Source organism: Corythoichthys intestinalis, chromosome 19 (assembly GCF_030265065.1).
Source record: "Corythoichthys intestinalis isolate RoL2023-P3 chromosome 19, ASM3026506v1, whole genome shotgun sequence".
Lineage (NCBI taxonomy): Eukaryota > Metazoa > Chordata > Actinopteri > Syngnathiformes > Syngnathidae > Corythoichthys > Corythoichthys intestinalis.
The window spans coordinates 31939886-32065754 of record NC_080413.1 but is presented as its reverse complement, the minus strand read 5'-3'; the positions used below and the strand labels follow the sequence as shown (position 1 = coordinate 32065754).

The 125869-nt window shown below is 38.9% G+C and overlaps 1 protein-coding gene across 4 annotated transcripts; it reads right to left on the bottom strand.

Annotated features, from left to right (window-relative positions):
• Positions 1-7672: 7672 nt before the first annotated feature.
• fam49a (family with sequence similarity 49 member A) lies at positions 7673-85878 on the bottom strand. Of its 4 annotated transcripts, none has more exons than XM_057822791.1 (12): positions 85752-85878; positions 41863-41915; positions 29927-30006; positions 24172-24293; positions 20176-20281; positions 19965-20101; positions 19808-19885; positions 17887-18003; positions 17723-17802; positions 15503-15629; positions 15364-15434; positions 7673-9018 (listed from the first exon to the last, which is right to left on the bottom strand). In XM_057822791.1, the coding sequence occupies exons 3-12, from the start codon at positions 29994-29996 to the stop codon at positions 8955-8957; spliced, it is 972 nt and encodes a 323-aa protein (XP_057678774.1). In that variant the 5' UTR covers positions 29997-30006; positions 41863-41915; positions 85752-85878; the 3' UTR covers positions 7673-8954. The 4 variants fall into 4 exon arrangements, with proteins under 4 accessions (XP_057678774.1, XP_057678772.1, XP_057678775.1 ...); XM_057822789.1 differs by lacking the exon at positions 29927-30006 and adding an exon at positions 29621-29700; XM_057822792.1 differs by lacking the exon at positions 29927-30006.
• Positions 85879-125869: the final 39991 nt, after the last annotated feature.

Sequence of the window (125869 nt, the reverse complement as noted above, 5' to 3'; positions counted from 1 at the left end):
CCATGGTCGAATCAGTGCCCAGAAACCAGCATTAAACAAAAGACAATGAAAAAACCGTGTGGCATTTGCCAAGGCCCACAGCCTGTCAAAAGGATGGACGCTGGAAAAGTGGCAAAAGGTGGATTTTTCAGATGAATCTTCCATTGAATTACACCACAGTCGCCGCAAATATTGCAGGAGACCTACTGGAGCCCGCATGGATCCCAGATTCACTCAGAAAACAGTGAAGTTTGGTGTTGGCAAAATCATGGTCTGGGGTTACATCCAGTATGGGGGTGTGCGAGAGATCTGCAGGTTCGAAGGCAACATAAAGTATGAAATATCAACAAATCTTAGCTGCCTCTTAGATTCCTAACCATAAAAAGGGACAGATTCTGCAGCAGGATGGTGCTCTGTCGCATACTTCAATCTCTACCTCAAAGTTCCTCAAGGCAAAGAAGATCAAGATTAGCCCTGTCGCGATAACAAATTTTAGTGTGCGATAATTTATCTCATAAATTATTGCGATATGCGATATTATTGCGTCCCCCCATTTTTTTTTTTTTTTAAACCAATTTACAATAACACAGTGAGAGTACAGTATATATTAATAGATCAAGTACACCCATTTAAACGTGATAAATATTTACTCTTAAATTCAAAAATCACAACTTAAAACAACAGACCATGCCTCTTAAGTAAAAGACAACAATATTAATACCGCACAGAAACACAGAATAAATAAAATGTGTTTTTCAAGAAAAAAAATAAAATTGCACTTAATAACTTAAGCATTTAGGCAAATGAAAACTTTTCCCCTCATAGCTTCTGCAATGGTGTTCCATAGGGATGCAACTATACAGTTAAGTCATGGTTCGGTATGATTTTCGATACGGGGGACACGATTTTCGATCTGATGCAATACATTTAATGCTCTGAAAAAAAATAACAATTGTATTTTTTGTTTTGTTCAATAAATGGAATTATTGCATATTGCGACAGGCTTAATCAAGCTCCTCCAGGACTGGCCAGCCCAGTCACCAGACATGAACATCATTGAGCATGTCTGGGGTAGGATGAAAGAGGAAGCATGGAAGACGAAACCCAAGAATGTTGATGAACTCTGGGAGGCATGCAAGACTGCTTTCTTTAATGTTCCTGATGACTTCATGAATAAATTGTATGAATACTTGCTGAACCGTATGGAAGCTGTCCTTCATGCCCATGGAAGTCATACAAAATATTAAATTTGGATCTCACAGCACCACTACTTAATTTGCTTATGTTACGCAACATATTTTTGTATTTGAAGTACATTTTTTGTTCAATTTTCACACTACTTTCTGTAGGCGACAAAACTTTTGTCTTGCCAAAATTTGACCTTTATGTCTTCATTAAATGATAAATCTTTTTTTCAGTGAAACAAATATATTTTGTACATTCAACATCATTTGGGAGGGTCTTAGCTTTCATATGAGCCATTTGTGAAACCAATTGAATAATTAAAAGTCAGGTTATTAGCAATTGTTTCTACAAAATGGATAAGCGATATGACTTGTCAGGGACTATATGTTTGAAACTTGTGATTATGCCTATTATAAGCATCAAATAAATAATGTATTTTCTTTTTAATTGTTGATTTGTAAGATGAGTTAATCACGCCGTTGAGTTTATTATAAATTATTGCTGAGTATGTGAAAAAAAAAAAGCGTATTTTTCAAGGCTTTTAAAGCCAAAATGTCCACCAACCTACTAATGGCCCACGTGGAAATAATTCATTAAAGGTTTTGTTCACGGGTTCTACGACAGAACGATTAATGGTAGCTACTTATATGTTAAAATTCAACAGGCTGGTGTCACCCAGCTAAATGAAAGGGCAACAATGTGTTAAAAGTAGAGTACTTATGTGCATATAAACACCATGAGAAATTCACTCCCTGCCAACTTGACTTTTATTTTTTTCAGGTGTACCACTATTTGAGTTTCAGCCCTGGACTCTCCCATTCTCTGTCAGAAAATACGTGGACTGACACACATCGCCACCTGGAGGAGAACTAAGGAAGCGACAACGGCGAGATCAAGTTAATTTATTTAGACCAGTGGTTGGCAACACAAAATGTTGAAAGAGCCATATTGGACCAAAAAACAAATGTGTCTGGAACCGCAAAAAATGAAAAGAATTATAATGAAGGCAACACATGCTGTATGTACAGTGGGGAGAACAAGTATTTGATACACTGCCAATGGGTTTTTCCCATTGTCAGTGTATCAAATACTTGTTCTCCCTACTGTATCTATATTACCTATAATAGCCTACTACCAAAATGACTAAGTTGGCTACAAATACATAATGAGCCTTCATGATTAAATGTTTCCTGCAGTGCATCCTATAGAGAATGACGCACCACGTGATTACGCTGTTGCACGTCGCCGCCTCAAGTTCATTATAATATAAATGAACTATAAGAATGTTTGTGTCATGTTTGTCCTCCTACAGATACAATATGAAAACAAAATACAGTGCCCTCCATAATTATTGGCACCCCTGAAAAAGGTGTGTTTTTTAGCTTCTAATATTTTTTTAAAAAATTCAAATAATATGTGACCTTAATGGGAAAAAAAAGAGAAAAATCCAACCTTCGATACAAGTGCATTAATTCAGTGGGGAAAAAAATCCCACATAAAGAAAAAAATATTTGACATCGTATAATGTGTGTCACAATTATTAGCACCCCTGGTGTTAATACTTTGTACAACCCCCTTTTGCCAACAAAACAAGGTCTAGGGACTGAGCTGGCCATGGGAGGAGCTTGATTTTGTGTCTGGTGAACCATTTCTGTGTAGATTTGGCCATATGTTTAGGGTCATTGTCTTGCTGAAAGACCCAGTGACGACCCATCTTCAGCTTTCGGGCAGAGTGCAACAGATTTTGATTTAAAATGTCCTGGTATTTCAAAGCATTCATGATGCCATGCACCCTAACAAGGTTCCCAGGGCCTTTGGAAGCGAAACAGCCCCACAGCATCACTGAGCATGCGCATCTTTCGTGGCACGCCAGACCCACTTAGAGTGTTTTTTGCCAAAAAGCTCAATCTTGGTTTCATCTGACCAAAGCACACGGTCCCAGTTGAAGCCTGGGACCGTATGTATTTTTGTGTGGGACCAAGATTGAGCTTTTTGGCAACAAACACTCTAAGTGGGTCTGGCGTGCCACGAAAGATGCGCATGCTGATAAGCACCTCATACCCACTGTGAAGTATGGGGGTGGGTCAGTGATGCTGTGGGGCTGTTTCGCTTCCAAAGGCCCTGGGAACCTTGTTAAGCCTGAGTTATACTCCCGCGTTGCGGTGACGGCGCAGCCACTACGGCGTCATTCGACATTCGATAGTTCTGCGGTGAGGGAACGCGTTGCTCTGTAATTCACCGCCAAGCCACTAGAGGGGTGTGGCGATATGTTTGTACGGTTTTGGGGCATGCTTTTTGACTTCCGCTAGTCGGTGAAAAAATAAACAATGCAAGATGGAACTCTTGAAAGTAAATATTCTGCTCATCAACACTGAATAAATATTGAACATACAAATGTTGAGGGGCAGGCGACGCAGAACACTGTTTCGAGGCGGTCTGGCCGACTTTTGATGCCGCACAGAGAGTTTTAGACTCGGGTGGAGAGAGCTAGCTGTGGCGGCTAGCTTCAAACTGGTGTCGGGCACTGCGTTCAAGGTCTGCAAAGCCCTCCAGCCCGATTTGTTTTCCGTGTCCTACAACCAGCCAATGGGAAGCCATAGCAGATTTCTGGCGTCTATGGAAATTTCCAAACTGCGTTGGGAGCCTTGATTTTAACGTTACCATAAAAAGCACCGAGGCACTCTCAATCAGTGATGATGCATCGTGTGTGAACTGTTATTAAAAATTAAAGATCAAAACAACTCTTTTGACACCAAATCTGTGCTTTATTCTTCATATACTTGAAGAGTGACACGTAAATAAGTCACAGACTCACAGCAAACATATGTACACAATAAATGATGAAGTGCACCAACCAAAAATACGACAAAGTGATAAAAAGTTGGCAGTTTTTGGCCGACTGGGTCACCGCTTCGTGTGGCCACTCGATTCCGAACACACACGTCTCGGTGGTTCTTTCAATTAAAAAAAATTTTTTTTCAATCGCCGACCTTGCCATTTGGCAATCACAATAATGTCTTTACGAGACTTGCTTCTTCAATGATACTCCGGAAACAACAGTCTGAGCGAACCAATCACAGTCCGTTTTCGCCACGTCATACACGTCTACGCGACGCGAAGGTTAGAAAATTCGAGAGGCGCGCGTCAGGCTACGGCGCAGGGTCTTCCTTGACGGCGCAGGTATGACGCGGAAGTATAACTCAGCCTTTAGGGTGCATGGCATCATGAATGCTTTGAAATACCAGGACATTTTAAATCAAAATCTGTTGCCCTCTGCCCGAAAGCTGAAGATAGGTCGTCACTGGGTCTTTCAGCAAGACAATCACCCTAAACATATGGCCAAATAAAATCAAGCTCCTCCCACGGCCATCTCAGTCCCCAGACCTTGTTTTGTTGGCAAAAGGGGGTTGTACAAAGTATTAACACCAGGGGTGCTAATAATTATGACACACACTATTTGATGTCGAATATTTTTTTCTTTATGTGGGATTTTTTCCCCACTGAATGAATGCACTTGTATTGAAGGTTGGATTTTTCTCTTTTTTTCCATTAAGGTCCCATATTATTTGAATTAAAAAAAAATATTAGAAGCTAAAAAACACCTCTTTTTCAGGGGTGCCAATAATTATGGAGGGCACTGTATATAGGTATTTCCCTCCGCCATATTTTTATATTTTCAAACATTTTTGAAAACATTCCAGGAAGCCACTAGAGGAGCACTAAAGAGCCACATGCAGCTCTAGAGCCGCGGGTTGTTGACCATGTCTTTTGCAGTGCAGTCAATCATGACAAATTATGCTGAATAAGAAATGTACCATCTTTATTATCCAATTCACACAACCCTCTCAGCAATACAATAAAAAAGCTGAATGAATTTATATAAAAGCAAGTCCACAAATGATTTTACAACAACAACAAAATGTTCTGACCAAGTCCTGCATTTAAATACAGTAGCACATCAATGGCCTGCAAGAGCTTTGTACAGGGGTGAAAGTGGGCCGGAACGGCCTGGAACGCTGTTTCGGTAAAAGAACGGTGCTTTGATCCTGAAAATATGACAGCAACTGCCATGTTAAAAGAAAAAAAAAACTGTCAGGCTGCCACACACGCATCTCATCTCTAAGAAGAAAACAATCTACCAACTTCGGATTTAGCGTAATCCATTTCCAGCGATATTTATTTATTCCACGGAGCTCTCCAACCTGCAAAAGTTTATCTGAGTCTGACGACGCAATGACGAGTCGATGTTCGCATGGGTGCAGCAAACCACCCTGGACTCAGTTGTCCGTTCAATTGGCTGACAGACTGACATGTTATCTGCATGGATAGTTAGCTCCGATTGGTTAAAATGCAAAAGCTTTCTTGAACAGCAAAAAAGCTTGTCAAATTAATGTGATAAAAACGGGCAAAGCCACAAAAAATGAGATCTTTAAGCGAAAGGAAAGAGTTGAAGAGGCTTATTTTATTTGCTCTGATGGCGAGGTTCAAAACATCTTCCATGTTAATGTGCACTTTTGACTTTTTATTCATTTATGCTAGGCTTTCCTTATAATCTAAAAATGTCAATGTTTGCTTGATCTTCAAACTAATACAAACTGGATAATGGTAAGTCATTTGTACTTATTTTTGTTAACAGTGGTGCGGGATTGGGGTGCTGAGGGTACAGTATCATTATAACAACAGGTCATATAGATAAGTTTGTGCTGAGAGAAAAAAAAATTATCAGTACTTAAAAACAAAAAAATCTAACAAAAATAAGCAGTTACTCAAAATGTTACTCATTACTTGTGTATTCTTTTCACTGGATACTTTTTTACTTGTACTTGAGTACATTTTTTGGATGACTACTTTTACTCTTACTTGACTCATATTAATTTGAAGTAATGCTACTCTTATTTGAGTAACATTTTGGCTACTCTACCCACTTCTACTTATTGGCCTTTTTAGTTTTCAAATGTGTCTGTGTGTCATTGCGCCATCTAGCTGCAGGGATTTGCATTATAATACGCTGGCGTTTTTATTTCCAATTCAAAAACTCCAACACACATTGTAGGTTAAATAGAACGCTGTCTTTGTAGTGACCTAGTAGTAGTATTACGTAAACTATCCAGCATGCGTTTGTACAGCCATTGTGCAACCCTTGTATGGAGAAAATGCGCGAGGATGACAAATTTGGACCGAAATGGCTGTTTTTGGATGGGAAAAACTAAGAAAGATGCTCAGCACTCCCTGCTGTGAGTGACTACCAGCGCCTCTGTTTGTTACTCTATGGTACTTATGTCTTTATTATTAAAAAAAAAAAAAAAGGTATACATTATCTTCAATTTTATTGTACATCCTATGTGCTTAAGTAGTGGCGTGGCTGGCGTTTTTGTTAACTGTAATTTTGCAACTCAATGAAAAAAAAATACAATTTTGAATAAAAATCAGTTTCTCATGTATGCCTTGTGACAATATGCATAATGCAGTAGCCTAATGCATATGTAAAACCATTTTTTTGAGTGTGTGTGTATGGTATAACTATGCCAAAAACAGTTTTATTTGCATTTTAGTAGTTTTAGGTTTGAAGAAAAAATTTTTAAAAATTGTGGCTCCGTGGTGACCTTCATGTCAGGGAGTTCCGGCAAAAAATTCTAACCACTTTCACCCCTGGTCAAGTGATCATGACAGAAAATATACATCCTGTTCTTACATAGATGAACTTACATCAAATCCAAAGTATCGCTCATGTGAACATACACATTAAATGACTGTGACCAAAATAATGATGACACAAGAGAAATGGCTGCTCATTGAATGTAGTCGAATCGTAAACTTCAGTCAAAAGTAATTCATATTTATGGTTGTTTTATAATACAGGGTGGGGCAGAGCAACTTGCTTATTTAAATTTGGTGCCCTGAAGCAATGGTTGCTTTGAGGATGGTAGGGATGGACTTATTTGAGAGGGCGGGGCTTGAAGTTTGGTTCGCAATGTGCGTTATTTATTTTGTGTTTATTTTTCAATAACCCTAGTGAGCATCATGGTGTGGACGAAGTTGGAACGCGCTTTCACTGTTGAGGCATTTTTTTCAAGCGGTCCCTCAATCGCAACGCGCATTACGTCCCCCGGGGTCGTGTTCCTGGCCAGCAGTCGATTGTTTAATGGATAAACTACTTTAGGGAAACGGGTGATGTAAAGAAAAAGAAACCTGGCCTCCCTCGAACAGCAAGGTCACCACAAAACATTAACGCGGTGGAGACAATCTGTTTTGAGATCTCCCTAATGGTCTGCCTGCAAACACGCATCTGCTCTTGGTCTGTCTGCTCATTCTGTGAGACGAATCCTCCATGAAGAATTGAAATTTCATCCCTACAAATTAGCTATGGTGTAGGAACTTAATCCACGGGATTTTATTGCTCGCTTGAAAAACATGCCTCAACACGAAAGCGCGTTCCAACTTCGTCCACTCTATGATGCTTATTGGGGTTCCTGAAAAATAAACACATAATAAATAACACACACAAGAATCAAACTTTAAACCCCCCGTTCTCAAATCAGTCCATCCCTACCATCCGCAGAGCAACCATCGCTTCAGGGGGCCAAATTTAAATAAGCAAGTTGCTCTGCCCCACCTTGTTCTTGCTCTTTGATAGCCATTGTTGAAAGGCTTCATGATGGCAATCAAGTCATATCAAATACTTGGTAATTACAGAAACCAGAGGAGAGACATTAAATGGGAAGTGATTTATAGTCATCTAATGCACCTATGTAATTTAATAAGTCACTAAACAGTCACTATTGATGTGATTGTGCAATCTATTTTGAGGAGTTAAGAGTTTCACGGTGCAATGTTAGCAGAATAAGATGGCTGAGCAATAGCTATTATTGATAACCAAGGCAATTCAAAGTCACTACATCAGCAAAATATGCGTGTGTAATGACACCATGATCAATGAGAGCGGCCATTAACATGACATTTAACACAGCAGATCCATTTAAAGACGATTAGAACAGGTACAGTAGCTCAAAATGCTGTTTAAGGCAATACAATGACAGTCAAGGGATGGGAGTAGAATCAAAATTCATGTAAAAACAAATCTAGTTAATAATTTACATTTTGTCTCCCTCACACAAAAACAAGGCAAAGACAGAATTCATTAAAAAACGTTGACATAAGACAAACACCAATGATGAAAATAGATATTTTTAAGGATTCAGTTAAAATATATCACAAAGAATTTGGAGATTTTTGGCCTCACTTTTGAAACAGACAAAATAAACCATTTTAACTCAGAGGGTTGACACAACAGAAATGCATAATTGATTGTTTGGTTTTTGTTCAATCTTATCCACTCAAGCACATGCAATGTGCAGTTTTATATCACAGCAGATTCACATCAACATGTAGACGGGGAACAAAAGTTAAAATACATCTAAGCAGTCAGTCCCTCACTTGCCTCCACTTTTTAGCCCTTCACAGCTAATCGAGTCGTTGATTGATCTCATTCTGTGCATGTATGAACTGTCGATATTTTTCTATTTTGTGTCCATAGAAGGAAGCATTTGGAGATTTTATGACGTCTCGATTATATAAGGCTGACAAGGAATGAGAAACGCTCTCCTAGCTGTTAATAGTAGAAGCCTGAAGTCTTGCTTTCGTAGAGTAGCGTTCACCTTTAACTTCTTTGAGAACGACTATGCCAAAGTGTTAACAGGTCTTTTAAACAATGTAAACATATACATCTTATTTGAGGTCAGACCATTAATCCTCAGAACGTTTTATGTAATAAAACAAACAAACAAAAAACTTTACTGGAGCATCGTCCGGATGTTTTTGGGAGTGGACTCATCGTTCAGGTGTTTAGTTGTGAATCTGAAGAAGGAAAAAATATGTATCACATACATGTTATTGACTGTAATACTAATATTAACAACATTGTGACATAGTGGATTGATTTATTATTTCCAAAATACAGTGGTAGCTCGACATACGATCCTTTCAGCATCCGACGTAAAATTTGACTCGTCATTTGTCTCGACATGACGACACGCTCGAAACACGAGGATTTATGACAGCGTCACAATTTCGTTGTTGTTTTCGTTGACAGAGGCGTAAGAGAAATCAACATGGGTCACAAGAAGTTTAGTGCAGGCGGTGAAATAAAAAAGGTAACGCTCACCATTGAAATTATGAAGGGAATGATAGAAAAATCTGAGCGTGGTGTGCGTGTGAGTTAACTGGCTCAACAGTATGGCCGGTCTCCACCGACCTCTGTTCGCCAGTCTCTATAAGTTAGGGTGACAATAAAAAAAGCTTTTTTATTTCCGATTTATTTTTATTACTGTAACATCGGCAAGGAAGTCGCCAGCTTCGTCAGGTTTTTCATCATTTATTTCAGGAATTGTGCAACACAAAACGGCTACTGTTCGCCAACAACATGAAAAAAAAGTAAAAACCTCCTGCACCCCTCTCTCTCTCGTCAGTCACAGCACAGGAACAGCATGCAAAACACAACCGCCACATTGGAACCCGATTCATTAACATTATTATGATTCATATTTATAATTTAATTTTTTTACTATGTGTAATTGCTACTTCGAAGTGTACCAGCACTATTTATTGAGGTTTTAGCATTGGTTTTTGGGCTGTGGAACAAATTAATCAAATATGTATTGTTACGGGAAAACTCCGCTCGACCTACGACCATTTCGACTCACAAACCAGGTCCTGGAACGAATTAAATATGTATGTAGAGGTACCACTGTAGATATAAGAAGAAGGCGGATTTTGATATTGGTCTGTAAATATATATGTATAATCGGTGTTGTTTTCGTCAATGATGACGAAAATATTTCGTTGACCAGTGTTGTTTTTGGCAGCCCTTTTAATTTTTGTTTTAGTCTTTTGGAGGGAAATACTTATTAGTCTTAAGCCTGAGTTATGCTCCTGCGTTGCGGTGACGGCAAAGTGACTGCGGCTTCAATGACCATTTGATAGTTTTATGGTGAGGGAATGTGTTGCTCTGTAATTCACCGCCAAGCCACTAGAGGGGTGTGGCTTTATGTTTGTAAGGTTTTGGGGCATGCTTGCTGACTTCCTCTAGTCTAGTTTAACGGAGACAAAAATAAACAATGCAAGATGGAACGCTTGAATGTGGATCTTCAACTCATCAACATTGAATAAATGTTGAGGCGCAGACGACGCAGAAAACTGTTTCGAAGCGGTCCGTCCGACTTTTGATGCCACACAAAGAGTTCTAGCCTCGGGTGGAAACCAGCAAGCTGTGGCGGCTAGCTTCAAACTGGCGTCGAGCACTGCGTTCAGCGTTTTGTCCGAGGTCTGCAAAGCCCTCCAGTCCGATTTGTTTGCCGTGTCCTACAACCAGCCAGTAGGAAGCCATAGCAGATTTCTGGCGGCTATGGAACTTCCCAAACTGCGTTGGAAGCCTTGATGTTAACGTTATCATAAAAGTACAGAGGCACTCTCAATCAGTGATGATGCATCGAGTGGGAACTGTCTGTTGTTGAAAATTAAACATGAAAACAACTATTTTTACACCAAACCTGTGCTTTATTCTTCATTTACTTGAAGTTTGACACGTAAATAAGTCACAGACTCACAGCAGACATATGTACACAACAAATGATGAAGTGCACCAACTAGAGATGTCCTGATCGATCGGGATCGATCGGGTCCGATCACGTCATTTTCAAAGTATCGGAATCGGCAAAAAAATATCAGCCATGCCTTTTTTTAATATATATATATATTTTTTTAAATTAAATCGTTTTCTAATTGTATTTAACATTACAAACATAATATGTTACACTCATCCAGAGTCTTTAGTTTAGGCTTAAGGTAGGGTTATCAAATTTATCCCCATAACGGCGGTAATTAATTTTTTTTTGCACAACTCACTCACGTATTGTCGCGCTCAATCTGTAATGGCGCCGTTTTACCTGTATAGAGAGATAAAAGGCAGTGTAATATGAGTAGTGTGAATTTTGGCAGCCTTTGGAGCCTTTTTTTAATTGGCTAAAGCCTTACAATCCCTCTCCCTATGATTAGAGACGTCATGGGAAGCAATATGGGGAAGCAAGGTAGCAATTGATCTTTTTCTTAACACCTTAGGTTAATTCCCAACGCAGAGAAGATATATCAATTGGTAGCACTACGCACAGTCATGGTTCCACTTCCCATCATGCATTTGGGCAGGCTACAGTATCATTTACTGAAAGCTCAACAAATACACTAGATGGCAATATTTAGTCACAATATACAAAGTCACAAGTCTTTCTATCCATGGATCTCTCTCACAGAAAGAATGTTAATAATGTAAATGCCATCTTGAGGATTTATTGTCATAATAAACAAATACAGTACCTATGTACTGTATGTTGAATGTATATATTCGTCCGAGTTTTATTCATTTTTTTCTTAATGCATTGCCAAAATATATATGATCGGGAAAAATTATCGGGAATGATTGGAATTGAATCGGGAGCAAAAAAACATGATCGGAACAACCCTAGCACCAACCATTCATTTGGCCATTCGATTCCGAACACACACATACTGTACTTGTCTCGGTGGTTCTTCCGTTTTTTTTTTTTTTTTTTTTAATTCAATCGCTGGCTGACCTCCAGCCCTGTATTTTCAGCAATCTCCCCCCACGAATTTCTTGCCATTTGGCAATCTTCATAATGTCTTGACGAGACATTGTAGAAGTTGTCGTACTTGCTCTTTGTTGATACTCTCATCTGCTCCATTTTTGCGCGTAGAAAAATAACGTTTGATAATGGGGGTGATTTCGCGCTGAACCGGAAAAAACAGTCTGAGCGGGCCAATCATAGTCCATTTCCGCCACGATGTTGACGCGACGCGAAGCCAGAAATAAAAAGGAGCCCGAGAGGCTACGGCGGAGGGTCGTAAATCGGGTCTTCCTTGACGGCGCAGGTCTGACGCGGAAGCATAACTCAGCCTTTAGTCATATTTTACACATTTCAAAATGCGTTCATCTTTTTTTCGTGACGAAATATCATACAAATTTCGTCTAGTTTTAGATGAGTTACTCAAAATGTTTTCGTCTGTAAAATTCAAAAGTTTAGTGTAAAAAAAAAAAAAAAAAAAAAAAAAAAAAGGTTTCAGGGTTAGACAATTAGGGAAATTAGACACTTTTTGATGTTCACTGGCCCCACTATCAAAACCACAGGCCCGTGTCAACTTGGGCCGCTGGCTCTCCTGGGTCAACTTGTTACTGATCCCAATAAAAGAACAATTCACTTGAAACGCATGTATTTTTTACGGTAGATTTAATAAAAAGTGTAGCAAAACAGTGCAAAAAAAAGAATCTAGTGCAAATAATCCTATTCACCCGGGAATCTCGCCAAATGATTTGGTGACTCAAACTCAGCAAGAAGTAACCTGTAAATGCCTCGAAAATCAGGGCTACGAAAGCTCTGGTTCGCTGGGCTGGGCGTAACTGGGCGTCTAGAGCTGTGAATAGTAGCCATTGAGTTAACAGAGACACTATTCTCGTGCAAGATTTTGTTTGCAACTTGTTGGTTCCTAAGGAAAAAAAAACAAACTGTGACACCTTTTTAAAACAATATATCAATTAGGGCTGTCAAACGATTTAAATTTTTAATCGAGTTAATTACATCTTAAAAATTAATTAATCGTAATTAATTATAATTAATCGCAATTCAAACAATCTATAAAATATGCCATATTTTTCTGTAAATTATTGTTGGAATGGAAAGATAAGACACAAGATGGATATATACATTGAACATACGGTACATAAGTACTGTATTCGTTTATTATAACAATAAATCAACAAGATGGCATTAACATTATTAACATTCTGTTAAAGCGATCCTTGGATAGAAAGACTTGTAGTTCTTAAAAGATAAATGTTAGTACAAGCTATAGAAATTTTATATTAAAACCCCTGTTAATTAATGTTTTCGTTTTAACAAAATTAGTAAAATTTTCTATAAAAAAATAAACTAGTAGCCCGCCATTGTTGATGTCAATAATTACACAATGCTCATAGGTGCTTAAGCCCATAAAAGCAGTCGCACCCAAGCGCCAGCAGAGGGCGACAAAACTCCAAAAACATTGCACATGGACACTTGGACATTGCACTGTGCTGTCATTTTAATCTGTTTGAGCGGGGCATGTGCGTTAATTGCGTCAAATATTTTAATGTGATTAATTAAAAAAATTAATTACCACCCGTTAACGCGATAATTTTGACAGCCCTAATATCAATACTTGGCCAAGGCATAACCTTCTGGGATACAAAGTAACACGCTATGTCATCATTTTGATATTTTGTCACACACCTAATTAAGATATCATTGACATACAATTTATTTCAGCAAATAGTCCCTTATCATTTGAATATGTATTGTCCACATTTTTTGTGTCAATCGATCGCCTTTTTAGGGCAAATATTTTAGTTTGTTTGCTTTGCTAACTTTACTGTTGCATGTTATGTTATGAGAAGAACATTTGGGCATAATTTATTAGGCAGCATGTGCTTTAACCCGTATTTGGACTTTCTAAAATGTGTGTAGTCTGCTCTCGAAGTTCATTCGAAATGGTGAGAATTTTTTTTTTAGACTAAAACCTTTGAATTTTTACAAAAACTTTTGGAGTATTCGTTTACTAAAACTAGATGAAGACTAACACATTTTGAAATGACTAAAATATGACTATTAAGTATTTTTGTCAAAGACTAAAGCCATGTCTACACGTAGCAGGATATTAGGCCAAACAGTAGACAAAATTCTTCTTTTTGCCAATCATCCACATGCACATTTAAACAAGGGTTCTTAAAAACGCAAACCAAAGATAGGATAGGCGAATTCTGCGTTTGTGGCGCCATCATGTGGACAATGATAACCGAAGATTTAACTGCGAAAAACTTTGTCCCAACGTCACACATGAGACCAATGTTTACATTTGGAGTAAATTAGTAAATTAGGTTCTTTTTTTGTTTAATTTATTTATAAACTCTAGCAGTGCTTCAGATTGAAGAACGTATGAGAAGAATGGGGGTATTATGGACAATTATTTTTCACGCATTGTTATGAATGTACTTAACTCATTCACTCCCAGCCATTTTTAACAGAGCAACCCCCTTCGCTCCCAGCGGTTTTACTGGATTTTGACTGATTTTGCAAGGCCCACAGAAAATTCTGTTCTATTGCTATATAAACATGGAACCCACAAAAAGATTAGACTCTCTTCTTTAAGTAGGAAAAACAAGTAAGTTCATATCTTTTTCCATTCTTTAGATATCAGCGTTAGAAAATAGCTTAGTTTGTGCAGTTTTCCAATTTCTGATGAAAAAACAGATATTGAGCTTTGTGTAAAAGCATCCATTTCAAACATAACTGACTTTAACACAGCTATTTTTTGCTTTTGTGACATCCCAAACATCTGAATAATGTTTTCCTTCTACAAAATAACATAAACAACAACACAAATAGAGCTTTTGATAGCAAAGTAACCATTTATTTACACATAACTAAACTACTGAACTGAGAGATGATGCTGTTCTGGCCGCGGCTGTATCGGCAGACGGGGTAAATTTTTCCCTCAGCACCGCCTGTCTGTCTCATCAAGATAGCTTTTTCTGAATCATTCTTTTGTAGTGACCACTACCTCATAACAGAATTCACCTAGGGAACTTGTGTGGGGCATGTGCCCTGTGTTTACATCGTTCTCCACATTTTTCTTCACGCTCTTCATTCATTTCCTTTCATGGTCTGATATGAGTCCTTACCAAATGCGCTACTGCCCTCCAGTGGCCAGTTTTATTGCTTTAAAATGGATTTTGAGCGTTGTGCTTTGGAGCGAATTTGCATCAGAACCTACAGATGTCTCTTGTGAAAAAAAAAACGTAAAAGATGTATAAATATGTTTTTAGGACATTGAAACAATTAAAAATAGAACGCATTTATACGTTTTTGGGAGCAAATGAGTTAAAAATGAATGAAGGCGGTTGGGTGTGGAAGCTTTTTTTTTTTTTTTTTTTTTTTTAAAAAAAAAAAAAAAACAAACGTGCTGGTGTGGATGTAATTATTTTCACCAGACCCTGCTGGGTGTAGACATGGCCTAAGACGAAATTTAAAGGGCTGCCAAAAACAACACTAGTGGAAGTACAATTCTAAAATAACTGTACAAAATGCAGGGAGGACGTACTTGAGCGCATTCAGCAGGCCTTCTACGTTGTCTGCAGGCTGATCCTTGAGCACTTTAATGCAGCCCTTCATCTGGCAAGCAGATAATCGCACCATCACATAATGATGTGTGTTGTTCGAGGTTCACGTGTTAAACTTACATCTATCTTGGAGGACTTGTTAAAGGCACCGTTGGGGTGAACGTGGTCATAGAGAATTATGACGCCGACCATGACCCTCATGCAAAATAGGAGCGTGTCCTCACTGCTGAAACGACTTGAATATTCCCTGAACACACAAGATGACTTCTTAATACCCACATGTTAGCCAAAACATTTGACACACCTGCACAACTTTAATTACACCCTCAAAGGAGTGATATTGTACCTCAATATAAGTAAGTTTTAGCTGTGTAGGTCTGTTAGCGAAGTGAATAATGGAACAGGAAATGGTTATATAGTGGTCGTACAGTAAAAGGCAACTAACGGATTTGTGCCTATGCTAGCATACAGTGGTATGAAAAAGTATCTGAACCTTTTAAATTTATCAAATTTTTGCATAAAATCACCATCAAATGTGATCTTTGTCAAAATCACACAGATGAAAAAAAAACAGTCTGCTTTAAATAAAACCATCCACAAATTTATAGGTTTTCACATTTTAATGAGGATAGAATGAAAACAATGACAGGAGGGGGAAAAAATAAGTAAGTGAACCATCGCATTTAATATTTTGTGCCCCCCCCCCCCCCCCCCCCCCCTGGTAGCAATAACATCAACCAGACGCTTCCTGTAGCTGCAGATCAGTCTAGCACATCGATCAGGACTAATCTAGCCCCATTATTCTGTACAAAACTGCTGTAGTTCAGTCAGATTCCTGGGATGTCTGGCACGAATCGCTGTCTTTAGGTCATGCCACAGCATCTCAATGCAGTTCAAGTCTGGACTTTGAGTTAGGCACTCCAGAATGAGTATTTTGCTCTTATGAAACCATTCTGAAGTTGACTGACTTTTGTGTTTTGGATCATTGTCTTGTTGCAGCATCCATCCTCCTTTTAGCCTCAACTGTCTGACAAACTGTCTCTGGTTTCCCTGCAAAACATCCTGATAAACTTTTGAATTCATTCTTTCATTAATGACTGCAAGTTGTCCAGGCCCTGAGGCAGCAAAACAGCCCCAAACCATGATGCGCCCTCCACCATGCTTCACGGTGGGGATGAGGTGTTGATGTTGGTGAGCTGTTCCATTTTTCCTCCACACATGACGTTTTGTGTTATTCCCAAACAATTCAACTTTGGTTTCATCAGTCCACAAAATATTTTACCAAAACGTATGTGGAGTGTCCAGGTGCCTTTTTGTGAACATTAAACGAGCAATGACATTATTTTTTTAGACAGCAGTGGCTTCCTTCATGGAGTCTCTCCCATGAACACCATTTTTGGCCAAAGTTTTACATGTAGTTGATGTGTGCACAGAGATATTGGACTGTGCCAGTAATTTCTTTAAGTCTTTAGCAGACACTCTAGGGTTCTTTTTTACCACTCTGAGTATTCTGCGCTGAACTCTTGGTGTCATCTTTGGTGGACGGCAACTCCTTGGGAGAGAAGCAACAGTGCCAAACTCTCTCCATTTGTAGACAACTTCTCTGACTGTCGATTGATGAACATCCAGGCTTTTAGAGATGGTAAATGGTGTTACACTTGTATAGATGGTTTTTGTATCCTTTACCAGCTTCATAAAAATCAACAATCCTTGATCGTAGTTCTTCTGACAGCTCGTTTGACCGAGCCATGATGCACATCAGACAATGCTTCTCATCAAGACAATTCTTACCAGGTGTGTGTTTTATAGTGGGCAGGGCAGTTTGGAATGATTAGATGATTGAGTGATTACGAACACACCTGTCTTAAAATTGTTTGGTGAAAATTGATTTCAATTGCTCTTTAAGTCTCCTTAAGCAGAGGGTTCACTTACTTATTCTTCCCCTTCTGTCATTATGTCCCCCCTTCTGTCACTGTTTGCATGGTATCCTCATTAAAATATGAAAATCTATAAATGTTTGGGTGGTTTTAGTTCAGGCAGACACTGTTTTTTCATCTGTGTGATGTTGACAAAGATCAGATCACATTTGATGGTGATTCAATGCAGAAATGTGAGAAATTCCAAGAGGTTCGGGTACTTTTTCATATCACTGTGTTAAATGTTTAAAGAATGTGTTTCATTAAAGTTTCAATGTGTTTCGAGCATGTGGCAGCATGAAACTACAGTAAACTACCGTATACATTAGGAGTGGGAACTGAACGCACTAACAGGGTTTGAGGAAAAAAAAATGCATTCCATTGCATTCCAAACAATACAGAAGTTTTGTTAGTGTGAACTCACGGTGTCTCCAACATTACTTTACAGACACTGGCCATGGTACTTAGGCAGTCCGTCGTGTTCTCCAGTGGAAGAGTATTGTTCTACAAAGACAGTTAAAATAGCTGTAAATATCAAATAAATGATTAGTTAAAATGACATAAATTTTGCAAATAAAGCCATTTTACCTCAGTCACAAAGTTTGTTGTTGCGTTGCTGAGTGTTTTTAGCATCGGTGTGGCTTCAGCATAAAAGAGAGACATCCTATTCGCCATCTCGTTATTTACTTCACTTTCAATATCCAGCTGTAAAAGCACAGTAAAATAAAAATGTCAAAAATAGGATACTTTATTGATTTGTAGTTTTTTTTTTTTTTAATGTGGACTCAACTTTTGATTTCTAGACAAAAACAGTAATAATGATGAGAACCAGAATTTGCCACTACAAGCTGTATGTTGCTTGTCTGTTAGGAGAAAATTTAAAGATAGCCCGAGTTAACTTTTTCTTTTTAAAGGTTTTTCTCATGAATGAACAGAATGCGAAGACACACATTCAGGAGCAAAAAAAAATAAAAAAAATAAAACAATCATATGACTGTTAAGTAAAACATGAAATAAAGTATCTAATTAAATGAGAACAAAAAGACTGGAAAGAATCATTTTAGACAGTCCAATTGTAAACCAGCCAACTGGCTTCGCCCCCCCATCAGAGGTGGATTCAGAGAAAAAGGCATCTTCTCAGGGTTTATATTGTTCCTATGCAAATTAGCAAATTGTAGCTTCCAGGGCTGAACCATGGAATCATACACAGTAGTATAATACTGTGTTTTTCAACCAGTGTGCCAGTGAGATCTTCAGGTGTGCCGCGAGAAATTACCCAATATCGCATTTTTATTTTTTTACGTCGTCGGGCGGAGTTGCAGTAGGAAGGAAGGAGGAGGTAGAAAGTTGCGGTCGTGTGCAGATGAGCGAGGTATTGCTCTTGTCGCGTTCAATAACTGCTCGGATTTTTAGCCATCAGCTACCTTGCTGTCCGCGACAATGTGGACCTTACTTAGCACGTCTACTGTACATGATTTGATTAGACTCGTAAAGAGTCAATATTCACAAAAGTGTCCTTTCCATTTTATCCATATGTGACGACAGTCAATCCTCCCACTGTGTTTTATTCCAGCACATTGTCAAGGGCAGCAAGGTGGTTGATGGCTAGAAATCTGAGCAGTTCTTGAATGTGACACAAGCAGCTATCCTAAACGTCATCCCCAAACGAAACACCCGTCGTTTCAAAACAAAGTCGATGGAATATTTTGTTCGCCTTTGTGAAAACAGAGAAACAGGCAACTTTTTGGAGAAAAGCTACGCAAGTAAATGAGAAAGCCCCCAAAGCCAGTTACCTTGTTGCCAAATCCAAAGTCCCACACTGTGGCAGAGACCTTAATACTACCTGCCTGCAAAGCTATTGTCAGCAAACTGCTCGGCCCTAATGCAATTAAAGACATTACTAAAGTCCCCCTGTCTGATAATTCTGAGCTTTTCAAGCCTAACTGCTATAAGAAATAAAAACAGTGACTGAGAGCTGTTGATGATGATTCCTGCCAGGATATCAGCTTTGGGTTCATCTAAACAGGCTCAAGTTTCACACTGAGTATTATAAATATTGAGAAGCTATTTTATAAATAAATATACTGTACAGAAAGTCATTGTGGAACATTTTTGGTTTGTGGTGTGCCACGAGATTTTTTCCAATGTAAAAACGTGCAGTGACTCAGAAAAGGTTAAAAAACACTGGTATAATACAAAGTGTAAACAATAAATTCATATGTCCCCTTATCCTAGCTTTAGGGAGGATGAGAGTCATCTATTTAAAAAAAAAAAAAAAAAAAAAAAAAAAAAAAAAAGAACCGGCACTTTGTGAACGAGCCTGAAGATGGTAACAGAACAGCAATGAATGAATGCGCATAATTATACATAATTATATGAAAACATATTCCTCTAGGACACTCAACTGTCAAAGGAGATTATTTTTAAGATTTTAAGGACTTGTATGCATGTGCCAGACTTTGAATACACCTTAATGAATCAATCATTGAATATGTTAAGAACACCTTACATTCATGTTGTTTATCCGGTTTCGACTGATGGTTCTTCTGTAGTAGCTGAAGTCGTTCTGGATAGCGGGAATCCTCATCTGAGGTCAAAGCAGCAATAAGTCAAAATGTTAAGGACAAAATCATACATCGCAACGTGGGGGGTGAAACGTTTGTCACCTTGAGCTCATCGAAGCGCAGAGTGAAGTGGAGAATTTCTGCAAACTGTTTGGCCAACGCCTGCTCCTTTTCCAGATGCTGAGTGGGTGTATAGGGTGGACAGGTCAGAGATTCCAACAAACTCTGTAGGGCTTCCTCTGCACACAAATACAAAATTACAGTATTTGGTTTTTGCACATTGAATCAAAAATATTGTGACACTGCCACACACCGAGTCTCAGAGAGAAACTGTAAAACTTCTTGAGTTTGATGACCAACGGGCACACAGAATTCCAGGCTCGCTCCTGAAGCATGAAATCACTTGGATTTTGAATTGCCTAAAGAGAACACGTGATAGGATCAATTATTAAATCAGTCAATAGACCAACAATGGGAGTCATAATATTTTATTATTCTGTACTGTAAACCTATCTATATTTCTCTTTTTAAAAAATACTGTATTTCTGTCCAGAGTCCATGTATTTTTCTTAAATTATTTCAATGACATGAAATTTGGTACGCATGTCTATCATGAGTGGAAGCAACAAAAACATTTAAAGAGTGGCCACTTAAGGGCAATTCGGTTTCAAGAATGAGCAATTCAAACCATGTTACACTAATCTAGAGAGATGAAACTGTTAACATACACAACAGTATCTACAGTATAGTATGAAGTAGAGTTGTCTGGTAATGACTTTTTAACAGATACCCCGATTTTGTCCAACTTCAGAAATCCGATACCGATATCAAACAGATACCAAGTGTTGAACTTAACATAAAATGGCTAACTGTATTTTGATTAGGGCTGCAACAAACGATTAATAATCGGATAAATGTCACTTTTTTCAATTACTTTCACAATTTAACTTGAAGTTGTTTTAGGCATGTTGTAAGTGACTATTTCCTTCAAAAATAATATTTTATTACTGTTACCTGACTCAACTGTAATCTACAACTGAATTGTTTTAAGGTGGAGGTAAAGAAACGCAGAGCCCTATTTTCTAGGCAAAGTACCGGTAGCTTTTTAGAGCAGGTTTTGTACTGGTTGGCGCCCAATTTACAGGCTTAATCCATTTCTTTTATCTGCTAGTCCTCAGATCTGATGGGAGGAGGTACTGGTTTGCTCAGTGGAAGGTTGACTCTCACTTGGTATGAGGGAATACAGACGAATGGGCAGCCTGGTGTCAACTTTTGACCTGTTTGTAAAACATGCTGTCAAAATGAGAAGAATTTTCTACGGGAATTTGCTAAACTATTAGCTTGCTAGCTTAGATATATTGGTTTTTGGCTTTATTATCTAATCCACATGTGAAACTTGCAAAAGTCCACTAGCTTAAATGCTATAAAATGCAAGATTTTTTTTTTTTTTTTTTTTAATTTTTGTAAACTCTTAACAAATCGTTCAAACACATATTCCCACAAAAAACTGTGAAATCTACTTTTAAACTAAATAACGAAGCATAAACATTTTAGCTCAAACAAAAACATACCTTGTGTAAGTCTCAACAGAAAGCAGCTGGATTCAGCCATGTTAGATGAAATATGGCATATTCACTATTACCACTAAAGGGCAGTGTATCAATCCAATTCAATAAAACTAAATGCAACACTTTCGGAGCAAAACATTACAACATCACGATAATCAAACAAATCCCCGAAGCAGCAAAATTTGATTCGAAGCTTTTTTCTAACCGTATTACTCGAGTTAATTGATGAATCGTTGCGGCACTACACGTGACCAAAGTCCCAACCATAACAACGTGACGGTCCATTCATTGAGGCTTACAGTTTCAATGTACACTGTACTATCAAAAATTAATGGATGTCTTAAAGTGATCCTCTACCTTAAATACATGTAGGCTCTAATAAGCCACAATTGTTCTCTTGTACTAAAATATGTTGTTAGAAAAACAGAAAATGTTGAATCAATGGAAATATTTGATCATATTTAGTACATATTTTGACCGATAGTTGGCGCCATGTTTTGCGGGCTCGCAGTGATGACGTAAATGGGATGTTTCCAAATGTGTAGCGTGTACAACAATTGCGTATTGCTGCCTAAACTCGCTTAGTAAAATGCCACGATGTGTTGCTTTTGGATGCAATTTTCAGTCAAATGGTGACAAGTGGAGTGACGTGAGTGGTCAAGGTGGAATTATTATTTTTTGTGAATAAATGTGCATAAGTGGAAGCTTCTCCCCTTTTGGTCCCTGTATGCTCGTATCCTACCTACCACGCGTTACAACTGGCGCCCGAACATTTTTCCTGGATCCTCAGTCAAGTAAGGGATCCGTCTAATTTCTGGATCCGACGGTCCCACCGCGGCTGCAATATTGGTTTTGGATCTGTCTTGTTTCTGGATTTGTCGGTCCCACAGCGGCTTTTGGGATCAGTCTATTTTGTGGATTCGACGGCCTGATTGCGGTTGCAACATTGCCATGAGATCAGTCTAATTCCTGGATCTTCGAGTGAGTGAAAAAAACGCGGATTTGGAGTACTATTGCTATCTTTTTTGTTGACTATTCTTCGTGGGAGTTTTCCCCAAATCATACCAAATAATTAAAGCACTATGGCACGCTACAGTGACGACAGTGACTCTGACATGGACCTTACTTTTATGTTGGAGTCTGGGAACGCGTGTGTGCGTACCGCTGAGCTCCCGAGTGACGAGTGGTCAAGGTGAAAATATTTTTTGTGTGAATAACTGTGCATAAGTGGAAGCTTCTCCCCTTTTTGGTACTTTAATGCACGTATCCTACCTATCACGCGTTACAATGTACAAGACATGGATTACACTCGATTCCAGGATTTGTTCCCGTCAAACTGTTGGCTTGTACTGTATGTAAAGCATACGAAAGCTCTAAACACTAACAATCTACATAATTATACTGGGAAAAGTTTGAAAACGCAATATCTTACCTTGAAGATCTGCCAACAAAAACCGGAGTTCTCAACAGCATACTCTCTGCTCCGTTATCATTGAGACCAGAGGTTGCGCTAGACTTTTTCGTTGTCTGTCATTTTGACTGACAGTGTCATAAAAACCCGGTCATAATCTATTTTTACCCGTCACTTACATTTTTAAAATGATAATAATGACATATTCAATAGTATTTAGTTTTCATTCATTTTTAATTAATATTCTGTCCGAACAAGCTTAACAAGAGACAAAAAGACAGCGGAGTGCACCAATCAGCGACGGGCAGACGTGCCGTTAGCAAAGCGACGAGGGCAGGACGAGGGACTTGCGCGCGGAAGTAAACATACGAGGAGAACGGAGTTTATTCAACATGGCTAGCGCGAGACAGACTGTTGTCAATGTCTCGTGTCGTTGTGTTTTAGCTCATTTAAAACGGAATTTACCGCAGATTGGAACATATTCTCGGTTTTCCCGCCATCCGTGTTGTTGTAGAGACGACTTTCGGCGCGCAAGAGTGACGTTGCTCGTGAAGAACACGTCACGCAAATAAACAAATCTGATTTGTCGATTGATTTTGTACCCACTCTGTGTCCCAGACTTTTCTCTCAGTGTTTGAAAAATACAGGGAGAACAGTCTGGCCGTGCCAGCCAAACACTCAGTTGCCTTGACATTTTTCTGAGTAAGGCCAACGACGTCATGCATCAAGACAGACAATAGCTAATTAATATGCTCACTTGCCACCCTGTGGTCTGGGGTGTGAATTGCAACCTGTCAAAATGACGGATGGACTTCAGTTTTTTCCGTCACAGTTTTAAAAAACCGGTCAACGACGGAAAATATTCGGTTAACACGACCCCTGATTGAGACGCACTTGCAGCGAGTACATCACCAGTTTTGCCCAATTCTTCTTTTATAAGGTACTGTATTTCCTGTTCTCATTTTGCCTTTGCTGCTCGTCTTGTGAATGACCGACAGTGCTGTCCTGCTCTTCACTTTTCCGATCTGGTTCAAATTGGAAGGGCAGAACCGACGACATGTTGGGGTAGCTATGAGTGACACGCTGGAAGTTCGGCCCGGTGACGTCACGCACTGCGACGTAACAAGAATTGCGACCTATCACTTAAAATAATTTTACACATTTCATTAAAACGAAAACATTAAGAGGGGTTTTAATATCAAATTATTATAACTCATACTAATATTTATCTTTTAAGAATTACTTGTCTTAAAGATCGAGGATCACTTTAAGGGTATAAAATGAGATGATTGTGATCCCATGTGGGATTCGTGTTAACAGTTCTCCTCACATCTCTGATCTCCTGACCAGCTCCTTTGTATGCCTGTAGACCCAACAGAATGCTTTCAGAGTCTTGGAGGACGGCGTTCACCTGGTTCCACACTTCACACTCTCCATCTGTGGGCTGTGCATCTACATAGAAACATTCACAAAGCAAACATGTACAGTACATATGGGCAGTATGCACCAACACTGACATTCCATTACAATTGTTTTTTTCACATTGAAATAAATTCATGCCAGAATTGCCAAAGTACAAATACGAAGAGTCGCAAACTAAATTATAACATTTTAAAATGTGTCTTTTAATTGATTTAATCTTGTTTGATAATCACTATGCTAGACCATTGTAAATGAGGACTCACATGTACTGTCTGCATGGTGTCTCGTGAGGAAATAAATTTCTCATTTAACATGGGGAAACCCTGTTTTTGACTTATAAAGCTGTAACCAATGTTGTGGCAGGGGAGTTTACAGTACATCCTGTAAACATGACTTGCCTCAGACTTAAGGGAATATTGTAAGCAACGATTATGTAATTTATAGCCGTAATAGTTTATGTCATTTTAAATCTTGGACAGTCATAACCACAGACAGCCAAACTAGCTGCTGTAAATACAGCACATCACTGACATTTAAACTATGTCTGGCGTTTTGTTTTACGTTTCAAAACCCATCCCATTATGCCATCATTTCCTCTTTAATGGGTAAACAAAGACTGAGTTTGGATGAAAATGCAGACAGTAAAGCCTGTCCTTTCATTTACATGGACACATTACTGGCCAACTATATCAGTCTTTGAAAAGCTAGGAGATGATTACGTACCTTCCAGTTCCCAAAGCTACGGGATTTAAAAAGTAATTTGGTTGCTCATTGCAAGTCGGTACAAGTTAAGCAGTTAAAGCAAAGATTTTACAGCTCTGTGCATGTCATACATGTGGTAACACTTGTTTTTGTACAAAGATATATTCTTGTGGTCATGGTAACAATACAAAACACATTGTTCAGATTTTACTACTGCATTTCTCCAGTCATTTGTATTTTGTATGAAGGGCTGTCAAACGATTAAAACATTTAATCGAGTTAATCACAGCTTAAGAATTAATTAATCGTAATTAATTGCAATTAAACCATTTCTAAAATATGCCATATTCATTCATTCATTCATTTTCCATGCCGCTTTTTTTCTGTAAATTATTGTTGGAATTGAAAGATAAGACACAAGACTGATATATACATTCAACATACTGCACATACAATGGGGAGAACAAGTATTTGATACACTCCCAATGGGTTTTCCCATTGACTGTGTATCAAATACTTGTTCTCCCCACTGTAAGTACTGTATTTGTTTATCATAACAATAAATCCACAAGATGGCATTAACATTACTAACATTCTTTCTGTTAAAGGGATCCACGGATAGAAAGACTTGTACTTCTTAAAAGATAAATGTTAGTACAAGTTATAGTATTTTTATATTAAAACCCCTCTTAATGTTTTCGTTTTAATAACATTTTTAAAATTTTCAATCAAAAAATAAACTAGTATCTCGCCATTGTTGACGTCGCCGAGCGGTGACGTCACAGCCATTCTTCCACAGTGTCTTTAATTACGTAAGATAGTGATTGAAATACACCACAAGGTGTCAATGGTGAGTTTTAAATTACTTAGAAATCAAGCCAATAAGTGTGTTTTGTCCCTTGAATGACGCTGTAGCTCCCCGTTTTTTTTTTATTTTTTAGACTGGCTCTATTGTGATTCACGTTCATTTGAGTGCTGGCTTCACAACGTACGAGACCACTGAGAGTTTGTATATTGTGACTAAATATTGCCATCCAATCTATTTCTTGAGCTAAACGAAATGTTTAAACAGAGTTTGACCAAAGTCTGAGTAAGTTTTACGTGTATTTTGCATAGCTATTTTGATTGGGAATGCCAGTTGAAGCGCTTTTCTTTTTGTGAACATTATTTTTTTTGAGAGATAGGAATAGGGTTAGTTGTGCTTTCACTAAATCATACTTATGTTTGTTGTGAAGGAGTTGCCAAAGTTTATGCCAATAAACGCCGCGGTCCAATGAACACCTGTGTCCACTCGCCTTTCTCTGCCTCTTAGCTCTCGTGCAAAAAAACGCGTCATTGTAATCTGTTCGAGGCAATGTATGAGCGGGTCATTCCGCGCATGCGTTAAATGAATCAAATATTTTAACGTGCTTAATTTAAAAAATTAATTACTGCCCGTTAACGCTATAAATTTGACAGCACTAATATACTAGTATATATATATATATATATATATATATATATATATATTTCACCCATTTAGAAATTAGGTTGAGGTATGAAATTTAAATCATTGATGCATTTCCACTCAAAAAGACAATCTAAAAAGAATCCAGAAATCACATTGTATGATCTTATAAATAATTATGACACTCAAAGAGTTGTCGATCTACCTTAAAAAATGTCCTCCATTACCCCATGAGTAACCACCTATCCACCACCCGTCTGAGCTCATTATTGTCACCTATGCACCCCACAGTCGGGCATAATCCAACTGCTACCATGGGCAAGACCAGAGAGCCTTCAAAAGATACCAGAGAAAAAAATCTTGAGCTCCACAAAGCTGGAAAAGGCTATGGGACATTTGGAAAGCAGCTTGGTGAGAATAAATCAACAGTTGCAGCAATTAGAAATGAAAAATGCTAAGCATGACTTATAATTACTTTCGGACTGGGGCTCCATTTAAAATCTCTCCTCGTGGGGCATCACTCATGATGAAAAAAGTGAGGGCTAAGCCTAGCACTACACGCCAGGAGCTGGTCAATGACCTAAAGAGAGCTGGATGCACAGTTTCAAAGGCTACTCTCTGTAGAACACTACAGTGCAAAGGTTCAAAATCATGCATTACTCAGACGGTTCCCTTGTTGACGCCAGTTCATGTGAAGGCCCATCTGAAGTTTGCCAGGGACCATCTGAATGATGCAGAGGGGTCATGGGAGAAAGTCATGACCAAAGTAGAACTTTTTGGTGCAAACTTTACTGGTCGTGTGTGGAGAAAAAGAAAGATGAGTACAATCCCAAGAACACCATCCCCACTGTAAAGTATGGGGGTGGAAAGCTCATGCTTTGGGGCTGCTTTTCAGCAAAGGAGACAGGACGACTGTACTTTATAAAGCAGAGGATGTATCGTCAGATTTTGAGCCACAACCTGTTTCCCTCAGTCAGAGCCTTGAAGATGAGGCGTGGCTGGATCTTCCAACATGACAATGATCTGAAGCACACAGCCAAGCTGAGTGGCTGCGTAAGAAGAATACCAAGGTTCTAGCCAGTCTCCGGACCTCAATCCAATAGAAAATCTTTGGATGGAGCTGAAACTTCGTATTTCTCAATGACAGCTCCGAAACCTGACAGATCTAGAGAAGATTTGAGTGGAGGAATGGGCCAAAATCCCTGTTTCCATGTGTGAAAACCTGATGAGAACAACAGCAAGCATCTAACCTCTATATTCACCTATACTTCTGCACTAATACTAGCACTGATTTTCTCAGGGGTACAAATACTATGTACCCAAGTAAATTACAAATAAATTATTGAAAAATCATACAATGTGATTTCCTGATTTTTTAAATTTTTTATACATTATGTCTCTATAAGTGGAAATGCAACTATGATTGAAATTTCAGACCTCTACCTACAGTGTATTTTCTAAGTGGGTGAACTTGCAAAATCACAAGGGGTGCAAATACTTCTGCTCCTCGCTGTACATATACTAGTAGGGTTGCTCCGATCATGTTTTTTTGCTCCCGATCCGATCCCGATCGTTTTAGTTTGAGTATCTGCCGATCCCGATATTTCCCGATCCGATTGCTTTTTTTTTGCTCTCGATTCAATTCCAATCATTCCCGATAATTTTTCCCGATCATATACATTTTGGCAATGCATTAAGAAAAAAATGAATAAAACTCGGACAAATATATACATTCAATATACAGTACATAAGTACTGTATTTGTTTATTAAGACAATAAATCCTCAAGATGGCATTTACATTATTAACATTCTTTCTGTGAGAGAGAGATCCACGGATAGAAAGACTTGTAATTCTTAAAGGATGAATGTGACTTTGTATATTGTGACTAAATATTGCCATCTAGTGTATTTGTTGAGCATTCAGTAAATGATACTGTAGCCATTTAACTTCTGCCCAAATGCAGGATGGGAAGTGCAACCATGACTGTGCGTCGTGGTACCAATTGATATATCTTCTCTGCGTTGGGAAATAACATTGGGTGTTAAGAAAAAGATCAACTACTACCTTTCTTCCCCACATTGCTTCCCACGATTATTCTAATCGTTGGGAGAGGGATTGTAAGGCTTTAGCCATTAGAAAAAAAAAGGCTCCAAAGGCTGCCAAAATTCTCTCTACTCATTTTACGCTGCCTCTTAGCTCTATATACTGTATGGGTAAAACGGCGCCATTATAGATTGAACGCGACAATGCGTGAGTGGGTCGTGCAGCGCATGCGTTAATTGCGTTAAATACTGTAAAGTGATGAATGTAAAAAATATTAATTCTCGCCGTTAACGCGATAAATTTGATAACCCTATCTTAAGCTTAAACTAAAGACTGTGGAAGAGTGTAACACATTATGTCTGTAACGTTACATACAATTAGAAAACGATTTAATTAAAAAAAAAAAAAAAAAAAATTAAAAAAGGCATGTCCTATATTTTTTTTGCCGATTCCGATAATTTGAAAATGACGTGATCGGACCCGATCGATCGCCATCATCTCTCTATACTAGTATATATAAAATAAAATCTATATGATTAGAATGATTTAAAATTGAATGGATTCTCATAGCTTGCTAAGACCTAAATATTTGTCCACAAATGTCAATCAGGTATGATTGTGCAAAGAACCAATGACTAAAAGTTTTGTTCTTGTAGTGGCATTCACACTGACTTAAAAATAATTTCTAGTAAAATAAATTGTCAAATCATATGGTTTTATAATAGTTTTAATTTGGATCCCCCATTAGTACATTTAATTAAATAGATAACCAAAGGACAAATGTGTATTGGCATTAAGATCTGATAAGCAACAATTAAACCAGAATCATATTCAACAAGCAATTGTCTTATCGGCTAAACGATATCCCATATACAGATACAGACGTACACATTTGGCTTGCTAAAACAGCAGAGAAGGCATGCACAAAAGAGTTAAAGTGACTGCTTAGGTCAAGGGTCAACTCCATTCTTAGTCAATTTGGCATTACTGAATAGATTCTGGAAAGTACACCGATATCAATCACGGCAACAAAAGGACAAAAGAGAATGGTGGCTCAATCCAAAACAGAATACACTGACCCTTGACCTCTTCAGAAAACAAAAACAAAAACAGCGAATTTGAAAAAATGACTAAGGCTTAGTAGAAAGACAAGCAATGCTCACTTTCAAAGTCAAGGAAAAAGTTGGGCCCCTGTTCAAGCTCGGTACAAGTGAGTACTTTTAACAGATTCCCCATTTGGATTCTGCAAGAGATGGGGGAAAAGGAAGACCGGGAGAGGAAGAAAAAGGAAGTTTAAGTGATGTTAAAAAGTTTCTTGAATAGCGAGACACAAAGGATCGAAGCTGAGAGAGCAGAGTTTCACGCTGATGCGAAAAGAAAGCACAAAGGAAACCTGCAAACAGAAAGGAAATCATATCCTCCCTCTTTCCAACTTATCGCTGTTTTTCCCACTCGTCTGCCAGACTTACTTTCAAAGTCCAGGAAAAAGTGTGGATAGTTCTCTATTTCCCTTGTAAGGACTTTTAGCAGGTTACCCATTCCAGCAAACCTAATGAGCAAAATAGTAGTAAAACACACAAAACAAATGAATGCAGACAGTACTGGTATATGAAAACGCTTCATGGTGTTAGCTGTATGATTCACCAACAGATTCAATACCTTGAAATAAAAGCGGTTAGTGCAACAGAACAACATAAACTGTAACGGTGAGAGAACTCAAAAACTGATCATATTAGGTGAAAAATGATTGTCAAAATCATCATACATCAAAATTCACAAAACAAGATAAAAAATGAGGATTTCAACAACAAAACGAAATGTTTTCACTTATGACCTGGTAAGCTTACAATGCAATTTTACACTATCGTAAGAGAATACTGGTTGGTGTTGCTGCTAGAATACAGGTGTTAAACTCAAGGCTTAGGGGCCAGATCTGGACCACCACATAATACAGTGATCCCTCGCTATGTCACGCTTCAAACATCACGCCCTCAGTCGATCGCGTATTTTTTTTTCCCCAATTAAAAAAAAAAAAAAAAAGAAATACAGATGAGACGTCAAGAGTCGATAACGTAGTCTCAGTGCACTGGAGGTGCTTATTAAACGGCAACGGTTAACGATGATTGATATGATTAATGTAGATGATTGGAAGGCAAAGCTTCAAAGCGCCACATGGATCAATCATCGTTTAACTTGCTAAAAAGTTGCTTTGGCAACTCATTGTGTGTACGTAAGCAGCTTGAGCGGATTTGAGTGGACTCACTCAATGAAGCATTTAATAAAGACAAGCATTTTTCTACTTTATTCTTGTTTAAAAATAATTTGGTGGGACAGTAACATGTTTAAAACTTATTATTACATTTGAAGTGCTTAAAATTTTTTATTAAAATATATATACATAAATTTTTATTATTTTATGAATTAATTTTTATAAATTAAACATGTCTTATTTGCATCTCTTTCCAAAACTAATTTTTTTTGGGGGGGGGGGACTACGCAGTTTTTTTATGTATCGTGGTGGGTTCTGGTCCCCATTAACCGCAAAAAACGAGGGATCACTGTATTGAGTGTAAAGTAAAGAGAAAGTAAATCATGTGCATTGTGACACGTTTTTTTTGCTAAAACACAACATTTCTGTAGTCCTTGAACAGTCATCGAATCAGAATATTTACTTTTCTTTTTAATTGAAATTAGTTGAATAAGCATTTTTTCATGAAGAGATTTAAAAGAAAAAAAAAAACAAAACTAAACAGAATAGTTACTGTTTCCCCTCTTTTAAAATTGTAAATAAATAAACAAATTTAAAAAAAAATTCATATATACTAGGTATTAAGGAGCAAGGATATCCCGGACCCAATCACGTGATCGGAAACCAAGCGCTTGTGCCATTTTTCAGGGGATCAGAACCAGGTTAAAAGCATCAGGTTAAACAAAAAAAAAAATATATAAATTTGATACAATAGGTATCAGGTCACGATTCGATCCCGATTAATCCCGACACTACAATTGAAGACGACTATTATGATATTTGTATATCACCTGTATACAGTGGTATGAAGAAGTATCTGAACCATTTGGGAATTTCTCATATTTTTGCATAAAATCACCATCAAATGTGATATGATCTTTGTCAAAATCACACAGCTGAAAAAGCAGTGTCTACTTTAACTAAAACCTCCCAAACATTTATAGGTGTTCATATTCTAGTGAGGAAAGCATGCAAACAATGACAGAAAGGGGAAAAATAAGTAATTGAACCCTCAGCCTAAGGAGACTTAAAGAGCAATTGAAACCCATTTTTACCAAACAATTTAAGTCAGGTGTGCGCCCAATCACTGATGAGTGGTTTAAAGATGCCTTGCCCACTACAAAGAGAGAGGTAAAAAAAGAACCCTAGAGTGTCTGCTAAAGACTTACAGAAATCACTGGTTCCGTCCAATATCTCTTTGCACACATCAGTTTTATGTAAAACAATGGCCAAGAATGGTGTTCATGGGAGGACTTCACGGAGGATGCCACTGCTGTCTAAACAAACATTGCTGCTCATTTAATGTTCACACAAAGGCATTTGGACACTCCACAGAAGTTTTGGCAAAATATATTGTGGACTGATGAAACCAAAGTTGAATTGTTTGGGAGTAACACACAATGTCATGTGTGGGAGAAAAATTGAACAGCTCATCAACATCAACACCTCATCCCAACCGTGAAGCATGGTGAAGGGAACATCATGATTTGGGGCTGTTTTTCTGCCTCAGAGCCTGGACAACTTGCAATCATTAATGGAAGAAAGAATTCAAAAGTTTATCAGGATGTTTTGCAGGGAAACCTGAGACCGTCTGCCAGACATTTGAAGCTAAAAAGAGGATAGATGCTTCAACAAGACAATGATCCAAAACACCTAAGTAAATCAACTGCAGAATGGTTTCAGAAGAGCAATACAGGGAATGCCTATACGCAGACTATGCAGCTGCTTAGGGCCCCTGACCACCAGGGGGCCCCCAATCTGGCAATTGTTTAATTTGTGTTCTATTTTGTTTACTACAGTTTGCTTTATTTGACTTTTGTGAGTTTTGAGACTTGATCACAGGCTTAAAAAAATAAAAGTTCTTCCTTAACTTCTTTCTTTCCTCTTTTAGAAAAAGGTTTGGCGCTATCTACTGTCAGTACTGACAATCATTTGGGGTGAGAAGTTTGAAGTATGCAGTGGAACAAAATCTGATTAATATACAAAATTTGGACGTATGGGTTGGATTGCATGTATGGGTTTCACAGTACACGGTGACGAAATGGTGGGCCAAAAATATGGGGCCCTTTGCATTATTTTGCTTAGGGCCCCCAAATGGCCTGCCCCACAGTACACGTTTTTGTTGACGAATATTTTCCTGGGCTGAATTTTGTTCCACGTAATCATATGTTGTACTTTGGATGATTCAAAGGAGCTCTTGAGAAGTATCCCAGTATGGAATTTGAGGTGGAGTGCCGTCATCTTCACAAGATGATGATTTCCCCAAATGTACAATTCAAGGTAATGCTTGGCAATGTCGTGTACATAGATAAGAGATCAAGAATCAAGAAAGATGCAGAACAATTTTAATACATTTTTACAAAAATATGGGCCCCTTGGTATTATTTTGCTTAGGGCCCCCAAATGGCCTGGGCCGGCCCTGGAACAATATACACGTTCTGGAGTGGCCAAGTCAAAGTCCAGACTTGAATCCCATTGAGATGCTGTGGCATGACCTAAAGAGAGCGATTGATGCCAGCCATCCCAGGAACTGAATGAACTACAGAAGTTTTGCAGAGAAGAATGGACCAAGATTAGTCACCAGACTGATCTGCAGCTACGGGAAGCGTCTGGCTCTTCTTCTGGTTTTTGCTCCCAAAGCGGTGGGGTGGGGGGATATTAAATGTGATGGTTAACTTACTTATTTTTGCCCCTTCTGTCATTGTTTGGATACTATGCTCATTAAAATATGTAAACATATAAATGTTTGGGTGGTTTTAGTTAAAACAGACAGTGTTTTTTCATCTGTGTGATTTTGCCAAAAATCAGTGGTCACATTTGATGTTGATTTTATTCAGATATGTGAGAGTTTCCAAAAGGTTCAGATACTTTTTCATACCACTGAATCACAGAAAATTCAAATCAAATGGACATAAGTACATTTATATCAGTTTATTCCTGAAACCTCATCCAAGACTCAAGTAAAAATGTTTTTGTTTTCTGTTTGAATAACATGTGGCTTTCATTATAACATTCTCTTTTTTTGTACGAATCATCTTTAGTCCTAACTTGCTTAAATGCAGGATTCTAAATACTCCATGCCTCCGTTTTTGCAGGCAAAGCCAAAATGAGCCCAAATTTGAAACCTATAAAAGGATTAATCTGAGCAACCACTAGAGGGCGACATACACAACTCTCTACTCGGACTAGTATAATGTTTTTTCTTTAGCAACCTTTAAGGCAATGCTGCTGGGTGCTGCCAACTACTGGACAGGAAAAGAAGTGCAGCCCCTGAATTGCTTATTTCCAACGAAAACACGTGTAAGGATCGATACAGATGGATTTTGAATCGATACAAGAATTGCGTGACATAGTATCACGATTAGGGCTGTCAAATTTATCGCGTTAACGGGCGGTAATTAATTTTTTGAATTAATCACGTTTAACTTTTTATCGCAATTAACGCATGCGTGGCGCAACCCTCTCACGCATTGCTGCAAATACACTACAAAGGCGCTGTTTTGCGTATATACAGATCTACAAGGCAGCGTCAAGTGAGTAGAGTAGATACAAGCATTCATTGGGGCTGTGCTTTTAATTAGTAAAAGCTTTGACAACACTTCCACAACAACTACAACTATTGTAGGAAGTGAGGTGGGGAAGACTGACAGGAGTTTATTTTTCTTAACACCCTGTATTGCTCCCAACGCAGAGAAGATATACTATTTGCAGCCACCACACACAGTCATGGTTCCACCACTTCCCATCATGCATTTTGGCAGAACAGTTAAGTTGCTACAGTATCATTTACTGAAAGCTCAACAAATACACTAGATGGCAATATTAAGTCACAATATACAAACTCACATTTATTTCAGTTACAAGTCTTTCTGTCCGTGGATCCCTTTCCCACAGGAAGAATGTTAATAATGTTAAAACCATCTTGTGGAATTATTGTTGTAATAAACAAACACAGTACTTATGTACAGTATGCTGAATGTATACATCCGTCTTGTCTTATCTTTCCATTTCAACAATAATTTACAGAAAAATATGGCATATTTTAGAGATGGTTTGAATTGTGATTAATTACGATTAATTAATTTTTAAGCTGTGATTAACTCGATTAAAAATTTTAATCGTTTGACAGCCCTAATCACGATACATCTCAGAATCGATTTTTTGTAACACCCTTAATATTTTTATTTTTTTAAGGCTAAAAAGCAACAAAATAATCCAGAAATATGATGGCATTGCCAAAAGAAACAAAAACAAACATTTTACATTCCGGAAACCCAAGGAAAACCTAACTACACTGTGAACCGCGAAAGATGAGTTTTACATCCCAGGTCTAGATTAAACTACATCGATCCAGAACCAATCTCTCTGGATTAGTGCATTTTTAAACAAAGCCCAGCAAAGGAGAAACAGACGTCAATGGCAGTTTCTCTATAAATATTTTATTGCAACTAAAAGTACAGTAAATTGGCAGCAATTCCTTGGGACTATCCCCAGAATTACATGAGGTCACATTTACAGGAAAAGAGGACACGTCATATTCAGTAGGACGTCACATGGATAAATGTGGGAACAGCATCAGAATTTTAAAAGCATTCCACACAGGACATTCATGATGAGTGGGTTGAGTCATAAAATGTCAATTGAGTAACTGTCAATTGAGTAACTAGAATAGAAAAAAATGGGTATACAGTCTATCAAACTGAGATGAAACTGCACATTTAGCAGCTTCTAGAGAGAGTGAGCCTTTCTTCATGACCACAAAGATGCAACTTGCCAGAATCAAATGATAGTGTGAAGTAACAACAAAAGACACACTGTCCTTACAGTGTGCACATGATGATCACACTACATATCTCTGTGAAGCCTCCAGCAGGCCACAGCTATAGAGTCAATTCTGCTATTCATTGCTCAAGCTGAGCTCTTCATACATCCATACACAAGAGGCATAAATTAAAAAAGAGAGACTCGATTCTGCAGACTCTTTCTGCAGTACAGCGTTGATTAAGTCCTAGTTTACTATATAAATAAACTAATATTAAACAAGGTTGTACCAGAAGGGGGCAGTGCCGATTCAATTTTGAGTTTCCTAAAAGGGTGAAATGGCGTCAAGGTGGAACCTTTCCAACTGCTGTCTACAGCCTGCAGCTACAACATGCATCTCCACAGCTTCCCTTCCCTTCAATATGAGTCAGGCGCTATTTTAACTCCCCTTAGGTGCAACTTGGTCTTTCCCCACTCTAACTTTAGCTGGCTGCCAAACCAGCCACATAATTATGTAAGCAGTTGATAATAAATGAATAAAGGTATTATAATCCACTTTTGGTTGACAACACTTTTGAATTGTGCTTAAACCCCCCCCAAAATATGTTTTTTTTTACTCTGTTGGAATGTGATTATGTCACTTCCTAAACATTATAATTAAACATAACAACCCCTCAGGAAGTATAAGAATGGCACTGTTATGTTTGTGCATTAACTGAGGAATTTCTGTGGTTGAAGTGAAAACAGTTTTAATGTGGCTGTGTCGTGAAATTGGGAGGGGCTATAAAGGCCAATGATAATGATTTAAAAGAACGTTAAATGTTTCAAAATACACCATTTGACAAAGACAGCTGTGACAATAGTATTGGAGAAACCAAAGCTTTCTGAACTACTGAAGTAATTTCGTTGAAATCGTTCATTGTTTCAATCCATTTCGCACTTAAGGACATTTCGATCAAAAACGATTAGCTTACAAGGCTAAAAATAGTAAAACAAATGAATAAATAATATACACGGAATATGAGCATTTGGTCACCGGCATATGCCGCAAATGTAGATGTTCTGCGACTTTGGGTTTGTTGCTAAGACAAGCAGTTATTAGCCTTCGGTGTAGTGCTGCAAAAATTAATCGATTAACTCAAGTAATTCGGTTAAAAAAAAGCTCCGGATCAAATTTTGCCGCCTCGAGTATTCGGATAGAATAGCGTTGTAATGGTTTGTTTTGAAAGTGTTTGCATTTAGTTTTATTGATTTGGGTGGATACTCTGCCCTCTAGTGGCAACAGTGACTATGATATAACTCATTTATCATGGCTGAATCCATCTGCTTCCAGTTAAGACCAAAATAAGGTACATTTTTTGTTTCAGCTAATTTTTTATGTATTCCTAATTTACTGTAGTTTACAAATATATCAGTTTTTTAGTGGGAATATGTGTTTGAAAGATTTTTTTTTTTTTTAAGTATTGTAAAAAAGTTAGCATTTTATAGCATTTAAGCTACCGAACTTTTGCTATGCAAGCTAGCCAATTGTTCTCTTGTTGTACTTAGATCCTCATTTATTTATTTTTTGAAACCATTTGAGGCTAAATTAAGGTATTTTAACAAGGGCTGTCAAAATTACGAACAGTAATTAATTTTTTAAATTAATCCCGTTAAAATATTTGACGCAATTAATGCACAAATGCCCTGCTCAAACAGATTAAAATGACAGCAGAGCGAAAGCTGTACTTGTTGTGTTTTTCGGAGTTTTGCCGCCCTCTGCTGGCGCTTGGGTGCAACTGATTTTATAGGCTTCAGCACCCATGAGCATTGTGTAAGTAATTATTGACATCAACAATGGCAGGCTACTAGTTTATTTTTTGATTGAACAATTTACAAATTTTATTAAAACGAAAACATGAAGAGGGGTTTTAATATAACATTTCTATAACTTGTACTAAAATTTATCTTTTAAGAACTACAAATATTTCTATCCATGGATCGCTTTAACAGAATGTTAATAATGTTAATGCCATCTTGTTGATTTATTGTTATAATAAACTAATACAGTACTTATGTACAGCATGTTGAATGTACTGGACTGTCTCAGAAAATTAGAATACACAATATTCTAATTTTTTGAGACAGTCCTGTGTATATATACAGGACTGTCTCAGGAAATTAGAATACACAATATTCTAATTTCCTGACTGTCTCAGGAATTAGAATATTGAATATCCTGACTGTCTCAGGAAATTAGAATATTGTGTATTCTAATTTCCTGAGACAGTCCTGTATATATACACAGGACTGTCTCAAAAAATTAGAATATTGTGTATTATAATTTCCTGAGACAGTCCAGTATATGTCCATCTTGTGTCTTATCTTTCCATTCCAACAATAATTTACAGAAAAATACGGCATATTTTATAGATGGTTTGAATTGCGATTAATTGCGATTAATTACGATTAATTGATTTTTAAGCTGTAATTAACTCGATTAAAAATTTTAATCATTTGACACCCCTATTTTTAATTTATTTTTCCACTTTGACAGTGGGCAGTCGTAGTCGGGAATCTAACCACTGACCCTTTGGTCCAAGGACAACTCTAGCTACCAACTGCGCCACGGCCGCCCCCAACATGGTGGAAAATAAGTATTTGGTCAATACCAAAAGTTCATCTCAATACTTTGTTACGTACCCTTTGTTGGCAATAACGGAAGCCTAACGTTTTCTGTAACTCTTCACAAGCTTTTCACATACTGTTGCTGGTATTTTGGCCCATTCCTCCATGCAGATCTCCTCTAGAGCAGTGATGTTTTGGGGCTGTCGTCGGGCAACACGGACTTTCAACTCCCTCCACAGATTTTCTATGGGCTTGAGACCTGGAGACTGGCTAGGCCACTCCAGGACCTTGAAATGCTTCTTAAGAAGCCACTCCTTTGTTGCCCTGGCTGTGTGTTTGGGATCATTGCCATGCTGAAATTGCCTGGCACAGCCAGACTATTCTCCCTGTATTTTTCAAACACTGTGAGAAATAGTCTGGGACCCAGCCCATTGACGGCCTCTCGAGCAAGGTACAAAATCAATCATCCAATCAGATTCCTTTATTTGCGTGACCGAAAGTAGTCTCTACAACAACACAAATGGCGAACGGGAGAGCTGAGAATATGTTCCAATCCGTGGTAAAACCAGTTTTAAATCACCAAAAACGCATCGAAACAAGTCATTGACAACAGTCAACATGACTCGCGCTAGTCATGTTGAATAAACGTATCCATTCTCTGCTCACGCTAATTACTTGACGCTTTAACAACGTCACGTCTGCTCGTTGCTGATTGGTCCACTCTGCTGTCTGTTTGCTGTGGCTTGCTCCGCCCTCGGAATATGATCCGCCGGACGGTCGCCAAACTCAATCGCTGGAAAAGCGGTGGGTCTGGTATACCAGGCAAATGCTGAAAGACCCAGCCACGTCTCATCTTCAATGCCCTTGCTGATGGAAGGAGATTTTCACTCAAAATCTCTCGGTACATGGCCCCATTCATTCTTTCCTTTACACAGATCAGTCGTCCTGGTCCGTTTGCAGAAAAACAGCCCCAAAGCATGATGTTACCACCCCCATGCTTCACAGTGGGTATGGTGAAATTCAGTATTCTTTTTCCTCCAAACAAGAGAACCTGTGTTTAAACCCAGAAAGTTCTATTTTGGTTTCATCTGACCATAACACATTCTCCCAGTCCTCTTCTGGATCATCCGATGGCTCTCTAGCGAACCGCAGACGGGCCCAGACATTTACTTTCTTCAGCAGGGGGACACGGCTGGCAGTGCAGGATTTGAGTCCCTGGCGGAGCATTGTGCTACTTATAGTAGCCTTTGTTACTGTGGTTCCAGCTCTCTGTAGGTCATTCACTACGTCCCGCCGTGTGGTGCTGGGATTTTTGCTCCCCGTTCTTGTTATTATATTGACGCCACGGGGTGAGGAGGAAGTTGTTGGAGTCCGTGTTGCCCAACGACAGCCCCATAACATCACTGCTCTAGAGGAGATCTGCATGGAGGAATGGGCCAAAATACCAGCAACAGTGTGTGAAAAGCTTGTGAAGAGTTACAGAAAACGTTTGGCCTCCGTTATTACCAACAAAGGGTACATAACTAAGTATTGAGATGAACTTTTGGTATAGACCAAATACTTATTTTCCACCATGATTTGCAAATAAATTCTTTAAAAATCAAACAAGGTGATTTTCTGTTTTTTTCCCCCACATTCTGTTTCTCATGGTTGAGGTTTACCCATGTTGACAATTACAGGCCTCTCTAATATTTTCAAGTGGGAGAACTTGCACAATTAGTGGTTGACTAAATACTTATTTGCCCCTATATATATATATATATATATATATATATATATATATATATATAGTCGCCAGTGCCAAAAAAAAACCAACATATATATATCAGGGGTCGCGTTAACCGAATATTTTCCGTCGTTGACCGATTTTTTAAAACGGTGACGGAAAAAACTGAAGTCCATCTGTCATTTTGACAGGTTGCAATTCACACCCCAGACCACAGGGTGGCGAGTGAGCATATTAATTAGCTATTTTCTCTCTTGATGCATGATGTCGTTGGCCTTACTCTGAAAAATGTCAAGGCAACTGAGTGTCCGAAGTTTCTTCAAAAAGACCCAAAACGATGATGGTGTTGATAAAAGAGGTGAAAAAAGAGGCACGTAATTCAAGTCCATGCGCACCAGGAGGAAAGTGTGAGAATGTGTTCAGGCCACAACAGGTGAACTGTTAATTTCATTGTTCCATATGTAGCCTAGCTACTAGGGCCACAGTCAGCTGTTTTTGTCAGTGCGGAGAAAAAGTTACATATTCATCTGCTTGATGTGTGATGGCACGGTGTGGATTCTCTGTTAAGCTTGTTCGGACAGAATATTAATTTAAAATGAATGAAAACTAAATCCTACTGAATATGTTGAAGCGGTATGCAATGTTAAGAGTCTTGTTAGCTCGAATTGCTGTGTCCAGCCGCTGTAGCTCTGCTGCTCTCTGTGAACTCTCTATTCAAGCCGGAACGCGTGCGGCTCTTAAGTGTCTCTGTCACGTGACTGTGTCATAGCCGGTAACGCGCTCGGCCAAATGGACACACAAGTACGGAAGGTGAATTATGCCAAACAAATGGTCACCACAATGTCATTATCATCATTTTAAAAATTTAAGTGACGGGTAAAAATAGATTATGACCGTATTTTTATGACCCTGTCAGTCAAAATGACAGACAACGAAAAAGTCTAGCGCAACCTCTGATATATATATATATATTATATATATATAGGGGCAAATAAGTATTTAGTCAACCACTAATTGTGCAAGTACCCTTTATATATATATATATATGTTGGGGTTTTTTTTGCAAACAGAGTGGTATCTGAATGGTATCGGTATCGGCAGATACTGCACAGCCAGGTATCGGTATCGGGCCCAAAAAATGCTATCGGTGCAACACTAGTTCTAATATAGACTCTGTCAATAATAGTTTGCAGCAGTTATTGGTGAGAAGGAAGATTACACAAGTTAACAAAAACAAAAAACAAAAAAACTACAAAGGTTTATTTTTTTGGAACCATGAACCTTTGAATTCTTAATTGAGCAGTTCATTTTAAATTTTGTGAACCGCAATTTGAATTTGCTCATGTAGAAGAACTTTCCCAACACTGATAGCCTTAGAGCGTTTAACAGGCAAACCCTTACAGAATAGTGGATTCATTAGCAGCAGGAGTCGACAAATGTGCAAATTAACGTGTAAGGTGAGGCGGAAGCACTTCTGTCGAGGTGGATGAGTACTTATTGATTGCGTTTATTTAAAGATATTAAGCATGGCTGATCAGCAGAATTTAAAAAAAATGTTTTATTTATGTATTGATTATTTGTATTCTTATCAAATTACATGAAAAGATCAATACATAGTAATTGTCAGCTTAACTATATCACGGCAAAATGAAAGATGCCCTCTAGCATCACCTACAGTAAGCAGATCAACTGCTGCAACCATGACTAAAGTTCCATCATGCAACAAGAAATAGAACCTGACAGGTCAGTCACTTTCAGTCAGTCACAGGTTAGTGTGGGGGTTGTTTACAGCCAAGATTCACAAATGGGGCGCGAAAAGCTTTTTGCACTTAAAGGGTTAACCAACAGCCATCCAAAGTAAACAGGAAAACGTATACCTGTCGTCATGTACCTTACTAATGCTTAAACAAATATCAACAACAAAAATCATTAGTTGTAACTAGAACTCCAGAACAGATGACACTCGCACGTTGCATTATTTTAAAAAGAATTTCTGTAAAAGTGCTTACTGAATCTTATTGCAACTGTACAGTGATTGAGCTATATTGCTTGTGTGTTTTTACCTCGTCTGGTGCAGGACCTCAGGTTGCTGTCAATATCATTCGCGTTGCCTTCTCTGAAACAAAAGAGAAATCAATTCAGTCTGAGAGCAAATGATACTGGAAAGAAAAACAAATCCCACAGGGTGTTTAACAGTACAGTATGTGTATCTGCCGCCCACAGTCAATTGTGAGTGTGGGTACGCTATCAACTTTCCACATTAACACACTTCCCTTATTTTCTCCTGACTCATACAAGCATTTGGGCAGAGGACAACACATACGCACACATCACTGAATTATTCAAAACTGAAATTGATACCATTGCACCCAAAATAGAGCTTATTAAACCTCTATCTGGTTTATGTTCACTGCAGGATCACATATCAATGCTAATGGTCACTGGAATGAAATAGGACTCCTCCGGGCTGAGAACAGAAACAAGATGAATTGTGACCTAATCTGCAAGGTTAATTGATGGTGCTGACCCATTGTGTCATGATAAGGCATACAATCTTTTGCTTCAAAATCAAATGCAAAGGGAAACTACTGAAACAGCCTTGCCATGTTACAGGAAATAGTTCTCGATTGACTGTTCTGACCCTCCTGGACCTTTGGTAAACATGACGCACATAAAACAAGTGGATAAGTGGTAGGATGCTGCAGTCAGATGGAAGAATGGATGGTCCATAGGGACAGTGGATGCTCTCCTTGCATGGGCACAATGGCGTGTAGTAGCTCCCTGTCATCTCACACATGAATGGACGTCACCTGCATGTTACGCTTGGCACTCAGACATTCACACATAATTTCACAGACTTTCAACCTTGCCAAAATGTGGACAGAAGGGCTTGAGCACTCACGCAAGAGGAAGCTCCTTCACCGCAATTTGGACTTCCTTAAATCGTGTCCCATTTTCTACTTTCACTGCAGCTCATCCCTGTCTACAGACAGACTCTCCTTCCTATTTCCACCCTAATGATGAGACTTTCTTTTCCTCTTTTACATTCACTCTGCTGCTACTTTATTCACACAAACATGCGTTTCCAGCAAACAGACAGATGATTATTCAAACTCAACATCTATAAAATAACTGTCATTCCAGAAGAAAGTAAGAACAGCTGCTAGCTTGTCTGCCAGTTTTCACAGCAGGTGTTGAAGCTAGGCGTAGCGGGAAATGCACATAAAAATGTTGGCAGCATACAGTCGGGAAACAAGATTCAATTTTGAAATGAAGTTAGCGAACCTCAGGTTACAATATATTCAGCAAGACTACAAGGTGAGCAATCTGACAATATTAGTAGAGGAGTTCCAAAAAAATCGATTATTACATGCATCGCGATTCGAGACGTGACAATTCAATCACGATTCATAAAGGCTCAAATACGATGATTTTCCCTCATAACTTTATGACAGCCGCTGGTAGCGGAAACAAATTCAAGACATATCTGCCGCCCGGACACCTTTAACGGACGCACGCACAACGTTATAATGGATGCTGCCTGTCACTGAGTGAGAGATTTACTCTTCTTCAAAAGACTGGAAAATACATTTTTTGTATGAGACAGGCAGGTACAGAAGCGCGACCCGGCGCGCACGTTATCTTTTAGAGCGAGAGGGGAAGATAGTTCGTTGCTCCTCGTCTTTCAGATGTCCAGCTGTAGTTTCAAGTCATGTCAATTGAAAAATGTCATGAGTGTGTTGCTAAGACCCGTGTGCGTCTATAAGAGGTGAGTACACGAACCCTCTTGTACTGTTTAGCCTTTATTGTTGTTGTTTAACGTGTATTTCATATGCAGAACGTGTAAAACCATGATTAAGTACAGCAGTAACACTAAGAACATGCGAAATAGAACAGAAATCTTTGAAAACAAAGTATATTGGTTAAAAGAAGGCTTATTTCTAAAGACACTTTGTTTCCAGAAAATATGGAATTCATTCCACCTGTGTAAATATTATTGTATTGTTGAGTGAAATAAGTACTCCCTTTAAAATGGTTAAGGTTTTTGCACTTTCTTGTAAAAATAAATAAATAAAAAAGCAGCTTAAGGGCAGCTTTTTATTTTATGGGTATGTTTCCATAATTCCTGTTAAATCTTTAGGATATTTTAAATAAATAGTGAACAAAAATTTGTTTGTCTACTTTATTAATTAGTAATGTACGATGGATCGATAATCGTGATAACCATGATCATCGTCAATACCGTGATCATCGTTCAAAAATCGAATCGTAGCACCCTGAATCGTAATCGAATCGAATCGTGGGGTGCCTAAGATGGCACACCCGTAAAGTTTAACTCAAATAGATATTCTAGCAGAATTAGCACATCAGTGACAGAGCTAGCATGGAATACAACTGAAAATTTTAGTTTCTTGTATAGCTATTTTTCAGTGTTGTTTTCGTCGACGATGATAGCAGGGTTCCTCCAGGTTTGCTCAAGTTTAATTTAAGACTTTTAAAGACCTAATTAAGACCATTTTTAATACTTATTTCACAGCCATATCGACAAAGAAAAACAAAATCCGTGAATTTGTGTTAATTTATTTCTTGAATGTGGAAATGTGGAATGTGTGTAGGATGTAAGAATGCAGCGTATTGAATAGGCTACTCAGGCGACACCACCACAGCGCAGACACAAACCACAGGCCAAGTAGAGGCGTTCTCATTAGCATTAGCATTTAGCGTGGCGAGCGTCATCTTAAACTCTCGGGCAACCACAACACCTCTTCTTTCATGTTTGCTTTGAACCCAAACAATGTGCGTAGATCCAGTCTCGCAAATCCACTAGCAATCGTAGCTGGGCTGGGAAACAGGGGGGCTAGTGTTAGCTGCTGTCACTTCACTTACATTAGCAGTTTAATAGCCGTCTTTAGCCTCAGTCTCTTAAGGCTCGTGAGCAGCTGGGTGTCTTGTACAGGCAGATTGAAAAACGCCGGCGGCAAAGGAGGGAGTTTGTTTCTTTCCTCTCATGGAGGTTAAGTGCTTGGACGATTTACCATGGGACTCTAGTGCCTTCATGCCCATTGAACCCAGATGAATCTTTTTTTTTTTGCATATGATGCAAAAAGCCGCGAACATACTGCTATCCACTGGTTTGAGCCATTGGAGAAAGGATTGTTTACTCAACCACGCTTTGTTGAATTTACATTTCCTAATCTCTCTAACAAGAAATGCATGACTAGGTGCAAAAAAAAAAAAAAACTGTAGTGTAGAGCATGACATTTTGTCGGGACTCCCGTCGTGACGCGGGATTCACGCAAGAATCCCGCAGGACGGGATTTTGACCCGGGTATGCGTTGTTTTCTCAATGATTGGCTCCTCCGCCCTGTTTATTTATTTAGGCTATGCTAATTAATCAAAATGACAAATTAAACTTCTTAGACATAAGACACGGAGAAGTTACATACATCATGAATTTCAAGACCCAGGTACGAAAATTCAATACTTTTTCATGACTTTTTCAGGCATTATTTTCATATTCATAAATTCAATGCTTTTAAGACTTTTTAAAACGCCGCGGGAACCCTGGATTATATAGAAAATATTTCCTCGACGAACAATTTTTTTCATGACGAGACGATAACGGGCCAAAAACGTGTCATGGGAAACTAAAACAACGACGCGAATGCCAGTTTTCGTCTGATGAGATGAGAACGAGATGAAAATGCACCATAATTTCTGTCACATGTTCACAGTGTGTGAAATTTTATGTGTAGTTAGCCTGCATTGTAGCAGTGTCTAGTTGTGTCATTCATGTGACGTGCTGCGCTCCCCAAACTCACACACTAGTGTCCTCTCCAGTCTCCTCATTGCTTGTTTTGAGACTCACACGGTATGATTTATCTTCTTGTCAAGAGAGAATATGCAATGTTGCTTTAGCCTTTAAAGGTCTGTGCTGATGATCATCACACACTAAATGTAACTCGTAGCGTTAGCATAGCATTCACGTGCACGTTAGCATTAGGTTATTGCTAACGGCCAGCGTCCTCTTTAACTCTCTGACAATTTTTTTTTTTTTTTTAACACATACAGTTCGTGGTGTCCAGGTGGGTATAATTAATTGAAAATAATGTACTGTTTTCCTGCTGAGGGTCTATTATCACGTGATAGATTTGTGGATGCTACAATATGTGCTCGCCTGTCAATGTTCATTCGAAATAGTCGAAAACATTTATTTATTAATTCATTTTTGGAGTGGACAGAATTTTACAGACGAAAGTATTGTGTAAACGTCGACTAAAACTAGACGAAATTAGTTTTGTTTTCGTCAACAAAAACCAGGCAAGAAGAAAAACACATTTTGAAATGACTAAAATAGGACTAAGACTAATGCATTATACCGTCCAAAAGACTAAAACGAAAATTAAAGGGGCTGCCAAAAACAACACTGGTAGTCTATGTAAACTAATGTTTAAAAGAAACAGTGAAGCCACTGTTAACATAACAGTAAAAAGACTGTTAAGAGCTCCACCTTGTTCAATGGTCCATCAGAGAATATTCCCAGTCTCTGCGAGTGTATTTTTTCAATCAGTACGTTGTATTTGACCCATTTGTGGCATACACAGAACTCCAGACGCCAGGATACAAAACCTTCAGTGACACAACCCCACACCTCCAGAGCTCTCTCCCGACTAAAATGAATGATTCTGCTTCCCTGGACATGAACAAAAAATACTCAAGTGCCATCTGTTCACCAAAGGATACATTCAGTAACATAAATACCGACACACACACAGATAAGTAGGTATTTTATTTTATTTATATTTTATTAATCTCTAGTCCACGAGATATGGTAAAAGGTGACTTTTTATTATTCTTTTCATAACCTTGGATGTTATTTTATCAAGTGTGCAAGCCAATTTGCGCTGACAATGGCCACTATATCGCTTTTCAAGCTATTCTATTTGGTAATTTTTGCTTGCCTCTGCAAACGGCCTGATTTTCATTAATTACCGGATCGAATTTGAATATTTAATATCTGAATTTAACTCTTTGCTCTAATTGGCCATTGTTGAATGAGTATGTCACTGGGCAAGTGATTATATTAAGACCTCGCATGGCCATTGGCTAGTTTATTTACAAAAAGAGTGTGATTAAATCACATTAGAGGACACCAATACCAACAATTTAAAAGAGCATTAAGCTCTCAAAGGTATCAATCATAATAAAAGTGCCTTAATCAGAAACCGACAACCTTTAAACATGAGCAAATGGTACAGAAGGTTTCTGCCTATAGGCAAGATGCTTCTGCTCGTTTCCCCCTTGGGGCTAGCAGGATTTTCCCCCCCGTTCTGCAATGGTGGTAAAAGAGTTCGACAGAGTTCAGAAGTTGTGGTGAGCCAAGCTAACAGATGGGATGATTCTTAAGGATCTAAAATGTGTTTTCATTTGAAACCTTGGTAGGAATGAATATTGGCAGAACACAGAAATCTCAATCATGCCTTCAGTTGGCTGATAAAAAGATGCGATTACTACTACTTCTGCCAAGTGAAATGGAGGTGTTTAAAACCCACACTACTTCCATTAATTGACTGAATAAAACAAAACCTTGTTGAAGGGTGTGGTATGAACCAAAGTCTTCAACAATGGGGGTGTTCAGTAATGTAAAAACTATAATAGCAAACAATTATGGGAAGGTAATTTTGTAATTGCAATTGTAGCTAGAACGTGGAATGAAGTTCAAAATGAAGAACATTAAAGAAAATAACATACTACTGAGCAAAGCATGTACCCTATTTCCTGTGCTCTGTGATGCAGGCCACAAAATCACGATATTAGCTTTGCTCTCTGGAAGACAACAGCAGATTACAGTGTAATGATTTGTTCTTCCTAGGTGTGATTTGGAGACTCCAGCAAATGTAGGAGAACGTAGTGGATAAGGACCGAGCCAGACCGAGATGAGTGAATTCCCGCAAATAATCTCAATATATCTCATTAATATGACAATAGTAGGATGTACAGAAGGGCACTTTTGTTTGACTGAAGAAGGCAAGGTAAAGCTGTGCGATATGGCCTTAAGTACTTATTACGGTAAATTAAGCGGATTTACCTCCATAATGATAAATGACGATATATTTGCCCAAGCACAGGGTTATATATTATATTATTATATATTTTGATAATCTGAATCAATGCATCATGAAATACATATTTTTCTCATTGATTTATTTACCTGCTTTCAATTTAACATATTTAAAAACTGTACATACAATGCAAACATTAAGTATATAAAAATAGCTAGTAAACAATAAGCATTCGAGTATGAACATTTCTAACGGCTTGGATGACTTGAACAATGTACAACATTGTAAATATTGCTATGGCCACTGTGCAAAAATGTCATTGTTACACAAATGATTTACAGCAAGAGGGGCTTGAACAGTGCACTTCAAACAAAGGACCGAGTACAGACAACTTATTGTTAATGGCTGCTGTGACATGATTACTCATCACAAGATTTTTTTTGCCAGAGCACTTACTGAAATACACACACGCACACATCCCGAACCCTCCACTCCCACCCCACATACACATTAAGCTATACTATACTGCTCTAATGCCAATGAAACATTTAAGATTTTATAATGGCAGTAATGACACAGAATAAAGCAAGCACATACAGAAAAATAGCTGTGGCCATTAAACGGTCATATTGTAGGCTACACTGTTGGATTATACTTTATGATGAACAGAAATACAAAATAACATGACATACTGATTGCTAGATCCAGTCCCTGCCCAATCCAGTCATTAAGTTAAAATTCAGCCGCTTTGACAAGGTTAGCGCCGCTGCCGCTGGTGGCGACTTCACGTCGCATTTGTTTCAGGGCCTGAGCAGTCATTTCACCCATGTGGTTGTCTGAGAAATAGGCTGTATCCAGAAGCCGGGGTGCGGAGCTCCCACTTGTTGTCTATTAAATGGACCGTCAAACTTATGTAGGGCTCCATGGTTTGTCGTCTTTCTCGATTCCAAAATACAACCGACTTCGAGCTCGTTCTTGGCACCAACATGACACTATGAGCGTCGACTAATGCTATACTCGAAATGCCTGTGGCCTGGCTACCGGTAGCCGTTTCACTATTATCAGACTCCATTACATTCACTTGTAGCATTAGCGTAGCGGCTGATAGGCTCGTTTGTTTGATTTCCTGAAAGTCACGTGACGTCACACGTAAAGAACACTGGCTGTACTTAAATTGGAAAGAGCATAGCCGAACAACACATAGTCAAACCAGGGTGTAAAGACATTAAAACACTAAATTTCCCGACACGGTCAAAATTATGTCAGTAACGATAAATTTTCGGTAAACCGCCTGGCTCTAAAAGGCAATAGTGGACAACCACCACTAACTAGCAGTAGTGAGCAACATTGGGCAAAGAACTATCCATGACACACTACAGTATTTACCCACAGTATGTGAAAAAAAAACTATAGTTAATCATTGATGAAATAAAGGAAGTGGATGAAACACACCCTATTCCCTACTAAAGGTACACAACAAACATCTGAACATTATGGAACTTTGGATAAAGGGAAGCATGTAAAACCTGAGGTGTGAGGCATGCTAGGTTACAGTCAACTTCACTATCATAACAGCACATAAACTACTTACAGCAAAGTAAGCATTTCTGGTCATGGTGACCTCAGTGTTCAAGTTACCTCGCACTCACTTCACTTCTGTAATGCTGCTGGCATATTTAAAAAATATGAGAGTATCCGGGAACTCGCTTCATCCTCAGACACTGCACCCTGTTAGCCGCTAACTAGGCTGCTTCCAGTACTGATACAGTACCTTAAAACATATTCAAATTAGGGTGACCATAAGGTAAAATTGGAGGACATATTTATAAAAAAAAAACAACAACAACAACAAAAAAAACCATCAGATTTGCGGTGTATTTTCATCAACAATAACATTTTGCATGGTTTATAGATCATATTTGTTTAACTAAATAGTAAAGAAATTCCAATTAAAGGTCAAACCTTTTTTTACAATTTATTTTAATTATTTTATAGTACCGTGTTTTCAAATTGCAACAAGCCGGAAAACATAACTTATTTTGAAACGGTATTAACAAAGAACCATATGCCAGGCAGGAGGTCTATAGGACGACCAAAGAGGGGGTTTATGCATGTAGATAAAGAGGACATGACGGTAGTTGGTGTGAGAGCAGAGGAGGCAGAGGACAGCGTTAGATGGATACAACTGATTCACTGTGGCAACCCCTAAAAGGAAAAGCCAAAAGGAAAAGATTTGTAACAAACAAAATTCTTAAAAACAAGATTTTAGTTGAGGGGCAACTTTAGCTGCAGTTATTTTATTACCCAGAGGCGATCAGGGTCCTCGAAAAAATGTTTTCAATGTCAACGAATCTGCTGCTCGCCCATTGTTTTATGTTTCGCGCTCTCCGCATGACATTCTACGGTTGCTTTGCTCCTGCCGCTCATGTCTAAGTCATACAGGCAAGCGTGCAGAAACCTCAGAATGGCTCTCGACTGCTTTTGGCGAGGAAATCCTGCTGTTGTGTCCATTCAATGTTAAAAGATGTCCACCGTTTTAGCATGTTTGCTAGCACTGTTGTAAAACATAGGCGAGGAAGTGATGTCGTCCGATAGCCACACGTGAAGCTTTGTTTACATTTATTGAACCAAATATATAGGACATTTTTAACTGAAGCCACTCTTGGCCAATCACAGACCAGTTGTGACAAACGTGGGGCTGAGTTGCATCACATATACTGAACCGCAGCCAATTTTCTTTAAAAACTGGACAAATAGCGTTCGGCCAAAGGGTTGTGTCAGACGCTGGACACTTCACTGAAAAGGCTGAGTGTCCGTCCTAAAACTGGGCAAGTGGTCACCCTAATTCAAATGAGTACATAAATACTGCTTGATGGACTTTGAATTGCTGAAGGTGAGATGCCGGCATTTATATTTAGTAAATTAGTTCAGTGCCGCCTTAAATAACTGGCTTTATATACCAACTAGGACTGAAAATACTGCACTACTAGCCCTTGCGACATGACCTGAACATTTAAAGGGTCACTTGTCACTCCAGGACTGCTCTCTGAATTATTTATTAAAGATTATTTGCTACGCGGAATTAAAAAAAAAAAAAAAATCATCATGACATAGAAAAATTACAAGTACGAGGGGTTTTCTGAAAAAAAAAAAAAAAAAAAAAAATGAGTATTGGGTATCAACCAGGCCCGGAGTGACTAATCGGGAACTTCTGGACGATTCCCGATGGGCCGGCCGGCCAGATGGGCGGGTCCGGGTTTTATAAAAAAAAAAAAAAAAATACTCTGTTATAATTTTTTGTTTGGTATTTATTTATGACAGTGTCAGTGAGTATAATTTACATTCTGTTACCGCTGTCCCTGTGGGCCATCTAAAAAAAAAAAAAAAAAAAAAAAAAAAAAATTTTTTTTTTTTTTTTTTTCCAGATGCATCCTCACGTGTGCAGACGAAAAATACAGCATGCAGCTCCGCCCCCTAATTGTAGTCTGTATTGAGCCAAATTAGCTGCTATCTCGGTGCTCGGATGGATAAAAAGAGCAAGGGTTGCGCTGAAAAAAATAAGAATTATAAAAGAGAAAACCACTCGTGAAAGAATCGGCAAAATGCGCAAAAATACCTAATTTTTTTCATGCAACGACTTCGCTGCCTCAAACTACAGAGGATTACAACGAAAGTGGTAAGGCCAGATGGCGGATAAAATGCAACTTGCACCGTGTGATACAACAAAATGTAATTGTGGAAACTTTGGCTTCTTGTAGTACCTCACAAGGGATATGTAGCAACAAGCATTAGCCATAATGAACACGCCACAGGTGCAGAGCTGGAAGAAGGATTGCCATGTTGTTCAGTGAGTGAAAATTAGAATTAATATACTGTAATCAATTACGTGGCATTTTAAAGTGCCATAAAGCTGACTTGAATTGATCAGAATGCATTGTTGTTATGTTCAAAATGGACTATTTCTTTAATATGTGATTTAATGTCAGTGGCAGACACAGGGGAGGGTGGTGAGGATGGGATTGCTGCCATTGATGCTGTCAGTGTTGAAAAAACAGGTGTTGTAACAGTGTGAACAAGCAAGCTTCAATTCTAATATGGTCACATTTTAAGCCCAAATGATAATAGTGGCTCATTTATTTGTCAAAAGTTAGATGCAATAAAACTACACATTTGAAAGTGATAGATAAATGTTTGATGCAATTGACCTGCATATTTTACATATGCATACACATTTTTTATTACATATTATACACATTTTACATACACAGAATTACAGTACACGGCTTTAGAGAACACTGAACTTAACAAGTGTATGCATAATGACATTATTTTAAATGAGTGGGCCGGTCTGAGGCATGAAATTCCAGGGCCGAAAATGAGTCCCACTCCGGCCCTGGTATCAACTGTATCAAAAAAAAGCTTAGTGGTTAGGAAAGTCTGCCATTCCCATTTGTAGTGATAAATTCCATACATTTTCTAAAAATGCACACATTAAAGTAAAAAGAAGCAAGGAAAACAGATATGGAAAGATGAAAATATATCACGGTTTAACAGTATTGCAATTAAAGCTCTAAAATGTGTTACTTTGAGATATCTGGGTTTACAAAAAAAAAAAAAATTCCATTGAACGGGATTTTTATTTTTTTAAAACATATTGGTAAATTGGAACATAAGTATAATGTTATGCTAATATAAATTCTCTCTCTCTCTCTCTCTCTCTCTCTATACATATATATATATATATATATATATATATATATATATATATTCTAAATAAAACTAAACACGACGCATGCGAAAAGAACGGCAGTTTATTATTTGACGTGAGACGCGACCCTCCTGCGTCAATACTACTACCAGTAGCTAGGCTCGGGCAGATCGGAAGTCACTCGTGTAAAAATACAGTGGATCCGGTCGATTTTCAAACTAATATGCAATCGTAACCCACTTTTTGAGTCCATCAGGTCTCTTGAGTGGTAGATCGGGGCACAGTTGACTTGTCTTTGTTGATTTACTGCTGTCTTCTCTGCTATAATAATAACCAACACGGCCCCATGTTCAATACAAAACTCTCCTACCACAACAAAACAAGTAGGAACTAATATTCACATAGGAACTAAAGTTATACAACATAAAATATACAATATAAATGAATACTACATCACATTTGTAAAATATAAACACATAATAAAATAAATAATAGCCCATTTAAATAAAATAAATTCAAATGAGCTAAAACACCTGTAATTAAATATTAAGAATAATACACGGATCCTGCTTACACAATGAAATTTATTAATTTCTGTGTGGCGCTTTAACTTGAGACAATCCACCAATAATATTAATTTCTGTGTGGCGCTTTAACTTGAGACAATCCACCAATAAAGCTTTTGAAAACCGTTCATAAGAAAAAAAATGATTCATTGAGGCATTTTATTTGTAAAATACATGCAGTGTTTCCCACAGGATTTTAGGAGACTGTGGTGGGAGGCTCTCTGACCATAGGATTTTTCGAAACTGTGGTGGTGGGCTGCATCGGAGTCGGACAGCCACACCATGTCGTGCCACGGCGAATTTTTTTTTTTTTTTTCCATTATTTTTTTCCCCCCAAGAAGAACCATAACAAAGATATATTTGAAATATTTCATTAGCTAGGCTAATGTTATAGCTCTCAGCTACGGTACATGTATGTAAAATGCGTTGCTGATTACAGCTACGTTACCCTATGTAATAATGCGACTTCTTTTTCTCGTAGCAATAGTACGACTTACATCTCGTAGTGACTCAGGGTTGGCAACCCAAACTGTTGAAAGAGCCATATTTGACCCCCCCCCCAAAAAAAAATTGATACAGTATGTCTGGAGCAGCAAAAAATTAAAAGCCTTGTACAAGCCTTATAATTATCAATACTAGCTATATTAGCCTACTATAAAAATGAATAAGTTGGCTAGAAATACATAATTAGCCTTCATGATTAAATATTTATTTTCCCTGCAGTGGATCCTATAGCGCAGGGGTTTTCAACCCAGTCCTCAAGGCACACTGTGGGTCCTGGTTTTTGTTCCAGCCGATCCAGCAGAGACAGTTGAACCAATGAGGCTTCTGCTAAAACAAGCCACACCTGACTGCAATCAACTGATTGCACTTGTAAAACACCAGATTGGGGAAAAAGTGTTGTCATCTTGTTTGGTAAGAATGAAATCCTGCACCCACAGTGTGCCTTAGTGGAATAGGTTGGGGACCCCTGCATAGCGCACCACGTGACTACTCTGTTGTACGATGACACCACAAGTTTAACTTCATTACAATATTAATGAATTGAAAGAATGTTTGTATCATGTTTGTCCTCCTAGAAATCCTATTAAAACAAAAAATATATTTCCCTCCCCCATCTTTTTCCATTAAAAAAAAAAAAAAAAAAAAAGCTCCGAAGCAGCACTAAAGAGCCGCATGCGGCCCAAGAGCCGCGGGTTTCAGACCGCCGTCGTAGCCCTCCTTTTTCCTTTTTATTTGACCCTCATAAGTACTACATTACCACAACAATAACAGTCCTTCTGTCAACTGACCCATTTACAGGACTGGGGGAATTCTAATGGCCGTGTAAAGTTTTTCTTGATTCGGTGAGAAGGTGGATAGTTTTTTCCCCGTTGTTCGTGAACTAAATTTCCACACAAACGCACATCGAGGTACCATTAACTTAGCAAGGAGAGGTATGAGAGTCATTTTTCGAGTGTCCCAGAGCTCGCGAAATTGGGGGGGCGGGGGGGCGCATTTATCCAACTTTCGTCAGCCGTAATTGTCTGAAGTTGGCGCGTCGGTGTTGTGCCCAAAAATAGCCACTCCACGCGAAATGTCCCCCCGACGGGAGCGCCCACACGTCACTCGTACAAACAGCCTTTTCTTACCAATCGATGGACACGGAAACGACGTTCTTGTACCGTGAATATGTATCATTTTACTCTGCTTGAACTAATAAATACTTTACTGTGACCAACGCTCTGAAAATAGAGCAAGGCTTTATTTTGGGCCCCGCCTCTCTGCGCAAGTTCAATCAAAGTTTGCTTTCCGTCCAAGACGGCCGTCCACCGCTCACTTTCGCCGAAAAGTCCGATCCAAACTATTGTAATGCCCCGGATATGGGGAAGAAGGAGAGAAGTCTGTATTTGCTTACCCACTTGATTGTGGTAACAATAATAAAGAAAAACAATAACAAAATAACAGCGGGCTGCTACGACATGCGACCGCTATCTCTCGCTATCTCGCTCGTTCTCCCATTCTTCCTACTCGTTCCCCTTGCGTCTCTTAAATGAATAAATAAATAAATAAAATACTACTCTAAAATGCTGCTCTCACTCGCGTGGGTAGTAGAGTGGAGTGGGCTACAGCTGTGTAATCGGCTGACTGACGCATCTGATTAGTATCTTTTTTTTTTTTTTCCCGGCGGGGGGGGGGGGGGGGGGCGCAAACGAGACTTTGGCGGGCCCAAACGAGACTGTGGCGGGCCGCCACAGTCTCTTTCATTGGTGGGAAACACTGACGTGTTAAAATCTTTGTCATTGGGATTGCTTTTCTCTTTAGCACTTCTTCTTTCTTTTAGAAAGAAAGCTGACCAATACGCGGGGTCGGAAAGGTAAATTGTTTTTGGATTATCTTTAAATACCCGCTACTTTTTTAGCACAATTCTAGCTTTGTATAGGCTAATGTTCCTATTGTTGAAAGCACAAAGGTGTGTAATAAACCAACCCCTTTATATTTAGCATTTTGTTTTCTTACCGTACCGAAAATGAACCGAACCGTGACCTCAAAACCGAGGTACGTACTGAACCGAGATTTTTGTATACCGTTTCACCCCTAGTGTTTACGAGCCTTTAATTTTGCATAAATGCGAAATCATATTGGAGGTATTGCCTCCTCGGTGGCCACCCTCCGGAAACATGTTTTACATGTCGGTTGGCCTTCCTCCTCTAAACTGCGGCCGTCTAACTTTTCTGTAGCCAAAGTAATCCCTTACCAGCTATTTTGTTTTCTTCAATAGGGAAAAAGTTCAGGATTTTCACCTCCTCCAGCCTTCGTGTAGCACAGCTGACTCAGTGACACTAAGCAACAACCGGTGGGGGAGGGTTGAGCCTGACAGCTGCAAGCGAGGGATTTCGCCATGCATTTTTTCGACATAAAGAGTAGCTAATACCTTAGGGAAAGTATGACTGAAAATTTTTTTGGTTTTGAAACTTTGACGTTTACATACCACGGTATATCTTGAAAATGGTAATCGGCACATGCCTATTTATTTCAAAGCCTTCTATAATGTCTAGTTTATCATTATTTTGTGAGATGAGGATTGGAATCATTTTGGGTATCTACAATCTATTTTAATATAGGGTTTCTATTAGTGCTGCAACAATCGATTAACATGAGTAATTTGATTAAAAAAAGCTTCGAATCAAATTTTGCTGCTTCGAGGATTCGTTTAATTAGAGTGGGCGTTGTAATGGTTTGTTTTGAAAGTGTTTGCATTTAGTTTGATTCATTTGGCTGGATACACTACCCTCTAGTGGCAACAGTGAATATGACGTAACTCATAACATGGCTGGATCCAACTGCTTCATGTTAAGACCAACATTAGGTCAGTTTTTGTTTGAGCTAATTTGATTGTTTATGCATTCGTAGATTAGTTTAGAGGTATATTTAGCAGTTTTTTGTGGGAATATGTGTTTGAATGATTGGTGAAGAGCACTGAAAAAAAAAAAAACATTAGCATTTTGTAGAATTTAAGCGAGCCGACTTTTGCTGTGCAAGTGAGCCAAATTTTTTTGGTTTTATTTCGATCTTTATTTATTTTTTTTTTTTATACTGTTTGAGGATAAGCTCAGGTATTTTAATTTATTTTTAAATGCATTTATTAGTCTTGTTAGAGTGCAATTCTGCAGGCTGAAAAAAAAAAAAAAAACACTCAGGAATTTTATTTCGCATTTGCATTTAATGCTCTTTTGAAAGTGCAATCTTAGTAAGACTTTGTTTTACAGCTCCTAAAATATATTTTGCAAAGCATTAAATGTTCCTACTCAAATTACTTGATTATTTGAACAAAGTAATTGATAGATTAATCGATTACTTAAATAAGCGATAGCTGCAGCCCAAGTTCGTATGAAATGATCCTACAGAATATTGAAAATAAACTTAGCTCATAGGCTCCGTTTTAATTCTCAGGATTTGGGAACAAAAGTCACATAGCGTGACAGCTTGTTCTGTCAGCAGATGTTCAGGTTATAACATGGAAATCAATTATTTACATGATTGAGCATCAAACCCACCAAGGACCATCCATATTTTGCACGGCCCAGGGTCACACGAGGGAATCTTTGTACACAAATAATGCAGTCAGAGGAAGTCCAATATGAGCAAGCAAGAGAACTAAATGTTAGTGTGAGCAAGACAAATGTGTGAGCTGATGTTTGGGTGGAAGGGGACCCATGTGGCTCATTATGAGTTGTATTCTTCATTCACAGGGGTTCAGGAAAGGGTCAATTAAGTCAAGATTCAATAGGCTGGAAGACTGTTGCGCTCCCATGAGTAAATGAGAATGCATGGGCACGTGCCTTTATGTGACAACTGTAACGAGTCGGGTCTCTGTTCTGCACGACAACAGCTTTTGATTGGCTGATGGATTGGTTACAGCTCGGGGGCTTTTAAATGGGTTGAAGGAAACAAGCGAGGGATGTCATAAACCATTAATGTTCATATGTGTTGTTTTTGTTGCTTGAAAAGGTGTTGACCTGCCAAAATTACAACTGGAGTACAACACTGCCCCAAAAATTATGCATGAAACGAAACAGAACACACTCAAGCAATAGAAGGGGAAAGAGGGTTACTCGGCAATGCTTAAACTCTGTACTAAAAACATCAACTCCGAACAAGCGTTGGAAAATGAAATTTTATTCATCCAGATTTTTCCCTTCAAATCGCGATGACTGACTACTGATTTTAGCCTTTCATTTTTTTTCCAGTAGTTTTTTTCTTTTTTTTTTTTTTTTTTTTTTTTTTTTTTTTTTTTTTTTTACTAGACAGGGAAATGGCCCTTCAAATTGGGTTAGAGAAGCAGTGTCTCTCTTGGGTTCCCCACACTGGAGCAAATGCAGCGTAGTGTGTTGGGGGTTGAGCTCGGCTTGCCAGGAGGTTGTTTGCATTTTGCCCTAATATGGGCACGGGTTGGAGGGTGTGCTGTAGTGAGAGAGTGAGAAGGGGAAACCTGCCTTGCAACATCACAAAGCGGTGTTACTTCTCTTTGCTGTACCACTGACTATCATTTCCTCTTGCTGTCTAATTCACACACCAAAACAGGATTAAAGTGTTTTGCTCTAATGGTCACACTCTTTAATCGGAGTGGGGACCTCCGGGTACCTCACGATACGATACTATTTCCGATACAAGGCTCAAGATTACGTTATGACATGGAGATAAAACAATTATCGATACATTGGCCAGGAAATCATTTTAGAATATTTTACTGTACAAAATGACCAATAAACAGAAAAACAAGCTATTTTCATCCCTCTGCTGTGAATAACAATGGGTTTATCACTAGAAGACGTCAAATACAGTTGAAGTGGGAGGGTGGCAGCGTTAACTGGCTGCTGTCCTTGAGTTATGAACGAGTTCTGTTCAAACACGGGCGACGTAACCTGAATTTCCCATACACTGCTGGCCAAAAGTATTGGCACCATTGCAAACTGTGTCAGCTAATGCTCAATTTCTCCCAGAAAATGATTGCAATTACAAATGCGAAAAAAAATTAAATCATTGTAATTTTACACAAAACTCCAAAAATGGGCCAGGCAAAAGTATTGGCACCCTTTGGAAAAATCATGTGACACTTCTCTAATTTGTGTAATTAACAGCTCCTGTTACTTACCTGTAGACATAACAGGTGGTGGCAATAACTAAATCAAACTTGAAGCCAGTTAAAATGGATTAAAATCGACTCAACCACTGTCCTGTGTCCTTGTGTGTACCACATTGAGCATGGAGAAAAGGAAGAAGACCAAAGAACTGTCTGAAGACTTGAGAACCTAAATTGTGAGGAAGCATGGGCAATCTCAAGGCTCCAAGTCCATCTCCAAAGACCTGAATGTTCCTGTGTCTACCGTGCGCAGTGTCATCAATAAGTGTAAATCCCATGGCACTGTGGCTAACCTCCTTAGATGTGGACGGAAAAGAAAATTGATGAGAGATTTCAAGAAAAGATTGTGCAGATGGTGGATAAAGAACCTCGACTAACATCGAAACAAGTTCAAGCTGTCTTGCAGTCCGAGGATACAACAGTGTGAACCCGTACTATCCGTTGGCGTCTGAATGAAAAAGGGACTCTACGGTAGGATACCCAGGAAGAATCCACTTCTGACCCAGAGACATAAAAAAGCTAGGCTGGAGTTAGCCAAAACCTGAGAAAGCCAAAAACATTTTGCAAGAATGTTCTCTGGTCAGATGAGACAAAAGTAGAGCTTTTTGGGAAAAGGCATCAACATAGATTTCACAGGAAAGAAAACGAGGCCTTCAAAGAAAATAACACTATTATACCCATTTTTGGAGTTTTGTGTAAAATGATAATGATTTAATGTATATTTTTTTTTCATTTTGTTTTGAGGTTTTTTTTCATTGCAAGCAAAATAAATGAAGATATTTCTACCAAAGCATTTGTATTTGCAATCAATTTCTGGGAAAAATTAAGCATTATCTGACAGAATTGTAGGGGTGCCAAAACTTTTGGCCAGCAGTGTAATTCTGAGTTCACCATTAAAGTCGAAATTTACATTAAAATACCTCGGAAAAAAACTATTAATTTTCGGACTATAAGGCGCACCTGACTGTAAGCCGCAGCTGTCCTCACCGTATTATGGGATATTTACACCAATAGATATTAACCGGTAACTATTTGACAGCGGCATCATTTGACTGTCATTAGACCATATGAACCCCCATGATTCATTGCTTTAAGAAGCTTCATTTGGCCACCATCGCTCCATTGGGGGAGACAGTCAACCTCTGCTGCCACCTGCTGTCAACACTGTTGTTGTCCGACATGCCTGCTAGCATGCATTGGAGCACTACAGATGTAAATAACAATCAAAAGTCATGTTCTGTTGTAATTATTTCTTCAGTTACTGTTCCAGTTGTTTCATTAATTGCTAGTTATGGTATTTGGTAGCAATTTTTTGACAGTGGTGCCACAAGGCTGTCATTAGACAATCATAATTATGACATAACACTGTCATGAGCATGAATGCTTATAACATGTCGTTTAGTGTTATCCAGCAAATTATATCACTTTTGAATGGATGTAAAAGATCTGAGCTGGACATAAATGACAATTTGCAGGTTGACACTTAATGACATCTTTCATACACATTCAGTAATGTCCATGATAGTGTCATGTCATATTTATGACGATCTTATGACAGTCTTATGATGCCGCTGTCAAATAGAGTGTTACCTATTAACCCAAATAAATCAACAAATAAGCCACATTGGGCTATAAGCCGCAGAATCCAAAAATTACGGTAAATTAAAATAAAAAAAAGAAGGTGCTTTATCTACTAGGGGTGTAATGGTTTGGTTTTTGAAGTGCTCGGTCTGGACTGTTGACGAAGCAAGGCCTATGTCAACACAAAACTGCTTTTGGCAATGAGCAAGGTGTTTTTGCACAGCGTTTCAACTTTGGTTTGAAATCTTTCCCGATGTACGTCAGTGTCCCTTCATTCTCCGTTCTTTTTATGATGTTAAATACTGTTTCTATGGTAATTGCTTTTCTTTTGGACCCAGCTAGTAGACCTAGCTTTCTTCTTTGGGGACATAATGTGAAAAAGGGAGGGTGAAATTAAGGCAAAGATTTCTCCCGGCGCACAAATACAGTCGAGCACTATTCATTAGCTAAGCAAAAACTATGGCGCTGAGGACTGAATGGCAACGAGACACTGGCGTCGTAAAATCGAAACGTCATAGGTCAAGGACATCATAACCTGAGGACTCCCAGTGCTCAAGACAAATTTTCAAAATGGAAAAAATTGTTGACTCATTATTATCTATATTCATATTAGCAATGGACTGAATATTGTTAACATCTTAGCTAGGCTTTTATGAAAACTAACGTTACATGGAGAAAGTGAGTGTGGAGACCCTGGCAAGACACATTCAGGGAACAATAGTAAGGGAAAACAACCCAGGGCAAGAGGCAAGTGGGAAAGTAAAGGAGGTGTTTGGAATTTGAAGAGGAGGAGGCAGAGTAGCTCTCTGACCACTAGCAACCATTGCAGCGTAAAAATTCCACCAACTACTCTGCTCAATACAACTCCTGTTCTACCAAGTCATGCATGACAACAAGACTGCAGCAGATACAAAGGGTGATGATGTACAGTATGTGTGTGACTGGAGCATGTGTGAAGCCAATGTATGCCAGTTTGTAATTGAGAACTACAGGATCTGTGAATTGAATGTTTGCGTGTCTTTAAAAGGCAGACTTCAGTGAATTGAGTCTACGAATGATAATGTAAAATTTGAGTTATTATTCGGTGTGTGACATTATATAAAACTTGGGAAATTAGAGTGTCTGCAATAAGAGTCAGTGTGTGTGCGGGGGGGGGGGGGTTGCAAAATAATAATAATTGAAAAAAAAGACAAAAAAAAGTAATCTGCAACACGTATGAGTTAAAAAATATATGTGTTATCAGGGTTTCTACAGTTATCAGCAAATATCATTTAAGGATTTTTAATGTCACATTAAACAAATTTAATTCCCATACGCAATTGCAGTTTCACACACACAAATTATAAGTAGAGTTGTTCAATAACTACTTTGTAACAGATATTCAGATGTTGTCCAAATCTAGAAATCCGATACAGATTTCAAACCAAAACCGATATATGCAGTCATGGATTTAACATATTATGGCTAATTGTATTGTTATGCCCCACTGGATACTTTAATAATGATAAATATAACAACCTGAAGGTTTTCCAATAAACATTCTGTGAAAAATTAGAGCACAATTTCAACTTAAGTTATGGAAAAAGTGCCTAGATTACACCACAATTAGGGGTGCACAATATCCATTTTTTGAAACCGATACCGATAACTTGCTGCTCCTTAAGGTCGATACTGATACGATAACCAATAACATATATATAATTTTTCAATGTATATTCACCTGAGTTTTTGAACACCTGTAGGTCAAAAATACTAGTGGTGGATTCAGTATAGATTTGTCTTTGACCTAACCAGAATTTTCATGATGACATGAACCTTATTATAATGAACAAAACAAAGACAAGAACGATTTTGACTTCAAATAAAGTGCCCATATTAATTTTTCAAATAAATATAATTTGAGTCAATCACAATCAATCAGTCAATATCATTGACGATGTGTTCCTCTGAACAATAAGCACAGAACTAAAACAAATATAAACCCGACAAGTATTGTGCTTTGTCAGCAGATAAAACATTTGGTGCAACAGGAGAGGAGACGTTTGTCATTTTGGTCCATGAAATAACTTTCCTAACCTGGCAATTATAGGACAGCAAGCCTATCAATAACTAAAAGGCCTCTCAATAACTTGTAAACACTATAAAATGCAAACATTTGCTAATTACAATAGTAAGGTTCATTACTCAGTGATGGAAAAGTAAGGCTTCTAGAACAGTAACAAAACTTTGCATACTGGCAAAACAGGAGTGGAAACAAACGCACACATCCCAATACACCGACACCGTGCCAAAATTATTATTAATAGGCCCAATAATATATAATGTTATTGGATTTACTGGTATGATGTCATAATTCCTATTATCGGACTGTTAATTATCAGACCGATAATTATCGTACATTTCTAACCACAATATTTATTATTGAAATCAAAATAGTGCAAACATCAGCTTTTTGGATGAAGTGCAAACTGCCAATAAGGCACTGCCATATCAGATACGGCTCACACAGTGCTTCTGGCTCAAAATAACAACAACGGCACACAGCTTCAGTACAGTGAATGAGGTATGTCATGAGTTTATATCTCATTATTTTTCAATCATTTCAATTAATTTTGCCCCATGAATGCAAATGGTATGCTTACATAACAAATCCCGAGCATCTTCGTTTGGAGACATCTAATGGTCATAGCTGCTGTGCTAAGCTGTGACCAGCCCTTGAACAAAGGCAAAAGGTGTCTACATTCATTTTGAAAGCAAGATGCATACTGCCCCAAAACCGATAATGAAAAACCGATGTCGATATTATCCAATATCATTTTAGAATGGGTTTATCGGCTACCCGATAATATCGGAAAACTCTAATAAACTCTAATAAATGATGTAAAAAATAAATTATATAAAAAAAAAGTTTCTTTAACGTGAAGTTTACATAATTTTTCATGCCTTGAATATGTAGTTTAATGTTTTTTAAGGACTGAATTTTGACAAAATCAATTTAATGACTTTTAATCCTTTTAAATTAACTGCATAAACCCATACATACATACAGTATGTATACAGTATACAAGTATACAGTATATATATTAATATAAATCACGCAATCAACACAGTTCCTAAAATCCTGGGTCAATTCATGTGTTATGCACAAATGTAAAATAAACGTCTTTAGTATTAAATTACTGTAATTTCCCACTGACACACTTTGGTAAACAGTTTTTAGTGTGGATAAAACATTCCAACGTTGCAGATCTCAGAGTCCTATCCCTCATCAATAAAACAGTAATAGATGCACCTGCTGTGGTCAGTGGGAAAGTGGCTAAATACCAAAAATCTAGTCAGACAGAGTCTAAAATGCTTTGCCAGCTGTGTAAATGTTGAAAAACAGGTGGGACAACTGGGACCGACCTCGCATCAGCCAACAATTGACGATGCACCAGAAAATGTTACATTGTTGATACAGCGTTATTTGTTGCAAGATGTCCTTTTTGCCAACAAACACGTTTTATTTTTTGATTTTTTTGTGTGTGTGTTTCATAGAAAGTTGGCATCATTCAAATGTTTAAGGTGTCATTGAAATTCACAAAAAGCCTGCTAGCTTCATTTTTTGGTCCTCCAAATGGCAAAAGAAATGAAACTCACGTATGTTCTCCTATTAGTATGAAACCAAAGTAAGGTAGAAAAAACAGACTTATCTTACATATGATAGTCTCTTAGGGCTTAACAATTTTAGAAAAAACAACCAATTGCTATTTTTCTTTCGATACTGTGATTTTAATTCCATTCATGATTTCCTTCAAATCAAGCGTCAGTGTAAAATTCACAAAGTCATATTGGAATTACATCATACAAGTTATGACTTGACCGCAGGTATGAGTGTGTACGTGAATGGTTGTATGTCTCCTTGTGCCCTGCGATTGGCTGGCAAACAGTTCAGGGTGTACCCTGCCTACTGCCCGCAGTTAACTGGGATAGGCTCCAGCCCCTCCGCGACCCTTGTGAGGAAAAGCAGCATGGAAAATGAATGAATGATTGAAAGTTATGATTAATGATGCAAAGACACTCAAGTGATATAGAGCCGTTTTAAGTTTTTAGAATTAGGTTAAAAAACCAGTGTTGTTTCCTGCCATACGTATTTGAAAATTAAATTAATTACACTGTACATAATAGGCCTGCACAATATATCGTCTAAACATCGCCATCGCGATACATGCAGTCTCCGGGATCCCTTTTACAAACATCAATCTTCATAATTCACAGATAAAGACCCTTAGCCTGGAATAAACTGTATTATATGAACACAATGTTATCATGGTGAATCAACCAAAGTCTTCCCAAACAAAGTTATTCAAGTCATCTGGTGAAAATTCTTCTAATAGGGAATGGGACGTACTACGTCACTGTTTGGCTAGGCCGCCATGCTGGCAATATGCTTCCGGCAGGCTCAACGGGGATTGTAACGTGTGGTAGTGCTAACCTAATTCCTTCGGTGTATTAGAAAGAAAATATGGGTGTGCATTGTTGTGTTACCGGGTGCAACAGTGTCTCCTGCGACAAAAAAAAAAAGGGCGAGGAAAACTGGACTCGCTTCTCACCGTTTTTCTGCATGGAGGACCAAATATCAGATCACGAAGGCACGACGGATGGCTGGGTTGCAGCGGTTCGTCGGAAAAGCATTTCTTTTGATCATATTTCTGCTGGAATGAGAGCGTGTTCCCGTCATCTCTACTCTTGTAAGTAGAACGATTTATCCGTTTTGGTTTCAATACGTTTTTTTATTTTTTTTACCGTTGTGTAAATCTGCCTCGGTAGCGATGCTAACCTACTCCTCCTCCTCACCTACCTGTTGTGTTACTAGGAAAACCTGCATATGAAATGCTGACAACACATCCCGATTGGTCACCATATCTCTTCTTGGGTTATTCTGAGGTCAAGCGCACCACATCGGAGCGTTATGAGAGGTTGGAAAGGCGAAGAGTGCACGCTGAAACTTCAGTTTGCTCTGCTCTTACAAACACGATCCCAAGTGTTGTTGTGAAAAGTCAATAAAATATGAATACCAAAACATGACTTGAACAACTTCTTGACAAACTGTAACTGCTTGTTGTTTACTTCAGGTCTTCATAATAAACAGGTGTAATAATTACAAAGTCAGGTGACTTAATTTTGTTATTCTATTTGGAATATGCATTGACAATGTGTGGACAGTGTTGTAGACAAGAACTGGGACTGATAAGTTGCAATAGATTTATTTCAAGTAATGCAACTTCTCCAATACAATATTTGAGCTGACAGTTTAAAATCTTTAAATTAGTGCAAACAAGGCCCACCCTCTGACGGGGTCAGCAAATATTATATAAGTAATATATACAAGTTTAACATAAATGTGTCTTTGTCAAAGCAGTTTAAAAACTATTTACTGGCCTTGGGTAAATTGCCAGACAGAATAAATATGTGGTTTAAAGTTCTTGCATTTCCATTTTAGGTATTGCAAGTTCTCCAACACAATATTTGAACTGACAGTTTAAAATCCTTTTAGTGCAAAATGGCCCACACTCTGACAGGGGTAGCAAATATTATAATACATAATACATTATAAAAAGCTATATACTATATAAATACAAGATCACAACAAAACCTGTATTTTTCAAAGCAGTTAAAAAACATTCAGTGGCCTCAGGTAGATAAAGGTGTATAAATATGTACATTACAGTTCTTGCATTTCTATTTTAGGTATTGCAACTTTTCCAACACTATTTGAATTGACAGTCTAAAGTCTACATTAGTGCAAACAAGAATAATTATAAATAATAATAGAATTTATCAATTCAACATTACAATGAAACGTGTCTTTGTCAAAGTGGTTGAAAAAAAACAACAACACTTCACTGGCCTTAGTTAAATAGCCAGGCAGAATAAATATGTGCATTAAAGTTCTTGCATTTTCACAAGTTAAAAGCCCACAGTTTATCAGCAAGAAAGGCAGACCCAGACGGCGTCTGCTGCAGGGGCTTGTTTGATTCCGACACAAGACAAATGGAACCACTCAATTGAACAAATTTTCTTTGTCAAATAATCCAAGAAGAGAGATGGTGACCAATCGGGATGTCTTGTCAGCAGGTTTACCTAGTAACACAACAGGTAGGTGAGAAGGAGGAGTAGGTTAGCATTGCTACCGAGGCAGATTTACACAACGGTAAAAAAAATAAAAAAACGTATTGAAACCAAAATGGATAAATCGTTCAACTTACAAGAGTAGAGATGACGGGAACACGCTCTCATTCCAGCAGAAATATGATCAAAAGAAATGCTTTTCCGACGAACCGCTGCAACCCAGCCATCCGTCGTGCCTTCTGATATTTGGTCCTCCATGCAGAAAAACGGTGAGAAGTGAGTCCAGTTTTCCTCGCCCTTTTTTTTTTTGTCGCAGGAGACACTGTTGCACCCGGTAACACAACAATGCACACCCATATTTTCTTTCTAATACACCGAAGGAATTAGATTAGCACTACCACACGTTACAATCCCCGTTGAGCCTGCCGGAAGCATATTGCCAGCATGGCGGCCTAGCCAAACAGTGACGTAGTACGTCCCATTCCCTATCTTAATATTGCAATATATAGTATATCGCAATATATGGCGGAAAACACAGACAAGACTGAAAAAGCAGTTTCTGCTCTTGCACTCCTCTTTAAAAGAAACTGCTGTATTTTAAGCCAAAACAACTGTTGGGTTTGACAGAACAATATGTCTATATGCTGCCATAGCAGATTCATGGTGCATTAAGCCCCCGAACTATTTTTAATTTGTCCGTTTTACCCTGGAAACCCCCGTTTGCAGACGTCGCACAACCGCTTTTGTTTCAACCCAGCCATAAAACGAAGGTAATTAATTATATTTATTATTCAAAATGTCTGTCACTTTTGGCTTAGAATCATTAATTGATGTCTAATATTTCGTTTAAAAAAAAAAAGTATAAAAGTCACGGGGAAAAAAAAACGTTTTTAAGGGTAAATGTATGAAAAAGAAAATCTCGAACACTCCTTGACGTCCGCGATTTCTGCATCGTGACAACAAACAGCGATATTAATTAACAGTTATATTAATTTGATATTAAAACCCCTCTTAATGTTTTCGTTTTAATAAAATTTGTAAAATTTAAATTAAAAAACTTAACTAGTAGCTGGCCATTGTTGCTGATGTCGCACGACAGTGACGTCACATGGCAACGTTGCCATACTTCACAGTGTCACTCTTTAACTATATAAGGTAGTGATTTAAATACACAAGGTGTCATTGGCATGTTTTAAATTAATAAGAGTTCAAGACATTGAGTGCATTTTGTCCCTCGACTGACACCGTAGTAGTCAGTCACAACAAGCGAGACTTCTGATAATGGCTCCCAGCATCATAGTTTGTATATTGTGACTAAATATTGCCATCCAGTGTATTTGTTAAGCTTAATGAGTTGCTAAAATGTTTAAATACAATTTGACCGAACTCTGGGTAAGTTTTATGTGTATTGTTCATGTATATTTTGAGTGTGAATTTGTGAATGCCAGTTCTTTTTTCATTGTTTTTTTTTTTAACTGTGTGAGAACAGGGCCTCATTAATAAATACTGAAGCACTTTTTGTGAACATTACTTTTTGAGAGATATATAATTTTTGTTGTATTTTCACTATGTGATACTTATGTTTGTTGTGAAGGAGTTGATGACACTTATGCGAATAAATGGGGCGGTCCAAGTGACGAATCTGAACGTCTGTGTCCACCTTCCTTTCTCTCTGCCTTATACCCCATTGTCAGTCAAGGGGCAAAACGCACTCATTGGCTTGATCCCTAATTAATTTAAAACTCGCCGTTGACACCTTGTGGCGTATTTAAATCACTACCATACATAATTAAAGACACTTTTTTTTTTTTTTTTGAGTGACACTGTGAAGTACGGCAGCGTGGCCCTGTGACGTCACCGCCCAGCGACGTGAACAACAATGGCGACCTACTAGTTAAAATAATTTTACAAATATTATTGAAACGGAAACATTAAGAGGGGTTTCAATATCAAATTATTATAACTTATACTAACATTTATCTTTTAAGAAATACATGTCTTTCTATCCGTGGATCCCTTTAAAGTAAAACGCAAATACTTCCTGTTATAATAAATTATGCAGATTTATTAGTTATCATAACAGATCCTGGGTCAATTAAGCACAGTCAGGCACATTGAATAAATCGCAGCATTGGCGATTTTAATATTTCGATGCCTAAATTCACAATTTCAATCTAAAACCAATTAATCTTTCAGCCCTCGTATCCATGTTTGAATGCTCATAAAACACATTCTTTGCCCTTGCACTTTAAAGAGCAGTCAAAATTCCCAAAACTGGCACTAAAAGGGTTGTCTTTTGGGAAAATGGCTGGCAATGACAGAGTTAATGAGAAGACATTGCTTACTACCCCTTGGCCATAACCAAAGCATGACTAACCAACAAATGGATGTAACAGTCACAATCAGGCATTAAAATGGGTCAGAGGTTAAAAAGGTGAGAAGGGTGTGGAGGAAATATGTTCCAGTACACTGTACAACCCAACAAAATATTGAGCTCTGTCGACCCACACTGTGTTTCAGCAGGGCCGTGCAGAGACCGGTGGAGGGGCGGGTGCTCGTAGATCAAAAGGGGCACATGAACAAGTACTTAATAAAAAAAATAAAATAAAAATCTGACTTCCCGGTGGCTTTTATTTTTAAAGCTTTCTTAATTTCTTTCTCTCTCAATAACTATGGAGGTGGATTTGTGTCTTTATTACTCAATCCAAAAAAAAAAAGTTGCTTCTATCAAAAACAAAGTTGCTTCAATCAAAATATATATTTTTAATCCCAAAAAAGTCACTTCAATTAAAAAATGTGTTTTTGATTGCAAAAATAAATTTAAGACAAAAAAGCATTTGAAAACAATTTTTCTTGATTGAAACAACCTTTTCCATTGAAGTAATGTTGTTTTGCGTTTGGGCCACATTTTGGCTAAAACATTTGTGTCTTTATTATTATTCAATCAAAAAATAAGTTGCTTAAAAAAATAAAAAAAAACACTTAAAAAAAATCAATCATAGAAAAAGTTTGCACATGTGTCAATCGTTTAACAAAGTGAGCAGCCTCAGAGGGTTTGAGTAGACTCAATATGAAGCATTTAATAAGGCCAAGCATTTTCTTACTACTTTGTTCTTGTTTAAAAAATTTGGTGGGGCAGTAACATGTTTGAAACTTATCATAATTCTTACATTTTGAAGTGCTTAAAAAACATTTATAAATGATACTTTGGGGGGAAAAAGTGAAAAAACATGTCCTATATATATATCTTTTTTCCCCAATGTAAAATCTAAATAAATACATTGAACACGCACAAAAAAAGTGAGGGGGGGCGCTACTTCGCGGTTTTCACTTATTGCGGCGGGTTCTGGTCCCCATTAACCGCGAAAAACGAGGGATCACTGTATTTCTGATAAGCCTTAAAATAATCAATCCCAGCACTCGTCGGGCCGGTGTTGTGCCGATACCGGCCGTCAGCTCAAGTCCCAGCCGGAAATAACGCGTCTCAGGCGGACGACGGGAGCGATGCGAGGCGCCCCCCTCCATCCGAGAGCATGCCGCTTAATTTGACTCAACAGTGCATTTCTTCGTTTATATTAGCGCTAAATACACAAGTTTGACGCCAAATAAAACGGGAGCTATTTTTTCACGGGAGATTTGGCTAGCTCTGGCAATGTTCAACGCAAGCTGCAACGAATGGCAGTAACTTTATTGTATCGCAAAATATGAAAACGGATGAAACCATTACTCACCAAATTCAATCTGCTGGCAAATACAGGCAAGTGTTATGCTGGGCTCTGGTCTGCCCCGGTGTGAATAAGGCCTGCTTTTTGTTTTCGCAGCTTTGCAATGAAACCAAAGGCTCTCCAAGCACTCCATGTACATGTAAAGAGTGCGCGCGATTGGAATAATGGAACGCAGTTTGGGCCGATGATTGGTTCTCGTCAGCGGAGCATCTAGAAGGATTTGCTGACTGTCCAAGTGTCACTTTTTTAAAGGACCGATTTCTGAATTGCTCAGTTTACGTACTAAAATTAATCACATGATGATAATGATAATAATAATAATAATTAATTTAATAAAATCCCCCCCCCCCCCCGTCAAAAAAAAAAAAAAAAAAAAAAAAAAAAGAATTTCTCCTCGGATCTACGCAATTCACGTAGGTCACCCTTTTTGACTTCAAAACGTTGAATTTCGCCGAAAGGTGAGAGATTTTCATGCCTGCACAATGGATTTAACAGTGAAACAGCTATAATAGCAATGATTTAATCCATAATCTTAATTCTTCTTGAGAAAAATTAACATCAAAACAAAAGATGAGAGTTGTTCACATCACATATTTTTACGCCCAAGTTCGAGTCACCCAGTTTTAAGGGATCTGTCGTTACTGAGTACTGATCTGACACCTCAGTAATTTATTATTTATTTAATAATTTATTCTTCTGACAATATCTTTGTCCATCTTGATTATTTTAATGCTTTGTAGCCCTTAAATTAAAACCTTAAAAACACGATCTTTTCCACCAGATTCCGATCTTCTAAAAATAACGTGCTCGGACCACAGTTCCAGTCATGTGATCGAATTAGGGACATCCCTAATTGTAATAGTTCTGGATTATTTTGTCACTTGTAACCCTGAACTCATTCAGTGCCATTGACAGTGATAGACATTAAATTTACAGTATATTAACTGGGAAGGCTGGCATTGAGTGATCGTGTTTCACTGCCACTGACTGCGGTAAGACGTCCAATCCATTTTGACTGGGAGGGCTGTTCCTAGTCAAAATGGACTGGACACCCATCGTTGTCTATGACAGCCAACGACCAAATACTTCAAAATGAGGAAATGCCTTTTAAAAATCCCATCTTTTCGATACTGATCTTATAAAAATGATGTGATCTGGCCTGATTTCTGATCACCCTACAAAAGATAAACAGTTTTGTGCCAACAAATAAAAACTTTCTAAATTTTCCTTCATCAAATATAACTCTATTACAGTCATTAAAACAATTAAAAACCATACTTTTCATTCGTCTACAGTCCATTTAGGCAGAAAACTAGTAAAATAGCATGCTTATTATTCAGTTAACCAAGTGCACTTTAAAAACTGCCAGAGAAAAAACGTACATCCTGTGCACAAAATGCACTTCACCTGCACACGAGTGGGCACGAGAGCAGAAAGTTGAAAACACTCACAGAGAGCTGTTGTCTCGCTTGACAAGAAGGTGCATGAAAGTGAAACATGAGCAGGAAGTTTGCGAGGTCATGAGGCAGCATGGTAGCGCACGAAATGGTTAAGACATGCAGACAGACAGTTTGATGTAAAAGAGGAACTTTCTACAGTCAGTTTGATTCTCATGGTCACATTGCGACACATTCAGTTTACTATACAAGAGTCATTTCCTTAGGGGAATGGAAACAGGAGGTGACAGACTGCCAACAATGAAAAATAATAAACATGGGGAAAATAGCTGCAGTAGAAAAACAATAACATTAGTCCTAATGAACAGTGAAGGTGTGTTTTTAAAAGTTCAACTGCTAAACTTTATGAGATAAGCTACACCCGCAGCTCAGATTCATTAATCCTGTTTGACAAATTGTGAGACTGAGCAGCAAAGACTGTTTTTTTTTTTAATAGCAACAAATCCAATGTCTTTCACTAATGATTAGTTTTTGTGTGCAGTAAAAACTCAACAAAAAAAACCCCAATAAAACGCAACAAAGAAGATGGACACAAAAGTAAATATTCTGTATGTGACAATGAAAACGTCAAAAACTGCGTTTAAGAATAATCAATGGAAAACTGTTGTGACATTCCCAGTTTGAGTTGCTAGTTGGAAGTAAAAATAAAGGGGGGGGGGGGGGGGGTGTGCATAAAGTATAACACCCACATACACACAAAAAAAATTCCCAAAACATAATGCTTAAATAACAGGAAAAAATTTGAGTAAAAGAGACAATTTACATTTGTCTTCCACTGTCTAAAGCACTTTATCAGGCGACTACCATGACTTAGTAAAAGTGTTTCTAGTAATAGACTTCTGTTTGTGTAAATACACAGATGACAAAGAATTACATCACCCTAGTTGAAATTACTCTGTCCTGTTTCATGAAAATAAGCCATTTCTCACACTGACTGCAGGGTTAAGAGCACAGCAGGGCATTACCATTATGGCTAAAATGATGATCAGGATTATTATAATCAGTATAGCAATGAGATTAATTAATTTAAAATTCTCAGTATTCTGGGGAAATATGTTAGATTTGTGGCACAATTACACAAATGTAATAAGAGCATATTATGTACGTAATTGGAAATAGAGCATCAAAGCGCGTTTTAAGTGTATAACTTGCTCTCTTTGTACATTTATTTTGTTTTTTGCCAGAACTCACAAATATATTTTGGTTATTACTTTATTTTCAGCGCTTGCGTATCCCCTTTTGTTTACTTACAATCACACATTCCCATGTGTGTGCAATTCACTCCCTCCTGCTTGCGATTCATGACAGTGTTACAAATGTGCATGACAGTGTTACAAATGTGCCACAATTATTAACCAATCATGAGTCAGAATGCAAGGAAAGTTCTGATTGGCTATAGAATAGCATTTTACACCAATTTATTACAACACCTCAGAAACCTAGTCTCGGGAGCCGTTTCTGGATTGGTAATGGTGACTTTGCCATTCTTATGCAGTGGTACCTCTACATACGAATTTAGCTACCACTGTATTAATATTTTAAATCTGAAATGCCATACAAAAACATGTTTGGTTTTTTTTTTTTGCTTAAGACGATAAGTCGCACCAGCCCAAAAATGCAAAACAAAGGGGGAAAAAACCCACAAGTCCCACTGTAGTCTGTGGCATAACAAATCTGATCAGGGTCCAGGTGCCATGAGTACGACTGGGTTATCGCTTCATTGAGGCACCAACTTAACTGTACTGTATTAGTGGGAGTGGGGTGGTGCTAGCGCAGAGTTTGATGTTAGCTGTGATATGTATGCCTGCTTTAACACAATATTATAGCTGTGTGCATCATCATACATGAGTTTTTGCCCCTTCCCTCGCTCACCCTGGCCCCCTTTACATCTACAAAACGGGCGCAACCCCCCAATCTCCGCCCCTGACTTGAGTATAAATTGTATTTTGAGGGGGGAATTCTATTTAGGCCAAGAACAAACATGACACATTATAGTAATAATAAAATTGAGAACAACAGGCTTCTATTCACAAAACATATCAGTTATTCAGATATAAATAGTCTAAAATTCACAACAAACAAACTTCTTTACCAAACTCTCGATCTCACTCCAAATCTACTTCAGTATTGATTAAACATGTGCTGATTACCGGTTTCAAGGTATACCGCGGTATGAAAATTTCACAGTTTCAAAACTGCAAAATTTTCCGTCATAGCGCCCCTAAGGTATAAACTATTTTTTATGTCCTAAAAATGCAGGGAGAAATCCTTCGCTTGCAGCAGCAAGACTCAATCCTCCCCCAGCGGTTGTTGCAGGGATGGGAATACTTCGGCTACAGAAAAGTTACAGACGGCTGCGGCTTAGAGTAAGAGGGCCAACCGACATGTAAAACATGTTTGCGGAGGGTGGCTGCCGAGGAGGCAATACTTCCAATATGATTTCGCATTTATACAAAATTAAAGTCAACGTCATGAACATTTCCCACCAGCTAGGAGAGTTAACTCCAGCGTGTTCAGTGTGTCTAGCTGTGGTAAAACATGTTTTCCCCCTCTCGCAACTGTCAGTGTTGTGCTTTTTATGGAAAAAAATTCAATTTTTTTTGTTCCGATGGTAATAATGTTGAGCTGTGGCTATGGGTTTAGGTTCACCTAAAGAACTGCATTTATTTTAATTTTATTTAGAATATTTTCAGTAATTATTATTATTTTTTAAAATTTATTTCAACATTATACTTATGTTTGAATTCGCTAATATTAGAGTTCCCAAAAATCGATTATTACATGCATCGCGATTCGACACAGAACGATTCGATTACGATTCATAAAGGTTCAAAAACGATGATTTTCCCTCATAACTTTATGGGAGCCGCTCGTAGCAGAACGAAATTCAAGACACGTCTGCCGCCCGGGCACCGTTAACGGGCGCACGCACGTTATGATGGATGCTAACGGTTACTGTGAGAGAGATTTACTCTTTAAAAGACTGGAAAATACAGTGCCTTGCAAAAGTATTCGGCCCCCTTGAATCTTGCAACCTTTCGCCACATTTCAGGCTTCAAACATAAAGATATGAAATTTAATTTTTTTGTCAAGAATCAACAACAAGTGGGACACAATCATGAAGTGGAACAACATTTATTGGATAATTTAAACTTTTTTAACAAATAAAAAACTGAAAAGTGGTGCGTGCAATATTATTCGGCCCCTTTACTTACAGTGCAGCAAACTCACTCCAGAAGTTCAGTGAGGATCTCTGAATGATCCAATGTTGTCCTAAATGACCGATGATGATAAATAGAATCCACCTGTGTGTAATCAAATCTCCGTATAAATGCACCTGCTCTGTGATAGTCTCAGGGTTCTGTTTAAAGTGCAGAGAGCATTATGAAAACCAAGGAACACACCAGGCAGGTCCGAGATACCGTTGTGTAGAAGTTTAAAGCCGGATTTGGATACAAAAAGATTTCCCAAGCTTTAAACATCTCAAGGAGCACTGTGCAAGCCATCATATTAATATGGAAGGAGCATCAGACCACTGCAAATCTACCAAGACCCGGCCGTCCTTCCAAACTTTCTTCTCAAACAAGGAGAAAACTGATCAGAGATGCAGCCAAGAGGCCCATGATCACTCTGGATGAACTGCAGAGATCTACAGCTGAGGTGGGAGAGTCTGTCCATAGGACAACAATCAGTCGTACACTGCACAAATCTGGCCTTTATGGAAGAGTGGCAAGAAGAAAGCCATTTCTCAAAGATATCCATAAAAGGTCTGGTTTAAAGTTTGCCACAAGCCACCTGGGAGACACACCAAACATGTGGAAGAAGGTGCTCTGGTCAGATGAAACCAAAATTGAACTTTTTGGCCACAATGCAAAACGATATGTTTGGCGTAAAAGCAACACAGCTCATCACCCTGAACACACCATCCCCACTGTCAAACATGGTGGTGGCAGCATCATGGTTTGGGCCTGCTTTTCTTCAGCAGGGACAGGGAAGATGGTTAAAATTGACGGAAGATGGATGCAGCCAAATACAGGAACATTCTGGAAGAAAACCTGTTGGTATCTGCACAAGACCTGAGACTGGGACGGAGATTTATCTTCCAACAGGACAATGATCCAAAACATAAAGCCAAATCTACAATGGAATGGTTCAAAAATAAACATATCCAGGTGTTAGAATGGCCAAGTCAAAGTCCAGACCTGAATCCAATCAAGAATCTGTGGAAAGAGCTGAAGACTGCTGTTCACAAACACTCTCCATCCAACCTCACTGAGCTCGAGCTGTTTTGCAAGGAAGAATGGGCAAGAATGTCAGTCTCTCGATGTGCAAAACTGATAGAAACATACCCCAAGCGACTTGCAGCTGTAATTGGAACAAAAGGTGGCGCTACAAAGTATTAACGCAAGGGGGCCGAATAATATTGCACGCCTCACTTTTCAGTTTTTTATTTGTTAAAAAAGTTTAAATTATCCAATAAATTTTGTTGCACTTCACGATTGTGTCCCACTTGTTGTTGATTCTTGACAAAAATTAAAATTTTATATCTTTATGTTTGAAGCCTGAAATGTGGCGAAAGGTTGCAAGGTTCAAGGGGGCCGAATACTTTTGCAAGGCACTGTAAATTTGTGTATGCGACAGGCAAGGACAGAAGTGCAACCCGGCGGTCGCGCTTTTGTCCACAAGTCATTTTTTAGAGCAAGAGTGAAAGAGAGATAGTTCGTTGCTCCTTGTCTTTCAGATGTCCAGCAGTAGTTTTAAGTCATTTCAATTAAAAAATGTCCTGAGTGTGTTGCTAAGACCCGTGTGCAACTATAAGAGGTGAGTACATGAACCCTCTTGTACTGTTTAGCCTTTATTGTTATCGTTTTTGAGATGTTAATAGTTAGCGCCAAGCGCTAAGCTAATTAGCTAATTCGCTAACGTGTATGTTATATGCAGAACGTGTAAAACCATGATTAAGTACAGCGGTAACACTACAAACATGCGAAATAGTACAAAAATCTGTAAAAACAAAGTATATTGGTTAAAAGAAGTCTTATTTCTAAAGACACTTTGTTTCCAGAAAATGTGGAATTCATTCCACCTGTGTAAATTTTATTGTATTGTTGACAAAAATAAGTACTCCCTTTAAAATGGTTACAGTTTTTGCTCTTTCTTTTAAAAAAAATATTTATTTTTTTTTTAAAAATTACAACAACAAAAAAAAAAAAACAGCTTAAGGGCAGCTTTTTGTCGTATGGGCATGTTTCCATCGTTCTTGTTGAATCATTGGGATATTTTAAATAAATAACGGACATAAATTTGTTTGGCTATTGTGTGAATTGGTAATGCACGATGTATCGATAATCGCGATAACCACGATCATCTTCGTTATCGTGACCATCAGTCAATAATCGAATCGGAGCACCCTGAATCCTAATCGAATTGAATCGTGGGGTGTCTAAGATGGCACACCCCAAGCTAATATGTTTAGAAAAATAAAAATTCTGTTCAATGGAAAAAGTTTTCTTCCCAAATATCTCAAATTAACACATTTTAGAGCTATAATTGCAATTATAGCAGGGCGGTAAACCGAAAATTTACCGGCACCGAAATTCTTCACGATGAGCGACGTAATTTTGACCATGACGGTAAATTGGGTAATTTAATAAAACAAGAAAATATAGTCTTTTCATCCCGCTTTGACTCTGTGTTGTTCGGAAATGTTCATTCCCCTTTAAGAAAGCAGAAAGTGTGCTTACGTATGGAGCCACGTGGTTATCAGGAAGCCAAACAAACAAGAGCCCTGTGGCTAACGCTAGCGGCTAACGCTACAAGCAAACGTGATGGAGTGTGGCTTAAGGGAGGTTCGCCAAACTTTCACCCGACATTAAATAGACTCTTGGCGGCATCCAGACAGGCTTTCACCCGCTGTCCTCCCTTATTCTCACGATTTCCAAAGAGGATGCTTTCAATGCTTTCTACTAGTAGCCAAGCCACAGGCTAACGCTAGTGGCTGACGCTAGCGGCTAACGCTACAAAAAAAACGTGATGGAGTCGGATAGCGGCTCAAACCTTGGCGAAAAAGCTGAACTTAATGAGTGGATTGGGCACGGACTGCATCTAGCAATTAGTATGTCACGTTATTGTGTATCTCTGTCTATGTGTGATTTCTGATGGATGTTGTGATACTAAAGCATTCAGCATAAAGTACAATCCAACAGTGAAAATTTTAATATGGCTGTTTAATGGCCCCAGCTATTTTTCTGTATGTGCTTAATTCTGTGTCATTAGATCAATCAATGCAGCTTTAATGTGTGTGTGTCTGTGTGGGGGTTCATCTGTGCTTGCATGTATTAAAAAATGCACTGGGGAAAAAAAAACTGAAACCTTGAAGTAAACACTTGTGTTAAGTAAATATGTCACAGCAGCCATTGACAATAAGTTGTCTTTTTGAAGTGTACTGTTCAAGCTGTAAGTCATTTGTATTACAATGACATGTTTGCACTGGCATATTGATTTTGACAATGTACATTGTTCAAGCCATACAAGCTGTTATAAATGTTCATACTTGAATTCTTATTGTTTACAATACATTTTTGTATACTTAATGTTTAGACTGCATGTACGATTGTTAAACATATTAAATTGAAAGCTGGTAAATAAATTAACAAGAAACGGTTAATCTGTATTTCATGCATTGATTCAGATTTTCAAATTACAGTGGGGAGAACAAGTATTTAATACACTGCCAATGGGAAAACCCATTGGCAGTGTATCAAATACCTGTATATAACAGTCCGCTTGGGCGAATTTATCGTCATTTATCGTTATCGAGGTAAATCTGCCCAATTTACCGCGATACGTGCTTAAGGCCATATCGCCCAGCCCTAATTGCAATACCATGATATTTGGGCTTAAGCCTATTATAACGTGAGAATCTCATACTGGCACATGCCTATTATTGATATATAATGAATCAGGAAAATGGGCCCTTCCTGAGACACTATTAACGACTTAGAAACAAGCAAGCAATTTGGTGTGCATACATATTCCGTTTCCATATAAAGTGTTATTGCCAAGTTGCATGTATTTTAAAGTTTAACAGCATGGCCATGATACTTAAAAAGAAATAATAATAATTTTCACATAGGTCAGATAGTTGTTGGTGAGAATGTAAAAAACATTTCCCAGTTGCTCTTGTCTTAGTTTCCACTACATAGACATTTTTCAAACTGTAGCTTAGTTAAAAGCAAGGAACACAAGGTTCATCCACAGTCGCTATTGTCCAGTTGCATTTGAGCGGCATTCCGCAAATGCTGCAATTAGAGACGAATAGAAAACGGAGAAAGAAAACAAACTTGTGCACACAGATGCACACATTGGCTGTGAATAGCAGCTGTTGCTGTGTGCTCTCTCACCAACAAAAAGGACACCATTCTAGTAAAAGAAGAACCATGAAAAGCATGATTTATAGAGCAGTGCATCCCAACCTAAAATGAACACAAAGAGCTAGCCATAAATTTGTTTGGTTATCGCAGCATCTTGCGGAGGTTGAACAATAAAAGAAGAGAATTTTCATTCTATTGTAGTTTGAACTGAAAATATACAAACATATTATTCATAGTTCCGTATTACTTTTTAAACCGATCCGGTATATTTTATAATTGATTGTTGTATGACTATGTCAACATTTAATCGTTGGCTGTATTAAATGGAAGCTGCTCCACTAAACCCAAACAGTACCATAGTGTCAAATTGCCTTTGGGAGAAAATGTTTTGTGTTCAGATTTTCTAAATGATTATAAATAAACGCTCACATTAGAAACTTTCATTTCAAAGTCTGCATCACAGTAGTTCAAACAATATTACAGATCACAGCTAACACTTAACAGATCAGAGTACAACAAAAGACCAATTGGTTAACTTTCATAGCAAAAGTACGCAAGGTTAAATGATATAAAATGCTAAGGTTTTTAAACAAAGCCCTTAACATAGCATTCAAACATGTATTCTGCTAAATATACTTCTAAACTAAATAACGAGAGCATAAACAAACATATTAGCTCAAACAAATACATTATTTATGTTGGTCTAAACAAGGAGCAGGTGGATTCAGCCATGTTAGACGAGTTATGGTATATTCACTGTTGCCACTGGAGGGCAGTGTAACCACCCAAATCAATAAAACTAAATGCAACATTTTCAAAACAAACCATTACAACGTCACTAATTAAACGAATCATCAAAGCAGACAAATTTGATTCACAGCTTTTTTTCTGATCGAGTTAATCAATTAATCGCTGCATTTTGGCAATGCCATTGCATTTCTGGATTATTTTATTACTTCTTAGCCCTTAAAAAATAGACAAATTTTTCAAAACTAAAAATCCAATCCACTTCACCTGATTCCGACAGTCTGAAAAATGGCCCGACCGGCCTGATTTTCAATCGGATCGAAACATGGTGGATGGTGGTAAATGGAATTTTAACATACTAATCGACATAGTCAACATCATCGATGACATAAATGCGTCGACAAGTATAACATCCTGTCGACGGTTAATGAAGGGTTAAAGAAAATGCGTGGAAAGTTGAGAATGTCGGACGCCCGGTATGCAAGTGCAAGCTGCACAAAGCCAAAAAAGCGCACCAGAGTGGCCAAAACATTGACTTATTTCAATGAAACAAAGGAGGGTACACTGTTGTGTTCTGTTTCTTCAATGCCATGCTTGCATGGGCGGTAAATGTCACGGCTGCGTTTTATCGCCACGTGCTTGCGTATGTGCATAGATTTGTGCGTGCAGGTTGATGACATATGACTCCAGTTTCTTTCACAGATGTTTATTGGTCATCAACATGCAGTAGAATTAAAATTTCAGACATATAAAATAAGGAAACACATCAATATTAAACGCTGTAAACGTTAGCATTGCTACATTGAGGCTAATGGGGAAAAAAGACAACCTACTTTAGCCTGCTATAAAACATTGGCAGTCTTTTCCAAAACGCAAACTTGCGGTTAAAAGATGACACCTCAAACCTGAAAAATCGCTGGTTAATAGCATTTGCAAATGAAAAAAATGAAAAGAAAAAAAAAATCTATTACTGACACCACATGCAATGACAAAAAGTGCTTTTTTTGCGAAGTGTAAAGCTTATAGTTAGCGGTTTAGGGAACAAACTTCCGATGAACATTTCAAAATAAAAGCATGTCATGTTCGTCACATAAATAACGGTTTCTGGAGTTAATCCCATCTACTTCAGAAGTCAGATTCTACACTAAGAATAGCTTTAAAATGTCACCCTTATGAAAAATCTGATTGGCAATGAATATTTTTTTATAATACTATTATAAAAAAATATTAGCTATACTATGATATATAATTTTTTCTGAAGAATTGTTTTGAATCATGTTGGAAAAGCGAAGTCAGTGTTCTGAATCTGTTTACATTCAATTCTTTTGCACTAGTTAATGCTATCTGCATTTGTTTATTTGTGATTTATTATTGTTATTTATGTGTTTATTTGTATTTTAATAAAGAATTGAAGTGTTTCAAAATGTTTTGTGAGTTAATAAGCGTCAACAAAAATGTCATTGCTAAATTAGTTTAATTTTTTTTTTTTTTAATTAGATTAGTCGACTAATAGTAAAAATAGTCGGCTAACTGGGAGAAAATTCGTCGCTTGGAACAGCCCTAATGTTCTTTTAACCTTCAATGCACTTAAAGCACTTTGACATTGTCATCTCATTTGCCTACTGATGACGCAGCATCCAGCAATGTAGGGTTCAGTATCTCGCTCAAGGATACTTTGATATGGTCACCAGGGCAGTGGATCGAACCTACAGCCTTTTAGGTTAGGTTTTAACTATTCTACCACTGAACCATGATGCAAACTTTCCATAAATGATCAAAATGATGACACTCTTTCCTCCTGGCTTGCTGCCATTGCACCAACTTATTTCTGCACAGGGTGGTGCATGATTCAGCAGCAGTAAAATAGGTCTGGAGTGATGACAATAAATATGATTTTTTTTTTTCTACTTTGTCTTTTATTTAAATATTGAGCTATTAAAAATGTTTCAATTAATCGTTCCAGCCCTAGTTTGGGGGTGTTTAGTGCTTATTCCATGTAATTTGAGGGGAGGATATGTCCGCCCTTTTCAGTGTGCAAGTCAATGGCATGGCACATAGACAATGCTTTTAAGTCCAGATGGGAAGGCAGAAGAGGGGGGAAAATCCATGCTGTCTTGTTCAGTTGCTCTTCTAGATTCAGCTCACCCTTTTAGTCATGATAGTAAAGGAATCTGTACTCACCATTATCCTTGCAATATGTGAGGCGAGGTGTGTTCTTACTTTCAAAAGGCCAACATGCTGATTACAGTAACAGGAAATAGTTCATGTACCATACTGACATCTGACTTGTGGGATAGTTCATATCATATGCACTTTATTGATATACCTGTAGGTTTACATTGTTCTTTAAAAAGAAACAGACAGTTAAGCCTGTTGCGACATGCAATAAGACAAATTATCGCACGGTAAATAAAAATGAGGGTGGTAATTTTCCTGGCTGCGATTTATCGCCGCGTGTGTGCGTGCATACATATCTGCGTGCGTGTGCTGCGTGCACTCGGCACACGTGCGTGTTGATTACATATGAGACTCCAGTAGCTTTCACAGATGTTTATTGGCTGTCAACACACCTTTGAATTAAATGTCAGACATACAAAATAAGGAAGCACTTCTATACTAACCATTGTAAAACGTTAGCATTGCTACATTGAGGCTAATGGAAAAAGGACAATGTACTAATCCCTTTGTCTGCTATAAAACATTGACAGTCTTCTCCACAACGCAAAATTGAGGTTAATAGGTGACACATCAAACATGAAAATCGCTGGATTAAAGAATTTGCAAGCAATGCGAACTAAAGGGAAAAAAATCGATTACTGACACCACATGCATGACGAAAGAAATGCATTTTGTTTTTGTTTCTTTTTACCGAGTGTAAAGCTTACGATTAGTGGCTTAGCAAACGTGAACATTTCAAAATAAAAGCATGTCATGTTCAGATTTCTGGAGGCAATCGCATATTCTTTAGATTCTACACTATGAATACATTTTAAATGACCCATTATGAAAAATCTGATTGGCAATGTTAATATGATGTAATAAATGATCATAATTTGGCTTCAAATTTGTTGCATGTAATCTTTGCAGGATAAAATGACTTATTTTGGATCAAATTAACACTTTTAATGGGCTCTAATTGGCAGACAACAAAAATGACAGTGGGTTTCTCACCTATTTCATATTCTGCACCTAACTAGCTTTAATATGACTCATTATGCATTTTTTTATAAATATTTATAAATTTTAATATAGTTTGCGTTTTATTTAAGAATAACAATTTATTGCAATTCAATAGGTGATTTATGAGGACGTATTTTCACTATATTCGTGGCTGAATAGGTTAAAAAAAAAAAAAAAAAAAAACAGGCAATAATATCGCATATCGCAATAATTTATCAGACAATATATCGCCTACTAAAATATGTTATCGTGGCAGGCCAAGAGACAGTTTTAATGAATAATGCATTACCGTCGCATAGGGCTGCAGCTATCCATTAATTTAGTAGTCGATTAATCGATGAACTAGTTAGTTCGAATAATCGAGTAATCGGATAAGCAACATAAAAAATTAAAATACCTGAGCTAAGCTTCAAACCGTATATAAAATAAACAAATAAGGATCATTGTACAACAAAATTGGCTAACTTACACAGCAAAAGTCCACTAACTTAAATGCTACAAAATACAAACTTTTCTTTACAATTCTCTTAACAAATGGTTTAGACACATAGCCTATTCCCACAAAAATTGGCTAAATATACCTTTAAACTAAATTACGAATGCATTAAAAAAAACATTAGCTCAAGGGGTGCAACGGTAAACAAAAATCTCGGTTCGGTATGTACCTCAGTTTTGAGGTCACGGTTCGATTCATTTTCAGTACAGTAAGAAAACAAAATGCAAAATATAAATGTGCTAGTTGTTTATTACACATGTTTGTGCTTTCAACAATAGGAACAGTAGCCTATACAAAGCTAGAATTCTGCTCAAAAAGTAGCGGGTATTTAAAGATAATAATCCAATAACAATTTGCCTTTCAGACCCCGCGCATTGGCCAGCTTTCTTTTTGAAAAAAGAAAAAAGAAGTTCTGTGCTAAAGAAAAAAGCAATCCCAATGACAAAGATTTTAACAAGTATTTTACAAATGAATTGCCTCAATGATTTTTTTTTCTTATGAACGGTTTTCAAAAGCTTTATTGGTGGATTTTCTCAAGTTAAAGCGCCACACAGAAATTAATAAATTTATTTGTGTAAGCAGAATCTGTGTATTATTCTTATTATTTAATTACAGGTGTTTTAGCTCATTTCAATTTATTTTATTTAAATGGGCTATTATTTATTTTATGATGTGTTTGTATTTTACAAATGTGATGTAGTATTTATTTATATTGTATATTTTATGTTGTGTAACTTTAGTTCCTATGTGAATATTAGTTCCTACTTGTTTTGATGTGGTAGGAGGGTTTTGTATTGAACACGGGGCCGTATTGGTTATTATTATAGCAGAGAAGACAATTGTAAATCAACAAAGACAAGTCAACTGTGCCCCAATCTACCACTCAAGAGATCTGATGGACTCAAAAAGTGGGTTACGAATGCATATTAGTTTGAAAATCGACCGGATCCACCGTATTTTTACACGAGTGACTTCCGGTCTGCTAGCTAGTAGTATTGACGCAGGAGGGCCGCGTCTCGTGTCAAATAAAAAAATCTGCCGTTTTTTTCGTGTGCATCGCGTTGAGCCGCTTCTGGGACGCGTCTAACATGCAGCCGCACTGCGACTGGTGTGCATTGGCTGATTGACTTTAACGTCCGCGTTTCACTGCGTTCTCGCGGCGGCCACTTTGTCACGCCATTGACGTTTCTTACTGTCCTACCGTGTTGGTCCTCAATATAGTAGGAAAGGCGGAGTAAATATAATCTACACAAAGAAACTGTAACCCGATCGACTCACAGCCTCGAAAAGTAAGGGTTACATTACGTCAAAAACCCGTTTGGGACGCCTCCGTCCCGAACCGAGCACAAAGTACCAAAACTGTTCAATACGAATACATGTACCGTTACACCTTTAATTAGCTCAAACAAAAACCTAGCTTATGTTAGTCTTAACTGGAAACAGATGTATTAGGCCATGTGAACGAGGCAGACTAGATGGCAGGCAGTGTATCCACCCAAATCAATAAAACTAAATGTAAACACTTTCAAAACAAGCAGTGTATCCACCCAAATCAATAAAACTAAATGTAAACACTTTCAAAACAAACCATTACAACGCCACTTCAAATAAACGAAACCTCGAAGCAGCAAAATTTAATTCGAATCTTTATTTCTAATCGAATACTCGAGTTCATTGATTAATCATTGCAGCACTACTGTCGCAAAACATGTACTGTACTTTACTAATATCAGCAGATTTGAGAGCTGATCAGGTCAGGAGAGACAGCTGCTACAGTCATCTTCACCAAAAAGCACACTCAAGCTTTACCACTGGCGGTTTGAGAGAAGAGCAACACGTCTGCACGTTCAAACAAACACTGGTATCCCCTCCAGATGCCCTCAACACTGGGTTATTTGGCATAGTATGTGGCTCCTAAATCGAATATGTGAGTACGTATTCGTTTTAATAGCATTAAAAGGCAATTAGTCAATAAATAAAAAATCTGTGCACTTCAGTAGCTACTTGCCAGCTAAGTTTCCAGGCTTAGACGGTTAATCAAAAAGTGTCCGGCCATAAAAAAAAGATAATAAAACGCTGGTCAAAGGGCTCAGGAGGTGCTGGCGAAATGCTTTTATGATCTGTACTACGGTACAACAGAACGTTTCATTGCACAGGTTGAGGAGGTTAACGTGGGCTAGCGGGTTAGCCTCCCCGGCATCTCTTCCCATGTGAGCTTATTTGACAGTGAAGGAGCTTCACAACGTTCAGCAAATATTCCGGGGGCTACAGCAGCGCCATCCCAACAGGAGTAAAAGTAGCTTAAAAAAGAAAGAAACTCACCGGGTTTAGTCTTCGGAGTTTAGTTCTGGCAGGAAACAAATGAAGAAACGATGTGAGTAGCCTTTTTCGGCGACCTTGGCAACTCAGTATGTCCAGCAGCATTGAGTGAGTGAGTCAGAGCGGAGACCCCGCCCTCTCGCCCCCAGAAAAACACAGGAAAAAACGGTCCCGTATCAAAACCCCGCCCATTCCTGTTTTGATTGGTCTAAAGTAGGGCCCGTGAAAAATTAGCCAATTAAAATTCATTTCACTCATTCTGCCTCAGTGCAAGTGCAAAGAGGAAATAAAGTACTGTACTGTACTGTACTGTAATAAATTCTCATTACATAAATGTATACTCAGTGAGGGTGTGTGTTTTTTCTTACTACAGCGATCCCTCGCTACTTTGCGCTTCAAACTTCACGCTCTCAGTCCACCGCGGATTTTTTCAATTAAAAAAAATAAGTGAATAAATACAGTATTTTATTTAAAAGATGTTAAGGTATATGGCGGAAAACACCCAGGTGATTGGACTTTTGCTGTGAGACCTCCAATTTGGCCAAATTTCAGAACTGTCCTATATTCACGTGTGATACATCATTGGAAAGCCTAAAATCTCAATTTTCTGTGGGAATTTTTTTTTTTAACAGGAGGGCATTTAATAAAAATAATAATAATAAAATAAAATAAACAGTGAAACCCCAATGGGAGGTGAGAGCATGAGAGAGAATAATTAAAGACACCATGATTTTAACGAGATATTATTGTGTACTTACCTTGTTTCGATCAGCGAGTGTCAAGACACAACTGAGATTGGCCACAGCCGGACTTTTTGGGGATTTTATGGGTAAAACATGGTAATATAAAGGCCGTGATGCAGAAATCGCAGACATCAAGGAGTGGTCGAGAGTTTCTTTTTCATATATTTACCCTTCTAAACGTTTTTTTCTTTTCAATTTTTCTTTGTTTGGATCGATTAGTTATCATGTAAAATATCGGGGAAAATGCGACAGTAACAAAATTATTATTATTATTATTCAATCAAAAAAAGTTGCTTCAATCAAAGACAAAGTTGCGTCAATCAAAATAAAAAATACAATTAAGCGATAGTTATGAGGTAGATATCCGTGACTTTTTTACAGACACTATTTTTTCGTTGTGATGTAATTTGTTTAAAAGTTTAAAATATGCGAGTGAATATTTTTTTGTCGTTTTTTTCAAACTAAATATCAGACATCAATTTTTGACTCTAAACTTAAAGTGACAGACATTTTGAATAATAAATATAATTAATTACCTTCGTTTTATGGCTGGGTTGAAACAAAAGCGGTTGCTTGACAACTGTAAACGGGGGTTTCCAGGGTAAAACGGACCAATTAAAAATAGTTCGGGGGCTTAATGCACCATAAATCTGCTATGGCAGCATATAGACATATTATTCTGTCAAACACAACAGTTCTTTTGGCTTAAAATACAACACTTTATTTTAAAGAGGAGTGCAAGAGCAGAAACTGCTAATCCAGCCTTGTCTGTGTTTTCCGCCATATGCATGTATACTAGTGCTGCAATAATTAATCGATTAATTCGAGTAATGGATTAGAAAAAAGTTTCAGATCAAATTTTGCCGCCTGTAATGGAGTGTTTTGAAAATGTTTGCATTTATTTTTATTGATTTGGGTGTATACACTGCCCTCTAGTGGCAACAGTGAATATGAAATAACTCATTTAACATTGCTGACTCCAGCTGCTCCCTGTTAAGACCAACATAAGGAAAATTTTTGTTTGAGCTTATGTTTTTTATGTATCCATAATTTAGTTTATAGATATACTTAGCAGTTTTTTTTGTGGGAATATATGTTTGAACCCTTTTTCAAAAGCATTGTAGAAAAGTTTGCATTTTTATAGCATTTAAACCAGCGGACTTTTGCTATGCCAGCTAGCAAATTGTTCTTTTGTTGTACATAGATCCTCATTTATTTATTTTTTTAATACCGTTTGACGGTAAACTAAGGTATTTTAATTTATTCTTTAATGAATGTGTAAGTCTGCATAGTTTGAAGAAATATCCGACAATTTTATTTTGTATTCGCATTTAATGCTTTTTCGAAAGTGCAATCTTAGCAAGCCTTTGTTTTATAACTCCTAAAATGTATTCTGAAACGCATTAAATGTTTCTAATCCGATTACTCGATTATTCGAACTAACTAGTTGATAGATTGAGCAACTACTAAAATAATCGATAGCTGCAGCCCTAATGTATACATGTACAAATTATTGTTTTCTTTTATATAAATATAATTTATATCGCAATTATTACATTTGCAGTGCTTAAAAATCATTCATAAAAATGTACATATACTGTACGTATAAGGGTTTTTTGTTTGTTTGTTTTTTTGTTTATTTGTTTTTTAATTATACTTTGGGAATAAAAGCTAAAAACACATCTTGTATGTATCTCTTTCCAATGCTGTTAAATCTGAATGAATACATTCAACACACCACCACCCCCTCCCCCCAAAAATTATTTATTAATATAAATAAGCTCCACCTCTACTTTGCGGATTTTCGATTTTCGCAGGGGAAGGGGCAATCCCCATTAACAATGAAAAACGAGGGACCACTGTAAACAGAATTTTTTGTTAATTTCAAACTTTTCTACTGATGCATGCTCCACTAATGCCCTGATGAGTACACGGAGCCCTGACATTTGAACTGAGACATTTTAACTGAGGTTGCTCCATAACGCCCTTTTTCCCTTAAATAGAGAGTGTTCGGGTCGAACACTCTGAGCGAACACACGCTTTTGTGCACGTCCACGCTCGTCATGCGGCAGCAGCGCTGTTTTACCAAGCCTCCGTCTAGTCTCGCCTCGGCAAAAACGCTTTTTAAACCCACTTAAAACTTGCTACTATAAGTACACAATCACGTTTGCTGTTTTCACGTTTCTGGTGCTTATTTGGTTTGCAAAACGCTGATTGTTTTGTTTGTGCTCGTACAAGCATGAGCGCCTTCACACAGGTTGCGGTTACACAGATGTTTTTTTAATCTAGGGGTTTGTTGGAACAAATTGACTCAATCAGATTTTAAAATGCTTCCATTACAAAGTAAAAAAATATATAATAGAGTATAATAGAGGGAAGGAAATATATATAATTTAATTTGACTTTAACAGTTAATCCAGGGGTGTTAACCTTGGGGCCCGTGGGCCAGAAGCGGGCCACCAGGGGACCAACTCAGCCCTCAAGGTTGTTATGTTATGTTATGTTACGTTGTTGCTCATTCATACTTTACATACAGAATAACATCTTTTTAATTTGACATTTGACCGGAGATTTGTGCACTCATTTTTGTGTCCGCAGTCACATTCATTCATTCGCCACCTCCCCATCAAAATTAAATTGACATTTAATGGCAGCCACTGAATTGACAAAGAAGTGACCTAAAAATGCGCCGGAACCAACTGGAAGTGGCCCAAAAGCAACAGGAAGTAACCTGATTATGCCCTAAAATCCACAGGGCATAGTCTGGAACTGCCCTAAAATCAACAAGAAATATATAGGAAGAGACACTGAGATACCCCAAAATGTACAAGACGTGACCTGTAAGTTCTCTATAATTACAAGGAAGAGACCCAAAACAGCTCGTTGGCTTTCACTGACACGGACAGACACCCAATTGACTTAAACTGGGAGGATTGGCTGTGAATGCTCATATTTCAGTGCTTGGAGGTCCACCGCCGTCAATAGCAGTCGGTGAGTTAACTTATTTGACCACAAAGAAACTGGTCAGGGCCACATGAGATATAACTGTCATGAAAGTGGCCTTCGAATCAAAATAAGTTTGACACCCCTTCTCTAATCGGATATGTTTTGATAACTGCAGCGCCAGAAAACAACACATAGTAATTAAGTAATTAATTAAGAGTGTCCAGGATTTCATACGTGTACTGTGCATTTCGCTATTCAGTTCAGAACTGACAGATTTCTGTTCATGCAACAGTTTGAATTCCAACAGGAATGCAGATGACCCCCCTTTCCCCCCTCCCGCACCCACCAACTGCATTTTACAGCATTGAACATGTTTGAACATTGTGTACAAAATTTGGCCTCTGGGATGCAATGGAGGCAAACAAAAAAAGGGACAGATATTTCATGGAGACATAATGTGTTATGGAAAGAACGACCTTTTAATGTCTTGCCTACAATGGTTTGCGGCAAGGCTGCCCACCCATCAAGTGAGAAAAAAACCCCGGCATAAATCTTTTGTGACTTGCCTATTTGCGAAACTGGGTCTGTGATCAAGCTATTCTGCATTTCTTCTCAAAAAAGTGTGGCTAATTTACATAATTGCCCCCCCCCCCTTGAAGATCGAGGCTAATTATGTCTTGGATATATGTCTATGCACCACATACCCTCAGTGTACTGTATGAACCTCTGCGAATGAGTTTAAACAAAATTATAGTCTTACTGATTTTACAATTTAGCACAATGTCACTTACAGCTACAAATCAAGTCAGAAACCTTGGCGTAATTATTGACTCAGACCTCAAATTTGATTGCCATCTAAAGTCCGTCACTAAATCCGCTTATTACCACCTAAAAAAATATAACCACAATTAAGGGGCTTCAGACTCAACAAGACATGGAAAAACTTATGCATGCATTCATTTTCAGCAGATTGGACTATTGCAACGGTATATTTGCGGGTCTTGATAAAAAATCAGTCAGGAAGCTGCAGCTAATACAGAATGCTGCAGCCAGAGTCCTCACAAATACAAGGAAGCTGGACCACATTACACCTGTTTTGAAATCGCTACACTGGCTTCCAGTGAGTCAAAGGATAGACTATAAAATACTACTGCTCGTCTACAAAACACTTAATGGCCTTGGACCAAAATACATGCTTGACTTGTTAGATTCCTATGAGACATCTAGACCCCTAAGGTCGTCTGGAACGGGTCTTCTGCATATTCCAAGAACAAGAACCAAGCAGGGTGAGGCAGCATTTAGTTATTATGCTCCTCACCTCTGGAACAAGTTACCTGAACGTCTGAAGTATGCTCAAACTGTTAGCTCTTTTAAATCAGGGCTAAAAACGCTTTTGTTTAGCACTGCACATCCATAACTGGCTATATATTTCAATCTACCTGCTTTCTATTCCTCTTGTGCTTATCTCCATTGCTGATTTCAATTATTATTAGTAGTAGTAGTTTTTGTTATATTTTTGTTTTATTTTTATTCATTTATTTTTATTCTATTTGTGATTAAATGCGATCTTTTGTCTTGGTTTTTACGTTGTATTGATTTAAATGTGATTTTTATGATCTTCATGTGATGTAAAGCACTTTGAATTGCCTTGTGTTGAATTGTGCTATATAAATAAATTTGCCTTGCCTTGCCTTGCCTTACAAAAAGCAAACGGCCAGGAACAGAGCATTATCCCAATTCAGTCCACTGTTATTCACGCACTTGTTGCCAAGAATTAACCTGCAATTAAGTATACACTTGCACGCAGGTGAGCCCACCAAGTCTCTCTGGGCACAATGTCTCCAATTTTGAATGCTCTACAAACTGGACTGGCTAAACTATGTGGCGGCATCATCCATTGAATGCCATAAGTACCCTTTAATTATCATGCATATTTCACTATGACAAGAAATGGCGTGTGTAAAGTGTAACACAGGATGATCACCTAAAAGAACAATGATAAAAGATGTCTGCAATAGATACTAGTTTGCCAAAAATGATAATTCAATGTTAAAATGTAGGTGTATGTTTGCATAGGGACGGTAGGGACATAACACTACGAAATTTTCAGGATGCTCAAATTGTCCCCACCAACTTTTAAGCAACCTTATTTGCATTATTTAATGAATTCAGTTAAGGTTAAGGTGATTTAGATTGTCTTCACATACTGTATGTTGTAAGGATTGAATTGACCCTACCATTATTACCATTATTTTCCTTATGTTCAGACTTACATTTCCCCCTTTTCACTTGATGAATGTGCCGGTCCATTTCCCCCCCCTCAAATGCACATTTGATTTGCTGATGACTTGATTTACCCCCACTCCTCCGTCCCGCCACACAGACACTGCACCCACTCACAAACCCCCCGACAGAAATCCAATGCCCCCTTCAAACAGGAGGGATATTAGAAGTTTTGTTTCGGCCAGCACCAGCCACTGTAAGTAATGTAAAAAGACGTCAATGTTCTGGAAGTGGGTGAAACACCACTAAGTTAGCTACTGACAGTCGGACCTACATCAGCATTATCCTAGCATTAAACTGTGTGAACTTGCCAACCTGCAAAACTACAGCGGTCAGGCCAGCCTCCAAAAGCAACAACGGAGTCAAGCTAGCCGTCACTCATTTGCATAATTGTTTGCATGATGTGCATTATGGCAACGCGGTGGCTTCAGAGTGCAGTTATGAAAAAAACGGGGAGCTATCCAAGAATGCCTCCACTTCGGACTGACATGAAAAGAAAATGTGAAATGAAATCACATATCAGAATTTAATGAGAGTACTTTGGTTCAAGTCTTGGGGTAGTCTTGGATGCCTCAGATGTAGATCGGTCCTTGGATATAGCAGATTTTTTTCCCATTATTTGTTATACCAAATCACTTTTGTATTACAATTCTTTAGTTTGAGTCTAGGGGTGCTCCAGTGTCCCCCAGAAGTGGACCCATTCTTGGAAAGCTCCCCATGTTTTTTTTTTTTTTTTAATATAGGGACTTGCACTTCAAAATGTTTCTTCAGTAGTTGTTGAAAACAAAGGTTTGAATCGAACGTTGTATTGCCTGAACTAATACACATGAAAGTCAGTAAAGTCAATATAGATTTATTTTTGCATTGATCATCCCCCCTTTGAAGTGGACGGATATTAGATTGTTTTTTGTTTTTATTTGGCCAGCAGCAGCAGCAGAAGCAGAAGCAGCAGCAGTAAGTATTGTAAAAAGACGTCAATATTGTGGAGGTGGGGAACACACCACTGATTTTGCTCCTGATTCCGACTTGCATCAGAGTTAGCATAACTCGAGTAGGAAGCTGCTTAGAGAGAAGTGTCCTTTTTGACTGTTAACGTTAATTAAACTGTGAGTTATGTAGTGAAGTGAAATCTGCTGGAAACTATGGAACCAGAGAAATGTGAGCAAGAAGTTACTTAGAGAGAGAGGTCCCAAGTCTGTGTGTGTCAGTCAATTTTCAATTATATTTTATTCATGTGGTCTGAAAGCAACCTAAAGGAGTGTTCATTTTTTGTTGATCTTGGCTGTGGCTGTGGACAAAAACGGGAGTGTTTTACCAGAACGAAGGCTCCATTTTTCAGTTTTTGCTGCTCCCCGACAAATACGTTTTTTTTTTTTTTAGTTATTTTAATTTATTTATATAGACAGACAATATTGAGTAGTCCTAAGAAGAAAAAAATATTGTGCAAGCCCGGATAGTTAGGTCTGATCGGTCATGCACTGCGCCTCACCTTCAAGTAGGGGGCCACCCACATCCAGAAGAGCTATTCACAAACACACGCACGCAGCAATCTAACGCAGGATTTCTGTTGAAAAAGTACGAAAGCTATACCGCATACAAACAGGAAGGATTGTCTCAGGAGTGATTTGTTCGAGGATTGAAGGAAATTCTTATATTTTTCGTACCATGCATGCATTTTGAAACGTTGTGAAAAAAAATCAATGGGAAGAGTTAGCCACTACTGCATTTGCATTGTACTGTATTGGCCCAAAAATAAGACAGTGTTTTTTGCATTGAAATAAGACTGAAGAAGTGGGAGTCGTCTTATATTTGGGGTCTAGACATTATAACCATTCACGACGCTAGATCACGGCGCCTGATATCATTAAAGCGAATGCTGAACTAGAGGAGTAATGTTCTGTCATGACAGATCTCAGCTACTCTCCGGGTTTGCCCAGTTTGCATCATTTTATTGCAATGTTTTTCCTTATTCAGATTTGTTTCAAGACTACAGTTACAGTTAGACCTCACTTTGATGGTTAATGCAGTTATTGCAATTTTGTTGTTTTATCAAAATAGATTGGTTTATTTTCATTTCAAAAACCAGAAGCCATTCATTTACGAATATGCTTGCACTTTAGTTATACGTTTTATAATCAGGGCCGTCTTATATTCGTGCCAATACAGTACTTTGACATATTTTCGTAAAATAAATGCTAAATGCACTTTTTTTTGCTTTTAACCAGGAATCAAGACCGGTTTACGTCCATCTATCAATAATTTGAGGATTAAAGCATTTATTCACAAGAACTTTTACCGGAAAAACTCTGTTTATATAAGGCGGCCGCTAGCTACATTCACTAACAGACTAGCATTGTACTTCGACATATTTACGTGAAATAAATGCCAACTGCAGTTTTTTTTTTTGCTTTAAACCAAGAATTGAGACCGTTTTACATCCATATCTATAAAAAATTCGGTGATTTAAGCATTTATTCACAATAACTTTCACCGGAAAAGCTCTGTTTACATAAGGTGGCCGCTAGCTACATTTACGAACAGACCAGCATTGTACTTCGACATATTTACGTAAACTAAATGCTAACTGCACGTTTTTTTTGTGTGTGTGTGCTTTTAACCAAGAATCGAGACTGTTTACGTCCATATCTATAAAGATGTCAGGGATTTAAGCATTTACTCTCAAGAATTTTAGACGGAAAAGCTCTTTGTAATTCCACTCGGTCAGCTTTGACAGCCTCTCTGACAATGCAGCCCCCCTATTTATCGGCCCCGCGCCCCGTGTCCTGCTAATACATTATAAAGTCTATGGTTAAGAGATTATTAACAAGTTTGTATTCATTGTGTATGTTAATATAATTGAAGGTATGTTCAAATATTGCAATTTAAAGTTGCTAATAAAATCATATATTCTGGAAGTTTTCAAAATGTTTCTTTAGTTATTTTTGAAAAGAAGGTTTGAATCGAATGGTATATCTCCTGAAGCAATACACATGAAAGTTAGTACAAGTCAATACAGATTTAGTTTGCATTGATCATTTAGCCTATAAAATAATAAGGTTCATATTCTTGAGAAATGCAGCCCTGACCCCCATTCCCCCAATCTGTTTAGTCTTATTAATGTCCCGTCCCCAGCAAAAAGTGTTCATGCAGGTTATGCTGTTATATCATCCCTACCAATGTTGAGACCAAACCTAGGCCTTAATGTATAGGTTTGGTCTCAACATTGGTGGGGACAATATAATATATATATAATAATGCAAATAATGATCCAAATAAGGGACGAGTAGCTTGACTTCGTTGTTCCTTGTGGAAGCTGGCCTGACCACAGTAGCTTTGACGGTTAGCAAGTTTAATTTTATGCTAACTGTTGCAGGTCGGACTTTCAGTAGCAAAATTAATAATAATACATTTATAGAGCGCTTTTACTAATGCTCAAAGATGCTTTACAGTTGAAAAAAATGATAAGGCTCACACTACGTGAGCCGTACAAAACAATGGAGAAAAGAATTATAAATTAAAAGCCTATTTTAAAAGGTGAGGTTTGTTTTACAATTTTTTTGAATGTAGGAAGATCTGAACAGGTCCAGATGGGTTTAAGGAGTGAGCTCCAAAGGGAAGGGGCAGCAATGGAGAAGGCTCTGTCCCCCCCAAAATTAGTGGTGTTTCCCCCACCTCCATAACATTATCGTCTTTTTAATGACTTACAGTTAGAGATGCACGATAATATCGGTCACCGATAATTATCGGCCGATAATGGCAATTATAACGTCACACAGATAATCCAGATAAAACGAAATTCAACCGATAATACAATCCAATAATTATATACTTGATTTTGCCTCCAAATGTGCGCAATCAACAGTTTTGTCCAATTCTGCTAGTTTTAAGGAGGTGTTTTTGCAGTGTATTAATGTGATATATGTTAGGAATGGCTTACTTTTAAAGGCATTTTTGTGCAACTTGGGTGTTTACTCTCTAAGTAATTGTTGCCAAAAGCTTACCATTGCACAACGTCATTGCCATTGTTTAGTTGTTGGAATTTATTACTTGTTCACATTTGATGTGGAAAAAATAGACTAAATTACATTTTTCCACAGTAACATTTGATCTTTGTATACTTTAAAATTTTACATACATATTTGAATAGAATTATTGGCGTGACATTATCGGTTATCGGGTGGAAGGGGCAGGAAATTATCGGTTATCGATATCGGTTGAAAAATGTATTATCGTGCATTACTGCTTACAGTGGTTGTTACGGCTGCTGGGCGAAAAAAAAAACTTCTAATATCCCTCCTCTCCGAAAGGGGTGGCATGTTGTCCACATGAATCCATCGGGGTTGTGTGAGTATGTCTGTGTGTGTGTCTTTGTGGCGGTAAGGGGCGGCTTCAAGTCATCAGCCAACTAAACGTTTGTTAGAGGGGGAAAAAATGGACCGGCTCAATCAGCAAGTGAAAAGGGATAAATGTAAGTCTGAACATATTGAAAATACTTCACTGAATAATGGTAGGGTCTATTCTATCCTTACAACATATGGTAAAACAATCTAAATTACCTATATATTTGAACTCTTTATATAATGAAATAAGGTTGCTTAAAAGTTGGTGGGGACAATTTGAGCATCCTGAAAATTTGCTAGTGTTATGTCCCTACCGTCCCTATGCAAACCTACGCCCTTAATGAATGAATGAAATTTTAAAACTGGTGTTTCAATATAGTGGGAAAAATGTAAAGTATTTAGTATCATTATTGTTATCCAATTGTGACATCTAGCGGTGTTTTTTGATTGTTGCAGTAATGCCTGTACATCTTCTGTTGCATGTTACATGTGTTCAAAGTTTATCAACCCCCACTGCAGTGTAGTTGCAGTATGAAATTCATATTTTATCATCAGGTCAAAGTAAGACTTGTTAAATAGCGTTTTCCATTATTTTATTTTATTTTATTTTTTTAAATATTATGCTTAAGTCCTTATTTGAACTGTTAATGAATGACAACAAAAATATATATCAGACTTGCAACAACACTATACGGCAGTGGGAGTTGAATAATTTGGAACATAACTGTACACTAAAGAAATTGTATTATTGTACAGTACTCTGTTTCACTGATGACCAACTAAAATTATTTGACCCATTCAATGATAAATGACATTTCCTCCTAATTTACGATATAAAAATACATTCATCCATTCATTAATCTTCTGAACCGCTTATGCTCACGAGAGTAGTGGGGGTGCTGGAGCCTATCCCAGCTAACATTTGTTGAAATGAAGAATTTTATTGTAACGTTAGGGAACTGCTTCATCAAAAAGGATTGCAATTGATGTTTTAAAAAAAAAAATCAAGAATTAAAAAAATTAATTTTCCATTGCTATCCTATAGGCCTGTAGCAGTGGTTCTTAACCTTGCTAAAGGTACCGAACCCCACAAGTTCCACATGTGGATTGACCGAACGCTTTAGAATGAGATAATAAAGCACTATTTTTCGAAATCAAAACCAATATATCGAAGCAAGCAAGCTAATAATTGAGCAAATTCCATTTTTAAAATTCATCTCATTTTGCCAGGATCTTTTATAAGCACTAGGCAGGTCAAAACTTGAGACCACGCTGCCTGTCGGTCTGTTGTATTACCTCATACCAAGTGCAAGTCAACCTTCCACTGAGCAAACCAGTTCCTCCTCCCATCAGATTGAGGACTAGCAGTTAAAAGAATGAGTTAAGCCTGTAAATTGGGAGCAAACCAGCCCAAAACCAGGTTTGACAAGCCAATTTGCCTAGATTTAATCAGCGTCTGATCGAACCCAGGTTAAGAACCACTGGCCTATAGTGGTAATATTAATATGAAAATTTGATTGCTTCATATAGTAACAATTTAATTTTAAAAATCCTTATATAACTTTCGAATTATCCACATGTCTGAATATCCTTTTTTATTTCATTTATTAATTTATTATGGTTGTTTATCGATATTGTACCCTGCTATATTAACATGGTAGGACGGTTGTAGGTGCCTCACAAAATCAGCTTCCCTTGATAGTGTTTACATAATCCATGCATTTGAGCCTCTAGGTGGCAGTATCTTACCGCACTCTTTTCTAACTGCCTGGTTAGCTATGGTTGATCATTAAATCAGAGTATAGTTACTTGACTTCCATTTTTGAGCATCACTTTTAATGTTTTTAGTTGTTGTACTCTTGTGTAATCTGAAAAGTTTAGCAGGTGGTTAATATACAGTGTGGCAAATAAGTATTTAGTCAACCACTAATTGTGTAAGTTCTCCCACTTGAAAATATTAGAGGCCTGTAATTGTCAACATGGGTAAACCTCAACCATGAGAGACAGAATGTGGGGGGCGGGGGGGGGGGGGGCGGGCGGGGGACTGAAAATCACATTGTTTGATTTTTAAAGAATTTATTTGCAAATCATGGTGGAAAATAAGTATTTGGTCAATACCAAAAGTTCATCTCAATACTTTGTTATGTACCCTTTGTTGGCAATAACGGAGGCCTAACATTTTCTGTAACTCTTCACAAGCTTTTCACACACTGTTGCTGGTATTTTGGCCCATTCTTCCATGCAGATCTCCTCTAGAGCAGTGATGTGATCTGGAGACTGGCTGGGCCACTCCAGGACCTTGAAATGCTTCATACGAAATGGTGTTATACTTATATAGCGCTTTTCCACCTTTCAAGGCGCTCAAAGCGCTTTACACTATCTCGCCATCCACCTACTGGTGACGCAGCACCAGGAGCAACGTGGGGTTCAGTATCTTGCTCAAGGACACTTAGACGAGTTCATCAGGGCAAAGAATCAAACCCACAACCTTTGGGTTGGGGGACAACTACTCTTCCACGCCACCCCGAAGCCACTCCTTTGTTGCCCTGGCTGTGTGTTTGGGATCATTGTCATGCTGAAAGACCCAGCCACGTCTCATCTTCAATGCCCTTGCTGATGGAAGGAGATTTTCACTCAAAATCTCTCGATACATGGCCCCATTCATTCTGTCCTTTACACAGATCAGTCGTCCTGGTCCCTTTGCAGAAAAACAGCCCCAAAGCATGATGTTTCCACCCCCATGCTTCACAAACACGAGAACCTGTGTTTCTAACCAAAAAGTTCTGTTTTGGTTTCATCTGGCCATAACGCATTCTCCCAGTTGTCTTCTGGATCATCCAAATGCGAACCGCAGACGGGCCTGGACGTGTACTTTCTTCAGCAGGGGACACGTCTGGCAGTGCAGATTTGAGTCGGCGCATTGTGTCACTGATAGTAGCCTTTGTTACTGTGGTCCCAGCTCTCTGTAGGTCCCCCTGTGTGGTTCTGGGATTTTTGCTCACCGTTCTTGTTATTATTTTGACACCACGGGGTGAGATCTTGCATGGAGCCCCAGATCGAGGGAGCTTATCAGTGGTCTTGTATGTCTTCCATTTTCTAATGATTGCTCCCACCGTTCATTTCTTTACACCAAGCGTTTTACCTATTGCAGTTTCAGTCTTCCCAGCCTGGTGCAGTTCTAAAATGTTGTCTCTGGTGTCCTTTGAGAGCTCTTTGGTCTTGGCCATTGTAGAGTTTGGAGTGTGACTGACAGAGTTTGTGGACAGGTGTCTTTTATACCGATAATGAGTTAAAACAGGTGCCACTGATACAGGTAACAAGTGGAGCCTCGTTGGACCTCGTTAGAAGAAGTTAGACCTCTTTGACAGCCAGAAAGCTTGCTTGTTTGTAGGTGACCAAATACTTATTTTTCACTCTAATTTGTAAATAATTTCTTTAAAAATCAAACAATGTGATTTTCTTCTATTTTCCACATTCTGTCTCTCATGGTTGAGGTTTACCCATGTTGACAATTACAGGCCTCTCTAATCTTTTCAAGTAGGAGAACTTGCACAATTGGTGGTAGACTAAATACTTATTTGCCCCACTGTATTACATTAACATAATCCTGTACTGCCTGTACATGTTTTCCCGGATAAAAACATGATGTACAGCAACACAATCAAGATCCCGTAATCTCAGTCAAGATATTTTCTATTGAGGATCATGTTTTACAACAAGCCATCTGCTTGTTCAACACACGATGCACCAAAACAGAAAATGCATTCAACAGTATCCTGAACTGGTTGCTGTGGCAGGTCAAATAAATGCACATTAATTAACATAGTTATAGTCAGCATAGTGAAATAATGCAGCGATTCCAAACTAAGGATGCTTAAAAATCAGTTGCACACGACTAAAATGTGGTAAACTATCGTGAATTATCATTGAAAATTATGGATGAATTAAGAATAGTTTCATTAATTTCAATCATCAAATTAATGAAGTGTATGTAGATCACATGTTAAAATTAAGTAAATTTAAATAACTCCCCCCCACCAGTTCACCCTATTATCCTGCTTGATACCATCACTTGAGATATTTCTGAATGCAATACTGATGACATCCACTTTTTATGAGGCATGGAAGGTCAACATGTGCTTTGCATGATTAAGTAGTGCAAGCTGACCTTATGGAAAGATGGTGTCAGAGTTGGCTAGGAAGATCTGTACTTTAAAATGCCCACTTCGAGACCACCTTCCACCCCAATCACTTGTGTCAGTGCGTGCCCCCTCCCTCCTCTGCCACCCAAACCCCAGAATGATTCAGTGGGTTCAATGCACACTGTTCCCGTATTAATGAATGCAACACATCGACATCCACTTTATTTCAGTGAAATTGCTAATATGTTTTCCTGTATCCCAACTGCAGGATAACCAAAATCGCCTTAGACCAGCAGTCCATCTAGACCAGTGGTCTCCAACCTGATCCTCAAAGGCCCGCTGTGGTGCAGGATTTCATTCCAACCAGACACTTTTTCACCAATCTGGTTTTTTACAAGTGTAATCAGTTGATCGCAGTCAGGTGCTGCTTGTTTTAGCAGAAACCTCATTGGTTCGACTATCTGTGCTGGATCGGCAGGAACAAAAACCACGACCCACAGCGAGCCTTTGAGGACGGGTTGGAGACCACTGATCTAGACCACATCTTTGGTAGTGTAGTACCTCGTTACATTTACTCTGTTACATATACTTGAGTAACTTTTGGAGAAAAAAATTACTCCTAAGAGTAGTTTTACTAACCGCGATAGCAGGTGACTGTGCGCCAGATCCTGCGTCAGCTCACCAGATCCACATAGCAATCACTCCCGCTGACGTTAGTGTGCCAGATGCGGTGGGGATCATCAATCTGCTAGTCCAAACCCGATAGCAGCTGACTGTGCGCCGATCAGGCATCAACTCGCCAGATTCACATACCTCGATAGCAGCTGACTGTGCGCCGGATCAGGCATCAACTCGCCAGATTCACATACCTCGATAGCAGGTGACTGTGCACCAGATCCTGCGTCAGCTCGCCAGATCCGCATAGCAATCACGCCCGCTGAATGTCAGTGAGCCAGATGCGGTGGGGATCATCAGTCTGATAGTCCAAACCCGATAGAAGGTGACTGTGCGCCGGATCCGGCATCAGCTCGCCAGGTCCACATACCCCGATAGCGGGTGACTGTGCACCAGATCCTGCGTCAGCTTGCCAGTTCCGCATAGCAATCATGCCCGTTGAACATCAGTGTGCCAGACGTGGCGGGTATCATCAATTTGATGGTCCAAACCTGATAGCAGCTGACTGTGCGCCGGATCAGGCATCAGCTCGCTAGGTTCACATACCCTGATAGCAGGTGACTGTGCACCAAATCCTGCGTCAGCTCGCCAGATCCGTATAGCAATCACGCCCGCTGAATGTCAGTGAGCCAGATGCGGCGAGGATCATCAGTCTGATAGTCCGAACCCGATAGAAGGTGACTATGTGCCGGATCCGGCTTCAGCTTGCCAGATTCATATACCGCGATAGTAGGTGACTGTGCGCCAGATCCAGCGTAAGCTCACCAGATCCGCATAGCAATCACGCCCGCTGAACGTCAGAGCGCTAGTTCCGCATAGTAATCACGCCCGCTGAAAATCAGTGTACCACATGCGGCGGGGATCATCAATCTGACAGTCCAAACCCGATAGCAGGTGATTGTGCATTGGATCCGGCGTCAGCGCGCCAGGTTCACATAGCAATCACGTGCGCCAGATGCAGCCGGGATCATCAATCTGACAGTTCAAATGATAGGTTACGCACTGGTCCTGGGCGGACTCTGCTGACCGGACGTTCCAAAAACCTGAAGCTTAACTTTAGGTGTGTGACGTCACAACAGCACGCACCCTGGAGGCATCTGCGGAGCGACGGCGTCATTGAGCACTTGAAGTTCTGCGTCAAGGGAACGCGTTGCTCTGTAATTCACCGCAATGCCACTAGAGCGGTGTGGCTTTGTCTTTGTACGATTTTGGGGGACTCTTGTCGAATTCCTTTAGTTTTCTCCGGTCAGTGACAGCAATGGTAACAAAGATGGAACGTTTGTATTTGCAGCTGCAGCTAATCAATATTGAACTACTAAAGGTTGTAAATAGAGATGTCCTAATCGATCGGGTCCGATCTCGTCATTTTCAAAGTATCGGAATCGGCAAAAATACATCGGACATGCCTTTTTTAAATATATATATATTTTTTAATTAAATCGTTTTCTTACAGACATAATATGTTACACTCTTCCAGAGTCTTTAGTTTAGGCTTAAAGTAGGGTTATCAAATTTATCCCGTTAACGGCGGTAATTAATTTGAAAAAAAATGTATCACATTAAAATATTTAACGCAATTAACGCATGCGCTGCACGACCCACTTACGCATTGTCGCGTTCAATCTGTAATGGCGCCGTTTTACCTATATATAGAGCTAAAAGGCAGCGTAAAATGAGTAGAGTGAATTTTTGGCAGCCCTTGGAGCCTTTTTTTAATTGGCTAAAGCCTTACATTCCCTCTCCCTACGATTAGAAATATCGTGGGAACCAATGTGGGGAAGAAAGGTAGTAACTGATCTTTTTCTTAACACCCTATGTTATTTCCCAACGCAGAGAAGATATATCAATTGGTACCACTACGCACAGTCATGGTTGCACTTCCCATCATGCATTTGGGCAGAACAGTTAAATGGCGACAGTATCATTTACTGAAAGCTCAACAAATACACTAGATGGCAATATTTAGTCACAATATACAAGGTCACATTTATCCTTTAAGAATTACAAGTCTTTCTATCCATGGATCCCTCTCACAGAAAGAATGTTAATAATGTAAATGCCATCTTGAGGATTTATTGTTATAATAAACAAATGCAGTACTTATGTACTGTATGTTGAATGTATATATTCGTCCGAGTTTTATTCATTTTTTTCTTAATGCATTGCCAAAATGTATATGATTGGGAAAAATAATCGGGAATGATTGGAATTGAATCGGGAGCAAAAAAAAAAAGCAATCGGATCGGGAAATATCGGGATCGGCAGATGCTAAAACTAAAATGATCGGGAGCATAAAAACGTGATCGGAACAACCCTAGTTGTAAATATAAATGTTGAAGCGTGTTAAGAATTCTTCAAATAGTTTAGTAATTTCGCCGTTTAATTCAGCTATTTTATGTGTAGAGTCGCGCTTTTATTTTGGTAACGATGCGCGCACGCTTACTTCCGGTTTCGCGCTTCCGGTTTCTTTAGTCGGCTCTTACACGAAGTGCAGAAGTCCATGACGATAAACTGCTTGTGTACGTTTATACACATCTGCACGTGAGCCATTAAAGAAGTTCAGTTCATCCGACGACTCCTGTGCTCTCTAATCGGAGCCACCTCTGATGGTCAACAACTTCAGATCAACCAGTCACGAGTAGAGTCTTCTACAAAGGTCCTTCGAGCCGGATTGTTGACTATTGGAGGTCATGTGGTCAGAAGAGGACTCATTTCCCTCCCCTCAAGTGGACGCTCAACGACCCAGGAGGCAACACTGCACACCCAAGCACTTCGATGACTACATCCTTTCACATCATCCACAGAGGACTGCCCTTTCCTCCCACCCTGACGAGAGGGGTCATGAGGAGCAGAGAGGAGCAACGGCCACATCGGATGGAGGAATAGTAGACCTAAGTGTTCGTCTTGGCAGCAGCAGAACCTCACCCAGCCTTCACAAAGGTGACTCACTAGGCACCTCAGCATTAAGGCAACTCGTTGAGTCCATGTCATTAAGTGAAAGGGAAAGTCGGACAGAAATAGCCCAACTCACAAACAGACTTGCTCAATATGAAGCTAAACAACGTCGTCGACAAGAGCTGCTGGAGCACATTACGTCATTTCTCCAACAAGAGGAAGAAGATGATGATGATGACTATAGTTCTTCAAGTCGCACACCACTTCCTACACTGAAGCACCTCACCTCTCATGTCTATGCTTCAAACCACGCCTCAACACCTGCAAAGCAGGTTCATGACATAGTACCTCAGGGAGAGGGACATGTTAACACAAACTCGAATTTGGATGGGGAAGAAAGACACGGTGACGTCACCTCGACACCAGGAGACAAGTTAGTCCATTCTTCATTTAAAACCATCCAACATCCTTCAACAGAGACTCGTCACTCACCCTATTCGACGGTTTCATCTGGTATGGCGACGCCAGCGCTGATTCAGCAGAACCACCAAGAACAGAACTCGCTACAGTGGACAACGCAGCGTCGCAGTAATGATGACTTTGTTCCCAGACAGCAACCTATTGCTTACCCGCAAAATTATCCAGCAAGAGTAAGCAATCCTCCAATTCAAACCTTCCAGTTTTACAGTCCACAACACTATCAACCTGGCCATCGACCACCGGTACCACCACCGCCTGTGGTGAGTAGTAACTATTCAGCTGCTCCGCCGCAGTTACCAACACACCAAGTTACAACTGCTTCAGTTTATGATGGGCAGCCACGCTCAATCTACGGTGTGCCAAAACCCAAAATTCCCAATTTCACTACAGACAGTGAGAAGGAGTTCGCCAACCTCAAGCTGGCTCTAGATAATTTGCTTGAACCTCATACTGAGCTAACTGAAAAATACAAATATCACGTGTTATTAGAGCATCTCCAACTCCCCGAAGCGCAAATGATTGGCCAGTCATGTCGCCATGATCCACTTCCTTACTCGGCCACTATGCACGCTCTACAGCTTCAGTACGGCCAGCCTCACCAGCTAGCAAAAAGCGAAATAGCTGCTATCCTAACAATGCCAGATGTAAAATCAGGTGATGCACGCACATTTCAGAACTTTGCTCTCAGAGTCCATCTTTTAGTTAGCATGTTGCTATCTTTGGAGGGGTCACGGGGAATGGAATTGAACTGCTGCTCTCACGTTGATCGTTTGCTAAGTAAACTGCCTAGGTACCTCCGAGACGGGTTCATTGAGCATCTTCAGCTGCACGGGAAGCTCAACACCATGAGTCTGAACCCCTACAACCTACAAGATCTAAACGGGTGGCTGCAAGGTAAAGCTCAACAACAGCGCCTCTCCAGCCGATTAGTGCAGCGCTATCAGATGGAGCGACCGAACAGTGATGGTAAAGACAAGATCTCCATCAAAGGTAAGGGTCGACCTGTAGCTGTTTACCATGGCGCAGAAACCCAAATGAACACCTCCGCTAGATCCGCTGGTGACAAGAAACAGTACAAAGTGCACTGCCTATTCTGTGATAGCAAAGAGCATTACATCAGTCGTTGTCCCGAAGCAAGGGAGAAATCTGCAGTGGATTTAAATAAATGGATAGTAGAAGGAAAACGTTGTTGGAAATGTGCGCGTTCTCACTCTCCTGAAGCATGCACCCTGAAAAAACCCTGTGTAGACTGCGGTGATGTGCACCTTCAAGTACTTCATAATGTAGCTCAATTGCGCTCCACCGACACACAGTTCAGAACCAATGAGAGCCGTGTGTACTTGACACCGAGTATCAAGTCAGCTCAAGTACTATTAAAAGTAGTTCCTGTAGTGCTACACAACAAAACAAACTCAATGAATACTTACGCCATATTAGACGATGGCGCACAGCGAACCATGATTTTGACTGCAGCGGTACAACAGCTGCAGTTGAGTGGTGAGCCAGAGACCCTCGCACTGCGCACTGTGCGTCCAGACGTCACACACCTCCAAGGGGTCAGGGTTAGCTTTGAAATATCCCCCCAAGACAGCCCTAGGAAGAGGTATAAGGTAGCAGGTGCATTCACAGCAGCAGGTTTGGATTTGGTAGAGCAAACATACCCAATCCAAATGCTTCAGAAACGCTATTCCCATTTGAAGGGGATACCACTCAAGTCATTCAACAATGTACGACCACTGTTACTGCTTGGCTCAGACCAGGTACACCTCATTACAGCCACAGAGCCCATCCGCAAAGCGACAAAGGGAGGCCCGATAGCCATCAGAACTGTCTTGGGATGGGCGCTGCAAGGTGCACAACACGATCAGAAAGAACAGGTCCCCATTCAGCAGTGCCTGTTTACTTCCGTCACAAGTTCCGATGATCTTCTGTACCGAAATGTGGAAAAGTTATGGCAACTCGATGTCCTACCTTTCCGTAATCAAAAGATCGTCACTCGCTCGCGTGAGGATCAAGAAGCCATGAACCTGCTAGAGACAAAAACGCAGCGTCTTGAAGTTGAGGGAGTTAAACGATATGCCACCCCTCTTTTGAGGAAAATAGGCGGTCCTACACTCCACAGCTCTATTCAGTCAGTCATGCCTCATCTTAGAGCTACAGAGAAGCGTCTAAAGAGAGACCCAGAAAAGGCCACGATCTACGCTGCTGAAATTCACAAGCTTACTGAAGCTGGATACGTGAAAATACTTCAACCAGAAGAAGTACAAAGGTCAGCAGAAGCGTGGTATCTCCCACATCACCTTGTCTGCCACAACAATAAGCCACGATTAGTCTTTAACTGCTCCTTTCGTCATCAAGGGTTGTCTATGAATGACCAGCTCCTCCCTGGACCAGCACTGGGTCCATCCCTGGTAGGCGTCCTGATTCGATTTAGACAACTCCAAGTTGCAGTGAGTGGAGACATCCGTGCCATGTTCCATCAAGTCAGACTGCTGCCTGAGGACACACCACTCTTGAGGTTCATCTGGCGAGATATGAACTGTGAGAATCCACCAGATGTCTACGAATGGCAAGTTTTGCCTTTTGGCACGACAAGTAGCCCTTGCTGTGCTATCTTCGCACTTCAACAGCATGCCCGTAATTATGAAGAAAGTCATCCAGAAATACTCCGCTCAGTCCAGCAGAGTTTTTATGTCGACAATTGTCTTGAGAGCTTTCCAACCATTGCTGCAGCCAAGCTGAGAGTGGACCAATTACGGACCCTACTAGCCGATGGAGGGTTCGATCTCCGACAGTGGGCAAGTAATGAACAGGCAGTTCTAGCTCACCTTCCAACTGAAGCAAGATCTTCATCGACCGAACAGTGGCTTAGTCAGAGTTGCACTGATCCGCTGGAACCCACTCTAGGCCTGAGATGGAACTGTGCCGCAGATAGCCTTGGTTATAAGTATCGGCTCATAGAACACACAACATTAACTATGAGAACAGCTTACCAAGTGCTAGCAAGTCAGTATGACCCGTTAGGGTTTATGGTCCCATACACCACACGGGCTAAAGTACTAATTCAACAGCTTTGGTCCAAACAACGAGGATGGGATGATCCAGACTTACCTTCAGTCATCAGGCAAGCCTGGGAAACATGGGAGACTGAGCTGAAACATCTCAACAGTGTAACCATTCCCCGATGTTACTCGACATCCTTCTCAGAGGATATGAAGTATGACCTCCATGTCTTCTACGATGCTTCAGAATGGGCCTACGGAGCAGTAGCTTACCTGGCGATCCATGCAAACGACGCTATCCAGACTTCCTTTGTTATGGCCAGGTCTAGAGTTGCACCAAAAAGACAACAGTCAATTCCTCGTCTTGAACTATGCGCTGCCTTGGCCGGAGCCCAACTAGCTAAACTCCTGGAGATCGAAATGACGCTCCCCATCCGGCAAACCATCTTGTGGTCTGATTCAACCACCGTGCTTGAATGGCTACAATCAGACTCTTGCAGATTTAAAGTGTTTGTTGGAACTCGTGTCTCGGAGATACAGGAGCTCACAGATCGGCAGGCTTGGCGGTATGTGGACAGTCTGAATAATCCAGCTGACGACATAACTCGGGGAAAGACATTGATGGAGTTAACAGAGTCTGCTCGATGGAAGCAAGGACCTCAATTCCTCACGCAGAATGTAGAACATTGGCCAAAGAAGCCCAAGTATGTCACAAAGGAAGCTTCACCTGAGCTGAAATCCAGTACCTTCTGCGGCATCGTCGCACTGAAGCTGAACCAACACGTTCCTGATGCCACGACGTACAGCTCTTGGAAGGAACTTGTCGAAGCAACTCAACACTTACACGGGGCGGCAGCAGGATCAGCTCAGTCTACCAGTCGTAGAGAGGCAGAAGTTTTGGTGTTGAGAAGTTGCCAAGCACAAAGTTTCTCAGAAGAGATAGCTGCACTTCAAGCACAAAAACCTGTACACAATCACAGCCGACTAGCAAGCCTCGCTCCAGAATGGGACGCTGAAACATTGCTAATCCGTGTTGGAGGAAGACTGCGGAGATTGCGGGACCCAAGTGTTGAGGAAGTTCACCCCGTTGTGTTGGACTCCAAACACCCAGCAGTTAAGCTCCTTATTAAGGAAATTGATGAACGGCTGTTGCATCCTGGCTCAGAACGAGTGTATGCAGAAATACGAAGACAGTTTTGGATTCTGCGTGGACGACAAGCCATCCGACACCATCAACTCAACTGTCCATCCTGTCAGCGGTGGCGAGCACAACCAAAGGTGCCACAGATGGCAGACTTGCCTCCCCAACGTCTAAGACTCCTCTCTCCACCCTACTACTCAACAGGAGTTGATTGCTTCGGACCATATTTGGTAAAAATCGGCAGGAGAACAGAGAAAAGATGGGGTCTTCTCTTCAAGTGCCTCACAACCCGAGCCGTTCACATCGAACTTCTGAACTCCTTGGATGTAGATGCCTTTCTTCTCGCTCTTCGTCGGTTCATCGCCAGACGAGGAAGACCCAAAGAAGTGCTGTCCGATTGTGGCACTAACTTCCGGGGCGCTGAACGAGAGCTGAGAGAGGCCTTCGCTGCCCTTGAACCGGAACTCAAGAAGCAGCTAATGGATTATCAGATAGACTTCAAGCTCAACCCACCTAATGCTCCTCACTTTGGAGGAATTTGGGAACGGGAAGTGCGCTCAATCAAAGCTGGTCTACGAGTAGCGGTAGGGAGCCAATCCACCACAGAAGACGTCCTTCACACAATCTTGGTGGAAGTAGAGGGGATATTGAATTCCAAACCCTTGGGCTATGTATCTGCTGACGTGGCTGACCTCGATCCCATCACACCAAACATTCTCCTTATGGGGCGGCGGGACGCCACACTCCCACAAGCTGTTTATGCTCCAGTGAGTATAGGCCGTCGTAGGTGGAGACATTGCCAGACTCTAGTGGATCAGTTCTGGCTCCAGTTCACCAAGAACTACTTGCCGAATCTTCAGACTCGGCAGAAGTGGAGGAAATCAACTGGAAACTTACAGGAGAACGCCGTTGTATTGATTGTGGACCCAACGCTTCCAAGAGCTCAGTGGCCTGTTGGGAAAGTGGTGAAGACGGTCGCCAGCCAGGATGGATGTGTTCGGACGGCAGACGTTCTAGTCAAAGGGAGGATCTACACACGACCAGTTGCCCGCCTCATTGAACTTCCTGAGCTTCATGATGACTCGGAAGATACTAAAGACTCTTGAAGACTTCTTGGGTCTCACATTTGCCGAGCAAATGTGGGGGCGGCTGTTAAGAATTCTTCAAATAGTTTAGTAATTTCGCCGTTTAATTCAGCTATTTTATGTGTAGAGTCGCGCTTTTATTTTGGTAACGATGCGCGCACGCTTACTTCCGGTTTCGCGCTTCCGGTTTCTTTAGTCGGCTCTTACACGCAGTGCAGAAGTCCATGACGATAAACTGCTTGTGTACGTTTATACACATCTGCACGTGAGCCATTAAAGAAGTTCAGTTCATCCGACGACTCCTGTGCTCTCTAATCGGAGCCACCTCTGATGGTCAACAACTTCAGATCAACCAGTCACGAGTAGAGTCTTCTACAAAGCGTATGCGACACAGAAGACGTTTGTATTTGTTTGAAAATGGCGGTGTTTTTGTGCTGAACTGGAAACGTTCTGAGCGGGCAACATGTATAATAAAAACAGTTCACATCCGTAGATAACCTTGTTCTGAGAAAAAAAATAACATTGTTAAAAAAATATCATAAGCAGTTACACTCATTACTTGAGTATTCTTTTTTGTCAAATGCTTTTTTTTTTTTTACTTGTACTTGCGTCCTTTTTTTGGATGACTACTTTTACTTTTACATGAGCAATATTATTTTGAACTAATGCTACTCTTACTTGACTAAAATTTTTGGCCACTCTACCCACCTCTGCATGCACTGGACATGCCCGTGAGCCTAGTTAAGCACAGAATTAAAGATTTTAAACAGTCCTTAGATGTGAATGAGCGTTTCAGTAGTCCTTATTACCGTATCTGACAAATAATCATTAACCAATGCTAAAATCCTCCTTTTTGATCCAAGCTCTTTTCAAATTCTGGCTTGCTAGCTAGGTTCACTGATTTAGAGACGGACACATAACACACATGCACACACACACACACCTTGACAGTAAACAGCCTTTCTCAGATCTAACAGGCTCGTCAGACTTTGCAGCAGTTGTTGGATCTTGGGGGACAGTTTCATCTAATTATCTTGGTCATAACCTCTGTGCCTTCCTTCCTTTCTGTCTCTTTTGTCTGTCTCTTCTCTTTGTGGCCCACTCAACCCTTTTCAGAGAGCTGCTGCTTCCCAAAGCAGGGTTTCATGGCAAAAGCATCACATGTGTACTGCAAATTTATAACGTCTTAATACGATTATCATAATAATAATTATTTTTAATCTAGTCAAATAATTTTCTCCATCGGTTTTTGAGTGTTAAAAGCTAGTTAATACAGTGGGGCAAATAAGTATTTAGTCAACCACTAATTGTGCAAGTTCTCCCACTTGAAAATATTAGAGAAGCCTGTAATTGTCAACATGGGTAAACCTCAACCTTGAGAGACGGAATGTAGAAAAAAAAACAGAAAATCACATTGTTTGATTTTTAGGAATTTATTTGCAAATCATGGTGAAAAATAAGTATTTGGTCAATACCAAAAGTTCATCTCAATACTTTGTTATGTCCCTTTGTTGGCAATAACAGAGGAGTAACGTTTTCTGTAACTCCTCACAAGCTTTTCACACACTGTTGCTGGTATTTTGGCCCATTCCTCCATGCAGATCTCCTCTAGAGCAGTGATGTTTTGGGGCTGTCGTTGGGCAACACGGACTTTCAACTCCTTCCACTGATTTTCTATGGGGTTGAGATCTGGAGACTGGCTAGGCCACTCCAGGACCTTGAAATGCTTCTTTCGAAGCCACTCCTTTGTTGCCCTGGCTGTGTATTTGGGATCATTGTCATGCTGAAAGACCCAGCCACGTCTCATCTTAAATTCCCCTTGCTGATCGAAGGAGATTTTCACTCAAAATCTCTCGATACATGGCGCCATTCATTATTTCTTTTACACAGATCAGTCGTACTGGCCCCTCTGCAGAAAAACAGCCCCAAGGCATGATGTTTCCACACCCATGCTTTACAGTGGGTATGGTGTTCTTCGGATGCAATTCAGTATTCTTTCTCCTCCAAACACGAGAACCTGTGTTTCTACCAAAAAGTTCTATTTTGGTTTCATCTGACCATAACACATTCTCCCAGTCCTCCTCTGGATCATCCAAATGCTCTTTAGCGAACTGCAGACGGGCCTGGACGTGTACTTTCTTCAGCAGGGGGACACATCTGGCAGTGCAGGATTTGAGTCCCTGGCCGCGCATTGTGTTACTGATAGTAGCCTTTGTTACTGTGGTCCCAGCTCTCTGTAGGTCATTCACTAGGTCCCCCCGTGTGGTTCTGGGATTTTTGCTCACCGTTCTTGTTATCATTTTGATGCCACGGGGTGAGATTTGCATGGAGCCCCATATCGAGGGAGATTATCAGTGGTCGTTTGTCTTCCATTTTCTAATAATTGCTCCCACAGTTGATTTCTTTACACCAAGCGTTTTACCTATTGCAGATTCAGTCTTCCCAGCCTGGTGCAGGTCTACAATTTTGTCTCTGGTGTCCTTCGACAGCTCTTTGGTCATGACCATAGTGGAGTTTGGAGTGTGACTGACTGAGATTGTGGACAGGTGTCTTTTATACCGATAATGAGTTAAAACAGGTGCCATTAATACAGGTAACGAGTGGAGCCTCGTTAGACCTCGATAGAAGAAGTTAGACCTCTTTGACAGTTAGAAATCTTCCTTGTTTGTAGGTGACCAAATACTTATTTTTCACTCTAATTTGGAAATAAATTCTTTAAAAATCAAACAATGTGATTTTCTGTCTTTTTATTTCCACATTCTGTCTGTCATGGTTGAGGTTTACCCATTTTGACAATTACAGGCCTCTCTACTCTTTTCAAGTAGGAGAACTTGCACAATTGTTGGTTGACTAAATACGTTTTTGGCCCACTGTAGATTAACGAGTAAGATTATACCACTTACTTACCACTTAAGTAAATGTTACTATTTGTTCTTATTAAGCCCATACAACCAAAAGGTGGTAAATTTTCACTTAAATCAAGAGAGATTAACTTTCAAATTATGTTTTGAACAATATCTATCCTAAATTAAGAGCATTTCAGACACATTTATTCCCACCCCCTCAAAATACACTCCAATCTAATTTAAACAAATCACTTTTACAGACAATGCTCATCCCAAACTTCTATAAAGAATTGTGTGTTTTTTTTATGTTAAAACAAGGAACAGACAAGACATTTTAGTCTTAGAAAACGAGTTTTTCAAGTTTATTTCGCGATTTAACAGAGTTGTTCTGTTGCTTAGAATGAGTTATTTAAAGCGCATACAACAGGAGAAAAAAAAGTTTTAAATAGCATTATTATGTGAATTAGAATCATATATTGAGACGATTCGACTACAGTATATACAACAATTTAGCAACGCGCAGATGACGAGAAATTAGTATTTTAATCTGCCGGTTAGCGACGCCTACCATTATAGGGCTCTAGCGTCCCCAACAGGTGGATGACGTCAGCGGGAGAATGGGCTCATCGGTTTGACTATTCAGCCCATTGAGGGGGAATTATTCAGAACGAGGAAAACGCGACGAAGAGACTCGCAAAATGTCATTGTTTCAGTATCTCTACTCCAATGTTTTTACAGAATATTCTTTTTATCCAAGTATTTTTCCCCAATAGCTAAATAAATGGCTTGAGAAGGACCAGTCAGCCCGTTGAGGGGGAATTATTCAGAACGAGGAAAACGCGACGAAGAGAGCCGCAAAATGTCATTGTTTCAGTCTCTCTACTCAACAAATGTGAACAGGGCCCAGGTGCGATGAGCATAAATGAGACCCCCAGAGTGGACTGCCCAAGGCGGTTGCAATTTCTGATGAAAAAAAACAAGAGAAATTGAGCTTTTTGGTAAATGCATACATTTCAAACATAACTTTGAGTTTAACAAAGCTATTTTTTGCTTTAGTTACATCCCAAACATCTGAATATGTTTTCCTTTTACAAAATAACATAAACAACAAGAAAAATAGAGCTTTTGATAACAAAGTCGTCCGCCGCCTGGCATGCTGGATGTCCATTTGGTTGTCTTCCGCCGGCGCCCCGTCCGTGCTGCCGGCCGTTCGTTCCGTTGAATCGGGTTGGGGGTCTTACCAAATGCACTACTGTCCTCCAGTGGCCAGTTTTATTGCTTTAAAATGGATTTTCAGCTTTGTGCTTTGGAGCTAAGTTGAATCAGAACCTAGAGATGTCTCTTGTTAAAATAAAACGGAAAAGACGTAGAAATACGTCTTTGGGACACTGAAACAATTAAAAATAGAACGTATTTAGGGGGCAAATGAGTTAACAGTTATATATTATTACGTGCATGATCTTACCTTTCTGTTTGACCCTCCCTTCACCCAAACATGCCTACTTTATGCACAAAAACTGGGCCTCCGGGTGCGATCGCACCACAAGCATCCTAAATTCCGCCCCTGATCTGCAGTATCTAATGTTGATTTAACACCTACTGAATATTCACCTGCACTGTAAATTTATAATGTCTTAAACAGATCATTTTTCTTAAATCTAGTCAAATAATTTTTTCCATCTTGTTCTGAGTGTTAAAGACTAGATGATTCCACTTACTTTAAGTAAATATAACTATTTGTTTTGAAGCCCATACATCTAAAAGTTGGCCTTTTTTTCACCTAAATCAAGAAAAAATTGTTTTCAAATAATGTTTTGAACAATGAAAAAGATTTCTGACAAACAAGATTTTTAAAAAGTATATATATATATATATATATATATATATATTCTAATTAATTGCTTAAAATAATTCTGTATTTTCTTATTCCAAGAAATCTGAGTAAAATTGACTTGAACCACTGGCAGATAATTTCACTTATTTCTAGTAGATTTAGACTGAAAACACGGGAATTTAACTAGTTTTAAGGAGGTGTGTTTTTGCAGCGTGTAATCTGTGAGATTTTATGCATCGCATGGTTTTTGCCAAGGAAACTAATTTCAAAATGAATCTTTCTTTAAACCTTTAAAACAAAGAGCATTAAACATGTTCAAACTGATCCAACTGAGGGAAGCAATACTTGGATCCAGGCAAAAAGACATCAGATCTTTTAAAAGAAAACTGTGAGCAAAAATTCAAGTCAAGACACAGAAGCACAAAAGTCAAGAAGGACATTCTGTTCTCAAGTGACAGATGTTGAAAAATGAATATCATGAAAGATTAAGACAGGAACACACATAGAAGAAAATGTTCTCAAATACTTTGTATTATCTATTGCATGCCTCTAAAAATATCAAATAAAACCAACAGACTGTGATAATGGGATGATATAAAGCTTTTGCCAAAACTGCGTTGCCTGAATGAGATTTTCTTATGCTAATGTCATGCATTCCCTTAGTGAATTATTTTGCATATTAGCACCACTGTTTGACAAAAAGAAAAGAGATCCATCCATCCGGAAAAATGATGGCGCTTGAAAGATTTAACGAGTCATAGAAGTTATGCCTAATTATTATTCAGGTCACATAAATTTCAGTTAAATATGTATATTTATTCATATGGATAATTGTCATAGTTGGAAGTGTTACTCTTTTAAAATGACTGATAAAAGTGGGATTAATGGGGCTCACAATCAAAAGAATCTCTCAACTCTTCATCACAAACTGCAGTTTACTGGTCTAATCTATTAGTGGACCAGTCAGAGAAACTCTAAGACTCTTCACTGAATAGCTTTTCTACAGTGGTATAAAAAGTATCTGAACCTTTTGGAATTTGTCACATCAAATGTGATCTGATCTTCATCGAAACCACACAGATGAAAAAACTGTCTACTTTAACTAAAATCACCCAAACATTTATAGGTTTTCATATTTTAATGAAGATAGTATGCAAACAATGACAGAAGGGGGAAAAATAAGTTAGTGAACCATCACATTTAATATTTTTAGGCCCCCCTTTGGCAGCAATAACTTCAACCAGACGCTTCCTGTACCTGCATATCAGTCTGGCACATCGATCAGGACCAATCTTGGCCAATTTTTCTCTACAAAACGGCTGTAGTTTAATCAGATTCCTGGGATGTCTGGCACGAATCGCTGTCTTTAAGTCATGCCACAGCTTCTCAGTGGGGTTCAAGTCTGGACTTTGACTTGGCCACTCTGAACATGTATTTTGTTCTTCTGAAACCATTCTGAAGTTGATTTACTTCTGTATTTTGGATAACTGTCTTGTTGGAGCATCCATCCTCTTTTTAGCTTCAACTGTCTGACAGACGGCCTCAGGTTTTCCTGCAAAACATCCTGTTAACTTTTGAATTCATTCTTCTATTAATGATTGCAAGTTGTCCAGGCCCTGAGGCAGCAAAACAGCCCCACACCATGTTGCTCCTGCCACCATGCTTTACAGTGGGGATGAAGTGTTGATGTTGGTGAGCTGTTCCATTTTTCCTACACACATGATGTTGTGTGTTACTCCCAAACAATTCAACTTTGGTTTCATCAGTCCACAAAATATTTTGCCAAAATTTGTGTGGAGTTTCCAAGTGCCTTTTTGCGAACATTAAACAAGCAACAATGTTTATTTTAGACAGCAGTGGCTTCCTGCATGGAGTCCTCCCATGAACATCATTCTCGGTCATAGTTTTACATATAGTTGATGTGTGCACAGTAGTGCTGCAACAATTAATCGATTAACTTGAGTATTCGATTGGGAAAAAATATTCGAATTAAATCTTGTGGCTTCGAGTATTCGTTTAATTAAAGTGGTGTGGATGCACTGCCCTCTGGTCTGCCTCTTTTCACATGGCTGAATCCAACTGCTCCCTGTTAAGACCAACGTAAGCTAAGTTTTGTTTGAGCTAATGTTTTTTAATTCATTAATAATTTAGTTTATAGGTATATTTAGCCGTTTTGTGGGAATATGTGTCTGAAACCATTTGTTAAGAGCATTGTAAAAAAAAATAAAATAAATAACTTTAGCATTTTATAGCGTTTAAGCTAGCGGACTTTTTCTATGTAAGTTAGCCAATTGTTCTTTTATCATACATGGATCCTCATTTAAAAAAAACAACAACAAAAAACGTTTGAGGCTCAGCTATCAGTATTTTAACTCCTTGATCCTTGATCACAGATCTTTAGAAAGCTCTTTTGACCGAGCCATGATGCACATCAGACAATGCTTCTCAGCAAGACAATTCTTACCAGGGGTGTTTTTTTATAGTGGGTAGGGCAGCTTTAAACCACTCATCAGTGATTGGACACAAACCTGACTTAAATTGTTTGGTAAAAATTGGTTTCCATTGCTCTTTAACTTATTCACTCCCACTGTCTCCCAGCCATTTTCACTTGTACAACCCCCTTCGCTACCGGCCGTTTAACTGGATTTTGACAGATTTTGCAAGGCCCACAGAAAATTCTGTTCTACTGCTATATAAACATGGAACCCACCAAAAGAAAGATTCGACTCTCTTCTTTCAGCACGAAAAAAAAAGTTAGTTCATATCTTTTTCCATTCTTTAGAAATCAGCATTAGAAAAATAGCTTAGTTTGAGCAATTTTCCAATTTCTGATGAAAAACACAGAAACTGAGCTTTTTGTAAAAGCAAACATATTTCGTATTTCAAACATAACTTTGACTTCAGGGCTGCAGCTATCGAATATTTTAGTAATCGAGTAATTGAAAATTCTATCGATTAATCGAGTAATCGGACAAAACATTTTTTTTTAGTTAAAGAACAATTATAAATATATATGAGAAAAAAAGATATTTAATCCAATATTGAACCATTTTCAGTCAATCAATGTCTTTATTTTCGATGTACATTGTTGAAAACAGCCAACAATTGCATCTCAGATGTGACTAGAAAAAAAAAATTCACTGCTTTCACTCAAAAAACTTCTAGAGCTTATATAAAGAAACATATTTCTTACCTCAAAATGTATTTCACTTGATAACACACATCACTTGGAAGCTACGTGTTTTCCCACGTGTTTCAATTGAATTTCTATTTGTGTCAAGCTATTTTTAAGTTCTAGTTAAGTTTTAAGTTAGTCTAAACTGTAAGTACTGATAGGATTTTGAATTTTTGCAGTGTTCAAAATAAATGTATGATACGTGCTGTAATGGAGCACATTAGGGACCAGTGCTACTTGGTGTTTTATTCAGCAATGACTACTGAGCTAAAACTGACAGTTAGCTTTATTATGTTTTAATTTTACAACCTCATCACTCTACAGCGCTGTGTTTTTACAGATTAAATAAAGCCTGTATGTAAGACACGTTAGCCACGCATCAACAGTGGTCATAATCAATAGAAACCTAGCCCTCCGAAGGGCTAACGTTACGTGAGCGAGTGACAGTAACGTTATATTTATTAGCGATGAGAAGTCTACTGCTTAAAGATGGCGGCTGTTTACTAACGCTGCCCAGACGCGGCTGAGTCTGTCATTTCGCATCTAGTCCTACTGTAGATGCATGCGATATTTATGAGACACATCGGACACTACCTGCTACCACATTAGCATCATGCGGGCATAGTTTTTTTTTCTTCTTCCTCTACGTACGCGACGTTAGCGCGTTGTCCCGCATTAAAAGTAGTCTGGGCGAAACTTGATGCTTGATGCTTAGAGCTGGCAAAATTAAACGATTCCTCGAGGTGAATAAAATTACTCGGATCAGTTTTTAAACTCGAGTTACTCGAGTTGCTGGAGTATTCGTTTCAGCTGTATTTGAATTTAACACAGCTATTTTTTTGCTTATGTGGCATCCCAAACATCTGAATAATGTTTTCCTTTTACAAAATAACATAAACAACAAGACAAATACAGCTTTTGATAGTAAATTAACAATTTATTTGCACATGGCTGGACTGTTGGGCTAGGAGATGGCGCTGTTGTGGCCGCCACGGCTGTCTCGGCGGATGGGGTGGGCTTTTCCCTCGTCATCGCCTGTAGTGTCTCATCAAGATGGATTTTTTTGAGTCTTTCTTAGTCTGGCGGAGTTCGCCTGGGGAACTTGTGTTCTTGAGGGGGAACTGGTTTGGCCGTGCGCGTTTCTGGCTGAGCCGTGGGACACCGAAGGGTGCACAAGACGCGAGCGGCAGTGCACGGCAGTGCGGGCTCTGCTCGCCGAGCAGCACGACATCGTCCGCTGCAGTGGTGGTCCCGGTCGTCCAGCGCCTGGCGTCCTGGTCGTCCATTCGGTTGTCTTCGACCGGTACCCCAGCTGTGCGGCCCGGCCGTTTGTTCCGTTGAATCTTACCAAATGCGCTACTGCCCTCCAGTGGCCAATTTTATTGCTTTAAAATGGATTTTCAGCATTGTGCTTTGGAGCAAAGTTGTATCAGAACCTAGAGATGTCTTGTGAAAAAAAAAACGTCCATTTTTCCATTCCAACAATTTATTTTACAGAATATATATATAATTTACAGAAAAATATGGCATATTTTATAGATGGTTTGAATTGCGATTAATTGCGATTAATTACGATTAATTAATTTTTAAACTGTAATTAACTGGATTAAAAATTTTAATCTTTTGACAGCCCTAATAAATTTGTTTTTGGGACACTGAAACAATTAAAAATAGAACGTATTTATATGTTTTTGGGAGCAAATGAGTTAAGTATCCTTAGGCAGAGGCTTACTTTTTTTCCCCCTCCTCTCATTGTTTGCATTCTATCCTCATTAAAATATGAAAACCTATCAATGTTTGGGTAGTTTTAGTTAAAGCCGATACTGTTTTTTCCATCTGTGTGATTTTGACAAATATAAGATCACATTTGACAGGATTTTATTTAGAAATGTGAGAAATTCCAAAAGGTTCAAATATTTTTCCATACCACTGTATGCTAACGCTTCAAACCACCTAGCATCGCGTTAGCAACGGTGTCACAACCCCCCCCCAAAAAAAAAAGTTTTGGCAGAAACTCAAGTTAACCAGACTGAAGAACGATGACAACGACATGAAGTCCACTACTGGTCCAGTAGCTAATATTTCCCACTGCCTAATAGCAGAGGCACTACATTTGTCTCCATTAACACTGGGCGATATAAGGGGTACACCCTGGACAGGTCACCAGTACGTTTTTGGGAGCAAATGACTTAAGTATCCTTAGGCAGATGTTTCACTTACTTATTTTTCCCTCTTCTGTCATTGTTTGCATGCTATCCTCATTAAAATATGAAAATATATCAATGTTTGGGTGGTTTTAGTTAAAGAAAACACTGTTTTTTCATCTGTGTGATTTTGACAAAGATCAGATCACATTTGATGGGGATTTTATTTAGAAATGTGAGAAATTCCAAAAGGTTCAGATACTTTTTCATACCGCTGTACCCAAATGTGGCATGCAAAACAAAATGAGTTTGACACCCTTGCTTTATTCCATGACTTTCAATTGCCAGTCTTCTATCCGATTGTAGCAGAAACTGGTTTGCTCAGTGGAAGGTTGACTCGCACTTGAGATGAAGTATAACAGACCTATTGGCAGCGTGGACTCAAATATTGTTCTGCTTAAAATAACATGTTGTCCAAATGTGAAAAAGTTAAACAGGAATTTGCTTAGATATTAGCTTGCTAGCTTAAATATAGCAGTACTGAATTTGAAATTTAATTAAAAGTGTTCTGTGGATGCACCTGTGAAACTCGTGAGATTCAGCACCTTTAGCGAGGTTATGAACCACTGGTTTAAGTTGAAGAACTGCACAGCTCCTGTTCACAAATGTTTTTCTTCCTTTACGATTTGACCTGACTGCTGTCTCCTTCAGTTGCTCATGGCTCTTTATTTAATTTGGTCCTCTTGGCACCCCACTGGGAGCAAGTCGATCCTTTAGCATGCTTGAGCAGAAAATACGTACAAAAAAAAGGAGGCTGTAAAAAGGTATGTACACTAACAGCATCTTAAAACGCTTTTTACCATTTTGAGCAAGCACTCACAATGCTGATTAGCACAAATTACAGAAACACGAAATAAAAATGATTATGGTAACTATGAATGCTGTTAATTTAGGGAGTGAGTTTACACTCGGAGGTGGTCTTGTACATTTGCTAAGTACCATATAGCTATCAAATACCAATGCTGCTTATTTGTAGCAATGACCGCCCCCATTCGCCTTTTCATCCGAGCATGTTTGCATGCTGATTAGCCATTTGTGGGAGGAAAATGTCAAACTTGTGACAGGAGCCCTGACAACAGCTCGCTCTCTCACAAGAATCTTTCAAGACCAATAATGTTCTTAAAGTATCTTTCCCTTGATGCTGGGGCTAGATGCTGCCCACTGTTTCCAACTGTGCTCCTCGTTAACGTGAAAAAGTCAGTGATCGAAAGGGAGAAAGAAACAGCCAACTGCATCCGGTGAATAATGTATCACCAATGAAATATACATGAAATACTTAATTCTGCATTTGAATTATGTAATCCAGGGCCTGCTGGATAAAGTGTTTCCAATCACAACTTAGAATGGAGTTTATCAAAAGAATTATTTCAATTATTCTTCCAGGGCTTGGCATTCCATGTTCATGTGGCCTTGTTGCTTAGCAGAATTTTTCAACGACTAAAAAAAACAGCATGTACCAACCACTCTCTCTGTATTGCTTCCTTGGCAACTAAACAAAGGGGTTCACTGCCCCACAGAGAAGAAAAATGACAGAGAGCTTTGCCAGCAACAGCCATGTGCTATACTGTATGTTATTTTATTTTTGACCACAACACCTTCTTCTTGGACTGCCCTCTAGCTTGAAATCCAAATAAACATTTTACTAAGGCTTTAAAGGCAGCCATGGATAGAAAAACTCGGAGTTCTTAAAAGATAAACGTTAGTACGAGTTATAATAATTTGATATTAAAACCCCTCTTGATGTTTTCGTTTTTATACAATTTGTAAAATGAGTTTAACTCGTAGGTCGCCATTGTTGTTGACGATGCAGGGCGGTGATGTCACTGTACTACGCTGCCGGACTTCCAGAGTATGATTAGCAACATAAATATGTCATCTGTTCAGCCCTTTCAATTTAAACCCGAGAAGAACATTAATTAGCAGGACAGCACTGTCAATATTTCACAAAACGAGCAGCAAAAGCAAAATGAACAGGCAAGACGGGATGCGAGTTGGACAAAACCGGTGTTCTGTCAAAATGTGCTACACCTGCGAAACGTCGTTCAAGACGCGAATTTGACACTCAAAGTACTACCGTGCGCTTTCAGCTTGTTTTGATACATTCAGTTTGTTAGATACATACAGGGAGAACATAGTAAAGATGCCTGCAGAAAATACTTAAGCGTAGTAATATCAAATCAATGTGTTTTAAATATGCCACGTGACTAATGTGGTCAACAGATCAACAATCTGCTTTAAAGCTCCCATAAGAAAACACAATGCTTAAAAGTATGAAAGGGAAACACATGCAAAATGTAATTTAAGCCAATGAAAAGGTAATAAAAGACTCAATAAAAACACAAACAGTAAGCACTCATCGCTTTTAACCGATGTGCGCATGTGTTGGACGTCTCGCCACGCAAAAAAACAAGGCAAGCAACGAAGGGATCAAGAAAATAAACAGTCAAATGGCAGCAAGTCAATATCTTGGCTACATGCCTAGGATCGGTTTAAAGACACTGCTGATGAGTTGGAAGTGGATGCAGGTATGATGTCGTGAACTCATCCCAAAGCTCTGTAACAAAACAATCTGGCCAGCAGCAGATTGTGACAAAATCATGCCAGTCTTCATACTAGCTGTTCTTGCTAGCTAGAACGGCTATTCTCCCAGTCCAGGCTTACGTCGTCATCAACCTGAGCAGCCACAGTGTCATGTCATAATTATGATTATCTAATGACAGTCTTATGGCGCCACTGTCAAATAAAGCGTTACCAAATACCGTAACTAGCAATTAATTAAACAACTGGAACGGTAACTGAAGAAATAATTAGCACAGAACATGAATTTTGATTGCTATTTACATCTGCAGCGCTGCAATGCACGCTAGGAGGCATGTTGGAACACAACAATGTTGACAGCAGGTGGCAGCAGAGGTTCATTGTCTCCCCAAGGAAGCACTGATGACCAAACGAAGCTGCTTGAAGCAATGAAGCTTTGAACCACTTGGCTGCAATGACGACCAAATGAAGCTTCTTGAACCACTTGGCTGCAAGGCTTCATTGCTTCAAGAAGCTTCATTTGCGAAGAAGCAATGAAGCGTTGAACTACTTGGCTGCAAAGCTTCATTGCTTCAAGAAGCATCATTTATTCATCCCTGCAGCCAAGTGGCTCAAAGCTTCATTGTTTGATTGCAAATGAAGCTTCTTGATGCAACGAAGCTTTGCAGCCAAGTGGTTCAAAGCTACATTGCTTTATTACAAATGCAACTTCTTGATTTGATTTTCTTTAAGCTTTGCAGCCAAGTGGTTCAAAACTTTGTTGTTTCATTGCAAATGAAGCTTCTTGAAGCAATGAAGCTTTGCAGCCAAGTGGTTCAAAGCTTCATTACAAATGAAGCTGCTTGAAGCAATGAAGCTTTGAACCACTTGGCTACAATGATGACAAATTGAAACTTCTTGAACCACTTGGCTGCAAGACTTCATTGCTTCAAGAAGCTTCATTTGCAAAGAAGCAATGAAGCTTTGAACCACTTGGCTGCAAAGCTTCATTGCTTCAAGAAGCATCATTTATTCATCACTGCAGCACAGTGGCTCAAAGTTTCATTGTTTGATTGCAAATGAAGCTTGATGCAACGAAGCTTTGCAGCCAATTGGTTCAAAGCTTCATTGCTTCATTACAAATGAAACTTCTTGATTTGCATTTTCTTCAAGCTTTGCAGCCAAGTGGTTCAAAGCTTCATTGTTTCATTGCAAATGAAGCTTCTTGAAGCAAAGAAGCTTTGCAGCCAAGTGGTTCAAAGCTTCATTGCTTCATAGCTAATGAAGAAAATGCAAATCAAGAAGCTTCATTTGTAATGAAGCAATGAAGCTTTGAACCACTTGGCTGCAAAGCTTCATTGCTTCGAAAAGCTTCTTTTGGTCATCAGCAGAGGTTGATTGTCTCAACCTATGCTGCCACCTGCTGTCAACATTGTTGTTGTTCAACATGCCTCCTAGCATGCATTGCAGTGCTACAGATGTAAATAACAATCAAAATTCATGTTCTGTGCTAATTATTTCTTCAGTCACTGTTCCGGTTGTTTCATTAATTGCTAGTTATGGTATTTGGTAACATTTCATGATTTCCTGGTGGTTCCTTTGGTCTTATGACAGTCGTTTGATGACGCTGTCAAATAAAGTGTTTCCGGTTAATATCTTTTGGTGTTAATATCCCATAATACAGTGACGACAGCTGCTTCTTATAGTCCAGTGCTGCTTATCTATGAATAAATGCCATTTTTGTGCGAAATTCGGTGTGTGGCGGCTTATAGTCAGGTGCGCCTTATAGTGTAAAAATTTGGGTAATATTATTTTGAAGTAACGCAACTCTTACTTGAGTAAACATTTTTGGCTATTCTAACCACCTCTGGTCTAATGTGAAAGTGCCCTAAGTGGTTCCAAGCACAAAGAACTAAACATGGAAAATCATCATGCAAATGAGTCTACAGTAATTTCAGTTCGTGCAGTTTAAACTCTAGTAGCCACATAAAAATGCACCCACTTGATGTGGTTCTATTCCGCATTCACAACTATGAAAGTGACAACTGTTCTGTTGCTAAACAAGGGCTCTCCCAAAGTCTTACCCACTCTGATTGACAGGCTGGAGTAATTGGAATACTTGCGTTTTGTCTCATGCAAATTTCCCTTTTGCTACAATGTGCAACATTTTTTTTCCACCTGAGAGGATCATGTAAATGTGACACTGTACTTTAAATGCAGAGACACAGTTGTGAATCTTTGTTTTTGTTTCCATCTCCAGGAAAGATTACACAAACGAAATTATTAGTCTGGAATAATAAAAAAAACATGAAAGTTATCTCGAGAAGGAAAGTGATTTGCTTATACTGTATAGTGATAAGTGAAAAACGGAGAAGTAGTGCCCCCCCCCCCAAAAAAAAATTATAAATATATGGTGTTGCATGGATCCGCACAGCGCGACGCGATCTGATTCCCCTCGTCCAGGTCAGGACTCGTACCTGCACCGCACGACGTGTCCACACGGCAGGCGGGTGCTGTGACCTCTAAGCCAAAAATCCAGGTTAGCAGCTTAGGGTTAGCACCCACTTGAAGGCACCGCACACTACGGACCTGCGTGTACCCGTTACACTCACCCCTCGAGACATTCACTGCCGATCCGGATCACAGCACAAATGTAACCGATGTTGCATGGATCCGCGCCGCGATTCCAATCACCCTCATCCAGGTCATCAGGACTCGTACCCGCGCCACACGATGCGTCCACACGAAAAGACAGAAAGAGGGATCTTCAGCCATTCCTCTTTGCAGAACCTCTCTAAATCATCCAGAGACCTGGGTCCTCTCCTCTGTACTCTCATCTTCAGCTCACCCCGCAGGTTTTCAATGGGGTTGAGGTCTGGGGACTGAGATGGCCATGGGAGGAGCTTGATTTTGTGTCTGGTGAACCATTTCTGTGTAGATTTGGCCATATGTTTAGGGTCATTGTCTTGCTGAAAGACCCAGTGACGACCCATCTTCAGCTTTCAGGCAGAGGGCAACAGATTTTGATTTTAAATGTCCTGGTATTTCAAAGCATTCATGATGCCATGAACCCTAACAAGGTTCCCAGCCTTTGGAAGCGAAACAGCCCCACAGCATCACTGACCCACCCCCATACTTAACAGTGGGTATGAGGTGCTGTCTACACGCCAACAAGCTGTTTGGGAGGCATGCACGGAGAAAACCTTTCCTCACTCACAATCATAAACGCAAACATCTGGAGTTCGCCAAGTGGTGTTGGGGCTTCAACTGGGACCGTGTGCTTTGGTCAGATGAGACCAAGATTGAGCTTTTTGGCAACAAACAGTCTAAGTGGGTCTGGCGTGCCACGAAAGATGCGCATGCTGAAAAGCAGAGAGAGATTCTGCAAAGAGGAATGGCTGAAGATCCCTCTTTCTGTCTTTTCCCATCTTGTGAAACATTATAGAAGAAGATTAGGTGCTGTTTTGTTGGCAAAAGGGGGTTGTACAAAGTATTAACACCAGGGGTGCTAATAATTGTGACACACATTATTTGATATCAAATAATTATTTCTTTATGTGGGATTTTCTCCCCACTGAATAAATGTACTTGTATTGAAGGTTGGATTTTTCTCTTTTTTTCCATTATTCCATAAGGCTCCATATTATTTAGAAAAAAAAAAATTATTAGAAGCTAAAAAACGCATAATTATTATAAATCCAATAATTATGGAGAGCACTGTACGACCATTTCGACTTACAAACAGAGAAGGTCTTGGAACAAATTAACTTCGTATGTAGAGGTACCACTGTATTGTATTTGATTTTCTAATAG

What these genes read in the sequence shown, in the direction of transcription:
- fam49a (XM_057822789.1), bottom strand. Translation starts at nt 29,693, where the DNA reads ATGGGGAATCTGTTAAAAGTACTCACTTGTACCGAGCTTGAACAGGGG. An exon ending in CTTTTTCCTTGACTTTGAAA is followed by an intron (nt 24,294 to 29,620) that starts GTGAGCATTGCT and finishes GTTTCTATGTAG; the next exon opens with ATGCACAGCCCACAGATGGA. An exon ending in ACAAGTCCTCCAAGATAGAT is followed by an intron (nt 15,435 to 15,502) that starts GTAAGTTTAACA and finishes TCTGCTTGCCAG; the next exon opens with ATGAAGGGCTGCATTAAAGT.